General features: G+C 35.8%; 1 pseudogene; it reads left to right on the plus strand.

Annotated features, from left to right (window-relative positions):
* The first annotated feature begins 92,025 nt into the window (after positions 1-92,025).
* LOC129071640 (sorting nexin-19-like) lies at positions 92,026-94,764 on the plus strand (annotated as a pseudogene).
* The last annotated feature ends 49,415 nt before the right edge of the window (positions 94,765-144,179 follow it).

The raw sequence follows: 144,179 nt of genomic DNA on the forward strand, positions 1-144,179 counted from the left end.
ATATCATGTAGTACAGGTTTGGTGGAGGTGTTGTCTTTTAGCCTTCTATTGTCTGGGAAACTCCTTGTTTTGCCTTCCATTTTAATTAAGAGCCTTGTTGGGTAGAGCAGTCTTGGCTTCAGGCCCTCGCTTTTCACTACTTGGAATATTTCTTGCCAGTCTTGTCTGTCTTGTAGTGTTTCTGTTGAGAAGTCATCTGCTAGCCCTATCGGGACTCCCTTTTATTTTAGTACCTGTTTCTCCCTTGCTGCCTTTCAGATTCTCTCTTTTTCTTTGATATTGTCCACTTTAATGATGATGTGTCTTGGAGTGGACCTCACTGAGTTCCTCTTAAATGGGATCCTCTGTGCTTCCTAGACTTGTTAGACTTTTTCTCTTCTCCAACTACAGAAGTTTTCCATCATGACTTTTTCAAACATGTTCTCTATCCCTTGTTTCTCTTCTTCTGTTATTGCTAATAAATGTATGTTATTATGTTTCAGGTTATCCTTCATTTCTCTGAATGCCTCTTCACTTTATTTTTAGTCTTTTTTTAAATTTTCTTGCTGTTTTGGGGAGCTTTTTTTTACCTTGTCCTTGAACTCACTGCTTCGATCTTTGGCTTCATCTAGCCTGTTTTTAAGTCCTTCTACTGCATTCTTCAATTCAGAAATTGTATTCTTCATTTCCTCTTGCCTCTTATTGATAGTTTCTATGTCTTGTTTCATGCTAATATAGTTGGCAATAAGTTCTTCATAGTTTCCCTGTAGTCTTTGGTAATTCTCTCTGAGCTCACTGAACTCACTGAGCTTCCTTAGAACCTTCGTTTTGAACTCAGTATTCTGATAGTTTACTTGCCTCTATTTCATTTAGTTCTTTTTAGGGGATCCCTCCTTTCCTTTCAATTGGGGGTGTTTCTTTCTCTGTCCATTATTTGTGAGACTCTTCTTTTTTTCTTCTGCTTCTTAAATTGATCTGTATTGAATTCCTGACTTTGTGGGGTGAACTTCTATGGTAGCCAATTGTTTTTTAAATTTTTTTCTTTCTCTCTGGATCTGCCTCTAATGATGGCAGCTGTAAACCATCTCTGACCTTAAGCTGTCTAAGAGATTTTCAGGAATCTCCTCTCTGTGTCTGTTTTCTCCAGTTGTTAATCTAGTTACTCTGCCCTCAGTATCCTGATGTAGGCACCAGAGTGAGGAGCAGAGTCCCTCCTTTGGGTTGGGTTATTGTGTCTTTCATACTGCTGCCACTCAGAGGATTAGTCTTCCTGTCAAGATGCCTGTTGCTGAATGGACCAGGAGTCAGCATTGGGATCCCCGTGGCTACTCCCTCAGTTCTCACCCCAAGTTTGTCTCCAGACTTTCTCAAACATCTCTAGACCACTCTGTGTCCCATTTTGCCACAAATCTACTATCTGTGACTGCTGCTCTTTGCTCAGAACCGAGCCTGTGCAATCCTTGCCTGGGACTGAGCCTTATGTAGTCAAGACTATTGTGTCCTTTCATGCTGCTGTTGCTCAGGGGTATGGGCTGCCTTAGCAAGATGGTAGCGGTAGAATGGAGAGTGAGTCAGCACCAAGACCCCACTGGCCACTTTCTCCTTTCTTTCTCCAAAGCCTCCTTCCTCAGTCTCTTGTCATGCAGCTGCAGCTCACTCTGCCTCTGCCTTTACTGAAGCTCAGAGTAAGTGGATGCCACTACAAATTTGTGCCTTGGCCTTTTAAATGGCTCTTTGTGTCTCCAGCCACCTTCTCTGGCAGAGAGCACTCCTACATTTTTCACACCTGTATATGGTCTGTGTGCTTTTTTGGGGTTCTGATGCTGTAGACTGGAGATACTTGCCTATGGTTTAGACCCTGCTCTTCTCAGGGGGATCCAGCCAGCCTTTTCAATATCCCCATGGTGCTGCTTCCTGTCATCACCTTGCCCACCTTCTTGAGCCTCTGTTGCACTCACCAGTTAGATTGTGCTAAAGTGAATTCCTCTGTCTTTCTGAGGTATTAATGCTCTTCTCTTGCTATTGTTCAGTTGTTTTCTAGGTGATTTCTCCAAAATTTAGTTGTAATTCCAGTTTGGTCCTGGGAAGAGGTCAGTGTGACTTCCACTTAGTCCTCCACCATCTTGAAATCTCTGGCATCTTTATTTAAAAAGGCAAAGAATGGAGCTGTCAATGAAAAGCAACAATGACTTGGCATATAACATCTTCCTTGAAGTGAATAATTATAAGTTACTTTCAAAGACTATCCACTAACCAATAGGAAGAAGATACTCTGTCATATACTTTATCTTTTAACACAAAAAACTATATTCTTCTCAAAATGGACTTAGTGCATGCAGCATTTCTTATGGTCAACAATATCACACAGATCTACTTTTCTAATGCAACTGGAGTAAATAGATGTCTGGTGTAAAATATTTTATCTGACTGACATCTTAATGAAAAACTTTATTTCTAAGTAGGAGAAACATAAATGGTTGAAGAAATATGGCTACAATAAAATACATATTCTAAAGTAACAGTGGAAAAGTAGCACCAGCCAAGAGACTATCCAAAATAAAATAAATTATATGAATAAATTTTTTAAAATGACACATTTCATAATAAATTAGTTTATTTGGAAGCTGTAATGCCAAAATAATTTTTTGGCACGTCTACATTTTCATTTTGGAGTATAAATATTAAGAATAATGAGGTGAATCACAGAGGCAAGTAAAACTATGATATCCATACCCTGTGAAGGGTATAAAGGCATATAAATTTCATAGTAAAAATTCAAGGAGTGTGCACTCTGAGATGAAAAATTATAAGTTTAACCTCATTCTTTGAATGACTTTGAATTGATAGTATGAAATAAAAGAGAAACACTATAACAGAGACTAAATGCAAAAATCCCAGCCAACCTAGTGCCAAATTCATAATCCAGATAGCTGGATGATTGACTCCTACATTCACAGCACTCACTGAAGTACAACTTCAGTTGTTGCTGTGAGGGGTGTCCTGGACACATCCTGAAGAATAAGCTCAAATCTAGGTTCTCCCAAACCAAATTTCTCATTCAAAAGAGTCTTTGAGAGCACAAAATGGACTGACAAGATAAATGAATAAGCTCTGGGTATAAAGCAAAGCAATGGAGAAAAATAACAGAAACCCTTCTTAATGACTGAATTTCCCATCAATTTCTACTGATGCACAGTAGTCTATTCACATTCTTAAATATTTCTCATAGAAACATTGGTAAATCCAACTAAGCATAGCTATTGCAATACTGTTTATGATACTGACCATGATGGCAATGATGGCGATAAAAATAGTATGATACCACACAAAATTTTACATTGTAATATAACTTTTGACATTTAAGGCATAGTTTAAATTATATGTTCCTTCATTTTATAACATTAATATTTGGAAAAGAGTCTACAAATAAATTATTCTAGAAAAATAAACTTACTGTAGGCCAGAGGTAATCTGAGACTAATGAAGTGTCCAGTAGATTTTACTATATTTTATTCCTTTTCAAAATGTCTCCTATTAGCAGGGTGAAAGTGACTTAGATTTATCAACTGAAATAACTTATTACAAGTCTGGTATATGTAAGATACTGTGCTAAAGCATTAATATTTAGGAATTAATAAGAAATAGTTAATCTCATATCAAATGTAGAGATTACAATGAAGTGCACAAATGGATTAGAATGCAATGATAATTTTTGTGATAGATGAGGTGTAAATTATTGAGATAATGCAGGAGAGAGTTACATTCCCCTCTTAGAGTGAAGAGCCAAACACTTTCTGAGGACATGATTATGTTAAAATGCCGCTTAAAGTTTTAGAATCTTTATATGCAGTGGATGCTGATGAATTTTCTGTTTGATAATTTCTTGAAGCTTAGTGACTATTACAACTAAATTCAATAAGCAGGCAGTGAATCTCCACTTATTCTAGGTATTATAAATTCAAAACCAGTGCATGTAATCATAAGCATCATATGGAAGAAGATGCAGGCATATAAGAGCAAGGTTTCAATACAACAAGGCAAAAGACAAATACCATATGATCTTACTTATAAACAACAAAACAAACAAGCAAGGAAAATATAAACAGCAACATTGAAAGAAAAAAGAACCAACAGAGTCAAGAAGGAAGGAGACAGGGGGAGCAGGGAAAGGGAAGGGAAGGGTCAAGTAGAGGAACATGTATAAAGGCTCCATGGACAAAGCCAAAGTAGGGAAGGATTGAGGGAGGAAGGTTGGGGAAGGGGGCAGGGGAAAGTGATGGCAAGAAGGTGGAGACAAATTATTTTGAACAAAACATAAAAATTAAAAGAAAAAAAAGTAATATAGAGTTCAGAGGACCTCACCTGAGAAATAATGTAGAAGGAGGGTCAGAGAAAGTCCTAAGAGGATGATATTTGAGTTTGGTACTGATTATTTAATAGGATTTAGCCAGAAGAAATGGGGTGTTAGGTGAAGAGGGAAGAAGAGGGCAGGGATTGGTGGTAGTAAAGAAAACATCTTAGATAGAAGAAACAGCATGAGAAGAGAAAGATGGCCTGCCATGGGGAGACTATACATGGTCTTCCCATGGAAGCTCATGTATAGAGCTGTTCATATATAGCATTGCTCTTTGCCTGAAAAGCAGCTCTACATATAGATGGAGCAGGAGGAATTAAAGGTTTGGTAAGGCCATTGGCAGTTGAAGGATATTGTCACCTTAGCATTTCAAATAAATCACACTTGCTGTTATATGGAATTCGGTTTGAAAGGAAAAACACTTAAAGCTCTGGAGCAGTTAAAATATTATTTTATGGATTCAGGTGAGCTCTAACGAAGACCTGGGTTGGGCAATAGTAGAGGTCTGAGAGAACAGATTCGCTAAATATTTTCACTGAATCTAATAAGTATCTTCATGGTTCTCAGAAGGTAAAACTTTATGACCTAATGAACCTGGGGGTTTGAGATGAAAGAGGTTTAATGGAAAAAAAATAGAAGCATTTCTTTGTTTTTAAAAAAATAATTTCTAACAATAAAGCATGGTTTAAATATGCTTCATTCTTCTCCTCCTCTGTAGCTGAATAGATGATAGGTAGATATAGTTACAGATATGGACATGGTAGGTATAGATATGATAGGTATTGATATAGATACCTAAGTTTATCTATACCTATATCAATATTTATTTATCCTCAATCATCTATCAATCTATTTTTCATATCTATCTGTTTATATCTACTATCATCTATCTCTCTGTCAATCATCTACCTATTCATCTATCATCTAACTACAATTTAACTTTGATACAAAGATTTGCTTTATTGCCGCTTTAACAAAAATACAATTCTAACAGATATGTTATCAGTTTTAAGCACTAGAAAATAAGACAGTGTTTAGCATTCCTTGAAGATATGAAGTAGCTTAGTTTCAGATGCTTTTGTTGTTTTTGTCTTGGTAATCTAAGTATTTCTCCTTTTGCCTTTTTAAAAACTTTTTCCCCAGAAGTTCATGAGAAACAGGAACACCATTTATAAGTTAAAATAAGAATATTTTCTTTTTTTTTAATTACAGTTGTTGATGAGTTCCAGCCAAAATTGAAGCATAGGTAGATATGCTTTATTTCCTCACACAACCAAAAGAAGGATAACAATGAATTTAAGAACAAAAAACAACTAGAACTGCCAGAAAATCAAACTGTAATGGAAGTCTGACAACCAATGAATTAAAGAAAAAACATTCATCCAAAGTGGTATGAAGGGTGGAGATAGGAAACTGGAGCAGAGAGGATGAGAGACAAGGCTTCAGCTGGCACAGCAGGGTGGTAAAAGCAGTGGCTAGCAGATGGGGAAGTCCCACATTCACTTGTGGATAAGCTTGGAGGAACAATTGGGGCAACACAAACTGCACAACCCAGTGTTCCAGCACAGGGAAATAAAGCCTTAAAACCTCTGTTTGAAAAAACCTGTGGGAGTTGCAGTGGAGGGAGAAACTCACAGCCTCACAAGATAGTTTGCTGGAGAGGCCAATGGGATCCTAAAATGTACATAAGACCATCCACTTGGGAATCAGCACTTGAAAGCACACAATCCACTTGTGGGAATGGAGGGAAGTGATAGAAACTGGAGTGAAGGCCAAACAAGCTAGCAAGAGCCATCGTTCCTTCTCTGACCCTTCCACTACATACAGCACCACAAGCAGTAGGTTTCCCTGCCTTGGTGAACACCTAGGGCTCCCCCACTTACAACATAACAGATGCTCTGAGACAAAGAAATATGGCCCAAATGAAAGAACAGATCAAAATTCCACAAAAAGAAGTAAGTGATGAAGAGATAGCCAACCTATCAGATACAGAATTCAAAATACTGGTAATCAGGATGTTCACAGAAATGGTTGAGTATGGTCACAAAATAAAGGAAGAAATTAAGGTGACACAAAGTGAAATAAAGAAAAATGTATGCAAAACCAACAGTGGGAGGAAGGAATCCAGGGCTTGAATCAAAGGTTTTGTTGGAACAATAGGAAGAAATAAACATATAACCAGAACAGAATAAAGAAACAAGAATTATAAAAAAAAAAGAGAAAGAGGCATTGGAACCTCTGGGACAACTTTAAATATTCCAACATCTGCATCATAGTTGTGCCAGAAGGAGAAGAGGAAGAACAAGGAACTGAAAACTTATTTGAAAAATATAATAAAGGAAAACTTCCCTAATCTGGTGAAGGTACTAGATATGCAAGTCCAGGACCCTCAGAGAGTCCCAAAGGAGTTGGACACAAGAAGAAGCACACCAAGACACATCATAATCAAATTACCCAAGATTAAAGATAAGGAGAGAATCTTAAAAGCAGTAGGAGAAAAAGAGAGAGTTCCCTACAGAGGAGTTCCCTAGAAAGGAGTTCCCATAAGACTAGCAGCTGATTTCTGAAAAGAAATCTTACAGGCAAGAAAGCGCTGGAAAGAAGTTTTCAAAGTCATGAAAGGCAAGGACCTACATCCAAAATTCCTCTATCCAGCAAAGCTATCATTTAGCATGGAAAGGCAGATAAGGTTCTTCTCAGACAGGGTAACGGTAAAGTAGTTGATCATCACCATGGTCTTATTATATGAAATGGTAAAGGGACTTATCTATGAAAAAGAAGATCAAAAACTACAAGCAGTAAAATGACAACAAAATCACAACTATTAAGCACTAAGCCTAAAAAGAAAAAAACAAAACCTCAGCAAACCACTAGAAGAGGAACAGAATCACAGAATTGATCACATGGAGGGTTATCAGTAGGGAGGAGGAGGAGGAGAATGAGGGAATAAGAAGCATAAGTGGTAGGCACAAAATAGGAAGGAAGAGGTTAAGAATAGTATAGGGAATGGAGAATCCAAAGAACTAATATATACAACCCATGAACGTGAACTAAGGAGGAGGAATCCTGGAGAGAGCAGTGGCACAGGGCAAAGGGGAAAAAAGAGGAGAAAACAAGGGGAAAACTATAATAACATAATCAATAAAATATACTTAAAAATAAAATAAAATACAATTACAGCTTACATAGAATATTTTATTAGTTTCAGGTGTACCACCTCATGCTTGGATATTTGTGAACCTTCAAAGTGATAACCAAACAAACCTAGTATCCCTCAGACAACATACATAGTTATTATAATATTATTGACTATATCACCTATATTGTGCTTTACATCCTAGTGACTATTCTGCAACTAATAATTTGTATGTTTTAATCCCTTTTCCTTTCTTATCCATTCCTCACACCCTCCTCCCATATGGCAAAAATTAAAATGTTCTTTGTATCAATGAGTCCATTTCTTTTTTTTTTAAATTGTTCGAACTATAACAGATGTCCCATTTCCCCCCTTCATCCACTCCACTAAGCCCATCCTCATTTCCATAGTCAATCCACACACTGCTGTCTCTGTCAATGGATCCTTCATGTATGTTCCCTTCACTTTTCTATCGATTAGTCCCAGCCTCCCCCTTCTCCTCTTATAGCTGTTAGTCTATTCCATAATTCTATGGCTCTATTCCATGGTTCTATTTTGCCGGCTTGTTTGTTTTTGTTCATTAGTTTCCAGTTATAAATGAGATCATATGGTATTTTTATTTCACTGCCTGGCTTATTTAACTTAGCATAATAGTCTCCACTTCCATCTATGTTTTTGCAAAAGGCAGGAATTCTTTCTTTTTATCTTCTGTGTACTATTCCGTTGTATAAATGTACCACAGTTTTTTGATCCACTCATCTACTGATGGGAACTTGGCTACACTAAATAGGCTGCTATAAAAAGTATCTTTCTATTCTGCTAATTATTTTGTTCTTTAGATTCTACATAAAAGTGAAATCCTCTGGCATTTGTCTTTCTCTGTCTGACTTATTTCACTTAACACATTATCCTCTAGGTTCATCCATGTTGTTGCATGGCACAATTTCATTCGTTTTTTATGCTTGAATCATATTTCATTATATAGATGTAAAACTTTTTATCTATTCATGTACTGATGGACACTCAGTTTGCTTCAATACCTTGAGGATCGTCAATAAACAATACTACAATAAACATATGGACTTATATGTCTTTTGACTTAGTGTTTTGGGTTTCTTCAGATAAATACCAAGAAGTCAAGTAGCTATATGTTAGTCTCTTGTTATAGCCTTTGTTTTAAAGTCTATTTTGTCTAGTATGTATATTGCTAAACTAGCTTTTTTGTCTTGTTTTGTTTCCATTTCGTGGAGTACCTTTTTTATCCCTTTACTTTCCATCTGTATGTGTGTCTTTCATCCTGAAGTGAATCTCTTAAAGACATTGTATGTAAAGGTCTTGTTATACATTCACTCAGGATATGCATTTTGATTGGAACATTTAATCTGTTTGCATTTAAAGTAGTTGTTGATAGACGCACATTTATTACAATTTTATTATTTATATTTTTGAACTCTTTTTAAAAAGTTATGCTAATTCATATCCCCCAGAAAGCAGATGGTAAGACAGAGTTGAGTGCAAGAGATTTATTGGTAAAATTCAGTAGAAGAAAGCATATTTAGGAATTGGAAGCTTTCAAAAAACCATGTGTTTCCAATAGATGTTAAAAAAAGTAGAAGGTAAGAGAAAACATAGATATGTGGGAAGCACTTCATTGTGCTGTAGAAAAGCTCTATATAAAATTAATCAACTAGCCATGGCTGGTGTGGCTCAGTGGATTGAGTGCCAGCCTCTGAACCAAAGGGTCACTGGTTTGATTCCCAGTCAGGGCACATGTTACCCACTAGGAGTTATTCTAGAGGCAACCACACCTTGATATTTCCTTCTTTCTCTTTCTCTCTCCCTTCCCCTCTCTATAAAAATAAATAAATAAAATCTTTTAAAAAATAAGATTAATCGACTAAACTTTAAACACCGGAGGCTTTTTAGTAGTCTACAAGACCTAATTACTTCTAAATGAAATCATGTTATTAGCAAAATATCTAAAACAATCAAATATATTCTAGCAATGGTTAATGAATAGGTCAAAAAACATTCAGCAAATGTTATATACAGCTATTCATCATACCTGAGACAGTCCCTTATGGAACAATTTCTCATCATTTTTCCCGATTAATTGCTTAAGGGCTGCCTAAGAAGAATGTTGCCACAGATTTAATGCTGAGAGAGATTATCATTATTTAACAGTAGGTTCTTCCTTTAGTAAGAACTGAATGAAGGACCCCTTTGACTTCTGGTATTTGTCCTCATACTATATGGATTCATATGTCTTAACATCTTTTGGGGAGCAGATTCTCAAGCAGGACTTTATTTCTGAGTGTGACTTTAAAAGGAAATGTACATGATAAACTGTTTCAACACTGAGTTGAGCCTTGACTGTTCCTCATTCATTCCCTTCCCTACACTCCACTCTAAATTGCCCTCGACCTCACATATTGTCTCGGTTGGTCTTGAAGGCTTACCTAGTAGTATGACCCATACCCAACTGGGTACAGTTTGAGTCCCTGGGAACCATTTTTTGCTCAGCCAGTCAGTTTTCCAACACTAGTTCACTTCACATATGGACAACAGCTTTGCAAGGCACACCTATGTGGAATTCCAGAGTTCCACACATACTCCTTCCTCACCTTGCATAATAGCAGCCCTATGTACTCCAGCTAATCAGAGTCAGTTACCTTGTCATAAGGGTGACTCTTCTTCTTGCATATACAGAAGGAGTTTAAAGTGTCCTGTCAGCTGTCCTGTATAATTTTATGAAACTCTAGTTATGTTCTTTTGCATGAGTGTACTCCCTTTCAGGAACAGAGCCCCTAGGTCTGCAGAGCTCAGAGTTGTAAAGATGGGAATCCAAAGTCTTCCAGTGGGTCATTGGGAATGATGTTTAGTAGTGCTTCCAACCACTTGGTTCCTAGACACATAAATTCTTCCCAGTGGGTTACAGTACCACATAGAAGACAGATTCAATGACTTTATTGCATCTTGGAAGATGCTTTCTTATTCTGATAAAGTATTCTCTTTCTAATGTTCCCTCAGCTATGACTTCCTCAGACCATTCCAACACTCCATCAGGCTGCTTTTGAATGATGTGGTATGCAATACAACCACCCCCCCCCCCCCCCCCCCCCCTCCTTCTATTATTTTCTTTTTTTTCCTCCTTCCCCTCCTTTCCCCCCCCCCCTCCCTCCTTTTCTTTTTTTTTTTTTTTATTTTTTTTTTTTTTTTTTTTTTTTTTTTTTGTAAAAAACCCCCCCCCCCCCCCCCTTTTTATTTTTTTTTTTTTTTTTTTTTTTTTTTTTTTTTTTTTTTTTTTTTTTGTTAAACTTTTAATTATTGACTCAATTTGGTAGCTTCTTCACTGTAAAATGGGTCCCCTGGTCAGAAACTTCATCAGTCATGATAATGATGATGACTGAGGCACTGTACATAAGAAAGCCAAACCCATACCAGAATAAGTATGTATTTAAGGAAAAATAAATAAATCCTGGACTAAAGAGGCCCATTTAAGTAAACTTGCTACTAAATAGCTATTTGGGCTTACCAAGGAATGGACCTATTACAGGATCATACTGGACTCTGATGGCAGGATGGCCATTTAGAAGTAGCAGCAGCTATATGAGTCTTGGTGAGGGGTAGACCAATACTACAGAGACTCTGCACCATGGGAACAGTTGGTTTATATGCCCAATGTGCCATTTGTACCTAGCAGATGATGAAATCTGGTATGTTAAGTGGCCCAGTCATTTTGTTTTTTCTCTCCTTTTCTTGGGTACACTTTCCAAGTTTTATTAATTTTATTAATTTTTATTAAATTAATTTATGTTTTCAAGGAACAGATGTGATTTCTTTTGATTTCAATTCCATCAATTTCTGCTTATTTTTTATTTATTTTGTTCTGCTTTCTGTAGGTTTAATTTGTTCTTCATGTTTTAGTTTTCTAACATGAAAGATTAATTTTTATTTTACATATTTATTTTTAATACATGCATCAAATGCTATATCATCATCTAAGCACTGCTTTACAAACACAACAGTTTTGGGAAATTCCATTTTATTTTATTTTATTTTAGTTCATAATATTGTTTAAACTTTTCCTGAGACTCTTCTTTGACCAATGCATTATTTAGAGTATGTCTAATTTCCAAATACTTGGAGATTTTCCAGCTATATTTCCATTATTAATTCCTCTGTGGTCTGGGGACACAGTATCATTTCCTTTTTTTTTACATTTGTTAAGGCATGTTTTAGATTCCAGAATATGGCCTATCTTGATGAATGTTCCATGTAAATATGAAGAGAATATTCATTCTGCTGGTTTAAGGTGGAGTGTTCTATAGATGGTAATTTAGTTTAGATGATTGGTAGTGTTGTTCAGGTCATCAAAATCCCTTTACTGATTTTCTACCTGTTTAATCTGTCAGTTACTAAGAGAGATGTGTTGGAGTCTCCAACTATCATGGTGGACTTATTTATTTCTCCATTCACTACTATACATTTTTGCCTAATGTATTTTGATACTCTGATTTGAGGTGCATACACATTTATGGTTTTATAGCTTTTTGAAGAATTAGCTTATATATTTATTATTACATATTCCCTCTCTTTACTCTTTATAAACAATTTTTTGTTCTGTCACATACCTCATATAAAATTAATGTATCTACTCAAGTTTTCTTTTGGTTAGTATTAACATGGTGTCTTTGTTTTTCTTTTTACTTTATCTGAGTATTTATATTTATAATGATTAATTTCTCATAGATAGAAATCAGTTAATCTTGTTTATTTTTTACACACTGATAATGTCTTTTAATTAGTACCTTTAGACATTGTCATACCTTTGAAACCATGCTCTATTTGTTGCATTGTCTCCTATGAAATCGTTAATAATTATATTTAAGGATTAACATTCAGTATACCAATTTTTCTTGAAGAGAATGAGACCCATTTTTTTTTCTGTATCATTTGAAAATCTGTCTCCTCTACTCACTTAGGAACTTCATGGTGGTAAGGTGTTTCAATGATTTAACATCATGCCTGGCTGAGTGCCTATCAGCCACAAAGTTTTAAATAAGCATTTTTTAATGAAAGATGAATGTGCAAAATATCAGTGCTAAAGGGTAGTGTGAGGAAAAAAAATAACAGGGGATGATAGTCAACTTTAATAACAATACTAATAAACTTTCCAAATAAAACACTATACATTCCCCACTTTGATAAGTGATCTACATACATTATTACTTAGTTACCATAAAAATCTTCATTATAATATATAGTTCAGAACTATGAGTTTTGCAAATGTTAAGAAAACCGTTCAAGAACCAATAGTGACTTTTGTTGCCAGGACCCACTCTAAGATTATTAGGCCTCCAATGATAAAAATGTATTTCCAACAAAGACCTGTTCCTAGATGCTAAAATGTTGCTCATGATACTGTGATTACCAAATATCTAACAATAAGCCCATTATTAGTCCATTAGTTTAAATGTTTGGATTTTGTAAAGCAGCAACCACTAGCAAAAAAATGTACTTCATTTATTAACACAAGGATTTGTTCTCAAGATAACTCATCCCTAATTTATTTGTTTTCTTGAGTGTATCTTCCTACATTTTTTATTCGAAACATGCTTCACCTTCAAAGATTCACATAATGACCCAAAATATACTATTGTACATGAAATTCACACTTCAGATGTTGTTTGAAAAAATTTTAGAAATATTGTGCTAGGCAGAAAGTATTTGCTCAGATGGCAAAGTCAGTAATATATTCATTTCTATAGGGGAAGTACTGCAGGCAGAAAGAGGACATACAGCACCAATAAAAGGTGGCTCCAGTGAATAGTTTCAATCACATCAGCATAAATGTGGTCAGAAACAGAATAAAATTTGCATAAAAATAAGTAGAGGGAGAAATGTGCTAATGTATTTATCTGAGAACAGTACACTGCAGCAATGTGCTGACATCTTTCCATCAGCAGATTTTGACTTTCAGGGCAAAAACAACTGGAAGTGTAGCAGTGAGGAAGAGAAGAGAGAAACTTATGTTTGTCCATTCTAACCTTGGCAGCATGTCGATAATGAATGATGGAAAAGATTATTGTTATCAATGTAAAACTATTGAAGTTAAACAATAATCCACAGTTTTTTGTTGTTTGTTGTGGTCGTTGTTGTTTTTGGCTTATTATTGCATTACTTAGATCCTCAGTATTCTTATCTGTAATGCAGGGAAAATGATACTTTCAAAATGGCTGTGAGGATTGAAACTTCCTAGTATAAAAAGGGGAGCAAGAAGGAGTAAAAATAACCTTTTCAACAAATAGTTTTGGGAGATCTGGATGGCTACATGCAAAAAAGAAAAAGAAACGACCACCAAGTTACACAATACACAAAAATAAACTCAAGATAGATGAAAGACATAAATATAAGTCTCAACACTATAGAAGTCTTAGAAGAGAACCAAGGCAGGAAATTTTCATATATCCTATGTAGCAATATTTTCACCAGTATGTTCCCTAGAGCAAATGATATAAAGGAAAGAATTAACAAATGTGATTACATTAAATTTATTTTTAAAAAATTCTTCATGGCTAAAGAAAACATCAGCAAAATGAAGAAGGAGCCAACTGTATTGGAAAATATATTTGCCAATGATACCTCAGACAAGGGTTTGATCTCCAAGATATAAAAGAACTCACCGGACTCCACATCAGGAAGACAAACAGTCCAATAAAAAAAAATGGGCAAAGGACCTGAGCATACACTTCTCCAAGGAGGCCATACACAGGGCCCAAGGACATATGAAAGGATGCTCAGCATCATCAACCTTCAGAAGACATGCAAATTAAAACCACAAAGAGTTACCATATCACATCAGTCAGGGTGGCCATCATATGCAAATCAACAAACAAGTCATGGTGTGATTGTGGAGAAAAGGGAACACAAGTTCATTGTTGGTGGGAATGCAAACTGGTGCAGCCACTGTGGAAAACAGTTTAGAATTTCCTCAAAAAACTAAAAATGGAACTCCCTTTTGACCAGCAATTCCACTGCTGAGATTATACCCTAAGAATCCTGAAATGCCCATTGAAAAGGACCTGTGCCCCCCATGTTCATAGCAGCATTATTTACAATAGCCAAGAGCTAGATATAGCCTAGGTGCCCATCAGTAAATGAGGGGATAAAAAAATCTATGGTACATTTACAGAATGCAATACTATGCAGCAAAAAGAAAGAAGGAACTCCTACCCTTCACAACAGCATTGGTGAAACTGGAGTATGCTAAATGAAATAAACCAGGTGGTGAAAAATAAACACCACATAATGTCACCTATGAGTGGAATCTAATCAACAAAACAAACAAGTGAGAAAAATAGAACCAGAGACATTGAAAAAAGAACACACTGACAGTGACCTGATTTGCTGGGGGCAGGGGGAGGGCATAAAGGGAGAAAGGAGGGGAAGGGACAAGTCAAAGAACATTTATAAAGGACCATGGACAAAGACAACAGTGGGGAGGATTGAATGTAGGATGTTGGGAATACCTCTAAGAAGAAACAAAGCAAGTTAGGGAGAGAATCTTCCTAGTAATCTCACTTTGAGATAAATACAGCTCTAGCCAACAATTTGATTGCAGTTTCGATGTGAGAGAGAAACATTGATTGGTTTCTTCTCACATGCTCCATAACTGGGAACTGAACCCGCTACCTAGACATGTGACCCAAATTCAAGGTGTTGCTGAGCTGGAGGTCCTCCCAAGATGGAGAAGATCCCCATAGCTACCACTTGGGAGATGAGGGAAGTGGAGCAGGGCCTTTGAGAGCTACTTTGCATATCTGAAGAAATTGACTGGTATTTTAGTAATTTCATTGAATTCCCTTGGTGCTTGGAGCCAAGAAGGTGGGTGTAACTCTAACCTGTGATATGATGTAGCCAGAGGGGCTTCCTATGCTTACTCACATAGCTTGAAGGTGGCATCTACGTCACAGGACCACACTTGCCCCAGCTAACAATGGCAGCCAAGAAATGCAGAAGAAACCAAACTATTGGCAATGTGGGAGAATTTGGAAATGGGGTTGTGGAGGAAGATCCAAGTTGGGTTTTAAATCCAGGCATGGCAGCCATGGGTCTTATCCATATGGTTTGAGAGCAGAAAGGGGGCTCTATTGACCATGTAGCTTAGAAAGAAACAGAAAAACAGAATGTAGCAACCATGCAGGTCTCTTGACCATACAGCTGGGGAAGGAAAAGCCTCTTGACCATGTAACAGCAGTGCGGAGTCTTGGCCACTTTGTTTGAAAGAATGCAGAAGTATTCCCCGGCCCGCCATGAGTAAGTGCCATGCAGTTTTGGATTAAGAATGTGAGTCTAGCTGAGCTACAGACTTCTATTTTCTTTTCCTGAGACACATTAACCCTGATTGGCTTGGTTTGGCAAGGGGAGGCAGGACTATATGTATGTGTTTGTATTTGTCAGTGTTTTAAAGGGACTTTGGGTTTAAAGGTGACATTCTGGCATTATTCGGAACCTGTATAATTGAATAAATAGTTCCTTTTCTTTTTACCAAACTCTGATATTGAGAGCCGCAGTTCTTATCATAGGCAGTCAAAAAGAACCATTGAATAATAGACCTACACAGGAGGGTTTCTACCACATAACCAGGAATTGAACCAGTGACCTTTTACTTTGTGGGATGACACACAGACACCTGAGCCACACTGGATAGGGCTCAATGGTTAACATTTGAAATACTTATTGTCTCTTGTATATAAAAGAGAAATATTACAAGATTATTATAAAATATTATTTTACACTACTGTGTAATATACTAATCTTACTATTATTTCTAGTTGGTTCATTGATTGCCCTTGTAACTTAAAAATATATATTAATTCACTCAATGTGTAAAAGAATTGATAGTATTTATTATAAAATCTAAGAGAAGGCTGAAGAAATTCACAGATAATTAGAGTTTTACAAATAGGGGGAAAAAAAAAAGTGCCACAGCAGCTAAGTCCTTTCTTTTTAGACATGATAAAATAGTTGTGCTAAAAAAAGTTTTGTATCATTCACTTGATTATTCCCTTGATTTTATTAGTTATTCCAGTTAACTGTCCACAGTTAAGAATTATAATTTAGTTTTACATACTTAACTTTTATAAATGGTGTATGTAATTTTTGTGCCTTTTTAAAAATCATCACTTGAAGATATGTTTATTGATTTAAGAGAAAGAAGAAGTGGAAGTGAGAGAGAAAAGAGAGAGAGAGAGAGAGAGAGACATCATTGATTGGTTGCCTCCTGTTTACACCACAACTGGGGATTGAACCCACAGCCTATGTATGTGCCCTGACTTGAGATGGAACACACACAGCCTTTTAGAGTACAGGATAATGATCTCAGCCAACTGAGACACCCACCCAGGGCAGTGTCTTATTTTTATTAAATTGGTAAGATCCATCCCTGTTCTTGTAAGTAGCTTTAATTCATTCTTTTTTGTGTGTTTGTTTATATATTTTATGTGTACAATAAAAAAATGTTCATTCTTTTCCTAAAAGATATCCATACAAGTTGATTCAAAGTTTGGACACTATGTTCTTTTGAATATTTGCTGTATATATGTCTTCATTTGCAGGCTTACGAGCTTCCTTAAAATATTATCTAGGATATTGAGTAGTTGGATGGGAGAGCGAATGCATTATTTTATTAAATTATATAATGCAAAACTCTGATCTATAATGGTATAACCAATTTACACTCTCACATAAGTGAATACGGGTTTTCATTACCATAAATCTTTCAAAATATTTGGTTTCTCAGAATTTATTTTATTTTTTATTCATAAAGTATTTTTCACATTCTGTATTTAGTGGTATTCCCTTTTAATTTAAATGTTTGTTTCTCTAATTATTAATGTGGTGGAATGTTCTTTCATATGGTTACTGCCCACATTATGGCAGTCATAAAAAATTTCCATTAGTGAATATATATCGGTATCTCTTTATGTCTTTGTTCATATAGATTTTTCTCTACATATTTTTATATATTATATATACTTTTTTGTTTTTTGTTTTATTATTGTTTTAATTATAAATCATGTTAATTCTATTACAGTTATTGCAGTTTTTCTCCTTTTACCCCACTCCACCAATCCTATCCCCATCCCCTACCCCCATAGTCAATTCCCACCCCCATAGTCAATTCCCACTCTGTTGTCCATATTCATGGGTCATTCATACATGTTCCTTGTCTAGTCCCTTCTCCTTCTTTTCACCATAGTTCTCTTTCCTCCTCCCCTCTGGTCACTTTCAGTCTGCTCCATGGTTCCATGACTGTGCTTTATTTTGTTCATTAGTTTATATTGTTGAATAGAGTCCACTTATAGGTGAGATCATATGGTAATTGTCTTTCATCAACTGGCTCATTTCACTTAGCTTAATATTCTCCACTTCCATCCATGTTGTCACAAAAAGTAAGAGTTCCATCTCTCTCTCTCTCTTTCTTTCTTTCTTAAATGTATATTGATTGTATTTATTTTTTAAATGTCAAAGTTAATTATAAAATATTAAAAATATTTAAAACCATTATAAAGTCTCAGCAATTAAACCAACATGACACCAGTACAGAAATAATCAAGTAGATCAATGAAATATAATGAACATTCTGGAGACAAATGTATATATATATATATGATTAATATATGTATGATTAAGTTGATACTTCATATCAATGAGGAAAATAAGGCTTATTCCACAAATAAGGTGCATAGACCACTATTACTTGAAATAAAACAAATACAGAGCCCTATTTCAGACATTATACAAGAAATATTCAGGACAGTTAAAAATCAATATGTAGAATCGAAGGAGTTTTAGAGGAAAATAGAATATTTTTCATGACTTGAAGTAAACTATTCAACCCCAGAAGCTATAAATTAAATATTGACAATATGACTATATTAAACATTTAACTCTAAATTAATATACATATAAAAAAGTTAAAGGACAAGGAATAGAATAGAGAAGTATTTGCAACACATCTAAAACATGGTTAATAGGATTTTGTTTCTTGTTGTTTTTTTTGTTTTGTTTTGTTTTGTTTTGTTTTTAGGGAAAAAAAGTTCTACAAACCTCTAATCAATAAATGGGTAAAGAATACCAAAAAGTCATTTAAAGCTTTGTAAAAAATAATAGAAATAGGCAAGACATATAGTAAGGTTTAGTTTCAACAAATAGTAAAGGAACAATGAAAATAACTTCATTCTCACAATCAGATTAATGAGTATTAAAAATATTGGTAATATCAAGTATTGGCAACTCTGAGAGAAACTGGGTATTCATAGAAACATTTTCTTCATCTTAAAGCAGTCTTTTTAGCATATTTTGCAATGCCGGTTTGGTGGAGGTCTATTCTTTCAGCCTTCTTTTGTCTGAGAAGCTCCTTATTTAGCCTTCCATTTTAATTGAGAACCTTGCTGGGTAGAGCAGTTTTTGTTGCAGGCCTTTCCTTTTCATGGCTTAGAATATTTCTTGCCATTCCCTTCTGGCTTGCAGTATTTCTGTTGAGAAGTCAGATGCTGGCCGTATTGGGACTCCCTTATAGGTTACTACCTCTTTCTTCCTCGCTGCCTTTAGGACTCTCTGTTTGTCTTTGATACTTGCCATTTTAATGATGATATGTCTTGGAGTGGGCCTCATTTTGTTCCTCTTGAATGGGACCCTTTGTGCTTCCCGGACTTGTGTGACTTTTTCTCTCCTCCAGTTAGGGAAGTTTTCCATAATTACTTTATCAAACAGGTTCTCTATCCCTTCCTCATCCTCTTCTCCTTCTGGTATCCCTATTATATGGATATTATTACGTTTCAGGTTGTCCTGCATTTCCCTAAATGCTCTTCATTTTTTTTGAGTCTTCTTTCATGTTCTTTCTCTTTCTGGGAGCTTTTTTCTACCTTGCCCTCCAGCTCACTGAGTCGATCCTCGGCTTCATCTGGTTTGTTTTTGATCCCTTCTATTGTGTTCTTCAATTCAGAAATTGTATTCTTCATTTCCTCTTGTCTCTTATTGATAGTTTCTATGTCCTTTTTCATGCTGATATAGTTTGCAGTAAGTTCCTTCTAGTTTCCCTATAGTTTTTGGTAATTCTTTCTGAGCTCACTGAGCTCACTGAGCATCCTTAGAACTGTTGTTTGGAGCTCAATATCTGATATTTGACTTGCCTCTATTTCATTTTGCTCTCTTTCTGGGGATTCCTCTTTTCCCTCGAGCGGGGCGTATTTCTTTGCCTTCCCATTATTTGTGAGACTCTTCTCATTTGCTTCTGATTCTTAAGTTGATTTGTCTTGATTTCCTGACTTTGTGGTAGGAGACTGGTGTTTTTACTTTCTGGATCTGTCTCTGAAGATATCAGATGTTGACCCTGTCTGACCTTAGGCAGTCTCTTCAAGACTTCCAGGAACATGCTGTCTGTTGCTGTCTCCTTCAGCTGTTAATCTATTCACTCTGCATTCAGCAGGGTGCCTTAGACAGCTCAGGTGGGGGCCCAGGAGGGGGCAGGGTTTTGGGTCCTTTTATGCTGTTGCCATATGGGGGAGGAGTCCAAAGTGGGATCCAGCTGGCTACTCTCTCCATTCTCTCCCTAAAGCTTCCATCCCCAGTCTCTCCTCAAGTGTCGCCAGAGCTCTCTGCATCCCCTTAAGCCTGAGATCTACTGTCTGTGGCTGCCACTCTGCACTCAGCAAGCAGCTTAGACAGCACATGGCAGGGTGGAATACCACCTGGGGGTGGGGCTATTGGGTCTTTTGATTCTGGTGTCGCTCTGGGGTAGTGGTCTCTTCCTGACTACAATGACTGCTGCTGCATTGGGGATGAGTTAACATCGAGATCCCGCCAGCTTCTCTCTCAGTTCTCTCCCTAAAGCCTCCTTCCCCAGTCTCTTCATGCGTCTCTAGCCCACTCTGCCCCTGCCTTTGCCGGAGACCAGGATAATTGATAGTTATATTGCACTAAAGCTTATTCTTCTGTCTCCTAGTTTACAAGGTTCCTCTCTTGCTATTGTTCAGTTGTTCATTCCAGGTGATTTCTCCACAATTTAGTTGTAATTCCAGGTTGGTCCTGGGAGGAGGTCAGTGTGACTTCCACTCACTCCTCCACCATCTTGATTCTCCTCTGCAAATGTTTTAATGATCTGCCTAGTTGTTGAGTACTGCACCTTTGGAGTCCCCAGTTTCCTATTATATATTCTTTTTGATTGTACCAATCAAATTCTTACTTTTATTTGGTATAATTTACCAATGCTTTCTTTTAGGGTAGTAGTTAACCATGTTTAAATTATGCTTCTCCAGTCTAAACTCATGTAAGTTATTCTTCATTGTTTTCTAAAAGATTTATGATCACCATTTTCATAATTTAACCTATAATGCATATAAAATTGGTTTTTGATCATTAAAAGAAGGGATCAATATTTATTTTATTAAAACACATGAATACTTGATTTTCATTTATTTGGGGAATAAAACAAAAATTCTTCCATCCAATATTCTATTTGTCTATTCAAGACTCTTTAATCTGTTCCATTTATTAATTTAATTATTCTTATGCCACTATTGCTCTCTCTTAAACACTATGTCTTTCCTATGAATGTTAAAAACTTATAGAGCAGTCCCTTCATTTCATTCTATATTAAGAATATGTCTATTTGAGTCCTTGTATTTCCATTCTAAAATGTAGAATCTGCTCAACAGATATGCATACCCACACCAATTAAAAATTATTATTTTCTCATCAGAACCTAATGCAATCAATAAATTATATAGAAGAAATTGATTTATATTTGATAATAATATACTCAATATCCCAACAATTTATATCTCATTTATTTCAATGATATTTAAAATTTCATATTCACTATCTTTCATCTTAGTAGTACTGTTATTTTTAATGAGCTATGATGGATCACTAGGAAATTTTATGCTATTATAAGTCATACATACAATATATTATTATCACATTTATAAGGGCTGGTGTAAAGCCTTACAATTTAATTTTTATACTTTTATTTTTATTTTCAAACTGTTAAATTATGATTGATTTAAAAAATGAAACTGTTATTTAATTGGACTTACTCTGTACCCTAAGTAATTTTATGTGCAAATAACAAGGGTTTTTCTTCTTCTTTTCCAACATGTGTCCTTCATCTTTTCTTACATACACATACATACAAACACACACACACATATAGCTTTTTCCATTGGGAATTCCATATATTCATGTTTTGGGTTTTTCATTTAATATAATAATTAACCAATGCCAACTAATATACTTAATTTAAAATGATAAAGTGAGAAACATACAAGGGAGCCCCAATATGGTTAGCAACTGACTTCTCAACAGAAACACTACATGCCAGAAGGAAATGGCAAGAAATATTCCAAGTCATGAAAAGCAAATGCCTGCAGCCAAGACAACTCTAACCAGCAAAGCTCTCAACTGAAATGGAAGGCAAAGTGAGGAGTTTCCCAGACAAAAGAAGGTTACAAGAATACACCTCCACCAAACGAGCACTACAAGATATGCTAATGGAACAGCTTTAAGAAGATGAACTAAAAGAGTGAGAAAGAAACACAGATACAAAATGAAAAGAGTAAGACGAGTAGTACCTATCAATAATAACTTTAAATGTAAATGGATTAAATGCCCCAATCAAAAGACATAGGATAGCTGAATGGAAAAGAAAACATGAACCACACATATGATGCCTACAAGAGACCCACCTCAGAACAAAGGACCTACACAGACTGAAAGTAAAGGATGAAAAAAATACTTCAAGCAAATGGACAGGGAAATAAAGCAGTGGGAGCAATACTTATAAAAGACAAAATATTTTCCGAAAAAGGCCATAAAATGAGACCAAGAGGACACTTTACAATACAAAAAGAAGAATCCATCAAGAAGACATAAACATTGTAAACCTATATGACCCAACAGGAGCACCCAAATATATAAGGAAAACCTTGGAGGACTTCAAGAAAGATATATACAGAAACACACTGATAGTAAGGGATTTTAACACCCCACTGTGAAAAATAGATAGATCTTCCAAACAAAACATCAACAAGGACATTGTGGAACTGAAAGACACATTAGATCAAATGGACTTAACTAACATATATATACAACATTTCAACCCAATGAAGCAAAATACAGAATCTTATGAAATGCACACAGAACATTTTCAAAGATAGACAACATGATAGGACATGAAACAAGCCTCAACAAATTCAGGAAAATTGAAATAATAACAAGCATTTTCTTGGACCACTAGGGGTTGAAACTAGAAACCAACCTCAAGGAAAAAATTCTAAACTGTTCAAACTCATGGAAACTGAATAGTACACTATTAAATAGTGAATGGGTCAATGATGAGATCAAAGAAGTAATCAAAAAAGTTTCTAGAAACAAATGAACACTCAACAGTCCAAAACCTATGGGACACAGCAAAGGCAGTCCTGAGAGGGAAGTTCATAGCAATACAGACCTATTTAAAAAAGACAGAAACATTTCAAATAAACTATCTAACCCTCCAGCTTCAAGAACTGGAGAAACAAGGATAAACAAAGCCCAGAGTATGTAGCAGAACAGAAATAAATCAAGATCAGAACAGAATTGAATGATATATAGACAAAAAGAACCATTCAAAGGATCAACCAATCCAGGAGCTTGTTCTTGGAAAAGATAAACAAAATCAACAAGCCTTTAAGCAGATACATCTTGAAAAAAACAGAGAGGACCCAAATAAATAATATCAGAAATGAAATAGGAGAAATAACAACTGATACCACAGAAATACAAAGGATTATAAGAAATTACTATGAACGGTTATATGCCAAGAAATTTGAAAACCTTGATGAAATGGACAAATTCCTAGAACAGTATAATATTCCAGTACTGAATGAAGAAGCAGAAAGCTTGAACAGATTGATAACAGTTGGTGAAATTGAAGCAGTAATCAAAAAAAAACTTCCAGCATACAAAAGCCCTAGGGCAGATGGTTTCATGGGAGAATTTTACAAAACATTTAAGGAAGAGCTAACACCTTTCCTTCTCAGACTGTTCCAAAAAAGCCAAGAAGGGGGTAAACTCTTAAACTCTTTTTATGAGTCCAGCATCTTCCATGACCCAAAACCAGATAAAGATACAACAAAGAAGGTCAACATCACTAATGAACATAGATGCTGAAATCCTCAACAAAATATTGGCAAACCTCATCAAGCAATACATTAAAAAGATCATTCACCATGATCAAGTGGGAGTCATATCCCAGGGATGCATGAATGGTTCAATATTCACAAATCAAGAAACATGATACATTACCTAAACAAAAGGAAAGAGAAAAACCACATGATCATATCAATAGATGTGGGAAAAGCATTTGATAAGGAACAACACCCATTTATGATCAAAACACTCAGCAAAATGGGAATAAAGGGGGCATATCTCAACATAATAAAGGCCATAAATAGAGAAAAAAAGATGGCAGAGGTGTGAATGAGAGTCACACTGACCCCCTCCCAAGACCAAACTGGAATTGTCACTAAAGTATGGAGAAATCACCTGGAAAACAATGGAACGATAGAAGGCGAGGAGCCTTGGAGTTGCAAGCAGACAGTGGAATCAACTTTCACACATCCAAATGGGTGAGAAGTGTGGCAGAGGCTTGAGAGAGTAGGCTGGGTGCCTAAGGGCACCAGCACCAGAGGGACATTGAAAGAGCCAGTCGGATCCCCTGAGAAGAACAGGGTCTGAATCATAAGCAGGGACCCCTAGACTACAGCAGCTGAAATCAGGAAAACACGCACACACAAAATGCAACCCTGAAAAGCTTACCGGCACTTTCTGCCAGAGACAGGTGGCTGGAGATGCAAAGAGACATTTAAAGGGCCAACACAAAGACTTGCAGTGGCAGCTGCCTTCCTTGATCTCTGCATAGAGAGAGCAGCAGAGTGGGCTGGTGCCTGAGGAAAGATTGGTGAGGAAATCTTTGTGAAGAGAACTGAGATGGTGGCCAGCAGAGCCCAGTGATAACCGGACTCCCACTCTGCAGCTACCGTTTCTCTCAGGCATAAGTAAGTTAATAAACCTGCCTTTTGCGTGCTCCTCAAATAGCTTGTGTGTGTGTGAGCTCTTGGCTGAGTGTAGACTGGCTGAAAGAAATAGAGGATCCCTGGCCAAAGGGGACACACAGCTGAATAGAGACGCTTGAGGGGAGACTGGAGACGGAGGCATTGGGGAAAGAATGGGAGAAGGAACCAGGAAGTCCCGACTCCTTCCCCTTTCCATAGTCTCCATTGTGCACAGGGGGGGTCACACCCCCAAAGAGCCAAAAGCGGGAAAACACACAATAGATGGTTTAAAACCGCCCAGTGCAGGGGAACACTTGAGAGTGGCCAGCATGGGCAAGCACAGCTTGGAGAGGGTGTGCATGGAACGGTGGCGGAGGCACGTATGGATAGGGGCCTGCAAGGCGTGGCAAGGGCTAAGGTGCGCCACTGCCCGCGTGGGCCTGCGAGTGCAGAACGGCCCACGGAAATAGTGAATCCTTGGCCGAAAGGGTCACAGAGCTGCCCAGGGACCCTTGAGGAGAGACTGGAAGGAGAGGGTTTGTGGAGTCCCAGTTCTGACTCTTCCCCAGTCCATGATCTACATCTTCCTCAGGCAGACTACTCCCCTGAGTGACAGCAGCCTATAAGGGCATTATAGTCCTGCCATCAGGAGGCACTGCTCTGTCTTGTGGTGCCTAAGCCTGACAGATGAGGACACAGTAACCACAATGACAATCACAGGAGACAGACACAGACAGTAGATGCCTGGAAGGCTCAAACAGCTAAAGGTCAGATAGGGTCAACAATTGACACCTATCTGACAAAAGACCTACACAGACTGAAAGTAGGCAGACCCAGAAAGAAAAATAAAGAAAAAAACAAATAAATGAAAAGACCCATCTACTACCATAGAAGTTTAATCCATAAAGTCAGGAAATCTAGACAGATCAATTAAAGCAGAAGAAAAAAAAATAGACTCTCACAAAAACGCGAAGAAAAAGAAGTTCTCCCCAAATGGGGGGAAAGAAGGAATCCCCAAAGAAAAAGCTAAATGGGATAGAGAAAAAGGAACTATCAGATATTGAATTCGAAACAATAGCTCTAAGAAAGCTCAATGAGCTCAGCCAGCTCAAAGATAACTATGAGAAACTGCAGAGAAACTATCAGGATCTACAGCAAACTATAGCAACCTGGAAAGAGACATAGAAACTATCAAGAAGACACAAGAGGATATGAAGAATACCATTTCTGAATTGAAGAACACAGTAGAAAGAACCAAAAGCAGGCTAGAAGAAGCAGAGGATCTATTGGTGAGCTGGAGGATAAGGTAGAGAAAAGCTTCCAGAAAGAACAAGAAATGGAAAAAAGAATGAATAGGCATTTAGGGAAATGCAGGACAGTCTGAAATGCAATAATATCCATATAATAGGGATATCAGAAGGAGAAGAGGAGAGCAAGGGATAGAGAACCTCTTTGAAAACGTAATGATGGAAAACTTCCCCAATTTGAGGAGAGAAAAGGTCTCATGGATCCAGGAAGCACAGAGGGGCTCAATCAAGAGGAACCCAAAGAGGTCCACTCCAAGAACATTATCATTAAAATGGCAACTATCAAAGCCGAAAGGAGAATCCTAATGGCAGCAAGAGAGAAACAGGTAGTAACATACAAGGGAGCCCTGATACAGATAGCAGCCGAATTCTCAACAGAAGCACTACAAGCCAGAAGGGAATGGCAACAAATATTCCAAGTCATGAAAAGCAAGGGCCTACAGCAAAGGATGCTCTAGTCACCAAGGCTCTCAATTAAAATAGAAGGGGAAATAAGGAGTTTCCTAGACAAGAGAAGGTTAAAAGAATACATCTCTACCAAACCAGCACTCCAAGATATGCTAAAGGGACTGGTTTAAGAAGATGAAGGAAAAGAGTGAGAAAGAGAAAAACACAGGTACAAAGAGAAAAAATGAATAAGTTTCTGTCAATAATAACTCTCAATGTAAATGGACTAAATGCCCAAATCAAAAGACACAGCATAGCTGAAAGAATAAGAAAACATGACCCACACATATGCTGCCTACAAGAGACCCACCTCAGAACAAAAGACCTACACAGATTGAAAGTAAAGGGATGGAAAAAAATAATCCAAGAAAATGGGGAAGAGAAGAAAGCAGGGGTAGCAATATTTATATCAGACACAATAGATTTCAAAACAAAGGTCATAAAAACAAACCCAGAGGGACACTTTATAATACTTAAAGGAAGAATCTATCAAGAAGACATAAGCATTATAAACTTATATGCACCAAATATAGGAGCAACTAAATATATAAGGAAAATTTTGGACAACTTCAAAAAAGATATAGACAGCAGCATACTGATAGTAGGGGATTTTAGCACCCCACCATAAAAAATGGACAGATCTTCCAAATAAAACAACCACAAGGATATTGTGGAGCTGAATGATGCACTGAATCTAACGGACTTAACTTACATATATAGAACCTTAGATCCCAAATAAGCAAAATAGACATTCTTTTCAAATGCACATGGAAATTTTTCAAAGATAGACCACATGATAGGATACAAAGCAAGACTCAGCAAATTCAGGAAAATTGATGTAATACTAAGCATTTTCTCAGACCACTAGGGCTTGAAACTGGAAATCAACCTCAAAGAGAAACCTCAAAAACTTGCAAACTCATGGAGACTGAACAGTAGACTATTAAACAATGAATGAGTCAATCATGAGATAGGAGAAGAAACCGAAAAGTTTCTAGAAACCAAAGAAAATGAGCATACAACAATCCAAAATGTATGGGACAGAGCAAAAGAAGTCCTGAGAGGGAAGTTTTTTGTTTTTTGGGGTTTTTTTTTTGTTTTTTTTCCAGGGTACAAAATTATTTTCTTTAATTTATAAATCATGTTATTCTATTACAGTTGTCTTAATTGTTCCCCCTTTACCCCCCTCCGTCCATCCCATCCCTACCCCCCTCTCCCACGGTCGATTCCCAATCTGTTGTCCATGTCCATGGGTCATTCCTACATGTTCTTTGTTTAGTCTCTGCCCCTTCTTTCCACCATTGTCCTCCTTCCCCATCCCCTCTGGTCACTTTCAGTCTGCTCCATGTTTCTGTGCTTGTAGTTTATTTTGTTTGTTAGTTCATTTTGTTGAATGGAGTCCACTTATAGGTGAAATCACATGGTATTTGTCTTTCATCCACTGGCTTATTTCACTTAGCTTAATATTCTCCAGTTTCATCCACATTGTCGCAAAAGGTAGGAGTTCTGTATCTCTCTCTCTTTCTTTTTTTCTTTTTTTTAAATTAATTTATTTACTTTTTAAATACATTTGTTTCTGCCTTCCCCCCACCTCTTTCCCTTGCCCCCTCCCACCTTCCCTCCCTCAGCTCTTCCCCTTTGGTTTTGTCCATGAGTCCTTGCTATATGTTCCTTGACTTTCCCCTTCCCTTCCCTTTCCCTGCCCCCCCCCTTCCCTCTTGTCTCTGTTGATTTCTTTTCCTTTCAGTGTTGCTGGTCATATTTTCCTTGCTTCTTTGCATTGTTGGTTAGGTTCTGCTTATAGGTGAGATCATATGGTATTTACTGAGAGGGAAGTTCATAGCAATGCAGGCTTACCGAAGAAAGATAGAAACATTTCAAATAAAAGACCTAACACTACAAATTCAAGAACTGGAAAATCAACAACAAAGAAATCCCAGAGGAAATAGAAGGAAGGAAAAAATCAAGATGAGAGCAGAACTGAATGACATAGAGACAAAAAGAACAATTCAAAGGATCAACCAATCCAAGAGCTGGTTCTTGGAAAAGAAAAATAAAATCGACAAGCTTTTATGCAGACTCATCTAGAAAAAAAAATGGAGAGGAATCAAATAAATAACATCAGAAATGAAAGAGAAGAAATAACAACTGATATCACAGAAATACAAAGGATTGTAAGACGCTACTATGAATAATTATATGCCAAGAAATTTGAAAACATAGACGAAATGACAAATTTCTAGAAAAGTGTAATCTTTCAACACTGAAAGAAGAAGAAGCAGAAAGCTTTAAGACGCTGATAACAGGTGGCGAAATTGAAGCAGTAATCAAGAAGCTCCCAGCACACAAAAGCCCTGGACCAGATGATTTCACAGGGGAATTTTTCAAAACATTTAAGGAGCTAACCCTTGTCCTTCTCAGACTATTCCAAAAAATATAAGAGGAAGGAAGATTCCCAGACTCTTTTTATGAGGCCAGCATCACCTTAATCCCAAAACCAGATAAAGACCCTACAAAGAAAGAAAACTACAGGCCAATTTCGCTGATGAACAAAAATGCTAAAATCCTCAACAAAATATTGACAAACCGCATCCAGCAATACACTAAAAAGATTATCCTCTATGTTCGAGTGAGGTTCATGCCAGGGATGCAGGGATCATTCAATGCATGCAAATCGATAAATGTAATATATCACATACTCAAAAGGAAAGACAAAAACCACATGATTATCTCGATAGATGCAGAAAAAGCATTTGATAAGGTACAGCATCCATTCATGATCAAAACAGTCAGCAAAATGGGAATAAATGGGACATACCTCAACATAATAAAGGCCATATATGAAACACCTATAACCGGCATCATACTCAATGGGCAAAAACTAAAAGCTTCCCCACTAAGATTGTGAACATAACAAGAATGTCTGCTTTCATCACTTCTATTCAATATAATATTGGAAGTCCTAGCCACAGTTTTCAGACAAGAAAAAGAAATAATAGGCATCAAAATAGGAAAGGAAGAAGTAAAACAATCCTTGTTTTCAGATTATATGATACTGCACATAAAAAACCCTGTAGACTCCACCAAAAAACTACTCAACCTAATAAGTGAATTTGACAAAACAGCAAGATACAAAGTCAATATTCAGAAATCAAAGGCATTTTTGTACACCAGCAATGAAATAGAAGAAATCAGAAAACCAATACTACTTGCTATAGCAACAAGAAAAAGTAAGTACCTAGGAATAAATGTAAACAAGGAGGTAAAAGACCTGTGTGCATAAAACTATACAACATTGAAAAAAGAAATTAAGGAATACACAAATAAATGGAAGTATATACCGTGCTCATAGATTGGAAGAATTAATATCATCAAAATGTCCATACTACCCAAAGCAATTTATAGATTCAACACAATCCCTATTAAAATATCAATGATGTATTTCATGGAAATAGAACAGACACTTCAAAAATGTATATAAAACAGTAAACCACCCTGAATAGGTGCAGCAATTTTGAGAAAGAAAAACAGAGTAGGAAGGGTCACAATACCAGACATCAAACTATATTACAAAGCCACTATACTCAAAACAATCTAGTACTGGCACAACACAGACCCATAAATCAGTGGAACAGAAAAGAAAGCCTAGAAGTAAGCCCAGGTCTATATGGGCAACTAATATTTGACAAAAGGGGCAGAAGCATACAGTGGAGTAATAATAGCCTCTTCAACGAATAGTGTTGGGAGAGCTGGAAGGCTACATGCAAAAAATGGAAATTGGATCATCAGTTGACACCATAAATGAAAATAAACTCAAGATGGATAAAAGACTTAAATATAAGTCCCAACACCATACAAGTCCTAGAGGAGAACATTGGCAGGAAACTCTCAGATATCCCACAGCAATTATTTTTACTTCTATGTCTCCTAAAGCAAGGGACACAAAGGAAAGAAAAAAACAAGTGGGACCTCATCAAAATAAGAAGCTTCTGCACGGCTAAAGAAAACATCAGCAAAATGAAAGGGAGCCAACCATAAGGGAAACTATATTTGCTAATGATACATCAGATAGAGGTTTGATCTCCAAAACATATAAACAACTCACAGGACTCCACTCTAAGAAAATGAATGATCCAATCAAAAAATCGCCAAAGGACCTGGGCAGGTGCTTTTCCAAAGAAGAGATAGAGAGGGCCCAGAGATATTTGAAAGGATGCTCGGCATCACTAGCCATCAGAGAAATGCAGATCAAAACCACCATGAGATACCACATCACACTGGTCAGAATGGTCATCATAAACAGATCAAAAACAGGTGCTGGTGAGGCTGTGGAGAAAAGTGAACACTAGTACACAGTTGGTGGGCATGCAGACTGGTGCAGCCATTGTGGAAAGCACTGTGGAATTTCCTCAAAAAGCTGAAAATTGAACTGCCTTTTGATCCAGTGATTCCCTTCCTGGAACTGTACCCTAAGAATCCCAAAAGGGCAATTCCAAAGTACCTATGCACCCCATTGTTCATAGCAGCACAATTGACAATAGCCAAGTGTTGGATGCTACATAAATGCTCATCATTAGATGATTGGATCAAAAATTATGGTACATTTACACATTGGAATACTACACAGAAGAAAGAAAAAAAAGAACTACTGTATTTCACGACAGCATGGATGGAACTAGAGAGCATTATGCTAAGCAAAATAAGCCAGGGCGTGAAAGACAAATACCATATGATCTCACCTATAAGCGGAACTTAACCAACAAAACAAAGATGCAAGGAAAATAAGACCAGTGACACTAAAAAATAAATAAATAAAAGAAAAGAAATCAACAGAGACAAGAGGGAAGGAGGGAGGTGAAGCGGGGAAAAGGAAGGGAAGGGGCAAGTCAGGGAACATATAGCAAGGACTCATGGACAAAACCAAAGGGGAAGTGCTGAGGGAGGGAAGGAGGGAGGGGGCAAGGGAAAGTGGTGGGGTGGAGGCAGAGACAAATGTATTTGAAAAAATAAATTAAAATAAAATGTTTTAAAAAAAGTCAATATTCAAAAGAACCTATGCACCCCAATGTTCATAGCAGCATAATTTACAATAGTCAGGTGCTGGAAGCAACCTAAGTGTCCATCAGTAAATGAGTGATTAAAAAAAAACTATGGTGCATTTACACAATGGAATACTATGCAGCATAAAGAAAGAGAGAGTTACTACCCTTTGCAACAGCATGGATGGAATTGGAGAGCATTATGGTAAATGAAATAAGCCAGACAGTGAAAGACAAATACCATATGATCTCACCTATTAGTGGAACCTAATCAACAAAGTAAGCAGGAAAGGAACATATGAATAGCCACATTGAAAGAAAAAGGAGACTGACAGGGATGGGAAAGAGGAAGGGAGGAGGGTAGTGGGGAGGGGAAGGAAAAAGGTCAGCTTAAGGAACAGGTGTGAAGGATACATGGAAGAAGACAAGATTGGGAACGATTGAGTGGGCGAGGTGCAGTGTGTGGGGCAGGAAAAAGTGGTGACAAGTAAGTGGAGACAAATATATTTGAAAAATTAAAAAGAAAAGATTTTAAAAGTTAAATAAAAATTAAATAAATGCAAAAAATAAAAAAGGTAACATACACTTTGTAAACATAGTAAAATGTAAAGAGAAATGAATGAAATAAACATCAAAATAACAATTTAGAATAATTGAAGATCATATTTTTATTATAAAATTATTTTAAATTATTTTTCTTATATTTTATAATAATTTTCAAACATAAATATAGGTCAATGTTTTATATTTTTATATTTATTTTATCGCCATTTTTAGTTATTTTTATTTTCTTATTTCTCTAAATATTTTACTATGTTTATAATGTATGTCGTCATTTTTTATTAAATTAATGCCATAACATTTGTTAATACAATTATATCTCTCAACTATACAATTCTATGATACATCATCTGTATATTACAGTGTGTGCTCATTATTGATACCCCTTTGTCCTTTACTATCTACCCACCCGCTTTCCCTGTGGTAAACATAACGCTGTTGTCTACATCAATGAGCTTTTGTTTGTTTATTTACTTGTTACTTTCATTTTTATATCCCACAGCATATTATTGGCAGTAAAAGAGACATACAAATGGAATAAAATTGAAAGCCCAGAAATAAACCTACAGGACATGGGTAAATAATTTTTGACAAAGAAACCAAAAAGTTAATGGAGAAAAGAAATCCTCTTCAGTTCCATCCATGATGTTACCAAAGGTAGGAACTCCTTCTTTCTTTCTTTCTTTCTGCTGTGTAGTATTCCATTGTTTAAATGTACCATAATTTTTTTGATCCACTGATTTACTGGTGGACACCTAGGTTGTTTCCAGCGCTTGGCTATTGTACATTGTGGTGCTATGAGACAATAGTATCATCAAAGAACAACAATAACAGAAATAAAATAAAAAATAAAAAAATCCTCTTTAATAAATGGTGGTCAGAAAACAGAAAAGCCACAAGCAAAAGAATAAACTAGACTATTGTTTTTTCCCCATATATAGAAAATAACTAAAAAATGGGTCAAAGGCTTAAACATAAGACCTGAAACAATAAATTACATATAAGAAAATAGGTACTAAATTTATGGACCTTGATCTTACACAGAACTTTATCAATTTAACTCTGAAAGCAAGGGAAGTAAAAGCAAAAAAAAATAAATAAATAAGAGAATATATCAAACTAAAAAGTTTCTGCACAGCCAAAAAAAACAAAACAAAACAAAACAAAATGCCTACAAAACATTAAGGCAACCAATTATATGAGAACAGACATTGCAAAAGCATTCACAAAGAGTTAATATCCAGAATATATAATGAGCTCTTGCAATTCAACACCAAATAAATAATCCAATCAAAAATGGGCAGAAGACCTGAACAGACACATCTCCAGAATATTTACAAATGGCCAGTAGATACACAGTCAAACCTCAGCTCTTGAATGTCTCCCATCTCGAACAATTGGGTTCTCAACTAACTTGCTCACTGAAAAAATTTCTCAGTTGTCAAATAAAATTTCAGTGCTGGACCCAACGACTCTTTCATGCTGATACAATGGAACTTGAGACTCAAATTTAATTTGTTTAATTTGCAATTGAAGAGGTTGAAAAGAGGGAAGGGAGGAAATCCCTACTTCAATAACCAAATAAATGCTTCAGAAATGGGGAGAAAGGCAAATTTTTATACAGAAATAGCACCCTAAAAAGAAGTAGCAAACCATGCATTTAACTTGTTTAACGACAATGCAGTGTTTCACGTCAGGCAAGTGTTAAAATACAGGCAGAAAGAAACAACATTGGAGGGATTTTTACTGAGACAGGCCCAGTGAGCCTAAAACAAGTTCTAATGGAGCAAAGAGACAAAAGGAAGAAGCCAGTAAGAACGGTAACCTAATTCCCTTCCAAACAAGAACATCCCTCCATCCTGCCTCTCTATAATCATTCATCAATAGCTCTCAAAGTTAAAGATAAGTTCTATATATACATTTTTTAAAAATTTGTTCCATATGTATCATTTACTTTTGTTATATTTTCAAATACATTTCATATCCTTTGTTTTTAAAGTCTTTATTTATAGATTAAACAGTATATTAGACATGTACTATATATAAGAAAAGCTAAAACAGAGAATAATTTGGTAATCTGATCAATTTAATTCAAATCACATTATTTATAATGGGAAAAAATGATTTGGTTTTCAAACAAATTACTTCTTTAACAGTCTTCCAGAGTAAATTAAGTTAAAAAACTGAGGTTCTACTCTATGAAATGATGTTCAACTTTATTAAAACTTATTAGAAGTAGAATAAGATCATTTAACTTATTAGAAACATATAAATCAAAAGTACAATGAGACATTACCTCACACCTGTTAGGATGGCTATTATCAACATGGCAAACAATAATAAATGTTGGAAAGAAAAAGAAACTCTCAATCACTTCTGATGGAAATGCAAACTGGTACATCCCCAATAGAAAATAGCATTGAAGCTACTCAAAAATTTTAGAATAGAGTTACCATGTGACCCAGTAACCATCTTCTGGGTATCTACCCCAAAATTTTGAAATAATTTGTTCACAAAGATATATGTACCTTTATGTCTGAAAACCAAGATTCCACTGTACTTAAAATTTGCTTTTGCTACTCAAGATTTTTGTAGTTCCAAGTAAATGTAATCATTTTTTTTCTGTTCTATTTCTTTAAAAAACACTATTGAGATTTTGATGGGGATTTCATTGCCTGTACATTTATTTGGGTAATATAGCCATTTTAACAACATTGATTCTCCCAATCCATGAACATGAAATATCTTTTATTTTCTTTCAAATACATTTATTGGTTACATTGGTTTATAAAAGTATATAGGTTTCAAGTGTACAATTCTATAACGTGCCATCTGTATATTGCATTGTGGGCCCACCACCCAAACTCAAATGTTCTTTGGGCCCTGGCTGGTGTGGCTCAGTGGATTCAGCACCGGCCTGTGAACCAAAGGGTCGCTAGTTTGATTCCCAGTGCAAGGCACATGCTTGGGTCGTAGGCCAGGTCCCCAGCAGGGGGCACGCAAAATGCAACCCCATATTGATGTTTATCTCCCTCTCTTTCTCTTTCTTCTCACCTCTCTAAAAATGAATGGAGAAAATCAAATGTTCTTTGGTCATCATATTTTTGACCTCCTTTTCCCTTTACTACCTCCCAGTCCCCTTCCCTCTGGTAACCACCATATTGTTGTTTCTGTTAATGAGTTTTTGTTAGTTTGTTTCTCTTGGTTTGTAACCACTAAGGAAAGCAACAGGGATGCTCCTCCAATATTAGGAATAAAGTTACTAAATGACACAGCAATCCTTGTCTCGGTATCTACCCAAAAATTTTAAAATATTTATTCACAAAGAGGTATGTGCCTCTATGTTTATAGCACCATTGTTTACAATGACCAAGACATTGAAATAACTTAAGTGTCCTTCACCAGGTAATTGAATAAAGAAGATGTGGTACATATATACAATGGAATACTACTCAGCCATAAGAAATGATGAAATAGTGTCATGTGTGACAAAATGGATGGATGTTGAAAATGTCATGCCAAGCAAAATAAGTCAGACAAAAAAGTTAAGAACCATATGAGTTCACTCATATATGGGTTATAAAACTAAAATAAAATACAATATATTTTCATTTTTTGCTCCTTCTCAATTTTTCTTTTCAGTTTTTAAAGTCCTTACCTGAAGATATATTCATTGATTGCAGGGAGTGGGGAGTGGAAGAGAGAAATGAAGAAACAAATGATGTTAGAGAAACATAGATTGATTGTTTCCCATATGTGCCTAGACCAGGAGCCAAACCCAAGGCCTAGGCATGTGATCTGACTAGGAATTGAACTCATACCTTTGGTTTACACTGGTCCCAAACTTTTTGGCACCAAGGAGTAGTTTCATGGAAGACAATTTTTCCATGGACTTGGGGGCAGAGAAGGATGGTTTCAGGATAATTCAAGAGTCTTACATTCAAGCTCACCTCCTGTTTTGCATCCCGGTTCTTAACATACCATGGACCTATACCATTCTACAGCCTGAAGGTTGGGGACCCCTTGTTTACAGGACAATGTTCCAAGTAACTAAGCCACACTGGTCAAGGCTCTTTGAATAACATCATATAATTTTTAGTATATAGGTCTTTCAAATAATTTGTTAAGTTTGTTCTTTTGTCTTAGATAAGATTTTATAAAATTAACCTCAAAAACAAAGGAAGTTGAAGTAAAATAAATTAATGGGACTATATCAAACCAAAAGTCTGCACAGCAAAAGAAACTATCAACCAAACAAAAATGCAACCTACTAAAAAATATAAGATAGTTGTAGACAATACCTTATGCAAAAAAAGAGGCTAATATGCAAAAAATATAAAGTACCCATACAACTCAACAACGTAAAATCAAATAGCATATTTTTTTAAATGAGCGGATAAACTGAATAGACACTGATCCCAAGAAGAAAGAAATGACTTTCAGCTTTACTAGCTTTTAAGGAAGTGTAAATCAAAACCACGATGAGAAAACACATAACACTTGGTAAAATGGTTGTTATCAACAAGACAAGTAATGCCAAGTATTAGAGAGTTTGTGGAGTAATAGGAGCCCTCATACACTGCTTGTCAAAATATAAACTGGTGTATCATCTATGGAAAACATATGGAGGCTCCTCAAAGAAAAATAATAAGAGTTACCATATGAACTGGGCATCCCTCTTGGGGGTATTTATTTCTCCAAATTTGAAAACATTTATTCATAAATATGTAGGCCCCCCTATTAAACAGTTTATTGTAGCATTATTTATGGTTGCCAAAAACATAAAACAACCTAAGTGTCCTTCAATACATGATTGGGTAAAGAAGTTGTGGTACATATATACAATGGAATACTAGTTAGATCTAACAGAAGATGAAATATTGCCATTTAGGATAACATGACTCAATCTTGAGAATATCATGCTAACAAAATATGTCAAATGAAAAAAATAAAAACAATATGATTGCACTCATCTGTGATGTGAGTTATAAAACTGAAATCTACAAATGAACAAGCAAGACAAATGAACAGTCAAGAGACATGAACAGTGGTATGGTGGTTAAAAGAAGAAAAGGAGGTCAAGAGGAGGTAGAAAAGGGTAAAGGAAGTCAAATATATGGTAATAAAGAAGGTGACTTTGGGTGAACAAAACAAGGCCACATATAGATGATATATCGTTGAATTGTACATATACACAATGAAATACTATGCAGCAGAAAGAAAAAAAGAACTACTAAACTTCGCAACAGCATGGACGGAACTGGAGAGCATTATGCTAAAAGAAATAAGCCAGGGAGAGAAAGACAAATACCATATGATCTCACCTAGAAGTGGAACCTAACCAACAGTACAAAGATGCAAGGAAAATAAGACCAGCAACACTGAAAGGAAAAAAAAACCAACAGAGACAAGAGGGAAGGAGGGACGGGGGGGCGGGGGAAAGGAAGGGAAGGGGAAAGTCAAGGAACATATAGCAAGGACTCATGGACAAAATCAAAGGGGAAGAGCTGAAGGAGGGAAGGAAGGAAGGGGCAAGGAAAAGTGGTGGGGGGTAGGCAGAGACAAATGTATTTAAAAAAAAAGATAAATTCTAAGTTGAATCTATACTTATTTTGTGTGTTGTCATTAAAAAATAAACTAATAAATAAAATAGAAAGAGGTGCGTGGATACATAGAACAGACTGACAACTGTCAGAACAGTGGAAGGAGGGATGAAAGAAGGTTAAGGGATTGGCCAAGGAACACATATGCATGACACATAGACACAGACAACAGTGTGGTGATGGCCAGAGTGAAGGGGAGGCAGGGGATGGGTGGAAATGGGCAAAATTGAGGTGGGTATGGGATGGAGACATCTGTAACAGTGTTAACAATAAAAGTAAATTTAAAATAATTTTAAAAATTTTAAAAAAAATTAAATATTTAATACTACTTATTACTAAACACAAAATTACTAGAGATTACTAAATATTTAGTAATGATTAGTGATAATCTCACCAAAAGTGTACATCTTGAATCTAATCATGCCAAAACATCATGCTAAATTGTAATAAATTCTACAAAATGAAAAAAAAATCATCAGTAAATATAAAATTTAAAAAAGTAATAATTTAATACCAATCCTTAATTCGAATACCTTTGAAAGTAAGCTGTATCTTTTGATATAAAAGAGTATTTCCTCATATGTCATACTTTCATAAATATGTCCCTAATAGGGCATGAATATTTAATAATATTCATTATCATTATATTGAGATGCCAGATGATTTGGTGTATATATATATTGGATAATGACTACCAAAATCAGATTAGTTAACAACCATTACTGCATATAGTTATTTTAGTGTGTTTGTGTGTGAAGAGAATATTTAAGATCTACTCATTAAGCTAACAGAAATTCTGTACTTTTTAGCTCCCTTCATCCATTTTACCCATTCTCCCAGCCCCTACTCCCCACCTTTGGCAAACACTGATCCGTTAACCTGTTGCCTATATCTATTTGTACCTATTTTTTTAAGATTATGTATGACAATACAATATTTACCTTTCTCTGCTTGACACATTTCATGTATTTCACTTAGCACTATGGCATCAAGTTCCATCCATGTTGTTGCAAATGGCAAAATTTAATTTTTTTATGGCTTAATCATATATATCTGTTGATGAACATTCAGATTATTTCCATTTCATGGCTATTGTAAATAATGCTGAAATAAAGGACACCACCACAGTGTTTTCCATAATGACTATACCAACTTACATTTCTACCAACAATAAACAACAGTTCCTTTTTCTCACATCCCCATTAACATTATTTTTGTCTTTTTGATAACAACCTTCTCACAGGATTGAAGTGAGAACTTGTGGTTTTGTCTAGAATTTCTATGATGATTTGTAGTGTTGATCATCTTCTGGTGTACCTGTTGACCTTCTCCATGTCTTTGTTGAAATTTTATTTGAAAGTTCTTTACTTTCTCATATTAACTTCTTATCATATTATTTTACCTTTCTTGCAATAATAAAGCAAAATATGCCAAAAACGTTGTGTATTTTCTTCCGTCTTCAATATTAAAATGGCTACACAACAATTCACCCATTTTTGCTTTTTTTTTTAATGCAAGCTAATATGACAGCTATCACAATATAACCTAACAAAAGTGTTTTGAATGAAGTTAAAGACAACTAAACCATCTTACAGAAAAACCGATAAACACACATTTTTTGCCAAACCAATACATGATTCAAAAGTATTTGCTTCCATTCAGTGGGTTGCCTTTTCATTTTTTAATCTCCTCTGTTGTGCATAATCTTTTTAGTTTGATGTAGTTTCTTGCAAATACTGATGTAAAAAAAAGATTGCTGCCTATATTTTCCTCCAGGTGTTTTATGGTTTTAGGTTTTATGTCTTATATAATCTGTTTTGAGTTTGGTTTGTGTATAGTATTAAATAATGGCCCAGCTTTATACTTTTGCATGTGGTTATACAAATTTTTCAACAATATTTATTGAAAAGACTATTCTTTCTCATTGTAGATTTTTTGTCACTTTTGTTGTAAATTAACTAACCATATTGCTTGGGTTTACTTCTGAGCTCTCTCTTGTGATTCACTAATCAGACTTTATTTATGTGAATGCTATATTGCTTTGAAAGCTATAGCTTTGTAATATAGTTTGAAATCATAGAGTGATTTCTCCAGCTCTAATTTTCCAGATTGATTATGATATTTAAGCGTTTTTTTTTTTTGTGGTCCTATATAAATAGGAAGGGAATTGATAAATTTTTATCTTTTGTAACCAAACATGTTCAATTATTTCAAACAAATTTTATGTTTCAGACCAGTATTTTTCATGGGTTTCAAACACAAATCCACAACTGTGAAGAGTAATGCTCTTTATGACTCATGAGAACATTCAATGAAAAAGAAAAAACATTAGTGCATTTATAATTTTAGTTTTTCTTTCTTTAGCATTCATTCTGTATGCAGGATATGGTTTACACAGTTTCAAGGTAACCTTAAAAAAAGCAGTTAATGGTCCATTTACAGAAACTTGAAGAACTTATTCTTCAGAAGTCAATATACTTCATGAATATAATTCAAGATTATTTAAAATAAGTCCATATTGTCCCAGCTTTTTATAGACCCCAGAAACTAATTTTCCCAATCTAGTAGAGAGTGGAAAGTGTGGGTTTTAATGTCAGCCTTTTCAGTCATGGCAAACACATCTTGACATTTTCAAGATAACTCAGATTTGTGGAACCACAAATGGCATCTCATTTTGGGGGATTTTAAGTTATATAACTTTTTAAATAATAGGAAAAGGTTATTATGACTTTAAAAATGCATTTGTAAGAAGACTATCAAGGATATCTTATTAAGAAATGAGAGATACAAATAGAACAAAAGGAAATTTATGTACAATTGTGTAACCATTGGGATATTTTACATTACGAGAATGGTCAAGTTCTTAGCAAAGATAGTGAATAGAGAAATATTTGAAATTGTTACTATTTTCCTGTAGACAATACATCATTCTTGATTAATATTTAATATTAAGGATCTGCTATAGACCAAATTTTCAGGCTCAAAAGAGATTTTTATTATATACTAGTAGCTCATCTCATGAGAGGCCAAAAATTGTCTTCTAATTGGAAAAAAAAAGAGAAAAGAATAGAAAACAAACAACCTAATGTAAAAATGGACCAAATACATTAGTAAACACCACATCAAAGAAGATACACAAATTGAAAAAGCATAAGAAAAGATATTCTGCGCAATGTTATCAGGGAAATGCAAATTAAAACAACATTGAGATCCCAATAATCACCTGTTAGAATACTCCAAATCTGGAACACTGGCCAATAACAAATGCTAGCAATAATGTAGGACACCAGGAACTCTCATTCATTACTGGTGGGAATTCAAAATGGGGCAGCCCCTTTGAGAGATAGTTTGGTGGTTTCTCACAAAACTAAAAATATTCTTAGTGCATGACATAGCAATATCACTCCTAAAGGAGGTGAAAACTTATATCCACACACAAATCTGCACATGTATAATTCATAATTTCTCATAGGGGAGAAGCAACCAAAATGTCTTTTAGTAGGTGAAAAAATAAAAAAAAAACAAACTGTGGTACAACTAGACAGTGGAATAATATTCTTCACTAAAAACAAATGGGCTATCAGACTGTGCAAAGTTATGGAAGAACTTTAAATGCATATTACTAAATAAAAAGAGTCATTCTGAAAGACTACATATTTTATGATGCCAAATGTATGACATTCTGAAAAAAGCAAAATTATGAAGACAATAAAAATTTACCTGCTTGCACGGGGCAAGAAAGGGGGAAGAGGTGTATAGGCAGAGCACAAATGATTTGAGGGTAATAAATTACTCCATACGATAGACTATAAGATACACACACACACACACATACACATAAATACATACATATATACATATATATGCACATACAAACACATTATCATAAATCTATCTAAATCCATAGAATGTGCAACGTCAAATATGTACTTTAAACTATAAATTTGGGGTGCTAATATGTCACACCATATTATAAACATAATAAAGCTACTATTAACTTTAACTAATATATCACTAAGGTGGAAGATGTTAATAATGGAGGAGACTTTGCCTGTATGGAAGCAGGGAGGTGATAAGAAATCTCTGTACATTCTGCACATTTTTTGTGAACAAAATACTGTTAAAAGAAATAAAATCTGTTAAAGAAGAAATGTCATCAATGTAAAAGCAATGGAAAGGACAACTACAGAAATGAAATATTAGTAGAACTATAATGAAGTGACAAAGATTTATGAGAAAAAATAATTTCTAGTATATGAAATGAAATCTAAGCCTAGAGTAAAAATAATTAAAAGGAATAGAAGGCAAAATGATTAACCCTGGAGGTCTAATAAGTAAAAGCTCAGAACTTGGAGCAATTGTATACCTTGGTAGAAACAGGGGTGGCAATGGATGGGGCCAAGACAGGAAAAGTTGGTGTTAATTTGCAACTTATGAATTTTACCATTGATATCTGAGATTGGCCTAATATTCAGAGAGCAGGGAGAGATGGAAGAAAGAAGGAAATCACTCCAGATTGCTAGGTAGCAATTCTAATAAGTAAAGGGAATTTTCACAAGAGGCTTGTTTTAGACAGCCACAAGACAAATAGATCTCAACATCTGCCTGCCAGCTTCTCAAAGTATATATGCAGACCTTAAATGGGTTCAGTCACGTGTACAATTCAGATGGTCTCAACAACTTACTGTCTCTAAGGCTATGTCCTTGGAACAACCATTTTGAAAATTGTCAGCACAACATGCATTCCAAGGACAAGGAAGTGGGTGAAGAGCCTTTGAGTGCCTGGTTCCACTTTGTGGATCAGCTGAAGGTTAAGTACTTTTGAGTACCTTTTCTAACACTGCACCCCTAAAGTATAACTCTTAAAAAATCTTATACAACACCCTTTTTCTCAATGTTCCCTGAGAAGACAGCAAGGGGTCTCACTAGCATGAAAATGGCTTGTTCTCAGCTATGTATCTGCATTGGAGCAGATGCCATAGCAACAACTGGGGCACATAAAATAAAAAAATACAGATTAGATAGTATTTCCAAAATAAGTACCATATTTTGCTGTGTATAATGCACATTTTTTTACCCAAATTTTTGATGGAAAAAAATAAGGATGCACATTATACATGGGTGTAATGATTATATACCATGAGCATAATGCACAATGTACAATGCACACAAAATGTGGATGTGCATTATACATGACAAAATGAGGTAATTTTTTTTTTCCTAACAAATGCACCATGATCTGAACAACTGACTTATTATGTCCCTAGGCTGGGTATTGAGTCACTCAGTTCATTTACTTGGTGACTCATGTAATGTAATAAAGATGATTCATTAACACTCTCATCAGGTATAAATACTCACCTTTCTTTTTGGATAACGGAATTGGTGCCTTCTCTTGAAGCAGTAATAATGTCTAAGGCTAGACAGCCTTATTGGAGGGCAGCGTTTGTCATTAGAGAAATTTCACTGTTCAGTAAAGACAGACATTGTTGGTTGTCATTTATGTTTTCTGGGGAAATTTTAATACAGGTTCTATGTATGTTATAAAGACCTCCAGATCAATGGATGGGACATAGATGATGATCGAATGATTGTACCAAGGAAAACAGAATGTTCCCACCTGGTCTTCAGGAGAGGGAAGTTGGTTGCTTTAGGGACCTTGACCTCGATATTCATAGCATACAGCTTGGGGAGGCAGCGTATTAATTATGAGTTGATGGACTTAGGTGGTGTAGGTTAGACCAGAACTCCCATTTTTCCCTCCTCTAATGGTGCCTGTTTCATTTTAGACATGGTACATTTCAACAGGTCAAACTTTTCAGCAAGACAATAACATCCCAGTGGAGAATGAGAGTGCCCCTTCACCAGTGGTGCAAAGTAACTCATCCATCCTCATGGAACATCTCATTGCAAATTCTAGTAAATGATTTATTTCCCAGGTGTAATGGGGCTTGGTGTTCTCAGCAGCATAGGGTGTTGATACACATTGAGAATTGTGGCAATTTCTGTTCTGTTCTTTATGACTCCCATATCTTTACATCATTGGGTATCACAGAAAAGTTTACATGTCCAGCATAGGAGACAACGGATCCTGAATGTTGATCGTTAAAATGTGTTAAAGCTTAGGACAGTACTTCAGTCCACTTGACCAAAGTGGTATTTACCAGTTATTAATATGTTGCTTTAATATTCCATTTTTACCTTTTTACAAACCCTATTACTCATGCGTGATAGGGGAACCAGAACCTCCACTCATTGTGTCATGTTCTTTCCTTCAGTATTACAAGTTATGACTTGAAATATGACCCTTGATTACTGTCTATTTGATGAATGTAATTATACACAATACTCAGCTTCTCTAATCCCTAATGGTGACAGAATGTTTTTTGTGGTGACAGGAGAAGCTTGAATTATATTAGTAGAAATGTCCACACAAACCAAGGCATATTTAGAATTTTCAGTTAAAGGAAGTGAACTGGTACGTTTGATTTGCTAACCCCTCACTGGTTGGAAGATTTTATAGATGACCCTGATCTCCTGTGGCAGTTACTTGGGGTATCATTTAGAACATACAGAAAGTGCTGTTACTATGTTTCAAAAGCCATCAGCATTCTTGACAACATGTCATTTGACTTGAATGCTATGGTGGCTACTTTCCTAGGCACTCAATCTGCTCTATCTACTAGAGAGTGAGTTACTAGATCTCACGTGAGTTAGGGCATCCACTTCCTGGCTGCCAAGTGAATGTCAGTGTCTTGTAATCCAAGGCATAGAAATCAATAAGGACTTTCTCCAGCTCTTGCAGGCAAACCCAAATATCTCTTCACATATCCTGACCCCTCAATGGCTTATTCATGTTTATGTTTCCCTTGGCTCTCCATTGTCCAAGCCATAGGTTTAATACCTTTAGGATAGCCCAACTGTTCATTCAAAGGTTTAAGAGCCAGTATTCATGAGTGATCACCAGCAAACTTTTCTAAGGTCAGCACACTGGCTGTTGTGATCTTCTTCAAAGTCCAGGAATCTGTATACCAGGCACTAGCAGAAATTTCCCTGACTTTCTCTCTACAAGCCACAGAAGCCACCACAGAAATAAGAGCAGGACATTGGGAAGACCTACATGCTATACAAGGCCCCATAACACAGCATTTGTAGTGACAATGGGCTGGTGGACAAGAATGCTTCTCTGCTGCATATAGTTATATCACTTAGTCAATGTGGAAGTTTGAGCCAGGGCAAAGGTAGACCACATTCTCAACCCAGTCCTTGATAGCGATGGAAGTTGCTACCATATATTCTCTTTCATAAGAGGCTCTACTTGGAGGAATACTGCATACATTACTAATAACTGTTGTTTTATTAAGGGTATATCAGTTTCTTACTTTTTCCAGAACAGACACCAAAATTTTTGGAGTACCTTGTCCCTCTGTTGTTTTTGCCACAGTGTATAACCCATATTTTCCAGGGTCACAGACACATCTAACTTAAATGGTAGCCCTATATGGAAAAGTCACAGAAATTCGATCTGCCTCACTAGCATTATTTTCTTCTCTAAGGAAGCATGCTGCTTTAATCTCCAGTATCAAATATGCCCTTTATTTATGAGGTGGTTTAAGGGACAAAATAAACATCCTTCAAAACCCCCAAGTCTCTACAAAGTCTTGCCCCTCATGTGCATTATTAGGAGTTGAATACGCTTCTACCCTATCAATCAAATCTTCTGGAACAAAGCACATCTTACACACAAAATAAATGATTCTCAAAAATACTATTGTGGTAACTGGGCCTTTAATATTCTGTGGGTTTTCTGCTTGTTCACTCTCTAACAGAAGTTCCAGCAAAGTCTACACTGAGCCTTGCCACAGAAGCAGGTCTTGTGATGTTAACACTATGTCATCAATATAACTGGCCCATTTTACTTGTGTAGAAAAGGAGAACAGGGATAGGTCTCAGGTTCCCATTTCATGACACATTGTGGGGCAGGTAGCCTTGGGGAAGCATTTGAAAACCCATTGTTGCCCTTCCCGTGTAAGAAACAAATTTGATTTAAGTTACCAAAAACCTGTACTTGTCAAAGTTGTTATATGAATTCTTTTGAAGATAAAGCACTTGTGCAGGAACACTTTTGTAAAAACAGCAGAGAAAAAGAAAGTCTGTAAATGACAAAAGACTTAAAAATGATGATGATAAAAATCTAAAGAGAGTTCAATATAATATAATTGACAAGAGAAGTCAGTTATTTCTATAAGCTACATAGCTCTTAATATAATAGCTAAGATTATGACTGATAATATTATCCCAGAACATATATTTTTGGAACCTCATATAAATATACCTTTAAAAAGTGTAGCATCTTTTTAAACATTTCTTAAAAAGATTTTGAAATATATTTTATTGATTATGCTATTACAGTTGTCCCATTTTTTCTCTTATTTATCTTTTTCCACCCTGCTCCCCACTCCCACCAGCATTCCCTACCCGTAAATCATGTCCATGTGTCGTACATTTAAGTTCTGTGACTTTTCCAATTCCTATGCTACTTTTAACCTCCCCCTATTTTGTACCTACTATTTATGCTTATTATTCTCTGTACTTTTCCCTCTATTCTCCCTGCCCCAGCTGATAACCCTCCATGTGATATTTCTGTGATTTCTGTTCCTGTTCTAGTTGCTTGCTTAGTTTGTTTGTTTTTTTATTTATTTTAGGTTCAGTTGTTGATAGTTGTGAGTTTGTTGTCTTTTTACTGTTCATAGTTTTGATCTTTTTCTTAGACAAGTACCTTTAATATTTCATATAACAAATGCTTGGTGATGATCAACTACTTTAGCTTTACCTTGTTTGAGAATCACTTTATCTGCCCCTTCATTCCAAATGATAGCTTTGCTGGATAGAGAAATCTAGGATGTAGGTCCTTGCCATTCATGACGTTGATCACTTCTTTCCAGCCCCTTCCTGCCTATAAGGTTTCTTTTGAGAAATCAGCTGATATGGGAACTCCTTTGTAGGTAACTATCTCCTTTTCTCCTGCTGCTTTTAAGATTCTCTCCTTATCTTTAATCTTGGGTAATTTGATTATAATGTATCTTGGTATGTTTCTTCTTGTGTCCAACTTCTTTGGGAATCTTTGAGTGTCCTGGACTTGCAAGTCTAGTTCCTTCACCAGATTGAGGAGGTTTTCCTTCATTATTTTTTCAAATAAGTTTTCAATTTCTTGCTCTTTATCCTCTCCTTCTGGCACCCCTGTGATTCAGATGTTGGGACATTTAAAGTCTTCTCAGAGGTTCCTAAGCTTCTCCTCATATTTTTCAATTCTTTTTTCTTTGTTTTGTCCCATTTGGATGTTTATTTCTTCTTTCTGTTCCAAATCATTGATTTGAGTCCTGGTTTGCTTCCCTTCACTGTTGGTTCCCAATATATATATTTTAACTTCACTTTGCATAGTCTTCATTTCTTCCTCTGTTTTGCATTCATATTTAATTATTTATGTGAGCATCCTGATTGTGTTTTGAACTGTGCATCTGATAGGTTATCTATCTCTTTATCACTTAATTTTTTTCCAGTGCTTTGATCTGTTCTTTAATTTAAGCCCTATTTCTTGGTCTTACAATATGTTGTAAGGAGTGGAGTCATAGGTATTTACCTGGGCTGGTCAACCTACGTACTTGCATTGTGGTGCTGTATGTGGAGGAGGGGTCAGAGAGGGAACAATGCCACTTTCTTGGTTCTTGCCCTGTTTTCAATCACTACCCTTGCTACCCACAACTAGTTCAGATCCTTCTGGTGCTGATTCCTGAATTAGTGGTTTTGTGTATGTTCTAGGACCCCATGAGTCTTTCCAACTACCTCTGCTGTAAGTCTGGGAATTTCTTCAGCTGCCACAATCCCCACAGATTTTTACAGCCAGAGATTTTGAAGCTTTATATTCCAGTGCCAGAAGCATGGGTTGTGCGGTCTGTCTTGTCCACTAGTTGTTCTTCCTGGCTTATCTGCAAGCGAAAATATGACAGTCTGGTGTGCCAGATGCTGCTTGGCCTTCCTGGTCCACCAGTTTGCCAAACATCCTCTCCACCCTGGTTGTTTGTCTCCACCCGTCCTACCAGTCTGGATTAATGTTGTTTTTTTCTTGTTGTTGTTTGTTCGTTTTCTTTAACTCCTTGGTTGTTGGACTTCTATACAGTTCAATTTACTTGCAGTTCTGGTTGTTTTTTGTTTTTAAATTTGTTGTTGTCCTTCTTTTGGTTGTGCAGGGAAGCAAAACATACCTAACTACCAAACTTCTTCTATCTTCCTTATCTACCTCCATCTTCCAAAATTCTATTGTTTTTTTTTTTTTGATGTTTTAGAGGAATAGAGGAAAGGGGAGAAAGAGAGAGAGAGAAACATCAATTTTGTTGTTCCCCATATGTATGCATTCATTCATTGGTTGCTTCTTGTATGTGCCCTGATGGAGGATCAAACCCACAACCTTGACATATCAGAATGACACCAACAAATTGAGCTACCAGGCCAGGGCATACATCAATTCTTACTTGAAAATGTTTCTCATGTAATTTAACATATAAAATAAACCTAATGAGTTTAATGTTTATCTTTTTTAAAGACAAAAAAATCACATATTTTGAGATGTCTGTGGGCCCTCTGGAAAATCCTATAGCTAATTCAAGGTCAACAAGACTTCATTTAAAGTTTGTATTTGGTAAAATTTGTCATAGTATCAAGAGGTTTTAAAACACATAATTAAATTGGGTCCTAGATTGTAAAACAATATTTAATAGTCTGTTTAATCAAACTGACAAAGACTTCAAAAGCAAATACAACAAAGTTACATAGTTGTAAAAAAAAATTAACTCTTTTAACAAAGAAGACTCAGTTTTCTTAAGTAATCAAACATGATAAAGACAACATAAAGCACCAAAAATTATTATTTTTTAATTTATTAACTTTTAGAGAGAGAAAGGAAGAGAGAGACAGAGAGGGAGACACACACACACACACACACACACACACACACACACACACACATTGACCTGCTGTTCCACTTATCTCTATGCATTTACTGTTTGATTCTAGTATGTGCTCTGACTGGAGATTGAACCCACAGCCTTGGTTTTTGGGACAATGCTCCAACCAACTGAGCTACTCAGCCAGGGCAAAAAAAATTATTTTGGTAAAACAAAATAGAAAGATATCCAAGATGGTGGCAGTGTAGGTGGAAAGTACACTCACCTCTTCCCAAGAAAAAACTGAAATTACAACTAAAGTATATTGCAATCAACCTGAATAATGAGCTGAACACTAGCTGAATAGAACCTTATAACCAAGGATTTATAGAAGAAGCCACTTTGAGACTGATAGGAAGGGCAGAGACAAAAAAAGGACTGGTTCAGCTTTCACAGGTGGCAGCTGAGATATTGGACAGGTATCACAGCAGCAAAGTTTACCCCTGTGTAGTATGGGGTCTCAACCTCACTCTCGTTTCATAACCCAGAGCAACAGAGTTGGGAAGACGCATCTGCATGTTACCTGACTGTGAAAAGCAGCAAAAACTTTGTCCTCCAAGGAGATACAGGAGTCTTCTGCAGACATGGGCATATTTTAGAAGGACCAACACATAGGGTTTCATTCTCAGCCACTCACCCTGCTCTCCAGAGCAGGAAGAGCTAATAGGACTTAAGTCATGTGAAGAGAAACTAGTTTGCTGCTCTATGGAGAGGAGCAGAGGGTTCAGCATCCAGGATTTGTGTGCCGACTCCCTTTTCCACACTGCAGATGCCAGTATTCTTGGGTGGAGCCTTCCTCTTCATATAGGATCAGCCTGGGAGAATGCAATAGCTCTACTCTCTGGGCTCCCTGCTGCCCTACTCTGCAGAAATTATGACCTGCTGAGGAGTCAGCCTCCTGGGCCAGAGTGTACAAGGTCCATGCAGACTCATAAGATGTCAGTTACTGAGTTGTGTGACTTAAGGACCAGGGAAATTCTCCCATTTCCATGATCCTGACTGGCAATGCATCTCATGCAGGAGAGATCTGCTAGTTCCAAACTCTCGGCTACTGGGGGCCCTACCCTCCAACTCCCTGAAGCCATGCCCTGCTGAGTTTGGCTACCACTAGACTATGAGATAGACTGATTGTGTGGCTCTAGAATGGGGAGGCATATTTTCCCTTGCTCACTTGACTGTGCAGAGCCTTCCCTTCATACAGCCAAATCTTTGTCGGTTTGGGCCTGGTAAACTCTATAGGCTTCATTGTGACAACTCCCTGAGACCCTAATTCACCACAAATTTCTATGGGAACCCTTCAGCAACCACCTATACATGGTAAACATTGCGACGTTTCCAAAGTAGCCTTAGACACAACACGTACCAAGTTTGAACCTGTATCAGCTTGGTGAACACCACTTGCACCCACCTCATGACTCACTGAAAAATCACCTCATGCAACTTGAATGTCACCAGAGTCTCTTAGGGTAACTGCACCTAACAGGTAGCAGATAGGTGGAAGCAGGTGGAGGTAGATCTAGGTGTGCCTTAGACATTGTGCTGCCCCAGTCCCTAGGCTTGGTGCTAGTGAAAGCTGGCTTTGGTATGGAGGTTTTTCCTTCCCATGTACACCAAGACCCAGCAAAAGCAGTTACAAACTGTGTGTGCTGTTGTAGCTCAAAACAGGTTGCCCAGGGAAAGCCACAATTAGTGTATTGACTTATACCATAGTACATCTCAAGAGGACCCAGAACAGATACGCACAGTGGCCAGCTTCAGACATCAGAACAGGATACAATTAGCTTCACAAGTGGCATATACAAAGGGAGATCCTGGAAGACACCACATCCTGCTGAAGCAAAATTTGCATAATGTGGTCAGAACGTACACAGCAGCTTCGATAGTGTAGTTGGGGTTGCTCCCAATAGTCAGCCTGAGGAACATCCATGCATACAAATGTGCCAATAGTTATCATGACTCAGACACAAGAGGAGGACTCATACAACACATGCAAGGGACATTTCTGGAGCACCCAGTTCAAGTAATCAAGGGGACTGCCAGTGGGTCTCAGAAGACACATACTACATAAAGCCACCATATCAAGACTAAGAGATTTAGCAGATCTATCTAATGCATGCAGAGAAACAAACATAAAGAGGTTGTCAAAATGGGAAGAAAAGAAAGATTCCACAAAGAAAAAAAGTAAGAAGAACACAGGAAATTCCAGAGAAGGAGCTCAATGAAACAGAGGCAAGCATTTTACCAGATACAGAGTTTCAAAAAATGGTTATAAGGATGCTCAAAGAATTTAGTTGAAACTTCAACAGCATGAAAAGAGACATAGAAACCATAAAAAACCCAGTTAGAAATAAATACAATATCTAAAGAGATAGAAGAGGGGCGCGCAGGAACCAGACTGCCTGCGATTGAAACTCAGGCTGCACAGGTGGTGGATCTTTGGCTGAAGGGGTCACAGAACTGCCCAGAAACCCCAGAGGAGAGAATAGAATTAGAGGCGTTGGGAAATAATGGGAGGAGGAACCAGGTAGTCCCGACTCCTTCTCCTTGCTATAGTCTCCATTGGGCTGGAAGAGGTCACACTCCCAAAGAGCCAAAAGCCAAAAAGAACACATAGACACCCCAAAAACACACAGTGCAGGCACTCACACTTGCTCCGAGTGACTGGCGAGGGTTAGCGAGAGTGTGTGTGACCCACGAGGGCTGGTGAACACTTGTACCAGCCGGCAAGGCCTCCCACAGATTGGCACCAATGTGGCCTGAGGGAATGCACAGAGCAGCAAGGGCAGGCATAAATTGACCCGCCCGCCCGCGATTGCGGAGCAGCCCACAAAATTAGTAGAGCTGACCAGAGTCCCTGGAGGAGAGACCGGAGAAAGAATTAACCAGAGAGTCCTGGAACTGACTTCCTCCCATTTCCATAGTCCCCATTTGGCGAGGGCAAGCAACGCACCCAAAGAGCCAAAAGGGGGTGGAACACAAAATAGAAGACCCTAAACTGATCAGTGCTGAGGAGCTTGCCCGCCAGGGGGGCCAGATGAGTACTCAAGGTCGCGAATAAGCCATCTGGTCTGGACAAGTACATGCGAGCCCAGGAGGCGGGGGAACCTGCCGGGCAGGGAGCACGCTCAAGGAGCCTGCATGAGAGTACAGAGATATCCGAAAAAATAACCCAACCCTGAAGAAGGGGTCACAGAGCTGCCCCTAGCACGAGTCAGACAAAGACAGTAGACTCCTGGAAGGCTCAAACAAACAACCCAAGGTCATATAGGGTTAACAACTGACATCATCAGAGGCAGGCCCAAAAAGAAAAGTAAAGGACAAAAATACTTAACAGACTCTCACAAAAATGGGAAGAAAAAGAAGTTCCCCCCCCAAATGAGTGGAAAAGGGGACTCCCCACAAAAAGAGCTAAATGAAACAGAGGCAAGGGAACTATCAGATACTGAATTCAAAACAATGGTTCTAAGGAAGCTCAATGAGCTCAGCCAGCTCAAAGAGAACTAGGAGAAACTGCAGAGAAACTATCACGATATTCCAACAAATTATATCAACATGGAAAAGGACATAGAAACTATCAAGAAGACACAAGAGGATAGAAAGAATACCATTTCTGAATTGAAGAACACAGTAGAAGGAATCCAAAGCAGGATGGCTGAAGCCAAGGATAAAATCAGTGAGATGGTGGATAAGGTAGAAAGAAGCTCCCAGAAAGAACAAAAAATGGAAAAAGGACTCAAAAAGACTGAAGAGGCATTTAGGGAAATGCAGGACAACCTGAAACGCAATAATATTCGTATACTAGGGATGCCAGAAGGAGAAGAAGAGGAGCAAGGGATAGAGAAACTCCTCAAAAAAGTAATGATGGGAAATTTCCCTAATTTGAGGAGAGAAAGGTTCTCATGGATCCAGGAGGCACAGAGGACCCCAATCAAGAGGGACTCAAAGAGGTCTACTCCAAGACATATCATCATTAAAATGGCAAATGTCAAAGACAAAGAGAGAATCCTCAAGGCAGCAAGGGAGTAGGAGAAAGTAACATACAAGGGGGCTCTGATATGCCTAGGAGCTGACTTCTCAACAAAAACACTACAAGACAAAAGGGAATGGTAACAAATATTCCAAGTCATGAACAGCAAAGGCCTACAGCCCAGGCTGCTATGCCCAGCTAGGCTCTCCACTAAAATGGAAGGGGAAATACGGAGTTTCCCAAACAAGAGAAGGCTAAAAGAATACATCTCTACAAAACCAGCACTCCAAGATATGCTAAGGGGACTGGTTTAAGAAGATGAAGGAAAAGAATGAGACAGAAAAGAACACAGGTACAAAGAGAAAAGATGAGTAAGTTTCTATCAGTAATATCTTTCAAAGTGAATGGACAAAATGCCCCAATCAAAAGACACAGGGTAGCTGAATGGATAAGAAAACATGACCTACACATATGCTGCCTAAAAGAGACCCTCAGAGCAAGAGACCGATTCAAAGTAAACAGATTCAAAGTAAAGGGATGGAAAAAAATATTCCAAGCAAATGGACATGAGAAAAAGGCTGGGGTTGCCATACTTGTATCAGACAAAGTAGATTTAAAACAAAGGCCATAAAGAGAGACCCAGACGGGCACTTTATAATACTTAAAGAAAGAATCTATCAAGAAGACATCAACATTGTAAACTTACATGCTCCCAATATAGGAGCCCCCAAGTTTATAAGGAAATTGTTGGATGACTTCAAAAAAGATATAGAGAGCAATACACTGATAGTAGGGGATTTCAACACACCACTTTCAAAAATGGACAGATCTTCTAAACAAAACATTAATAAACATATTGGGGTGCTGAATGACACACTGAATCAAAGAGACTTAACTGACATATATAGAACCTTACATCCCAAAGAAGAAAAATACACATTCTTTTCAAGTGCTCATGGCAGTTTTTCAAAGATAGACCACATGATAAGACACAAAGCAAATCTCAGGAAATTCAGGAACATTGAAATAATACCAAACTTTTTCTCGAACCGCAAGAGCTTGAAACTGGAAATCAACCTCAAAGAGAAACTTCAAAACATTGCAAACTCATAAAGACTGAACAGTACACTATAAAACAATGAATGGGTCAATAATGAGAACAGAGAAGATATCAAAAAATTTCTGGAAACAAATGAAAATGAACAGACAACAGTCCAAAACCTATGGGACACAGCAAAGGCGGTCCTGAGAGGGAAGTTCATAGCAATACAGGCTTACCTAAAAAAGATAGAAACATTTCAAATAAAAGACTTAACACTACAACTTCAAGAACTGGAGAAACAACAACAAATAAGTCCCAGAGCAAGTAGAAGGAAGGAAAGAGTCAAGATTAGAGCAGAACTGAATGACATAGAGACAAAAAGAACAATTCAGAGGATCAACCAATCCAGAAGCTGGTTCTTTGAAAAGATAAATAAAATTGACAAGCCATTAAGCAGACGCATCAAGAAAAAAAGGAGAGAACCCAAATTAATAATATCAGAAATGAAAGAGGAGAAATAACAACTGATACCACAGAAATACAAATGATCATCAGAAACAATTATGAACAATTATATGCCAAGAAATTTGAAAACCTCGATGAAATGGACAAATTTTTAGAAAAGTATAATCTTCCAACACTAAAGGAGGAAGAAACAGAAAGCTTTAACAGACCGATAACAGCTGGGGAAATGGAAGCAGTAATCAAGAAATTCCCCGCACACAAGAGCCCAGGGCCGCATGGTTTCATAGGAGAATTTTACAAAATGTTTAAGGAAGAGCTAACCCCAGTCCTTCTCAGACTATTCCAAAAAATCCAAGAGGAGGTAAGACTCTCAGACTCTTTCTATGAGGTCAGCATCACCCTGATCCCAAAACCAGATAAAGACCCTACAAAGAAAGAAAACTATAGGACAATTTCACTGATGAACATAGATGCTAAAATCCTCACCAAAATATTGGCAAATGGCATCCAGCAATACATTAAAAAGATTATCCACCACGATCAAGTGGGATTCATCCCAGGCATGCAGGGATAGTTCAATATACACAAATCAGTAAACGTGATACATCACGTAAATAAAAGAAAAGACAAAAACCACATGATCATCTCGATAGATGCAGAAAAAACATTCGATAAGGTATACCACCTATTTATGATCAAAACACTCAGCAAAATGGGAATAAATGGGGCATTCCTCAATGTAATAAAGGCCATATATGAAAAACCTACAGCCAATATAATACTCAACGGGCAAAAACTGAAACCTTTCCCTCTATGATCGGGAACAAGACAAGGATGTCTGCTCTCAACTCTTCTTTTCAACACCATATTGAACGTCCTAGCCACGGCGGTCAGACAAGAGAAAGAGATAAAAGGCATCCAAATAGGAAAGGAGGAAATATAGCTATCATTGTTTCCAGATGACACGTTAGTGTACATAGAGAACCCTGTAGAGTCTACCAAAAAACTCTTCAACCTAATACATGAATTTGGCAAAACAGCAGGATACAAAGTCAACATTCAGAAATCAAAGGCGTATTTGTATAACAGCAATGCAATAGAAGAAGAAGAAATCAGAAAAAAAATACCATTTGATATAGCAAGAAGAAAAATAACGTACCTAGGCATAAATTTAACCAAAGACGTAAAAGACCTGTAGGCAGAAAACTATACAACATTGAAGAAAGTAATTAAGGAAGACAGAAATAAATGGAAGCATATACCGTGCTCATGGATTGGAAAAATTAATATCATCAAAATGTCCATACTACCCAAAGCAATTTATAGATTCAACACATTCCTTATGAAGATACCAATGACATATTTCACAGAAATAGAACAGACATTTCAAACATTTATATGGAACCATAAATGACCCTGAATAGCCTCAGCAATTTTGAGAAAGAAAAACAAAGTAGGAGGGATCACAATACTGGACAACAAACTCTACTAAAAAGCCACTATACTCAAAACAATCTGGTACTGGCACAAGAACAGACCCATAGACCAGTGGAACAGAATACAAAGCCCAGAAATAAGCCCATGTCTATATGGGCATCTTATATTTCACAAAGGGGGCAGAAGCATAAAATTGAGCAATAATAGCCTCTTCACAAATGGTGTTGGGAGAGTTGCATGGCTACATGAAAAAAATTGAAATTGGATCATCAGCTGACACCATACACAAAAATAAATTCAGGATGGATAAAAGACTTAAATATAAGTCGCAACACCATAAAAGTCCTAGAGGAGAACATTGGCAGGAAACTCTCAGATATCTCATGCAGCCATTTTTTCAGTGATATGTCTCCTAAAGCAAGAGACATAAAGGAAAGAATAAACAAGTGGGACCTCATCAAAATAAGAAGCTTCTGCATGGCTAAAGAAAACATCAGCAAAATGAAAAGGGAGCAAACCATATGGGAAAATACATTCATTAATGATACATAAGATAGAGGTTTGATGTCCAAGATGTATAAAGAACTCACTCAACTCCACTCTAAGGAGACCAATGATCCAATCAAAAAATGGGCAAAGGACCTGGGCCGACACTTTTCCAAGGAGGAGATACAGAGAGCCCAGAGGCATTTGAAAGGATTCTCAGCATCACTAGACATCAGAGAAATTAAGTCAAAACCACCATGAGGTACCACCTCACACCGGTCAGAATGGCCATCATAAACAGATCAACAAACAACAGGTGCTGGCAAGGCTGTGGAGAAAAGGGAACCCTAGTCCACTGTTGGTGGGAATGCAGACTGGTGCAGCCACTGTGGAAAGCAGTGTGGAATTTCCTGAAAAGGCTGAAAATGGAACTCCCTTTTGATCCAGTGATTCCCCTGCTGGGACTATACCCTAAGAAACCAAAACGCCAATACAAAAGAACCTATGCACCCCAATGTTCATAGCAGCACAATTTACAATAGCCAAATTTTGGAAGCAACCTAAATGCCCATCAGTAGATGATTGGGTCAAAAAGTGATGGTACATATACACAATGGAATACTATGCAGCAGAAAGAGAAAAAGAACTACTAAAGTTCGCGACATCATGGATGGAACTGGAGAGCATTACCCTAAGCGAAATAAGCCAGGGGGTCAAAGACAAATACCATATGGTCTCACCTATAAGCGGAACCTAACCAACAATTCAAAGATGCAAGGAAAATAAGACCAGCAACACTGAAAGGAAAAGAAATCAACAGAGACAAGAGAGAAGGAGGGAGTGGGGCGGGGAAAAGGAAGGGAAGGGGAAATTCAAGGAACATATAGCAAAGACTCATGGACAAAACCAAAGGTGAAGAGCTGAGGTAGAGAAGGAGGGAGGGGGCAAGGTAAAGTGGTGGGGGGTAGGCAGAGACAAATGTATTTGAAAAAATAAATTAAAATAAAAAAACAACCTGAAAACATTATAAAACTATGAATTAACACTTTTGGATTCTAACACAAATATGGGAATTATATCTTATTATAATTTATTTAAAAAAACAAGACAGATATGTAAAAAATATAATAATTCCCATGATTAAAAATAAAGAGAGAACGACAGGAAGCTACTACCATATCACTTGACATGTGCTGTTAATGTAATTTAAATCCTGAATATATATATACATACACACATATGATTTGACAAATTAAATTATTAACATCTGTTTTAATACTTTAAAAAAAGAAATACATACATCTATAATTAAGAATAGTCTAGAAAGAAAAAAAATTAAGTTAGATGAAGCAGAAGACCAAATCAGTGATTGCAAAGACAAGATCACAGGAAAAACCCAATCAGAACAGCAAAAAGAAATATGTACTATATATATATATATATATATATATATGTGTGTGTGTGTGTGTGTGTGTGTGTGTGTATAATTTTGAAAAGCAGGGATATTTTAAGGAAAATTTGGGACAAAATCAAATATAACAATATCCACATTCTTGGGGTAGAAGAAGGGAAAGAGCAAAGGATCAAGAACTTGTATGAAGAAATAATGGCTGGAAATTTCCCTAACTTGTTGAAGGTAAAAGACGCACAAGATCAGGGAGCACAGAGAGTCCCAAACAAGATGAACCCCAAAAGGGCCCGTACTCAGACACATCATAGTTAAAATGTCAAAGGTTACAGAAAAAGAGAGAATCTTAAAAGCATCAAGAGAATGACAGTTAATTACCTACATGGGAGCTCTCTTAAGATTTTCAGATGATTTCCTAACAGAAACATTCAAGGCCAGAAGGGATTGGCATGAAATGCTCAAAGTGATGAAAAACAAGGACCTACAACCAAGACTAATTTACACAGCAAGGCCATCATTTAAAATTGAAGGCAAAATAAAGAGCTTACCATATAAATAAAAGCTCGAGAAATTTATTACCACCAAAACAGTACTACAGGAAATATTGAATTTAGTTAAGATAAGAAGTAAGAAAAAAACTGAGTAACATAGTTACAAATAATAAAATGGTTATAAATATGTATCTGTCTACAGTCACTTTACTTATAAATGGCTTAAATACTCTATTCAAAAGACATAGGTTAGCTGAATGGATTAAAAAGGAAGACCTGATGTATATGAAGTTTACAAGATAAACATAGACTAAAAGTAATGTGATGGGAAAGATATTTTATATAAATGGAAAAAAATAAACTGGAGTATCAATCGTTATATGAGATAAAATAGACTTTAAAACAAAGGCTATAATAGAGACAACGGAGGACACTACTAATAATAAAAGTAGAAATCCAGCAAGAAGATATAACTTAGAAAACGTTTGTGCACCCAGCATAAGATCACCTAAATATGTAAAGAAAATACAGTGAATGTAAAGGGAAAGATGGCAGTAATACAGTCATAGTAGGGGGTTTTTAACACCCCACTGACATCAATGGATCAAATTTCTGGACAGAACATCAAGGAACACTGTTGTTAAATGACACACTATGTCAGATAGATTTAAATGATATCTTCAGAGAAGTTTGTCCCAAAGCAGAAGAATATATATACTTTGCAAGTGAACATGGAACACTTTTTAGGATAGACTTCATGTTAGCATGCAAAGCAAGTCCCAATACATTTAAAGAGTGAAATTATATCAAGCATCTTCTCTGACTGCAATAATACAAAACTAGCAATCACAAGAAATAAACTGAAGAAATACATAGAAACTAAATAATATGTTATTAAACAATGAATGGGTAAACAGTGAGATCTAGGAAAAAAATCAAAGATGTACTGAGACAAATAAAAATAGGAATAGAGCAACCCACAATCTATGGGACACTGGAAAAGCAGTACTAAGAGGGAAATGCAGAGCAATACACCCTTACTTCAACAAAAAAATAAAAATGTTAAAAAATAAAAGAAAAAATAACAAGAACAAGAAAAAGAAAAAAAGAACAAAAAAAAAAAAAAACACACACACACAAAGCCCCAAATAAGTAGAAAAAAGGTTATAATAAAGATCATTGACAAAAGAAATAGAATCTAAAAAATAAACAAAATGAGTGAAACCAAGAGTTAGTATTTTGAAAACATAAATATGATTGATATAGCCTTAAACAGATGAGAGGGAAGACCCAAATAAATAAAATCATAAATGAAAGAGAAGTAACAACTGCCAACACAGAAATAAAATGGACAATAAGAAAAAATTATAAACTATGTCAAAAATTGAATAATTTAGAAGAAATGGAAAAATTTCTATAAGCATACAGTCTTCTATGAATCAGAAAGAATCATAAAATCTAAATATGCTAGTTACAACAAATGAAATTGAAGCAGCAATCAAAAACTCACATCAAACAAACTTTCTGGACCTGATTGCTTCACAGGTTAGTTATACCAAATATACCAAATATTTAAAGAAATATCGAAACATATCCTTATCAAACTACTCTAAAAATGCAAGAGAAAGACTCTCAAGTGAATTTTATGAGGCCACCATTATCCTAATTCTGAAACTAGGTAAACACACAAGAAACAAAGAAAGTTATAGGTCAATATCCCTGATGAAGATATATGCTAAAATCTTCAACAAAACACTCACAAACCAGATCCAACAATACATTAAAAAGAACATACATCATGATCAAGTGAGATTTATTTGGGAATGCAAGGTGGAACAATTTAGGCAAGTCAATAAATAAAATGTACCACATAAAATAAAGGATAAAAATCACATGACCATATCAATAGATGCAGATTAAAAAGATTTGATAAAATCCAGCACACATTTATGATAAAAACTCTCAGCAAAGTGAGAATAGAAGAAACATACCTCAACAAAACAAGTGCCACATATGACAAATACACAGCTAACATTATACTCAGGGGGCAAACACTGAAATTGTTTACCTTAAGATTAAAATCAAGACAAGGATGTTCTCTCTCATCGCTCATACTCAACATAATACTGGAAGTCCTCCCATAACAGTCATACAAGAATAAGAAATAAAAAGCATCCCAGTTGGAAAGAAATAAGTAAAACCCTCATGATCTGCAGATGATATGATACTCCATGTCATAGAGAATCCTATATATTCCACCAAAACTCTACTAGAACTGATAAATAAATTCCGTAAGTAGCAGGATAAATAAAATAAATATCAAGATGTCAGTTCATTTTCATTGTTTTTATTTTTTAAATTTATGTTGTTCAGTTACAGTTGCTCGGCCTTTTTCCCCATTGCTAACCTCTACCCCACCTCCCCCACTCCCTCAGTCAATCCCCCACAATTGTCTATGCTCTTGAGTCCTCTATTTGTGTTCTTTTGCTGCCAGTTGTATTTTTATACACCAATAGTAAACTATCAGAATGGAAAATTAAATCACTATCTGATTTACATTTGCATCGTGACAAATAATAAAATGCCTAGGAATAAATTTAACCAAATAGGTAAAGGACCTGTACTTAGAAAATGTCAAGACACTAAAAAAAAAATTTTAAAAAGATACAAATAAATGGAAGCATATACTGTGTTAATGGATAGGAAGAAATAACAACATAAAAATGTCCATACTCCCCAAAGCAGTCTATTAATTTAAGATAATCTCTATCAAGATACTAATGGTATATTTTAATAACTAGAACAAATATTCAAACAAATTGTGTAGAGACACAAAAGACACAATAGCCACAGCAATCTTAAGAAAAGATAAAGTTGGAAGAATCATGATGCCTGATATCAAACTATGCTACAAGGCCATAGTAATCAAAACATCATGATATTTGCATTAAAAAAGACATGTGGACCAATGGAACAGAACAGAAGACCCAGAACTAAGCCCATACTTTTATGGTAAAAGGATTAACCAAAACACATTTATGGACATTCCATGGGCACAAACAACAGTATGAATATTGTCTTGGGATAGGGAGAAAGTGGGGGTGGGTTGAGGTGGGAAAATGGAGAAAAAGTAGGAACAACTGTGACATCATAAGCAATAAAAATAAAACTAAAGAAGTATGCAATGCTTGACCAACATTGCTTCTTCAGATTGTTAGGTAAAACAACAATTTGCTGATGCTAGTTTTTGTAACCTTGAGAAGATCATTTACCCTCTTAAAACCTCAGGTTTATCATTTATTCACAACAGGAATATTTATAAATTTCCACGGTAGTCACAAAAATAAGTGTTATCTATCACTAACCCAGAGCCTGATACACAGAAGGCATTTAATTAAGGAAGATCTCCTCTTAGCCAAGTAACAGTGATGTCAAAGGCATTACTGGCAACATTAAGAAGGTCACTTTGAAATGCATCAATGTTTCTAAGAAAATTGTATGGTCTAATGAAAAGTTTCCTTTTAGGAAGCCAGATTTTCTCTCCCTAGCCATTTTGACTCTGTTCTTTGTTGGTGTTTGTTATAATGTTCTGCTTGCGAAAAATATAGTCATCCCATTAGACATATGCTTATGTGTTTTTTGCTTATTAAAAATTTAAAAACTGAGCAGTTGTCCCTCTTGGAAACATAAGAATCTGCATGTGTCTCACTTGTGCCTCCTCTCCAGTCATATTCTCTGTCAGATCCTACCACCACATAACTGTAATGAATTAAGGAACTCTTCTTATAAGATAATCAATACTCATTTTTAAATTTATTACAAAGACCAAAAGAATGAAAAATGCTTTGAGTGGTCACTGTCCTTAGAATGGAAAACTGGTTTAAATATCTCTTTTAAAATGATCATCTACAAAAACTTCCTTTCTGTTTTTTTCAAGTTACACTTAGGTTGCAACTAAAAGTTTTGACCAAAATTAATGATCACAAATGATTATCATAAAATTAATTTCTAGTGTATAAGTGTTCAGAATTCATAAAAATAGCCACACAGAGTGTTGGTGTTTGATAAATATAAAAATAAACACACAAACTTAACATTTTTTAAATTTGAGAAACATTTCAAAATGGCTCTGTAGTAGCTACAACCAAGCAAGCTGTCCAGTTCAGTGTGGACACACAGAGCATGGTTTGGCTCTTATTTGTTTGTTTGTTTACTTAATTATGCTCAAATCTAGCTGTATCTCTAGCTATGGAAGAGAAGCAAGAAGCATAGCAGTTATAAGCACAGGTTTTATTGTCAAGCAGATGTAATGTAAAAGGGAGGATGCTATGGTTTGCATTTCTGCTGTGCAGCTATGTTATGGAGTTGGACATTCTGGTGACAGTCTACACAATATGCAATTAATCAAGTTTTATTCATATTAAATTTGCTCTTATTTTGTTTTCAAATCTGTGATTTTCATTAATATCATAAACATTACATAACAATAGGCAAATATGCTTAAGTAAACTCTGCAGAATAACTCCTTTAAAGCTCTACTACTATTGCTCAAAGAACTATCTTCTCAGAATAACGACTTCCTGAATGATTACAGATGGGGATACCTCAGGAGCACTGTGTCTCATCTGCTTTGCTATCATGAATAAACTCTTAGTGGATTTTAAGAACAAAAGGAAAAATAAATCCTCAATTAAAAAATGTATGAGGAACTTGGGTGTAAAAGAATACAATTACTCAAGTTGGAAAAAAATCAAGATGTTGAGATTAACAGTTATGTCTGAACAAATTATATAGTGTAAGGGACATTTTTAATCACCACTTTCTTCAGAATATCAACATCAACTTTTGATTGCAAAACCCCCTTATTAGTAAGTGCTACATAGAAAGTTATCTCAACACTATTTAGTGGAGTCTGAAGTATGCCTGGCAGGTGGCTGACAAAACCAGAGATACTATATTCTCAAGAACTATGGTATCTGCAAGAAAATGAAACTCTGATCTCGTCAGTGAAGCACCTTCTGGAAACTTACTCTCGAATGACCAGAAAATTATATTGGATGTTTTCATTATTACAAATGTGTTCAGAAGTGATGATGTGGGTGATATGTCCTCTGGGGATCTCCTGGACTAAGCTGGGAAGGTGAGCATGTTGAAGAAGAGCCACTCTGTCAGTCTCTAGAGTGCATACATGTGGATCTAGAGGGACCTCCCTTCTTCATTCTGTCATCTTGTGTGATGATCATATGATGAGACTTCAAAAGGTCACCTTGAGGGATAGGGGGTATTTATCATAAGCCCTATGGGAATAAAAGAATGAAAGTTCCTTAGGGACATTGGGGCCAGAACTAAAAGTTATAATTAATCAGAAGGGGGATTTGTAGACATATTTCATCCGGTAAATTGTACTTAGGGAGGATTAAACTTGGCAAGTCATGACACTGCAATCTGTGCAAGGCACAGAGTTGCTGCTGTGTGATATCAGGTTATCTTACGTGTAATAAGAGAAGGCATTTAATGAGCCTCACTAATTGCTAGCCAAAAAAAGGAAAAAAAATTGTTTATATTGATTACATCTATTGATCACATGAGAAATGCATGATATTAGTTCCAAATCCTTCCCAAGGGGTGTGTTATTTGATGCAATGATGAAATCTTGCAGCACTGAATATTCACAGTGGAGGCTCCACTTAGACAAGGAAAGACATAAAGTTTGCTAACTAGGAAACTCCATGTGTACTACACAAGTCTCCAGAGAGGGTCATAATGACCTCAAATTCAGAAAGGCTAAAGCAGATGTCACAGCCCCAGGTGCAGAAGCTGAGAATATGAATTCTAGAGAAATGAAAGTGGAGAAGATGGGACCCAATGGAAGGGAAACAGGCTGGTCCTGAGATTTACCCCTAGGAGCCGCTTGGTTGCTGAGAACATCCTTTCAGGGATGAAAGAGTGCAGATTGTGGGCACTTCAATTTGGCTTAATGTTAAATTTCAAGGATAAAATAAGCTAATTTCCTTTTTGCCTAAGTGTAATAACTAAAACAAATAAGAATTATTTGCTAGGTGTTTGCTAATATTTTAAAAAGTATATTGGATTATTTTTAAATGTTCCAATTACAGAAATAATACAAAATCTAGCTTCAAGGAATAGAAATGCCTTAAGAAGAGAATAAAGATATATTGAAATATTCTCAAGACAATTGCAAAGAAAGTATGAGATTAATTTAATTACCTCTAGCCAAAAATTATTTGAAAACTCTCATGTTTTCATTTTTCTATAATAAACATATATTACTTGCATGCTTTTAAAATCATCATAATCATTATCATGTAATTAACCAGAGATCTAATTTTTAGACTCAACATGTTTTTTAAAAAAAAAATTTTATTGTTCCAATACATTTGTATCCCTATACCCACCACCACTCTCTCCTGCCCCACCCACCCCGACCATCCCCTTCAATCCTTCCCGATCTTGTCTTCGTCCATGTGTCCTTCACACTTGTTCTTGATCTGACCATTCCCATTCTCCTCACCATAACTCCCCTGTCCCTCTACCTCCTGTTTCTGTCTGTTTCTTCTTTCTCTCAATGTCACTAGTCATATTTTCCTTGCCTTCTTGCTTTGCTGGCTAGATTTCGCTAATAGGTGAGATCATATGCTATTTGTCTTTTACCGCCTGGCTTATTTCACTTAGCATAATTCTCTCCAGTTCCATCCATGTCATTACGAAGGATAGTAGCTCTTCCTTTCTTTCTGCTGCATATTATTCCATTGGGTAAATGTACCATAGTTTTTTGATCCACTCATTTATTGATAGGCACTTAGGTTGCTTCTAACATGTGGCAGTTGTAAATTGTGCTGCTATGATTATAAGGATGCATAGGTTCTTTTGAATTGGTGTTTTGGGATTCTTAGGATACAATCCCAGCAGTAGAATCACTGGGTCAAAAGGCAGTTCCATTTTTAGATTTTTGGGGGAAATTCCACACTATTTTCCACAAGGGCTGCACCAGTCTGCACCAGTCTGCCTTCCCACTAACAGTGTACTAGGGATCCCTTTTCTCCACAACTTCTCCAGTACCAATTGTTTGTTGATTTATTTATGAGGGCCTTTCTGACCTGTGTGACATGGTATTTCATTGTGGTTTTCATTTGCATCTCTCTGATGGCAAATGGTGATGAGCATCCTTTCATATGTCTCTGGGCCTGTGTATCTCTTCCTTGGAGAAGTGTCTGCCCAGGTCCTTTGACCATTTTTTTAATTGGACAGTTTGTCTTCCTTGAGTGGAGTCATGTGAGTTCTTTATATATTTTGGAGATCAAATCCCTGTCTGAGGTATCATTGGCAAATATATTTTCCCATGAAGTTGGCTCCCATTTCATTTTGCTGATATTTTCTTTAGCCATGAACAAGCTTCTTATTTTGATGAAGTCCCAATTGTTTATTCTTTCCTTTTTATCCTTTGGTCTAGGGGACATATCAGTGAAAATATTACTGGGTGGGGTATCTGAAACTTTCCTGCTTATGTTCTCCTCTAGGAGTTTTATGGTGTTGCAACTTACATTTAAGTCTTTTATCCATCTTGAGTTTATTTTTGTGTATGGTGTCAGTTGGTGGTCAAATTTAAATGTTTAGCATGTAGCTGTCCAGCTCTCCCAACAGCATTTGTTGAAGAGGCTATTTTTACTCCATTTTATGTTTCTGAAAACTTTGTCAAATATTCATTGAGCATAGAGACATGGGTTTTTTTCTGGGCTTTCTATTCTGTTCCACTGGTCTATGGGTCTGTTCTTATGCCAGTATCAGACTGATTTGATTACAGTGGCCTTGTAATACAGTTTGATGCCAGATATTGTGATCCCTCATACTTTTTTTTTTCTTTTCAAAATTATTGTGGCTTTTCGGGGTCATTTATGGTTGCATATAAATTTTTGAAATGTTAGTTCACAGAAAGAACAATATGTATTTTAATAGGGATTGTGTTGAATCTATAAATGTATTTGGGTAGTATGGACATTTTGACGATGTTAAGTCTTCCAGTCCTTGAGCACGGCATATGCTTCCATTTATTTGTGTCTTCCTTAATTTCTATTTTCAGTGTTGCATAGTATTCTGTGTACTGGTCTTTTACCTCCTTGGTTATGTTTATTCCTAGGTACTTTATTTTTCTTGTTTCTAGAGCAAATGGTATTTATTTTCTGATTTGTGCTTCTGATATTTCATTGCTGGTGTACAAAAATGCCTTTGATTTCTGAATATTGACCTTGTATCCTGTTGTTTTGCCAAATTCCCTTATTAGATCGAGTATTTTTTTTGGTGGAGGCTTGAGCTTTTCTATGTGCTCTATCATGTCATCTGCAAACAATGATAGTTTTCCTTCCTCCTTTCCAATTTGGATGCCTTTCATTTCTTTTACTTGTCTAATCGCTGTGGCTAGGATATCAAATACTACGTTGAATAGAAGTGTAAAAGCCGACATCTTTGTCTTGTTTCTGATCTTAGGGGGAAAGCTTTTAGTTTTTGTCCATGAGTATGAGATTGGCTATAGGGTTTTCACATATGGCCTTTATTATGCTGAGGTATGCCCCCTTATTTATGATTTTGCTAAGTGATTTTTAGCATAAATGAGTGCTGTACCTTATCAAATGATTTTTCTGCATCTATTGATATGATCATGTGGTTTTGTCTTTTCTTTTGTATGTGTGATGTATCACATTTATTGATTTCCTAATATTGAACCATTCTTGCATCCATGGGATGTATCTCATTTAACATGGTTTATGGTCTTTTTTAATGTATTGCTGAATGCAGTTTGCCAATATTTTGTTGGGGATTTTATCATCTATGATCACAAGCGATATTGGCCTGTAGTTTTCTTTCCTTGCTGTGTCTTTAAGTGGTTTTGGGATTAGGATGATGTTGGCCTAATGAAAAGATTTCCAGAGTCTTCCTTCTTCTTGGATTTTTTGGAATAGTCTGAGAAGGAAAGGGGTTAATTCTTCCTTAAATGTTTTGTAAAATTTTTCTGTGAAAAATTTTTCTGTGAAAAATTTTTCTGTGAAAAAGCCTGGTCCAAGACTTTTCTGTGCCAGGAGTTTCTTGATAAATGTTTCAATTGCACCAGCTGTTACCAATCTGTTCATGCTCTCTGCTTCTTCTTCATTCAGTGTTCAAAGGTTATACTTTTCTAGAAATTTTTCTGCTTAATTGAGGTTTTCAAATTTCTTCACATATAATTTTTCACAGTAATTTCTTATAATCCTTTGTATTTCTGTGTTATCAGTTGTTATTTCTGTGCTTTCATTTCTGATATTATTTATTTGGGTCTTCTCCCTTTTTTTCTTGATGAGTTTGCTTAAAAGCTTGTTGATTTTCTTTATCTTTTCCAAGAACCAGCTTCTGGATTGGTTGATCCTTTAAGTAGTTCTTTTTTTCTCTATATCATTCAGTTCTGCTCTGATCTTGATTATGTTCTTCCTTCTACTTGCTCTGGGCATTTTTTGTTATTCCTTCTACAGTTCTTGAAGTTGGAGGGTTTGGTCATTTATTTGAAATATTTCTATCTTTTTAAAGTAGGCCTGTAGTGCTATGAGCTTTCCTCTCAGGATTGTCTTTGCTGTGCCGCATAGGCTTTAGCATATTGTGTGTTCATTTTCATTTATTCCTTTTTGGTTTCTTCTTTGATCTCATTATTGACTCATTAATTGTTTAATAGCATGCTATTCAGTCTCCATGAGTTTGAATGTTATTGTGCTCTTTCCTTGAGGTTGATTTCTAGTTTTAAACCCTTGTGGTCTGAGAAAATGCTTGTTATGATTTTAATTGTCATGAATTTGTTGAGGTTTGTTTTGAGTCCTATCATGTTGTCTATCTTTGAAAATATTCTGTTACATTTTAAAAGAATGTGTATTCTGCTACTTTGGGAAAAATGTTCTATATATGTCAGTTATGTCCTTTTGATCTAATTCATCATTCAATTCCACAATTTCCTTGTTGGTGTTTTGTTTGGAAGGTTTATCCAGTTTTTATAGTGGGGTGTTAAAATCCCCTACTATCAGTTTGTTACTGTCCATATTTTTCTTGAAACTCTCCAATACTTTCCTTATATACTAGGGTGCTTCTATGTTGGGTGTATATATTTTTTAAATGTTTATGTCTTCTTGATGGATTCTTCCTTTGAGTATTATAAAATGTCTGTCTGGATCTCTTTTTGTGGCCTTGTTTTTGAAATCTATTTTGTCTGATATAAGTATTGCTACCACTGCTTTTTTTCCTCTGTCCTTTTGCTTGGAATATTTTTTTTTTCCATCCCTCTACTTTCAGTCTGTGTACATCCTTTGTTCTGAGGTGGGTCTCTTGTAGGCAGAGTATGTGTGGGTCATGTTTTCTTATCCATTCAGCTATCCTATGTCTTTTTATTGGGGTATTTAATCCATTTAAAATTAAAGTTATTATTGATAAGTATTTATTCATTTGTTCCCTTTTGTACCTATGTTCTTCTCTTTCTCACTCTTTTTCTTCATCTTCTTAACCCAGTCCCTTTATTATATCTTTCAATTCTTGTTTGGTGGAGATAAATTTCTTAGACTTCTTTTGTCTGGGAAACTCCTTACTTCACCTTCCATTTTAATCGAGAGCTTTGCTGAGTAGAGTAGCCTTGGATGCAGGTGTTTCCTTTTCATGACTGGAATATTTCTTGCCATTCCTTTCTGGTTTGCAGTGTTTCTGCTGAGAAGTCAGCTGCTAGCCGTATCAGGGCTCCCCTATATATTACTACCCATTTCTCCATTGCTGCCTTTAGGATTCTCTGTTTGTCTTTGATATTTGCCATTTTAAAAATGTATCTTGGAATGGACCTCATTGGGTTCTTCTTGAATGGGACCCTCTGTGCTTCCTGGACTTGTGTAACTTTTGCTCTCCTCCAATTAGGGAAGTTTTCCATCTTTACTTTTTCAAACAGTTTCTCTATCCCTTGTCCCTGTTCTCCTTCTAGTATCCATATTATATGGATATTATTACATGTCAGATTGTCCTATATTTCTCTGAATGCCTCTTCATTTTTATTGAGTCCTTTTTCATTTTCTTGCTGTTTTTTGGAGATTTTTTCTACCTTGTCCTCCAGCTCACTGGTTCATTCCTTGCCTTAATATAACCTGCTATCGTTTCCTTCTACCGTGTTCTTCAATTCAGAAATTGTATTCTTTATTTCCTCTTCTCTGTTATTGAAAATTTATGTCTTTTTTCATGCTGATATAGTTGGCAATAAGTTCCTCATAGTTTCTCTGTAGTTTTTGGAATTCTCTTTGAGCTCACTGTGCTCACTGAGCTTCCTTAGAAACCTTGTTTTGAATTCAACATTTGATAGTTGACTTGCCTCTATTTCATTTAATTCTCTTTGTAGGGATTCCTCTGTTCCTTTTGATTGGGGATGTTTCTTTTTCTTCCCATTACTTATGATAATCTTCTTTTTGCTTCTGCTTTTTAAATTGATCTGTCTTGACTTCCTGACTTTGTGGTGTGAACTTCTACAGTAGGAGACCACTTTGTTTTTTGTTTGTTCCTTTTTTTCTGGATTTGCCTCTGACAATGTCAGCTGTTGAGCCTGTCTGACTTTAGGCAGTCTTTTGGAGACTTCCAGGATTCTGTCTGTGTCTAATTCCTCCAGTTGTTAATCTAGTCACTCTGCCCTCAGCAGTCAGGGCCTGGTAGAGTCCCTACTGTAGGCTGGGCTATTGATCCTTTCACACCCTGACCCTCAGGGGAGTGGTTTGCCTGAGCAGGATGCCTGCTGCCATATGGGGGAAGAGTCAGCACTGGGGTCCCTCCAGCTACTCTCTCATTTCTCACCCTAACACCTCTGTCTCCAGACTTTCCTCAAGCATGTCTAGACCACTCTCTGTTCCTCTTAGCCAGGGATCTACTATCTGTGACTGCCTCTCTATACTCAGCACCCAGGCCTGTGCAATACTGGGCCAGGTGAGAGCCTCCTGTGCATGGGGCTAATGTGTCCTTTCACAGTTGTGCAGCTCAGGGGAGTGGTCCACCCAAGCAAGTTTTCAGCTGTGGAATGGGGTGGTGAGTCAGCACCGGGACTCGGCTGACCACTTTCTCAGTTCTCTCCCCAAAGCCTCCTTCCCCAGTCTCTTCTAGTGCCTGCCACTACAAGAAACCAACAGATTCCGGAGGTAAAGGGGGAGTGGGGAAAGTAACGGGGATGGTCAAGTCAAAGAACATGTGTAAAGAATCGTGGACAAAGACAAAGTGGGGAAGGACTGAGGGAGGGAGGTGGGGAAGGGTGGCAGGGGAAAGTGGTGGCTGGAAGGTGGATACAAATGTATTTGAACAATAAAAAAATAAGAAATATAGATATAGATATAGATGGAAAGGTCAATAGTAATACATTCAGAGTAAGAGAAATTTACACCCCATTGCTATCTGAGGGGAGACTCCACAAAAGAACAGGATGATCTTCTGGAAGATGGCACCCTTGTACTGCAGGCTCCCCATGTTACGTGAGTAATCTAAGAACCCATCTCTACGACTGTACCAGCTCATGTGAGAGGCTGTATTCAGTTTCAGTGAATTTTTTTTGAATATTCTTTCAAAGTATTTGCCCATTTTTTAATGTGTGATTTATGAGTGTACCTGACCAAACCATGCTGAGTGTTCAGCAGTTTTTGACCAAAAATGGCAAGACCCCCATGCCCTACTCTCCCTATTCAATTGATGTTACCCCAAAGACTTTTTTCTGTTTCCTTAGTGAAAAAAGTCCTCAAAGGGCAATCTTTTGCCAACATGGGAGAAGTGAAACAAAAAATGGCAGAAGGACTAAAAAGCATCATAATTGAAAAGTTCAAAACTGTATGATCAGTGAAACAAATGTTTACATAGGTGTATTGAGTCAAATATAGAGTACTTTGAAGGAGATTGAAGTTTAAACATAATAATACATATAAAATGTATTATAAAAATGTTTTATTTTGGGAGGGTCCCCACTTGTAAATGGATAGATCTTCCAGACAAAAAAATCAACAAGGCAACAGAAACCTTAAAGGGATCACTGGACTGCATGTTTTTAATTGATATTTACAAAACATTTACTCTCAAAGCAGCAGAATATACATTCTTTTCTTTTCAACTGAACCTGGAACATTCTCTAGAATAGACCAACCATGTGTTAAAGCACAAAACAAGACCAATAAATTCAAGAAGGTTAAAATCATATCAAGCATCTTTTCTGAACACAATAGTATGAAACTAGAAATCAATTACAATAAAAAGAAACTTAAAAACAAACACAGGAACACTAAATAACAAGTTAGTAAACAATGAATGGCTAAACAATGACATCAAGGAAAAAATAAAAAGTTTTTTTGAGACAAAAGAAAATGAACACACCATAATCCAAATTCTTTGGGATGCAGCAAAAGAAATCCTAAAGGAGAAATTCAGAGCATTACAGGTTTAACTTATAAAGCAAGAAAAATCTCAAATAAATAATCTAAACCTGCATTTAGTGTTAAATTATTAAAAATTAATCTCCAGAATAAGTAGAAGGAAAAAATCATAAATATAATTGTGGAAATAAATGATATAGAGACCAAAAATATAGTGAGCTACGAGTATTCTTTAGCATTTAGAGATAGCCAAAGATTGAAGTTGTTTCAGTGCTGTTGCCAGAGAATTAAAATATATTCTCAAAATATTTTTCAAAATCCTTTGCTGGTCTATGAAATGCTTTAAAATAAACCTCTTTGTCTCCTATTCTTATCAGAGCTATTTGAATCCTCGGATATTATGGGAGTGAGTGGTGAGTAAAGCTATAATTTCCCTATAATTTGTTGGTGGTAATTGGAAAGGGGGTTGGGGTCAGAGAAGCAGTTCTTTTAAAAGACACTGCAGATTAAATAAATTCTAACATTTACCACTTTGGACTTGAAAAATTATACCTTGCTTTGTATATACTGTAATAAGCTTGAAAATACAGTAATACAGTATATTAATATTATTTTAAAATACATTTTTGTTGTACTTTAATTACACAAGTATTAACTAATAAAGTTATAAATTTCCAACAATCAAAAAAAAAAAAAAAGAAGATCAGTGAAAACAAGAGCTGGTTCTTTGAAAAGATAAACAAGATTGACAAACCTTTAACATATTCATTAATATAAAAAGAGAGAGGAGCTAAATAAATAAAATCAGAAATGAAAGAGGAGAAATAACAACAGGCACCAAAGAATTATAAGAAAATATTATGAACAACTAATAGCCAACACACTGGACATCCTGAGCAAAATAGAAAATCTTCTAGCAACATAAAATTTCCAAAAATGAATCAGGAAGAAATAGAAAATCAGAAAGACCAATTGCAACTAATGAAATCTAAAGAATAATAAAAATACTCCCAGCAATCAAAAAGCCCTGGGTTGGATGGCTTCACATACAATTTTACCAAAAATTTATAGAAAAATTAAAACTTATTCTTCTAAAACTCTTCCAAAAATTTCAAGAGGAGGGAAGATTCCTAAAATTATTTTATAAGACCAGTATTATCTTAATTTCAAAGCCAGAAAAAGAAACTACAAAATAAGAAAATTATAAGTTAATATCCTTGATGAACATAGATGATAACATGTTCAACAAAATCTTAGCAAGTGGGATACAGCAATGCACTGATAGAATAATACACCAAGATCAAGTGGGTTTTATTCTAGGGATACAAGTTTGGTACAATATCAGTAAATCAGCACACATGATGCACCATATAAAGAAAATGAAGGAAGAAAGACACACAATTCTATCAACACATGCAGAAAAAGCATTTGATAAAATACTTCACATGTTTATGATAAAAACTTTTATCAAATTGGAAATAGATGCAACATAACTCACATTACATAATGTAATAAAGGTCATATATGACAAACCCACAGCCTACATCATACTCAATGAGCAAAGATATTAAGCTCTTAAGATTGGGAGTAAGACAGGTATGTACACTTTCACCATTCTTATTCAACATAGCACGAGAAGTCCTACCCACAGCAATTGGACATGAGGAAGAGATAGAAGAGTCCACATTGGAAAGGAAGAAGTAAAGCTGTCATTATTTGCAGTTGACATGATACTGTATATAAAATTCCTTAAAGATCCCACCAAAAAACTACTGAACCTAACAAATAAATTCAGTAAAGTATCATGATAAAAAATAAACATCCAGAAGTCAGTTGTATTTTTAAATATCAATAATGAAATATCACAAAGAGATACTTAAAAATTCCATTTACAATCACATCAAAAAATAAGGTACTCACGAATATTTTTAACAACATTTTTTATTTATTTTGAGAGGGAGAGAGTAAGGGAGGAAGAGAGGAAAATTTAACCAAGGAGGTAAAAGACCCAAACACAGATAATTGTAGGATAGTAAAGAAAGAAATTGAAGAAGATACAAATAAGTAAAAGAATATACCATGCTCATGAATAGGAAGAATTGACATTAAAATGTCCATACTACCTAAAGTAATCTGTAGATTCAATACAATTCATATCAAGATACAAATGACATATTTAAAAGAACTAGAACAAATATTCCAAAAATTTTTGTGGAACTTCAGAGACCCCAAATAGTTTCAGCAATCCTGAAAAAAAGAACAAAGTGAAAGGATTCACACTGCCTGATATCAAACAATACTATAAGACTATAGAAATAAAAATAGCATGGTATTTTCATAAAAAACATTTATTTAAATATATATAAATAAATGTGTGTGTATACATGGATTAAAGACTTAAATGTAAGTCACAGACCATAAAACCTCTTCAATGAAATAGGTAGTAAAATCTCAGACATTTCTTGTAAAGTGTTCTTTTTTTTTTCCCTGATATATGTTCTCAAGTAAGGAAAGTAAAATAGAACAAATGTCACTACATCAAACTGAAAAGCTTTGCACAGAAAAGGAAATCATCAACAAAATGAAAACAGAGCTCACTGATTAGGAGAACATATTTGCCAATGACACATTTGAGAAGGGGTTAATATCCAAAAATTATAAAACGTCAAATAACTCAAGACCTAAGAAATAAAATCCAATTAAAAATGGGCAAAAGACCTGAAGAGACACTTCTCCAAGGAGAATACAGAGATGGTCAATAGACAAATAAAAAGATGTTTATCATCATTAATCATCAGAGAAATGCAAATTAAAATTATAATGACATATCACCTCTTACCTGTCAGAATGGCTGTCATCAATAAATCAACAAACAAGGATTGGTGAGGATGTAGAGAAAAGGGAAAGTTTGTGCACTGTTGGTGGGAATGCAAATTTGCAGAGCCAGCATGGAGAGCAGTATGGAGTTATATACAATAATTAAAAATTGAACTGCATTATGACCCAGAGATTCAACTTCTGGAAAAATATCCAAAGCAACCTGAAACATTAATTCAACAGACTACACTCACCCCTGTGTTAAATACAGCATTATTTACAGTAGCCAAGATATGGAAGCAGACCAAGTGCCCTTCAGTAGATGAGTGGCTAAAAAGCTGTGGTAGATTTACACAATGCAATACTATTAGGTCATAAAAAAGAAGAAAATCATACCATTTGCAACAACATAAATGGACCTTCAGAAAATTATGCTAAGTAAATTAAGCCAGTCAGAGAAGACAGGTACCCTGTGATTTCACTCATATATGGAATCTAATGAACAAAATAAACTAACAAACAAAATATCAACAGACTTATAGATAACAGACTTAAAGTGTCAGAAGGGAGGGTGGTGGCGGGACAGGGTGGAAAAGGTGAAAGGATTAAGAAAAAAAATACAGATACCACAGTATGGTGATTTCCAGAAGAAAAGGAGGATGGGAGAGGGAGTGGTGGAAGAGGGCAAGGAGATATAAATGGTCATGGAAAAAGACTTGACTTTGGGTAGTGGGCACATGATACAATATGCAGATGATGTATTATAAAGCTGTTCACTTGAAACATGTAAAACGGTAAAATATATAGGAAACAATGTAAGAACCAAACTTATTTACTTTGGTCTTAGGGTTTTATGTCATTATATTTATTTTGTGTTTTTAAAATATTTATCTTTGCTAATTCAGATAAAATATATATAGAAACAAAATATATAAATATTTATATGCTTTTTTTCCCCCTAAGAACACTTCTACACTAATAATCTAATTGGTATTTTACCTTGTTTTGTCTTAAGTAAAAAGTTACAATTGAGACATGGTCCCAATCAAAAACATTCAACTCTGTTCCTTTCACAATCAGAATCAGAAATGTTTCAGATAATGCCAAGTACATATATGCTCGACTGTTATTTGGGGGTCTCTATAGAGGTTTTTTTGGTCTCTTGTTCTTACATTCTTCTTTGAGAGGACTTTTACAAATTGAGTGTTAAAATATCTCTATTGTTTTCATAAAGTTCTTGGATGCAAAAAAAAATTGTAATGTAAATTACTTCCTAAGATGAAATAAAAGGAAGAGGTTGAAAGGACCTAAGCAGAACCTTCTGAATTCTATTTATTTTTATTAATGTTTTATGTTATTACAGTTGTCACAATTTTCCCACTTTGCCTCCTCCACTCAGTCTGCCCCCCACTTCCATAGAAAATCCCTATACCGCACCATGTCCATATGTCCTTCATATATATTCTTTGTCTAATCCTTTCACCTTTCAATCAGTCCCCACCTCCTCTCTTACTGCTATCAGTCTATTCCATTATTCTATGCCACTGATTCTGTTTTGCTCATTAGTTTATTTTGTTCTTTAGATTCCTCTTGTAAGTGAGATCACATGACATTTGTCTTTCACCAACTGCCTTATTTCACTTAGCATAATAGTGTCCAGTTCCACTCATGCCACTGCAAAAGGTAGGAGTTTCTTCTTTTTTCCTGCTGTGTATTATTCCATGTGTAAATATACCAGGGTTATTTAATCTACTCATCTATGATGGGCACATAGGCTTTTTACAATTCTTAGCTATTGCAAATAGTGCTGCTATGAACATAGGGGTGTATAAACTATTTTGATTTGGTGTTTTGTGATTCTTAGGGTATCTGAGCAGTGAAATCACTGGGTCAAAAGGCAGTCCCATTTGAATTTTTTGAGGAAATCCCATACTGTGTTCCACAGTGGCTGCACCAGTCTGAAATCCTACCAACAGTGTACTAGGGTTCTCTTTTATCCATGTCCTCTTCAGCACTGGTTATTTGTTGATTTATTAATAAAAACTCCCAGCATACAATTCCTGGACCAGATGGCTTCACAGGCAAATTATACCAAACATTCAAAGAATAAATAACATCTATCCTTCTCAAACTATTCCAAAAAGTTCAAGAAGAGAGAGGACTCCCAAACTCTTTTCACAAGGCCAGTATTATCCTCATTCAAAAACCAGATAAAGATACAACAAAGAAAGAAAATTACAGGCCAATATCTCTGATCAACATAAATGATAAAATTCTCAACAATATATTAGTAAACCAGATCCAGCAATACATTGAAAAGATCGTATACCACAATCAAGTGGGATTTATTCCAGAAATGCAAGGATGGTACACTATTTGCAAATCAACAAATGTGAAACATCACACAAACAAAATGAAAGACAAAAGTCACAAGATCTTGTCAATAGATGCAGAAAATCATTTAATAAAACCTGGTACCCACTTATGATAAAAAACACTTAACAAAGTATGAATAGAGAGAGCATACCTCAACATAATAAAGGGCATATATGAAAAATCTACTGCCGACATCATACTCAATGGAGAAAATTCTAAAACTATTTTCCCTAAGATCAGGAGCAAGACAAGCATATCCATTTTCACCACTCTTGTTCAACATAGTACTAGAAGTTCTATCCCTTGCAATCAGGCAAGATGAAGAAACAGACTGCATACAAATTAAATTCTACTTAGAGGACCCATAATTACATAAGATGTTTCTGGACTTCCCCTGTTTCCAGTAGCAACTAGTATTAGCCTCAGAATTTATTAGCCTTTTGACCAGGTAATTCCACTGCTGGGATTATACCCCCCAAATCCTGAAACACCAATTCAAAAAACCTATGCACCCCAATGTTCATAGTAGCATAATTTACAATAGCCAAGTATTGGAAGCAACTTAAGTGCCTATCACTAAATGAGTAGATCAAAAAACTATGGTACTTTTACACAATGGAATACTATGCAGCAGAAAGAAAAAAGGAACTCTTGCCCTTCACAGCAGCATGGATGGAACTGGAGAGCATTATGCTAAGTGAAATAAGCCAGGTAGAAAAATACCACATGATCTCACCTATAATTGAAAGCTAATCAACAAAACAAACAAACAAGCAAAATAGAACTCAGTCAGATACAGTGACATAAAGAACAAACTGACAGTGACCAGATGGGAGGGGAAGGGTGATAATGGGAGAAAGAGGGGTAAGGGCCATCAAGGAACTTGTGTAAAGCCAAAGAGGGGTAGGATTGAAGGTGGAGGTGTGTGGGGAGAAAATGGAGACAGCTGTAAATGAACAAAAATAAAAAAATAAAAAATAAAAACGTGATGGTGCATGTACATAATAGAATACTACTTGACTATAAAAAAGAAGGAACTCTTACCTTTTCAAGAGCATGGGTGGACCTGGAGAGTATTATGCTAAGAAAAATAAGACAGAGAAAGATAAATACCATATGATTTCACTTATATGTGGAACCTAACGAACAAAATAAACAAACAAAATAGAAACAGATTCATAGATACACATAACAAACTGAAAGTTATCAGAAGGGAGGAGTTTTGTGAGGACTGGGTGAAAAAGGTGAAGTGATTAGGAAGTACAAACTGGTAGTTACAGAATAACCACAGAGATGTAAATTACAGCATATGGAATATAGTCAACGATATTGTGATGAATATGTTTGGGGCTAGGTGGGTACTTGAAACAGTGACAAGACCACCTTGTAAAGTACATGATTTTTTAATCACTTTGCTGTACATCAGAAACTGACACAGAAAAACGTTGAACGTAAACTATAATTGAAAAATAAAAAATTGAAAACTGGTAAATAAAAGGAAATAACAAAGCAAAACAGAAACAAAAACAGGGGTAATGACAATCTATACAGAGGGTTTTTGTGAAAAACACGTAAATGAAATAATGGATATGAAAGAATATCTTATAGGATTTATTGAATATTTAAGTTGTTAGATTTAAAGGTAAATAAACTAAAGATTAGTGGTAGGTACTGGAGTCCTAAGCTTTGCTTACTATATTATGTACTTCCTGGCTGCTGTTATATAATCAATGGAGCAATAAATATTGAGAAATCAAGATGGGCCACTTTACATAGATACAAAGAAATCTACCAAGATACATCATAAGCAAACCACAGAACAAGATAAAGAAGGGTTCTTAAAAGTAGCCATGTTGAAAAGGAGCAGTAATTAGAGAAGCCTGATTTTTACAGCAAGAACAGAAGACAAAATATAGCTTCAATATGCTAATAGAAAACTTCCACACTAGGATTCTATACTCACAAGATATTTCTCAAGTACTAGGACAAAATGAAGATATTTTCAGAGAAACAAAATTTGAGAGTTTTCCAACAAATCTTCAACAGGTGCAAATTAAAGGATAAATTTCAGGAAGAAAGGAAAGTTTCTAGAAATGCAAAAAAGAATGATGAGCAAAATAATGTTAGATATGTGGGTATATATAAACCAATGTCAACTCCTTAAAATAATAATATTGCTAAGTGTATATCTGTGGAGGCAAACATACTGAACAATATACTGAACAAAAAATAGCATTAAGCTATAATTGTGTGCTTAGAGTTAAAACATTTTATTCTTTTGTTATTATTTGGGAGGTTAAAGATATTGATTAACTTTAGTCTTTGTAAAAATATGCATACTAAAATGCACCTTAAAATTTTAGGGGTTATCATTAAAAGAAGCTATGGAGAGAGAAAAAGAAGTATATGGATAGTAATTTAGTCCAAAAATAAAAAAATTCAGACTGGATTAAAAATAAATAAAGTCATTCTGTTAAATGAGACATAGGATGTAAAAACAAACAAAGTTAAAAGATAGCTAGGGTGGTTACTGGATAATAATTAAAAATCTACTTACTGGCAAGTTATAATAATTCTAAGCTTGCATGTTCTTTATAATACAGCATCACGATATTTAAAGCAAAATGACATATATAACAGGAGAAAGGGAGAAATCCATAGTTATCCTTGAAAATTTTTAAACACATCTCTTTCAGTAAGTTTTGGCTTAAGCAGACAAAAATCAATGAAATATAGATATTTGAAATGTACAATTAACATGCATTGTATTAAGAATATACACATATAATTGGGGAATATGTATCATTTTGTTTTAGGACACATAGAATTTAATAAAATTGCCCATGTGCTAGATTACAAATCTGCCTTTTGCAAGTTTCAAAGAATTAGTATCATACAGAACATGGCCTCTGATAATAATCTTATTGTGAGATATAAAAAGTGCCCATTAGTAGATGAGTGGATAAGAAAACTGTGGCATGTTTACACAATGGAATACATTGCAGCGGAAATAAGGAACTCCTAACTTTTGTGACAGCATGGATGGAACTGGAAAATATTATGCTAAATGAAATAAACTAGTCAGTTAAAGACAAGTACCATATGTTCTCACCTATAAGAGGAATCTAATAGAGAAAATAAACTAAAAAATAAACAAAATAGAAAAAATAGAACCACAGGCATGGAAACATGGAACAGACTGAGAATGACCAGGGGGAAGGAAAGGATTATAGCGGAAAGAAGGAGAAGGGACTAAAGAGCATGTATGAATAATTCATTGACATGGACAACAGTGTGGGAATTGACTATGGAAGTAGGGGGTGGAGAAGGGCAAAAGGGAAAAAGTTGGGACAACTGTAATAGAATAATAATTTAAAAATCTTAAAAAATAAAAATAGAAAGTGAAAACTTAAAAAGATGGCCACTTTATTTTCTCATTCTATGAACATTTACAAAGTCCTTGATATATTCTTTATTCTTAAATTACAGTGATGAAAAACACATTTTTTCATGCCTTAAAGGAGCCCTAAGTCTAGTGTGTGGGAGATGGTGGGTCTCTTTCTGGAGAAAAGAAAATGAGATGTTTGGTTAAGAAATACTACAAATAAAAAGAGGGATGATGATGGAAGGGGCATTACTGAGGACAGTAACAGTTCAGTGGTGTACACAGCATGGGGCTTAATTGTGGAAGTAGTCTGTATACTTTGAATTAAAGTCCCACTCAAAGTACAGAGTCTCAGGCCCTAGGAAATATATTTTGCAGGGTAATCTGGGGGTTATTACTGTTGATATCAGAAGTATGTTTTGCACTCTGAAACCAAAAAATTATTGCTTATGTAATGAAAATTTAGTGGTAAGTTTAAGCACTTACACCATTAAAATTCTTATATTTCTTTTCACATATATCATGATAATAACCTGTTGAAGAGTTTATCAGCTTGGGAAAGAAGGCACCCATATTTCCTCACACATAATCATAAACTTAAGACATAAGCCTGTTGCCACACATTTTTAGCACTGCAGACCTGTTCAGTGCATGAACTCTGCCACTACCTTGGCTGGATCTGAAAACAAACCCCACATACAACAGTATATGGCAACTGACTATCTAAGGAACTTTCAGTGATTCTCTCTTAATCACTTCACAGGGAACTCTCTTCCTCAGGAATATGAAAAAAAAAAAGCACTTAAGGAAGTTCAGTACGCTTAAAAAACATTATACATATCCTGTGCTTTTGCTTTGTCAACTCATGGTCATCACACATCATGTGCCGTTTTGTTTTGTTTTTTTTTTTTTTTGTCTCCTGTTATAGTAGAGATAATTTTAGTGCAAAATGCATTGCTTTTGAAAATGATACTGAGGAGCAAAGAGAGTATTTCAATATGTTGGAGCAGATGTAAATGTCTTGATTTCTTCTTCATGAGGAGTTATTGAACCATTTTGAAGGGCTATGACAAGCTAAGAGCAAACAAATTTCTTTACATCAAGCCCGTTGAAGTGTTTTTCTTTTATTTAATTGCACAAACACTTTGATTATGAACAATATCAAATCCAACTGATTTTGCTTTAACTGAGAACTTGAGATAGACAACAAATTTAAGCTCCTGAAAATACCCTGACAATGAGGCAATGTGAAAGTGAACTTAGATTTTTAATTTCAGAAAACAGAACAAAGAAAGTACATCCCAACTTGTCTAGAGTCTGCTTTCGTTCAATTACAGTTGTCCCCATTTTCCTTCCGTTGCTCTGCCCCACTCTACCCACCCCCCGCCACTTCAACATGCAATCCTCCCCCACAGAGTTGTCTTTGTCTAGGGGTCCTTTATACATATTCCTTGAGGTCACTTCCCATTCCTTCCCCCCATTATCCCTTCTCCCCTCTGCTCTGGTTATTGTCAGTTTGTTCTTTATTTCCAGGTCTCAGTTCTATTTTGCTCACTTGTTTGTTTTGTTGATGAGGTTCCACTTATAGGTGAGATCATATGGTATTTGTCTTTCACCACCTGGCTTATTCCATTTAGCATAATGTTATCCAGTTCCATCCATGCTGTTACAAAGGGTAGGAGCTTCTTCTTTATACGCTGTGTAGTATTCCATTGCATAAGTGTACCACAGTTATGTAGAAATCTTTGAGTCAAAATCACATCCTGTGAATCTGAAGCACTAATTTAAAAGACTATATGCACCTCATGTTCATTCCAGTTTATTTATAATAGCCAAGATTTGGAAGGAAACTTAGTGTCTACCAGTAGATTAGTGGATAAAAAAGCTGTAATATATTTACAAAATCGAATAATTTTCGGTCATAAAAAAAAGAAGGAAACCTTACCTTTTGTGATTGCATGGATGGGCCTGGAACATATTGGGCTAAGTGAAATAAGTCACTTAGAGGAAGGCAAATACCATATGATTTTACTTACATGTGGAATCTAATGAACAAAATAAACTAACAAACAAAATAGAAACACAGTCATAGATACAGACAACTGTCAGAAGGGAGGAGGTCTGGGGGCTAGGTGAAAAAGGTGAAGGGGTTAAATAAAAAATATATCTTCATTGACACAGACAGCAAAGTATTATTATTACAAGAGGAAAAGGGAGTGGAAGAGATAGATGAGGATAAAGGAATGATAATGGTGTTGGAAGGAGACTGGACTTTGGGTGGTGAACACGCAGTACAGACATACAGTACAGATAATAATATTCAGATGTTGTATTATAGAATTCAAGCCTGAAACCTATATAATTTTATTAACTAATGCCACTCCAATGAATTTGTTAAATTAAAATTAAATAAATAAAACAGAAAATTACATTTCTGTGTCCCAATTTATTCTTCTTAAAATAGTATAAGATAAAGAATTTAGATAATACATAGAAGTAACTGAGAATAATGACTGGCACAGAAAGATTGCTCCATAATGTTAGTTTTTATCATTACTATTATTAACATTATTATCGTTCTTTGTTTCTATATTGTTGAAGTTAATAATAAACAAAACCTAGGTAACAACTAGAAATAAGAAAGAAACAATAAGTACAATATATCACATTCTTAAGTCTTGTATCATTGGTCTTTGTGAGAGAATTTAGTAAAATGAATAGATACTTAGCATGGGAGAATTGAACTTTTAATATCAAATTTATAAATAAATTTTGTTTTATATATAAATACATCTAAAAGCAATTTGGAAAACTAGCTTGTAAGAAAAATTTTGTGACTTGTATAAGTCAGTGGTTATAATTACATAAAACTAACTCAATAAACAAATGATAATTGGGTAAAAGAAAAAAATAACTAAACATAAATAAACATAAACAAATACAAAATACTGTTAAAAATAAAGGAAATTTGAACTCAAATATGGAATGGAGTAGATATAAGAAAAAACTTATGGTTTTTATTTAAATTCAGAACTATATTTTCTATTTTTAAATAAAAACTGTTAAGTCTCAGTTCTAATATAACAAACACATAAATATATTGGGAATATACTTAAAAAGAGTATAGAAAAAAATATATATTTTAAAGTCTTTCTGCTTCTATAAGCAATTCAGATATGTTTTCTTCTCACACAACTATAATCAGTTAAACAACTGAAGCTCTTTCTCTTATGTCACATTACATTGTTCATGGCAGAGTGCTTTCTTCATATAAACTTACAGGGGTTTATTATCTACATGTAGGTGAGAAAGCCATCATTTTGTTCAGTCGATACATTTTTGTAAGATATTTAAAGGTGTTTTTTTTCCATAACACCAATATACACATTATAAAAACAACCTTGTTTGATTACTAAATGTTTTGCAGAAGGAAATACCATTGTGAAGAGAAATGAAATTCACAGGTTAAAAATTTCAACAGTTAAAAGTGAATCATCGTGTTTTTAAGAGATACACAAATTGAGTGGTTTCACTTTGACTTCAATATTTTTTTTAATTTTTATATCATGTTTATTATATTACAGTTACCTCAATTTTTCCCCCTTTGCCCCCTCCACCCATCCCAACTGCATTCCCTACTCCCACAGTCAATTTTCACAGTGGTGTCCATGTCCATTGGTCATTCATACATGTTCTTTGTCTAGTCCCTTCCCCTTCTTTCAACCATTGTCCTCTTTCCACAATGCCTCGGTCACTTTCAGTCTGTTCCATGTTTCCATGCTTGTGGTTTATTTTGTTTGTTAGTTTATATTGTTGAATAGATTCCACTTATAGGTGAGATCATATGGTATTTGTCTTTCACCAACTGACTTATTTCACTTAGCATAATATTGTCCAGTTCCATCCATGTTGTCACAAAAGGTAGGAGTTCCATCTTTATTTCTTCCTTTCTTCTTCTTCTTTCTTTCTAAATGCAGATTGATTTTATTTATGTTTTTAAATGTCAATGTCAATTATGAAATATTAAAAAATTTAAAAACATTCTAAAGTCTTAGCAATAAAAACATGACACAACACAGAAATAATCAAGTAGATCAATGAATATAATGAGCATTCTAGAAAAAAAGTATATATCTGTCTAACAATGCAATATGTGAATAAACTGATACTTAAAATCAAAGAAAAAATAAGGCTTATTCAACAAATAAGGGTCATAGACAACTATTACATAAAATAAATCAAACAGAAAGCCCTATTTCACATAATATACAAGAAATACTCAAGTTAAAAATTAATATGTAGAACCTAAGGAGTTTTAGGAAAAAATAAAAAATATATATTTTCCATACTCTGAAATAACATATTCAAACCCAGAAGCTAGAAAGTAAACTACTGACAATATGACTAACTTAAATATTTAAGATTATATAGTAATATATATATATAAAAAGTTAAAAATCCATTCAAGAAGAACCCATAGAGACCCACACCAAAACACATCAACATTAAAATGGCAAATATCAAAGACAAAGAAAGAATCCTAAAGACAGCAAGGGAGAAACAGGTAGTAACATGCAAGGGAGCCCCGATACGGCTAGTAGCTGCTTCTCAATAGAAACACTACAAACAAGAAGGGAATGGTAAGAAATATTCCAGGTAATGAAAAGCAAAGGCCTACAGCCCAGGCTGTTCTACCCAGCAAGGCTCTCATTAAAATAGAAGGGGAAATAAGGAGTTTCCCAGAAAAAGGATGCTAAAAGAATACGTCTCCACCAAACTAGCACTACAAGATATGCTAAAGGGACTGGTTTAAGAAGATGAAGGAAAAGAGTGAGAAAGAGAAAAACACAGGTATAAAGAGAAAAAAATGAATAAATTTCTATCAGTAATAACTCTCAATGTAAATAGACTAAAAGCCCCAATCAAAAAGCACAAGATAGCTGAATGAATAAGAAAACATGACCCACACATATGCTGCCTACAAGAGACCCACCTCAGAACAAAAGACCTACACAGATTGAAAGTAAAAAGATGGAAAAAAATATTCCAAGAAAATGGGCAAGAGAAGAAAGCAGGGGTAACAATACATATATCAGACAAAAATGGATTTCAGAACAAAGGCCAAAAAAAGAGACCTAGAAGAACACTTTATAATGCGTAAAGGAAGAAACTATCAAGAAGACATAAACATTGTAAATTTATATGCACACAACTGGGAGAACCCAAATATATAAGGAAAATCTTGGACAACTTCAAAAAATGCATGGACAGCAACACACTGACAGTAGGGGATTTTAATACGTCACTGTCAAAAATGGACAGATCTTCCAAACAAAACATCAAAAAGGATATTGCGGTGCTGAATGACACACTAAATCAAATGGACCTAACTGACCTATTTAGAATCTTACATCCCAAAGAAGCAAAATACACATTCCTTTCAAATGCGCATGGAAATTTTTCAAAGATAGACCACATGATAGGACACAAAGCAAGACTCAGCAAATTCAGGAAAATTGAAATAATACCAAACTATTTCTCAGACCACAAGGGCTTGAAACTGAAAATTAACCACAAAGAGAAACATCAAAAACTTGCAAACTCATGGAGACTCAACAGTAGACTATTAAACAATGAATGGGTCAAGAATGAGATAAGAGAAGAAATCAAAAAATTTCTGGAAACAAGTGAAAATGAACAGACAACAGTCCAAAACCTATGTCAAACAGCAAAGGCGGTCCTAAAAGGGAAGTTCATAGTAATACAGGCTTACCTGAAAAAGATAGAAACATTTCAAATAAAAGACCTAACACTGCAACTTCAAGAACTGGAGAAACAACAACAAATAAATCCCAGAGCAAGTAGAAGGAAGGAAATAGTCAAGATTAGAGCAGAACTGAATGACATAGAGATGAAAAAAATAATTCAAAGGATCAACCAATCCAGAAGCTGGTTCTTTGAAAAGATAAATACAATTGACAAGCCTTTAAGCAGACTCATCAAGACAAAAAGGGAGAGGACCCAAATTAATAATATCAGAAACAAAGGAGGAGAAATAACTGATACCACAGAAATACAAAGGATTGTCAGAAACTACTATGAACAATTATATGCCAACAAATTTGAAAACTTGGATGAAACGGACAAATTCCTAGAACAGTATAATCTTCCAACACTGAAGGAGGAAGAAGCAGAAAGCTTGAACAGACCTATAAAAGCTGGGGAAATTGAAACAGTAATCAAGAAACTCCCCGCACACAAAAACCCAGGGCTGGACAGTTTCACAGGAGAATTTTACAAAACATTGAAGGAAGAGCTAACCCCAGTCCTTCTCAGACTATTCCAAAAAATCCAAGAGGAAGGAAGACTCCCAGACTTTTTTTATGAGGCCAGCATCACCCTATTCCCAAAACTAAAAAAGACCCTACAAGAAAAAAAAACTACAGGCTAATTTCGCTGATGAACATAGATGCTAAACCTCAACAAAATATTGGCACACCAAATCCGGCAATACATTAAAAAGATTACCTAACATGATAGACTGGGATTCATCTCAGGGATGCAGGGATGGTTCAATATATGCAAATCAATAATATAATACATCATATAAACAAATGGAAAGACATAAACCACATGATAGTCCCAGCAGGGGAATCACTGGATCAAAAGGCAGTTCCATTTTCAGCCTTTTCAGGAAATTCCACACTGCTTTCCACAGTGACTGCACCGGCTGCATTCCCACCAACAGTGTATTAGTGTTCGTTTTCTCCACATACTTGCCAGCAATCATTGTTTGTTGATCTGTTTATGACGGCCATTCTGACCGGTGTGAGGTGGTACCTCATGGTGGTTTTGATCTGCATTTCTCTGATGGCTAGTGATGCTGAGCACCCGTTCAAATGCCTCTGGGCCCTCAGTATCTCCTCCTTGGAAAAGCGTCTGCCCAGGTCCTTTGCCCATTTTTTGATTGGATTGTTTATCTTCTTGGAGTGGAGTCGAGTGAGTTCTTTATACATCTTGGGGATCAAACCTCTATCTGATGTATCATTAGCAAATATATTTTCCCATAGGGTTGGCTCCCTTTTCATTTTGCTGATGTTTTCTTTTGCTATGCTAAGCTTCTTGTTTTGATAAGGTCCCACTCGTTTATTCTTTCCTTTATCTCGTTGCTTTAGAAGACATATCAGTAAAAAAATGGCTGCGTGGGATATCTGAGAGTTTCCTGCCAATGTTCTCCTCTAGGACTTGTATGGTGTTGGGAATTATATTTAATTCTTTTATCCATCTTGAGTTTATTTTTGTGTATGGTGTCATCTGATGATCGAAATTCAACTTTTTGCATGTAGCTGTCCAGCTCTCCCAACAGCATTTGTTGAAGAGGCTATTACTACTCCACTTTATGCTTCTGCCTCCTTTGTCAAATGTTAGTTGCCCCTATAAACCTGGGCTTATTTCCGGGCTTTCTATTCTGTTCCACTGGTCTATAGGTCTGTTCTTGTGTCAGTACCAGATTGTTTTGAGTATAGTGGCTGCACTAGTCTGCATTTGAGTATTTTTTCATTTTCTTGGTCATTTTGAGAGCTTTTTTCTACCTTGTCCTCTCGCTCGCAGATTCATTCCTAGGCTTCATCGAGCTTGCTTTCGATTCCTTCTACTCCGTTCTTTGATTCAGAAATTGTATTGTTCATTTCCTCATACCTCTTATTGATAGTTTCTATGACCTTTTTCATGCTGACTGGTTTGCAGTAAGTCCCTCATATTTTCCCTGTGTTTTTTGTAATTCTCTCCAAGCTCACTGAGCTCGTTGTGTTTCCTTAGAACCATTGTTTGAAACTCAATATCTGATAGTTTATTTGCCTGTATTTCATTCAGTTCTCTTTGTGGGGAATCCTCCTTTCCCTTCAATTCTAGGTATTTCTTTGTCTTCCCATTATTTGTGAGACTCTTCTTTTTTTGCTTCTGCTTCTTAAGTTGATCTGTCTTGATTTCAGGACTTTGTGGTATGAATTTCTATGGTAGGACATCACTGGTTTTACTTTCTGGATCTGCCTCTGATGTCAGATGTTATCCCTGTCTAAACTTAGGCAGTCTTTTCAAGAATTCCAGAAATCTACTGTCTGTGGCTGTTTCTTTCAGCTGTAAATGTAGTCACTCTGCACTCAGGAGGCTTGTTTAGAAAGCTCAGGGTGGGGCAGAGTTCCTCCTGGGGACAGGGTTATTGGTTCCTCTCACACTGCTACCACTCAGGGAAGTGGTCTCTGTCTGAGCAAGATGGCTGCTGCTGTATGAGGGATGAGTCAGCACTGAGATCCCGCCAGCTAGTCTCTCAGTTCTCTCCCCAAAGCCTCCTTCCCCTGTCTCTCCTCAGATGTTTCTAGTACACTCTGCCCTTGCCTTTGCTAGAGATCATGGTAAGCGAGTCAAAGAAAAATCTATGTGTTGGCCCTTTAAATGGCTCTTTGAGTCTCTAGTTTCCTGTCTCTGGCAGAGAGCAACTCTGTTGCTTTTCGCAGCTCACTGTTTTCTGTGTACTTTGGGGGCTCTTACTGGTGTTATAGGCTGGAGATTTCCACTTTTGGTTTAGACCCCAGTCTACTCAGGGGGATCCAACTGGCTGTTTCAATATCCTTCGGTGATGCTCCCCGTTGGCACCCCGCCTGTCTTCTTGAGTCTCTACCTTACTCCTTATCAGTTAGATTGTGCTAAACTGATTCTTCTCTCTATATGAAGTTAAAAGGCTCCTCTCTCGCTATTGTTCAGTTGTTTGTTCTAGGTGATTTCCCCACAATCTACTTGTAATTCCAGATTGGTCCTGGGGAGAGGACAGTGTGACTTCCACTCGCTCCTCCACCTTTCTGATTCTCCTGACTTCAATTTACTTATATATTTATTTAATTAATGCTATTCAGTTACATCTGTTCCACATTTTTCTCCATCGCCCCACCTATCCCATCCTCCTCAATTACCACAAACAATCTCACCCACTGTACATGCCCATGAGTCTTCTGTTCATGTTCTTTTGCTTGCCCCTTCCCCTTCTTTCCTCTGTTATCTCCTTCCTCCCTTCCTTCTGGTCACTGTCAGTACTGTTGTGAGTATAATAATCCCTTATTTCTTTCTACTTCATAGTGTGACAATGTGTAAATTTACCAGTTTTCTGGTCCACTCATTTACTGGTGGGCACTTAGGCTGTTTCCAGAACTTGGCTGTTGGAAATAGCACTGGTATAAACAATGGGATACATAGGTTCTTTTGAATTAGTGTTTCAGGATTCTTAGTGTATAGTCCCAACAGTGGAATAACTAGGTCAAAAGGCAGTTCTATTTTTTAGCTTTTTGAGGAAATTCCATACTGTTTCCCACAGTGGTTACACCAGTGCATTCCCACCAACGGTGCGCTAGAATCTCCTTTTCTCCGTAACCTCACTAGCACTTGCTGTTTGTTGATCTATTAATAATGGCCATTCTGACCAGTTTGAAGTTTTATCTCATTGTGGTTTTAATTTGTATCTCTTTTATGGCTACTGATGCTGAGCATTTTTTTTCATGTGTTTCTGGACCTTTTTATGTCTTCCTTGGAGAAGTGTCTGTTCACGTTCTTTGCCAATTTTTAAATTGAATTTATTGTCATCATAGTGTGGAGTCATATGAGTTCTTTATACATTTTGGAGGTCAAACTCTTGTATGCAGTATCATTGGAAAATATGTTTTCCCATATATTTAGTTCCCTTTCCATTTTGCTGATTTTTTCTTTAGTCATGCAGAAGCTTTATAGTTTGATGTAGTCACATTTGTTTGTTCTTTTCTTTATACCATTTACCCTAGGGGATGTATCAGTGAAAATATTACTGTGTGGTATATCTGAGGTTTTCTTGCCTATGCTTTCCTCTGGGATTTTTATAGTGTCCAGCTTATATTTAAGTCTTTTAACCATCTTGAGTTTATTTTGGTGCATGGTGTAAGCTGGTAGTCTAGTTTCATTTTTTTGCATGCACTTGTCCAGATCTCCCAACATCATTTCTTGAAAAGTATATTTTTACTCCATTTTATGTTCCTTCTCCCTTTTGTCAGTTGACTGTATTGACCTAATCAATTAATTTGGCAAAATAGAGGGATACAGTCAACATTCAGGAATCAAAAGCATTTTTTAAAAGATTTAATTTATTTATTTTTAGATAAAGGGCAAGGGAAGAAGAAAGAAAGGGAATCAGTAATGTGTAGTTGTCGCTCACGCACCCCCTTCTGGGGACCTGGCCTGCAACCCAGGCATGTGCTCTGACTGGGAATCGAGCCAGCAGCCCATTGGTTCACAGGCCAGCACTCAATCTACTGAGCCACACCAGCCAGGGCTGGAGGACATTTTTGTATACCAACATTGAAATATCAGAATCACAAATCAGGGGAAAAAATCCCATTTGCTATAGCGACAAGAAAAATAAAATACTTAGGAATAAACTTAACCAAGGAGGTAGTACCCCATACTCAGAAAACTACACAACAGTGAAGAAGAAAAAAATAAGGAAGACACAAATAAATGGAAGAATTTATATCATTAAAATGTCCATACCACCCAAAATATTCTGTAGATTCAAGACAGTGCCTATCAAAATATCATTGACTTTAATTTTTATAGGGAGACCAGGTTCACCTCAAAGCCTCTCAGGAGTAATCATAGACATTTGATAGGATATAATATAACCACTTAATCTCTAGTCTCCTATCAACCAGGCATTCAACAGACCACAGCAAGTCACATTTCAGCCTGGCAGAGCTATTACACTTTTACCATTAAATGCAGGGATAAATCAAGTTAATTTATAAAAGACATGCATAGATATGTTTGAAATTTTATTTTGGAATATATATTTATATAATTGGTAATATATAAAATATTTTGGAGAGATATATATATATATATATGGAACTATTTGTCTCCTGAACATTTTAAGTGAGGTCTCTGTAATTTTTCCATCTCTGAAAGCCAGTTCCAGATCCCTCTCTGTAGAATTGACAAGCACTACTGTAGAATGAATATATTTCTTTGTTTCTTTTTTTAAGATTTCAAAAGATTTATTAGAAAGATAGCTACTGTTAACTAGACAGATCTGAGCAGTTACCCAGGCAATGGTCAAAATTGTGCTATAATGGGCCAATTAGACCCAAAGTTCTCTGCTCAAAGTCAGAACTCTCTCTCTCAAGGCAGAGGGCTGGCCCCATGGTGGGCAACGCCAATGTTCTGAGCAACAGATGGTGTTTAACATTTGACCAACTTTCAAATGGCTTTCTATAAACAACAAGGTTGTCTCTGTTCATCAATTTCTTCCTTTTTTAAATTTAATCTTTATTATGTTTTTCCATTACCATTTAGTACCCTTATTCCCCCCCAAACAATCACCACATTATTGTCTATGTCCATGAATTCTTTTTTCTTTTTGTTCAATCCCTCCACCCCCTTGATCAAATATACTTTGAATATATTTTGATAAAATATATTGCATATATTTTATTAATATATTCATAAAAATGAATATATTTATAATCCTTTGATCTCACTTATTTACAATAAGTACCTGTACTTTATTTCTAGCTTTACAAAATTAACTCATTATTCTAAGGTTATATGTGAATATTTTCCTTTTTCTTGTTGATAATGGGCAAGGAAAAATATCCAGGATCAAATTACATCCAGAAACATTTATAGTATGTATCTCTTAGAAACAACAAAGTACTAAACTCTTTAGAATAAAGAACAGAAAAGACAGACACATGTTCTAGAGAATACAGTTTATATGAAGTGTGTGAATATTTTGCAGAAAATATCTACTGTTACTTAAAACAAAATGAGTCATTGGGTTGCAATTACTTTGCACCTAGGCCTTAACTCTTCTAACCTTCCTCTAATGACAGAAAACATCAGCCTACTCAAGCTTATGTGAGAAAGACATGACCAACAGGGAGGATGTGAAGATGAAGAGAATGAAACTTCAAGATGTTTAGATAATCTTGTTCAAGGAAAGTAAAGGTAGTTATATAAACATGACCTTCATTATTAGTTGAGACGTACTTTTTTCCCTTTATTTATTTATTTTTTTAAATACATTTGTCTCTGCCTCCCCCCAACCACTTTTAAAAAACTACTAATATTTCATTGCTCAAAACAAAGTAAGTGTGTACCTTCCTATTAATACCAAAATGGCTCATTAAATGACATCATTTGTCACGTTATCATGGTGAGTGAGGTATAAATGGTTAAAATAATCACACAAACTAGTTAACCATTAGAGAGCAGAAAAAAAGACTACATCAGTTGCTAGGACTTACATGTATTCATGAGGTAACTAATAATTCTTGATAAGGAACTAGAATACCTCTACACTAACAAGAATGTTACTGAGACAACAGGAAAAGAAGAATACTTTTATAACATTTATCATTTAAAAATTTAATTTATCATATCTTGGACTTCATTTTTCTCTGGCCTTGTTGAGTTATTTTGGATCCAGTTTATGGATTTGGGTCTCAATTTCTTTATTTATAAAATTTAGGCATTGGTACAGATTGACATTCCTTCAATCAGTAAAATACTGTTTTTTATTCCTGCAATGAACAGAGGACTTCATATGATTTTGTGTCTTCAATAAAAAAGTTATCGTCATTAAAGAATAAGGTAGGAGGTAAATTGATGAAGACAAAATCATGGGCCTCTAATTGTGCAAGGCTGTGTGCTAGGTACTTTACACAGGGCATAAAAATTGATCTTACACATACTGTATTAAGTTGTCATTACTATCTATATTTACAGAAGAAATTACTAATAATATGGTTGGCTCAGAAATTTAACAACTATGTTACAAAGCAGAAGAAAATAAATAAAATAATAGATGTAGGCAGAAATTTTGAAAAGACAAAGCAATGAGCAATTAATGAATGTAGGAGAGTTTACATAGCAAACACCAGAAATCTTCAAAGTCCCTTTTTTGAGATTGGAAATAAAATAACTCAGAATGAATCATAGTAATAAGAATCCTACATTCTTATTCTTATGCTTATTCTTATTCTAAATACCTTTGCTCACTCAGCACCAAACTTGGAGTGCTTCTTTGTAACTAAAAATAACACTCAAAACAGTAATGGCTCATTCTGTCTAGTAAAACTTCTTTGAATTAAATTTACTGAGAATCAAGAATTGGATGTTAGTCTCAAGTTCCAGCATGTCTCTTTTGACCCTGAAGTTGCTTTTTTTCTTTTTTCCCTAAATTAATGAATGCCACACTTTTCATTTGATCTAATCATACTCATGCTATACTTGACTTTATTTCACGTAGGAGACATCAGTTTGCTGGTGCTAATTGTTTTACTGCTTTGGAAATAATATCCATTCATTTATGTGTTCATGTTTATTAAAGTCTGTACACATTTCTGACATATACAGATTTAACTAGTATTCTTAAAAATTAATATGATCAGCAAAATATTAAATATATTCCTTGAGGCTAAAAACATATATCACTGCCCAATATTTTCACTGAGCACATTATTATAAAATATAGTCAATTCCATAGTCTAATGGAGAATTTAAAATGTCATTTAATGTGAAATAAAGTTTGAACAGTAATTAGAAGTTTAAAATGATTTGAGGAAAAAATTAGCACCTTTTGGTTGTTTAAACTAGAGATAGTGTTTGAGGAAGCATTTATCTTGACATATAAATTAACATGACTATTTATGTCTGAGGTATCCAGAATGTCTGTCTTTGAGTTGGTTTGTGAGGATAGAAATTAAATGTGCCCTCAACAAAGCCTAAAAGGAAGACCACCTCTCAAAATTAAACACTAAAATTATTGTTCGATTCACAAATTTGAAGTTTGAAAGTATGTGGTAATACATAAATTGGAGAGATAAACAGTGGCTATATCAAGAAGAAAATTCAAGCTCAGGCAATAGAACTGAACCTTATTATAAAATTTATTAAGCACTGAAAAGTCACAAAGTCATTTATATGTCAAAGAAACAGTGGAAAGTACATGGATAAATGAATGGTTTTCATTTATTTAGGTATTGATTATTTAGCTACTCTTAATTGGAGATTTTTCCTCATTATGAATTACACTGGTAAAAACCACTGCCAAAATCATGCAATAAAAGCAATGCATGAAGAAAGATCCTGTTTGGCTTGACCAAGAATATTCACAAGACTGGGGCCTTGACTATTAATATAAAGATATAAACATATTGGGTTCACAGCCACTGTGTCACTAATTTTGGTTGCAACTATGCAGTAAAATAGCAGTGGTGACATACTGTCTAGAATATTGATGAACAGTTACTAAAAATGCTTCCAGCAATAGCCCCAGAAAAAGATCCTCGACAAACCTCCAAAGGATGTGTGGATATTATTTGTCATATAGAGCCAAGACTGCACAAAAGTTAAGCAATGGTGCTCCAAAAACAGAATCAGAGTTAGCTGGCAAGCCCTAGATCTGCTCCTTTCGTTGCTAAAGGAACAGTGGGGATAGATATGTAGAGAAAACATGCAAAATGTTCTTTATCTTACCTTTGGTTCTGTAATTCAGAGGTGCAGGTCGAATGGTGAGCATGAGATTTGCAATCTAACATGTTCACAGTGCTCAGTACCATACCTCTGTCTTCTTCAGGAGTCCATCTGGTCTGGTGAAGTTACCATAATTAGCCATAGCCTATAAGGACCCAGGAGCAGAAAGTAACTGCTGAGAAACAAGCTTGCAGAGCTCAATGGGAGTCCTGACAAACATTGTAGTAGAATTACTTGGAGTGAACAAATGCCAGCTGAGTTGGAGTCTAGTCTTGGGGTCAAACAGCAACTCCTAATCAATAGGTATCAGATTTACTACATATTGCTATTACGTTGGAATGTTACCTTGGAATCATTAGATTATATTGTCATTAGCATAACCACCTCTGCCTCAGATACCCTAGGCAACTCTTAAAAGATGAGTGTATCCCCTTTACCATAGGTTATTCATCCATTCTTCAAAGTTTGGAAAAGGAGAGTTTCTTTAGTACCAAGAGATCAGTCAGAAAACCTGTGCCCTTAGAACTGCGCTGTAGCTTAGAAGGCATGGATCTCAGTGACACAGTTCTCACCCAGTTCTACTCTATTTGTAGCAGATGATGACATGATATATGCACAATTGCATGGATATCCATTTCCATACCTTTAAAATAAAGTATATATGATCCTGCCTGCTTGCTGTGTTGCAGAACAGTTTTGGATTAAGTCCATTTCCTATCTTTCTTCAGTTTCCTCCATTTATTTAATCTAATTTGAATCTAATACTCATATATTAATTTTTTGTTTGTTTAAGCTAGCTAGATTTATGCCAGTAAGAATTCTGTTTGGTTTAAGAGTTTTGAGCTTAGGATTGACCAAAATTTTTAAAAAATTTTTTACTCAGGACTGAACTAGGATAAACTGTGACTGAGTGAGGTCTATAACAATGTTAGTGTAGGTAGTTAGCAAGTTATTAATAAAGCAAGGAGGCAAAGGGGATTAGAAATTAAGCCTAATAGATTAGGGAGCTGAATGGGATATTGAGGTTCATTCACTAAGAAGCCACAGCATTCACAGGCTCACTAGAACACTGCTGCATCATCTGCTGAGGGGCACATAATCCTTGAAGTTAGCATGAAGAATCAATTACCAGTCATTAGGCAGTATATCTGAGGGAAAGGGATTAAAATAACAGGGGGGTTCCTTCTTTAGGCACATGCACAATAGAAACCAGATGATACAGCAGAACTGGGACATGTGCAATAGAAGCCAAGATGGTTTAGAGGGAGGTCCCTCTACTTTGAGGCATTTGGGTAGTAGCCAAAATTCAGAAATAAAAGGACAGAGTGTAATTTGGGAAAAGAATGAGATAAGGGTGGAGAACCCTAAAAGGTCCAAGAAAGGGATCTGTTTTGGTGAGGACCCAACCACAATCTTGAGAAAATCCAGGAAGTTGGTTGGGTAGTATAAAAGCAAGCTTGCTTGTTCCCCTAAACCAAGAAAATATATGGAGTATTATGAATAATTTGGAGCAGTTGCTACTAGAGATGGTCTGCCCTCTACATCCCCAAGGGCATATTATTTACACTTACCCCAATAAATCTTGTCACTGTGCTTAAATTTCTCCTGTGTGTTTGCCCCATGAAAATTCCTTCTTGAAAAACCACAAGAAACAATTCATACTGGCAACAACACAAGCACATATGCCATGACATTTGGGAAGAGAAAAGTATGAATTTTTGTGTGAGTATGTAAGTACTTTCCCCAAATAAACTCTATGGATTTTAAATTGGCAGATGTTCTTTATCATCTATCATTAACCATATCTTGCCAAAGGTGAGGCACATTGTACAATATGTTGTACGTTTAGATGTTCACTAAAAGACTTTACATTATTACTGATTCACTAAATAAGTGATAAAGGCACATGCTTCTGGTATAAAATTTGTGAAGCTATGTCTGAAATGTATGACATCATAGTTATGGTGCCTCTATAAGTTTAAGGACTCAGATTTAAGTTTCTATTTACTTATTTTATTTTCAATTGAATTTATTGGGGTAATATTTATTAATAAAATTATAGAGGTTTCAAGTGTACATTTCTATATACATGATCTGTATATTGCATTGTGTGTGCACCACCCAAAGTCAAATCATCCTCTAACACCATATAGTTGGCCTCCTTTACACTTAACTGCCTCTCATCCACGTTCTTTCTGGTAACCACCACCGTGTTGTCTGTGCTTATGAGTTTCAGTCTTATATCTCAGAGATGATTGGAATCAAAGGGTTCTTAGCTTTTTCTGACTGACTTATTTTACTTAGTATAATATTTCAAGATCCATCCCTGTTATAACAAATGGAAGGTTGTTTAAAAGAGATTGGGGTGTGTGTGTAAATATGCACTAATATCATGTTGTGCATATAAGAAAGAATGAAGAAAAATTAGCTTTCAAGGATATAAAAACCAGTAACAAGTAGGTGACTCTGTTTTTTAAAAACAAGGTAAGGCCAAGAAGTCTGGAATTTTTTCTAACAAGAAAGCCCTTACAGCTCTCTGAGACTGGCTTAGTTGGTTGGGACATCATCCAATAAACTGAAAAGCTGTGGATTTGATTTCTGACCAGAGAACATGCCTGACTTGCAGTAGTCCCCTGTTGGGGCACATATGAGACCCTGGTAAGAGTGGGTGTGAGAGGCGACTAATTGATTTTTCTCTCTGGCATTGATGTTTTTCTCCATCTCTTTCATCCTCCCTTCCCCTCTCTCTAAAATTAATAAAGATGCCCTGAGGTAAGGTTAAAAGAAATCCTTGCATAATACTTTTTAGGACTATGGTGGGAAATCTTACCCACTATAAGATGTGTATACTAAAGGAATTGCATTTTTCATGCTTTTTGTACAAATGCTGACTATATGGGATGATGTTACAGAGTCTATTTTGTTATTTTTTTCTATAACACAAGAAATAAAGAACAAAAAATGAGATTATATTCTATGGGCACATTCAGGGTGATGCACTACATCTCATAACACACTATAAGTCTTCTTTAATAAGTCATATCCAAGTATACAAACTGATATATTAAACAGGAAATTATTATGGAGAAAATGTGTTTATCTGTATATTTATTGTCCATTCATCCATCCATCTTAATCTATCTTTTATCTATAATTTTTGATAAAATAATATATTCATTTGACATTTGAATGAAACAGAATTTTTTTATAATAAAAAGAGTAGTTCTATGCCCACACTTCCATGTTCCCAATTTCTTTGTTTAATGTCAACTACATTAAAATGTATGTTATTGTCATATTTTTTTCTTTCTACTCTAATTTCAATAGCAATTTGGTAGAGTTATATGAAAAACTATGAAATGTTGACCCTTATTCTCTCACTTTTAAGTGAATCATGCAAACTATCAGTATATTAACTAATCTTAGAAATTAAAAATTTGTCATCATTTGAAAACTAATAATACACCAACATGTTCTGAGTCCAAATTTTAAAAAAATAAAAACTTACAAAACTAACTCTGTGCTGCTTAGATTTTCTTCATGTTGTTGTAGGCCACATTATTAGAATAAGTTATATATGTATACACACCCGTACACCCTGAATGATCCCAGTGAATATATGCACTGTCTATGGACCATACATTATGCACTGTCTCACTTCTATGTCTCCATTTATAATTTTATTCCCATTTGGAAATACTTGTTATTGAGTGCACCAAAAGCTAGAAAGACAGTTGGATTTTTAAAAAGCCCTCCCTTCCTACACCTATAAGAACAGTGGGATTGAGCAGAAAAGTTTATCTTTCAGATGGAAGACCGCCATTTTCCAAAGTCGCACCACACTTGAATAAAACCTCTTTCTTTTTGCACCAACACTTACCTCACAAGTTTGGCTTTTGTTGCACCAGGCAGTCAAATCTGCACTTTTTAAGTTAGTTTTTGGTGACTCTGGTGGGACAATGTGGACCTTGGCAGGGCCCACAGGTCCCAGACTGGGGTCTTAGCTGCTTGTAGCAGGCCAACACTGTGATAATGAGACTGTGATAATTTCCCAGAAGCTCAGAGAATCTCACTGCATTTTTTTTTCAAGGCATCAGCTGCCTGAAATGCTTGGCTGGTGAAAGGAAATAGGTTTTGGTGGAGCATGTGCATACGAGATTGGGTAAGCTGAGCTGGCAGGGACATCAAGCGCCCTCTGTCTCAGCTATTTGGGCTTTGTGCCAAATGGATTTAGTTAGGACCATTTGCATTACCATTTGGCAGGCTGTCTCTGCAGCTCGGGCTATATGTTACTTTGACTTTATGCCACTCAAGCTTCGTGTCACTGGGTTCAGTTAGGACCATCTGTGATAATATTGGTTGGTAGGCTATTTCTATTACTTGGGCTTCATCCCATTTGGGTCCAGTTAGAACGATTTTGCAGTACCTGTTAGAAGGAAATAAGACTTTAATAATCTCTTGTGAGCACTCATTTAGAATAGTGGAATTAAGAATCCATATTTTGTTAATATGTTCCCACTTTGTCTGAGGTCTTCTTATGTAATGGTATGGGTTTGTACTTTTGTGCTATCAGAGGTTGTTCTGATTACTGAACAAAGCCAACTGGGCCAAATTTTAGCAGATGGGTCTAGCATATACAACTATGATCCAGTGACTAAGAAGGAATTAGTTTTCTATTATAATATTTTATCTTACATATACTTTAGACAATGGAGCAAATTATCTCTAAATGATTTCCTAAATTGCTACACCATCATATAATTGGAATTCTTTTGCTAACAATTGTAAAAATGAGGCAAAATCCCTAATGTTTTTCCACAATAAGGATTTGACAAAGAAAAGGAATACACTAATGACACGAAGAAGGGAATTAACTTAAAACCCCCTCCCAGAGAGTAAGACACAGGAAGAGAAAGGAAATGAGGAGAGCCTCTTTAATGCACTGAACCCAGGGGATGCAGGATTAGCAGCAGGTTGCTTTTTCCCACCCAAAATACCACTGTTAGATACCTCCTACATGGCCCAGAGGAGCAACAGTCCCACCCTGTATGAAAAAAATTATGTCCTCCTTGAAGACCCAGGAGGGCACTCAATTCAGCCAGAGGACATTCGTATCCAAAGAAAGACAGTTCTCTATGAGTCAATACCCTGTAGGTGGGTGGCATAAACCAAGAAGGCCACCTGCTGGCTACCATTGGTCCTATATTCCATTTTTAACTTTAGATTTACTGAATTGGAAGAATTCCAACTTTTCAAATAGAGAGAATGTTCAGACAATGGTAGATGTTATCACCTCTATTTTTGCCACTCACTCTCCAAACTGGGCAGACAGGCAGGCTCTCTTTAACATTCTGCTAACAGCAGACGAAAGACAGCTAATGATAGAAAAGACTAATGAAGAGGTTCATTGTCTCCATCAAGAGAATCCCAATGGGACCCCAACCCAGCTGGGGCAATTCCCTTGGCAGAATCTAACATGGACCCAAGTAGCAGGGACTTAGCCTTCTTAGACTATTACAAAAGGTGTATATTGGAAGGGTTTAAGAAAGAAGTGCCTAAACCAAAGATCTTGAATATGATATGGCAATTCAATAGAAACAAAAGATCCTTCTGAATTTTTATAAAATAATCTATCAGGCTTATCACAACCACACTGATGCTAAAAGGCATCAGAGAATGTACTGATGGTAAACATGGGTATTCTTGGGCAAAGTATCCCCAATATCAGAAAGAAGCTCTAATGTTCAGACTGGGTAATGGAGATGAATCCCTCCCAGCTGATGGACATAGCCTTTAAAATTTACTATTCCATAAAAACAAGAAAATTAAAGTTTGCCAATTTCCTTGAAGCAGTTCAGGGAAACCAGAAGGAAAGACACGGCATGGGGAAAAAAGCAAGGGAGATCCACCAGGCACCATTCAATGAACTTATTGAAAAGAAAAAGGCTACTGAAGAAAGGACTCCTTGAAACTCAAAAAGAAAAAATTATAAATAAATAAAAACCCTTGTTGAAAAAAATGTTAGGAAAGAATGACAAATTTGATGACAAATAAAGAGGCCCAGGGGCTCTCCTAGACATCTGACCTACTACTATATCACCATAGGAGCCCTGGGTACAACTGACAGTGGAGAACAAGCTAATTGACTTCTTCATAGATACAAGAGCTACATATTCAGTGTTAAATACAAAACCAACCAAGAAAACTTCAGCTACAGTTACTGGAGTGACTGAACAATAGCAAAAATAAATTTTCCTTCAACCCCTTGACTACCACCTTGGGGATCAAATACTTATGCATACTTTTCTCTGCATGTCAGACTGCCCCATTTCATTGCTGGGTCCAGATTTACTTTGTGTATTGCATACACAGATACCTTTTTTTTCCTGAGAAGTAGCAGTTATTTGTAGAAGTCCCACTGTAATATACTCTGCAGCTTCAGTTGCTCTTGATATGTCCAAAAAGACCCAGAAATGATGTTTTTCCACCTGAGATCTCTAGCAAATCAATCAAGCCTTTTGGGTAAATAGAACCCCAGATAAGGTGGTTAACATCCAACCCATAAAAACTAATCTAAAAAAAAGTGTGGATTTCACAGAAGATACAATACTTCTTTAAGGAAAAAAACAAAACAAAAACAAAACAAAAACAGCAACAACAAAAAACATTAGAGGGAATTCAACCAGAATTGCAGAAATTATTAAAATCAGGATTAATTTGGCCACGCTAGTCCCCCTATCACACCCTCATTTTGACAGTTAAAAAGCCTCACTTTGATGAATATCAATTGTTACAGAATCTTAGGGCCATAAATAATGTTGTCTAGGACATTCCTGCTACATCTCCCAACCCTTATACTTTGGTGACCACAGTACCTAGGGATAGCAAATTCCATCTTAGATTCTAAGGATGCTGTTTTTCTGCACCCCAAATGATGGACAGGCTCAAATATAATTTGCTTTTAAGTAGTAAAACCCGAAGACTAAAGCCATGATCTAATAATGTGTGTTGCCACAATGCTTTAAGAATACCCTGATCATATTTAGGAAAACATTAGCAAAAAATTTAAGGGATTTTTAAGTAAAATTGGGAATTCTACTACAATGTGTGGATGACTCACTAATAGGTAGCAATATTTACAAAGACACTGCTCAACACCATCACTGCCCTGTATCATTTGGCAACAAGAAGATATCATTTCACAAGGCCAGAATTTGCAAACAGGAGGTGGCTTACTTGGGATTCCAACTGAAACAGGATAATAGGAGTTTTATGGTTGATTGAAAACAACTCATTACTTCAATACGAATCCAAGATAACTGGGAAATCTTGTGGATTATTTGGGATTACAGGATTTCGCTAAAATTGGATTCTGAATTTTAGCCATAGAACATAACCATTGTATAATTCTTCACAAGAACTAGATTCTAAATTCTGAACGTCTATAATGGACAAAAAATGTCAGGACGCATTTTACACCTTGAAGGAAAGAGTAGCTTTGGCTCTTGCACCAGGTTTGCCTCATTTATAGAAACCATTTAAATTACACATTCATGAAAGGCAAGGAGTTAGACTTGGGGTATTATCCCAGATGCTGGGAAATATGCCTCAACCCACAGCCTACCTAAAAACAGTAACAAAAACAACAAAAAATTAGATCACACAACAAAAGATTTGCCACTGTGCACCCAGGAAAGAGCAGCTACCTGTAACCTCTTACAGGAAGCAGAGAAATTCACTCTGAAACAATCTACTATGGTATTTTTTACCACACCAAAGATTAATCTTATTAGATATAAAGGAGGGTATTGGTTGATGGCAGGGCACATGGGAAAATTTCAGGCCATTTTATTAGACAAGCAAAGTGTTACCTTACAAACCACCACTACCTTAAACTCAGCCACCCTTCTTAGAGGGAATCTCAGACCTCCAAGCTGATTGATTAGAAAACATTGACCAAGTTTATTCCAGCAGACTGGATCTATTAGACCAGCAGTGTGACAGGGAATTATATCGAGATTAAGCAGTTTCATGGAAAATGGTTGGTGATGAGCTGAGTATGTAGTAGTCACTATAGACAAAGTAATAGAAGCCCAAGCCATTACTGTAGGAACCTCAGCACAAAAACCTGAACTGATAGCCCTCATCAGAGCCTTAGAATTATCCCAGGTAGGGAATGTTAACATGTACATTGACTCTAAATATGACTTCAGGATAGTCCATACCCATAGGGCAACGTGGAAAGAAAGATAACTCTTAACCTGGGGAAATAAGGACATCAAAGCAGCAAAAGAGATTTTTCCAATTGCTAGAGTCAGTGGGTTTACTGAACCAGAATGCCACAGTGTGCTGCCCAAAAAACCAGAGCAATTCTCAAGTAAGCCTGGAAACCAAACTTCCAATAAAGCAACAAGAACAGCTGCATGAGGGATGCCACTATTTGGGGCTTTGATTCCCCACCTGGACTTGTCAGAATTTAAACCTCATTACATAGAATGAGATGAGGCACAGGACCATGAAAGGTGATGATCTAACACTGACCCTAATTCTATATGGAAGATCAACACTCATGGTATGATCATATTCCCTGAAACTCTAGTGCATCTCATCCTTAAACACCTATATGAAAGGACCTATTATAGAATAGATGCTTCAGTGTACCTAATTACAACCTTTGAAGGGCCCTCATTTACAAAGAACCATTCAGGAGGGTATTCACACCTGTCAGATACCCACCAAAAACAATCCTCAGACAGAACATGCCCCAATAGGAAAGGGAGTAATATAAAGGGATATGCCCACTTGAAGTCTGTCAAGTTGACTTTACACAGATGACTAAAACTACAGGAAACATTAAATTTTTATTAGTTCATGTAGACACCCTTTCTGGATGGGTAGAAGCATATCCCACTATAACTGATAAAAAAAAAACAACTGAGGGAGTAAAACTTCTACTCAAAGGAATAATCTTTAGGTATGGACTTCTTACATTATTCATTGTGACAGTGGACCATCATTCACTTCAAAAACCTTCCAGAAAATATGTCAGACATTAAAGATTCAATGGAAACTACACACACTTGGACGACCCAGTCTATGGGGAAGACTGAAAAAATGAACCACACAATAAAGAAGAACCTGGTGAAAATATGCCAGGAAACACTTTTGAAATGGGACCAGACTCTCTCTATTGCCTTGTTCTGGATCAGCATCCCAAAGTGGGCTTTAATAAAGCCCTTTTGGGATAGTTTTTGGGAGACTCTTCCAAGTTTCTGTTGTAAAAACACCTCCTTTAGATCCAGAATATAAATAAAAAATCAAACAATATATACAACTTCTAGGGAAAACACACTCTTGCACAAGTTTACTCATTGCAGGTATACCTACATATCTGATGGGCCCTTCCATCTGTTCCAGATGGCAAACTGCATCTTACTAACAACCTGGAAGACCCAAGGTCCCAAACAGCAGTTAGCCAAGAAGTGAACAGGTTCCTATGACATTCTGCTGAAAATATACTCTTCCCTAAAGCTCAGAGGAATCAAACCTTTGATCTGCCCCACACTGATAAAATGGGTACCACCCCAGGAGAACTCAGATCTTGTTGCTTCTGTTGATAATATAAAGGAAAACTGGAACCGCACTCCTTAAAAGACACTTAAAGTTCCCCTTTCAGTAAGGGACAACATTTCCCAAAGCTAATTGACAATGTTACTTTTGTTTTTTTACTGTATTTCCTAGAAAGTTCCTTCCTCAGCAAATTTATCTTGCTGTTGGGTGTGATATTCAAAGCTTGCTCAAGATTAGATCAGAGGGATCCTTGTTTCTCCAATTTCTGATTTCACTACAATTCCCCCTGCACTACTAGACATACCTCTCATTAAACACTTGACTGCTCGTCTGCACAGTAGGTCTTACTTTGGAAGTCCATGTACAATATCATCTCTTGAAATATGAAGTAGTCTACTGGCTTTGCTTATTCACCACGGCCATCCTCTAGACACTACATGTGCCACCCTCTGAAGACAGCAATCCCTCTCCCTTGTGTAAAGGCTTACCTCCATTTCTGACCCCCCTCTTTCTTTAGCAGATAGTAAGAATCTCTAGACCCAGGAATAGATAAGATTATGCCCTTTTACACAAGGAAGAAACTACAAAAGATGAGCCCTTCATAAATTTACCCTTGCAAGAGTACAAAGGTCTAGAGTTTGAAGGGAGGAGTTACTATAGAGAGTCAGTTGGATCACCAGGGAGTCTCCCTCATTGACCAATATGATAGCAGAGGGAGGTTTTTACACTGATCATCTGCCAGAAGCTAGAATTAAGAATGATTAGGGCACACCAAAAGCTAGAAATATGAAGACCCCAAGCACACTGAAAACTAGAAAGATGAATGGATAAGGACTCTGAACATACAAAAACTAACAAGATAATTGGATAAAAAGCAAAGTCTTTCCCTCCCATTCCTTATAAGAACAGCAGGCTTGATCAAGGAAGAAGACTGTCTTTGAGATAGGAGTTCTTCATTCTCCCAGATCACACAGGGCACCTGAATAAAACCTCTTTCTTTTTGTGCCTGACTCACAACTTTGGTTTTTGTTGTAGCAGGCAGCTGAACCTTTTTTCTTTTCTTTATTATTATTTTTTTTTTGCTACATAATTACCTTTATTTCACTAAGTAATCTGCCCATTCAAGTTTCAGATCAGGTCTATCTTTTCCATAGAAGTTTCTTTGCCTTATACAGATGTACCACACACTTTCCTTTATCTATATTCTTTTATTTTAAAATAAATTAAAGGGATATCTTTTTTATTGTCAATGCTATTACAGATGTCCCCCATTTTTCCGCTTTGTCCCTCCTCCACTCAGGAACCACACCCCCAGCCTTCTCCCTATGTTCATAGCAGTGTTATTATATTAGCCAAGACTGGAAACATCCCAGTGCCCATCAGTATATGTAGTACATTTACACAAATAAATACTGTATGGCTGTAAAAAAGAAGGAATTTTTACCCTTTGCAGTGGCATAGATGGACCTGGATATCATTATACCAAGCAAAATAAGTCAGAGAATGACAAACACCATATGATCTCCCTCTCTATAATTTAATAATAGTATTAATTAAATTATATATTTATTATTATAATTACTTTTAGACACTCAGTAGTTGAGATGTATACAGTATCCCTTTTATCATTTACTCTTTGTTATGTATTAACTCCCATGTACAGATGATAAAACTGAGACATAGAGAGAATTTAAAACTTTCCCTGGGTCACATGTCTTTGTGATTCCAGGGCCGAGATTAGAGTTTAGCATAACCTGAACACAATGTATACAATGAATACCCTCAGTAATCTTTTGCTGATGCTAATTTACCTCAAGATTTCTTTTTATTTTTGTTACATATTTACTGAAAAAATCATATTCTGGTATCTGATAAGTTGTTTTGTGTTTCTCAACTTCATATATGTTTTCCAACCACTCCTTGGGGGCAGTGTATTCTACCAAATGATTAATGCAAAGTAGGGATCTTAAAAATATCTGTTGAATAAATAATTATGCACACATTCAAGTCATTTCCTTATTGGTTGATACGCAAGATTAGGTTTAGTTGATTGCAGATTAAAATGACAGAAGAAAATAAAAAAAAATAGGTTGTTGTCAGAGAAATGGTGGTGTGAGAGGTCCCTTTGTTCTCTTCTCTTGAAGTTTCAACAATTGAACAGGTATAATTCAAAAAGCGTCCTCTGCCCAATACACAAACTAATCTGAGAGATCATTTAAAAAGTCAAATAAAGCTATTTTTGTATTGTTATACAATTCCTAAATTTACCTGGCAATATGTAGAAGATAACAAATAATGCCAATGAGAGTTTAATCTATCACTTTTAATCTTCCAGAGCCTGTTCTGAGGACTTTAAGCTTTTCCTTTCTTTGTAAATTACAGTTTCTGAGAACTGCTTTATTTATCATAGCTTGTAAGATTTTACATATTACCTTTTTAAGAAGGAAAAAAAATGTGTCAACAAAAGATTTTTAAGTAATATTCCTCCACTTTAAGAAGATTTTGTGTCAGTTTGGGGCCTATGAATGAAAGAAAGAAAGATTTTTTGCAACCTAATCACACAGAAGCTAAAGTCTCTTTCAGTGGAGAAAGCTTTGTAATTAGTGGAGTATATACAATTATAAACTCAGCTGTTAAATCAAAACACATCCCAATCACCCTAGCATGTCACTTTTAATGGGCAAAGCATTCCCCAAGAAAGCAAGTTCTCTGTTAATAGTATTGAACCAAATAATCAAAATTCAAAGACAGGTCTATAAAATGTGAAAATCTATCAGCAAATTTGACAGTGGGCTACAACATGTAGATTAATGGGCAGCATGTCAAGTATTTTAATGTGTGCCTCAATTGTTGAAACACATGTGATGATTAGTAAAATATTTGGCCTGAACAGTGAAAGATATAAAATAAATTAAAGTCATGACACCTTCTGAATTAATAAAACATTTGGTCAGGCTGTGCTGATAAATCACAAGCACTGTTTTAACAAATGCCCCATAACTGGATACATTCCCCCCTAGGCATGCTGAGAACTCACACTGACCTCTTCCTATGGCATTTTACTAAATAAGGAACTTAGAAATTCTCTGAAAAATTTCAGAATATAAACACTCACTTCTTTAAACCTTGAATGTAAACCAACTGGCATTTTTCATATTTCTTTTGAGTTTCAAAATGAGATTTCTTTTTCTAAGCTTGTTTCAAAACTATCTTCATCTCAAAAGCAATTTCTTTCTATTTTTTTTCCCCAGCATGTTGCAAAGAATATTGAAGCTTTTGGTATTTTACGTTGAAGATGAAAAATACACAGCAGAACAGAAACAATGGATTAAATAAATCCACTTTCACTTTTGTTATTGGTATATGTGAGCTGGATCAAGTGAATTGTTAAAGGTTCATCAAGGCAGATTAATTGGGGTGCGTAGGACAAGGAAATCCAAAATATCAAGGAAACTCACCTCTTCTTGAGTGGCAGGCTTGGAAATGATAATTCCCAATGCGATGAAAATTACATTACAGTCTAATGCTCAATGCTAACATTACACAGTAGGAATACTCACAGTTTGAGAGGGTGAAAAAAAATCTTAATTATTAAATACTGCCTTTTAGAGGTAGGCATTTTCAATGAAAAAGTACAATACTTTTACTGAAGAATTAAATTATATTCATGGTTTGATTTTCAAGTTCCATTTCAAAGGTCCATTCAATCTAGTACCAGAAATTGAAACCTATGTGTGAAATTTTTTCACTGGAAGTATGAAAGTAAACTCATGGCCATTGCTTTTTATGACTCCAGAATGTGAAACCTAAAAGTTACTTACAGTAAAAATACAACATGAAAAATGCTTTGAAAAGAGTAAGAGATGGATGTTATGTGAGTAAGTAATGTGTAATTTGGCTGAATTGGGTAGTTGAGCATCAGGAAATCAGTACAAGAGGGACACCTTGGACAATGAAAATATTTCTGGATAAGGATGAGGAATGAATAAAGTATTTTACAAAAAGTGGAGGGTATTTAGCTTGAACAGAAGACACTTGGGACAACAAGTGGCAAATGTTTTATAGCATGTGTCTTTTTAATTTTTTGAAACTGGATTAAATGTTCCCCAATAATAAAAATACAAGAAACATATCAGGAGATATATTTATCTTTTATTTCTCTAACAGCTTTCAAAAAACTGAACTATTTCTGAAGGCCCCTCTATCAATATAGTTGTTCGTGTGTTTAGTGACTTCCTGGGAAAGATTTTGAAGGGATTCAAGCTTGGTGGTCTCTATTTTTGTGAAATTAGTAGGATGTTTCTAAAGGGAGAATTAGTCACTGGAAGTCATTTTAGGGCAGTTAGAAACCATGCTGTATTCATGATGACTCACAATTCCCTTTTACCATAGAATTTTCAGTATCCTTTACAAGAAATATGAAAACACCTTGTCATATATGTAAATACCTTCCTTTGTCTAAGATAATGCAATGTATGTTTAAATTCCTGACCCTACTTCTTCTTCTCTTTAATTAATTTGTTTAGATTATGCATGTTGGTTATTTCAGTTGGCCAATAGTTTGAGCAAAACACATTTTGAAGATAATACAGTTAACAGCTGCCATAGCCATATCAAATACATGTGTTTTTGTTGTTGATTTTTTAATGATTGAAACAGAAATAAATAACCACTGAAGAAAATGTTGATATATGAAAAAATATATATATATATACATGAAAAATTTTTCTTAGCTCTGATTAACATCTACTTTTTCCCCAGAATATGCATTTTATTTTGGAAACACCTAGTTTCTTTTGTTTACATATATCTTTCTTGTTTTATATAATATAATGATAATCCTTATACCTAAGCACTATTAATACAGGTATTTTAAAATCTGTACAAAGTTTATCATACATTTGTACCATAATTCATTTAATCAATCTCCATTGTTAAAGATTTGACCTTTTGACCACAATGCACTCAAACTAGTATTTTAAATAGTACTTTTTAAAACTCAATTAATTAAAAATATTTTTTTATATTTCATTTCACTTAAAATATTGAAGATTTAAATACTGTTTTTTATTTTAAAAAGAAAAAAAAAACACTGAGATGAATAGTAAAAATTCTACTATCTTTTCTGGAAGTAAAAATTCTCGGGAATTGACTGACCATACATGACGACTTATAGCTGCTGATCTGGTGTAGTTGTCAATGTAATCGTTATATTTGCAATTCATAGAAATGTACCAATATGAATGGCATATCATATAATAGCCCTAGTTAACAGTTTAAAATGCAAATGAGTATATTTGTACATATTGGTATTTATATATTTTTACTTAGGGAAATTTTAAAATATAATTTATTATATATATTTTAAGAAGATTATTTACTGATATTTTAAAATTTTTTATAATAGAATATATGGCTAAGACTCATTCCTTTAATTCCTGTGGTGCTCTTGAATATGCAGGAACATAATTTCCTAATACAGGTGAATAATAATTTCATAATTATTATGACAAATGATAATTTTAAAAAGTAACATAATGAGTCTTTTATAAACATAAAATAAAAACCTGTAAAAGCCTAGGATACAAATGTCAATTAAATAAAAATTCTTTGACTTCCTTAAAAAAAAAAACAACTTTCTTTAGCTCACTAATTAATGAGGCCACTAAGATATTAGAACTAGTTCAAGGAAGAACCCACCATCCATACACACACACACAAACACACTTGCACACATATATCAAATATGAGAAAATAAACATATAGATACATGCAAAATATGACATTATACAATATTTATAGCTCCCGTGAATATAAGTAATTTGAATTTCTATGTAAATAAAACTTTTTTACATTACTCAGTTCTCTACAACTCAGTGTTTTTCAGTCAATGAGTGGCAGAAATAATATGGAAGGAGAGCTAGACTGTCCTGGATTATCTTTCATGACAATTTCAAAGTCTTTCACAGTTTTCTTCTGCTAGTGGAATTTTAGATTGTGCTAAGTATATTTGCATAGTAGGGAATGCTGCAAAGAATATGTTTAGTATGTAATATTTTCTCATGGTTACATCTGTTTGTAAGATAAAACTAGAACTACTTGGTCAATTTGTAAGATTTCTTTCTCCCCTTCTACTCCATCCCACCCTCCCTTCTCTCCTCTCTTTCTTCTTCCTTCTTTCCTTCCTTCCTTCTTTTCTTCCTTCCTTCCTATTTTCTTATTTATTTACTCAGCACTACTGTCAAATTACCTTCAGCAGTGCTTGCTGTTAAGTGTACAGTACCATGAACCATCTATAGATGTACAATTTCTTTCACATTTAAAAATACTGGATTTATTATTATTTTTCTTTGTTGAGTCATTGTTTTGATACATATTGCCTCGGTTACTAATGAGTTTGGGCATCTTTTTGTATATTTATTGGAGACTAATTTATCTATTTATTTTTTTTAATTATTGATTTTAGAGGGAGGAAGAGAGAGAGAGACAGAGAGATACTTCTTTTGCTGTTTCACTCATTTATACATTCATTGGTTGTTTTTTGTGTTGCTATGATCGGGGATCTAAATCCCAACCCCACAACCTTGGTGTATTGGAGACACGTTCTAACCAACTAAGCTATTCTGCCAGGGCCAATTAAATCATTTATTTAAACTTTTTTCTTCATTTTTTTTACATTCTTGTTTAATTTTATACATATGGGGCTGTTTATATATCTTATTTTTTATTTTTAAATGACAGTTTATCTTCAAAATTATTTTGCATTAGTTTCAGGTGTACAACATAGTGGTTAGACACTCATGTACTTTACAGAGTGGTCCCACAATTTTTCAAGTACCCACCAGGTACTGTACATATTTATTACAGTACTACTGACTGTATTCCATAAAGCTGTACTTAAATGTCTGTGACTCTTGTAACTACCGATCTGTATTTATTGATACCTTCATCTTCCTCACCCAGCTCCCCAGTCGCACTCTTTTCTGTCAAACTTCAGTCTGTTCTCTGAAAATCTCTTTCCATTTTGTTGTTTAGATTCAAAATATAAGTGAGATTATATGGCATTTGTTTTTCTTTTTCTAACTTACCATACTTAGCATAATACCCTTTAGATTCATTCACGCAGTCACAAGAAAAAGATTTTATTTTTTATGGCCAGAGAGTAGTCCATTGTATATGTACCACAGCTTTTATATCCACTAATCTATTGTTGGGCTCTTTGGTTGTTTCCATATCTTGTCTATTATAAATAATTCTACAATAAACATGAGGGTGATATATATTTTCTAACTAGTTTTTCAAATTTTTTCACATATATATCAGAGCTGGAATCATTGTGTTTTAAGAAAATTCAATTTTTTAATTTTCTGAAGAACCTCCACACTCTTTTCCATAGTGTTCACACCAATATGCATTCTTACAAACACTGCACTAGGTTACATTTTCTCCGCAGCCTTGTCAAAGATATTTTTATGAATAAATTTTATACATACACACACACATATAAATGTTCTCTGCAAGTCTATTTATATTTTGTTGTTTGATTATATATATGTGTGTGTGTATGTATATATACGTGTATATGTTTATGTATATATATGTGTATATCAAAGTGCATATGGAACTAGAAATCTATCCACAGTACAAATGGGATAGATGGGAATATCCTCTGACTAACCATACTCAATGTCATAACAACCGTGATTCATAGACGTAAGGATAGGTCAGTCCCATTAACTTCCACTTAAAAGTTTTGTGAGGTAGATCAATTACTCTCTGGTCATAAGAATGGAAACCAGAGCAATATGAGTCCTGTTCTGAAAGCATTTTGTTTCATTTCTAGCCAAACAAGCATTATCTTTTTCTTTTATTTTCTCCTCTCTCTATCAATACAGTGATCTTAGAAGTATATGGAATACAAGAATGGACCATTGTCAGTACATTTGCCAGCTTTTCAAAATGTGACCTTATCTTTATGAACTTTTATTTAATGACCTTATCTTTATGAACTTTTATTTCATGAAGTTTTGCAATGACACTTGGTTATCATAGTTGTGTATATAAAGCCAATTAATAAAGCTAATCAATATTTAATCATTTTTTTAAAAATTTGATAATTTGAATTTGTTTTCATGAAGATACTACTTTATGATGTACAACAAATAATCTAATGAATAAAGACCATTTGTAAATGCTTTACATAAACCTTGCAAAGTATCAGTAAAATGATTAAGAAATAAAATAATGAATCAACAGTATATGAATTTATGATTAAGAATTAAGCCTTTTGCCATGTTTTGTGTCATCCTTTCTAATCCACCTTTTCACTTGCTGAATATATTTTTCCACTCTTCTCCCCTGCCCTCCTTTTGACAGCTATTTTATATTTTAACTTCCAGATTCTTGCACAGCTGTTTCTTATTTCATCTGTTTTCTCTTCTGTACATGTGATATTTAAAGAAGTGTTTCCCACTATTCGTATTAAAGACTTCCTGTCTTTCTCCACTATCACTAACTCTTGAAGGGGAGGCCTTATTGCCTATATCTGTAATTACAAACGCATAACTGCTGAATACTAGAATTTTTTTGGCTGAAATTTTCTTATTTTTATTTTTTGAACGCTTCTCTGTTTTCTATTATTATTATTTTTATTGTTTATTCTACTATAGTTGTCCCAATTTTTTCCCTTTTGCCCCCTCAACCCTGCCCATCCCTCTCTCCTACAGTCAATCTTCTCTCCATTGTTGCTGTCAATGGGCCATTCATACAAGTTCTTTGATTAACTCCTTCCCCTTCCATCCATCATTTCCCCCCAGCTTCCTCCTCCCCTCCTACAGCTATTAGTTTGTTCCATGTTTCCATGTTTTTGATTCTACTTTTCTCAATAGTATATTTTGTTCATTAGATACCAGTTATAAATGAGGTCATATGGTATTTGTCTTTTGCTGACTGGTTTATTTCATTTTTCATAATCGTCTTCAGTTCCATCCATGCTGTTGCAAAAGGTAGGAATTCCTTTTTTCTTTCTGCTGTGTAGTATTTCATTGTGTAAATGTGTCACAGTTTTTAATCCACAAATCTACTTATGAGCATCCCACATAACAATATTTTTCTGATATATCTCCCAGGGAAAGGAAAATAAAGGAAAAAATAATCAAATGGGAACACATCAAATTAAGGGGAAAAAGAAAACAAACAAAACTTCTACATGGCTAAAGAAGCCATCATCAAAATGGAAAAGGAACTGACTCTATAGAAAAGCATATTGTCAATGATCCATTGGAGAAGGGTTTAATATCCAAAATATATAAAGAATTCATACAACTCAACACCAGGAAAAAAACATTAAAAATGGACAAAAGAACTGAATAGACACTTCTCCAAGAAAGTCATACAGATGACCCATAGATATATGAAAAGATGATCAACATTACTATCTGTCAGAGGGATGCAAATTGCAATTTACAACCACAGTGAGATATCACCTCACACCTGTCGGAATGGCTATCATTAATAAATCAACAAGAGGTGCTGGCAAGAGTGTGGAGAAAAGGGAACCCTAGTACACTCTTGGTCAGCATGCAGACTACTGCAGCCAATATGGAAAACAGTACAGAATTTCTTCAAAAAACTGAAAATGGAACTACCTTTTGACCCAGTGATTCCACTTCTGGGGATATACCTAAAGAATCCTAAAGAATAGTAATTACTATTACTATTTAATTTTTGTGAATACTCTAAGTTCAGATATTTTTAAATGTTCCATTGTTTTGGAAGAAAGTGAATGATTTAAATAATATTACTCTAAAATATGCTTATTTATTATTAATCAACAGTACAGGTAAGGTAAAATAAAATTTCTTAAGGAGTTATTATGTCAGAGAATTGGTTGACCTTTATTTCTTCTCCCTTTAATATTACAATTTGGCTGTGTATGGCTCAGCTAGTTAGCTCAGTTTGTTAGAATATCATCCTGATATGCACAGGTTGCATGTTCAAACTCCACTCAGGGCACATACAAGAATCAACCTATGAATGCATAAACTAGTAGAAAAAATAATCTCTCTCTCCCCGTCACTTTCTCTTCCTCTCTCCATCCCCTTTCCCTCCTCTCTCTCTACCTTCTTCCTCTCAAATCAATAAAAACAAGTTAATTGATTAATTAATAATATCAAAAGCTTATGTTATGTCACACAAATCTCCCAGACTTAAACTCTTTAACTTATATATAGCTTAACTTTAATTCAACTGTTTCATCATACAAGGTAAATATATGGCTTTTGTTGCTTAGTGTTCAAAGGATATAATGAGGAATAAACCACAAAGTAAAAGTAACTTATTAATAATTCACTATTTTCTTTTTAAATATTGTACCTTACTTTTATCTCCTAATTTATCACCAAATCTCCAGAACAATATATAGCTTCACTGTTAATGGAATACTGAAGATTAGTGCAGGGATCCAAAAGTTAGATTGCAATGTTTTTTTAAGTCTATTAGACTATCATCCAAGAAATTCCTTAACATAAGGTAAAAGACTTTGGTACTCTGCTTTAGCAAGAGATAACATAACTCAATTCTTGAGTGCCACTCTTTGGGGCAGATATAGTCCATGATCAAACTGAAAGAAAATGTGACAGAATGTATATGACTTAGAAATTGAAAAAAAAGTTGTAAGACAAGTTTCTATAATTGCTCCTGACACATCCCTATTCTCTCTCTGGTCATCTTGGATTCTCTTGCTCTTAGCTACAATAGTATACACTCTCATTCAACTAAAGCCTTGTTTTACACAATCATAGCTACTTTCATTCAGAGTTTCACCTGATATTTTGAATACCAATTCTATATGAAAACATAATAGTAGCTTTTTTATATATATTATTATGAAGAAGACAACATAATACCAATCTCATATAAATTAATGGAGGTTGATTAATTTTTCTGTTGTCAAATAGCCAGTACTTGGTAAAAATCATTTTTTTTTCCATTAAACATGTGCTTTTGCCACACAAAAATAGTCCCTCTGTGTTTTGCTCTTATAAAGATAAAAGATAGTGATTGGATTAGCTATTGTATTTTCATTTAAAATGAGGGATATCTCAGGAAAAGAGTGGTGTGTCTGTGAAAGTGTCCTTCACAAAACTTACTAGATATTTTATGGGTAAATACAGGATAATTTTATATCAATAAAATCTTCAGTCTGTATCCATCCAACTACTTTACACATTCAGGCAATCATACATCTATGAGCAAATAGCTGGGTCAATAATATCACCTACAAAACTTGGATTTTTCTCTTCTGGATTTCTACACCTATCTGGCTCTGTTCCTAGGCTTTTAAAGCCCACACCAGGTTTTCCTTTTCCACTACCATCATTTCTTAATTTTATCTAAGCACTATCTACCACACCCTGCCCTCAACACACACTAGTGACCCAGACCTCCACCATTCTCTCCATGGACCCTGAGTTATCAGTGTGCCTCATGGAAGCTTATTCCCAGGGAGAAGAGTTGGGCATAGTAGGGAGCCATTTTTCATCTTTATAAGAACAAGCATGAAGCTCTTAGGAACATTCTTCACACATTTCTGCTCAGACAAGTGAATTAGAAAAACTTTAAAAATGTAACATGTACAAACCATAAAAACAATTAATGAGATTGAAGGTAGGATTTGGAGACACAGAACAATCACTGAATATGTATTAGTAAGCCTCCTCTACTCACTACATGTCCTTTTTTATTCTTCTCCAAAAGGACCTGGTATCCAAAAGAATGTACTCCGGGGATCCTTGCCATATATCATCTCCTAATATATAATCCCAGAAATAGAACTCCCTTTGAAAAAATAAACTGTGACTCTGAATAGTCACTTCCCAGGTAAGAAAAAGAAGCTCTCCAAAATTCACATATCTGGTATTTAGATGAGCTCTCAAAACTCATGGACAATCTTTACAAAAAAAGGGAGGTAGATTTAGTGTGACTCTGTTTCTGTTCTGTTGCTTAATGAATTTGGAAGTTAAGAAAAATTTCTGGGAATTTGAAGCTAGAGAAAAGGTCAACAACTGTCATACAAATAGTTTATTTCATCCATCTCCCGTTTGATTTCTGTTGCTTGATCTATTACACCCACATTTTGAAAGGTCAGAGAGTTTTACTACACTTGATTTTCAGTAGCTTTTAAAAGGTACCATATTCAGTATAAGTACAAACAGTGAATCTAGTAAAATTTTAGAGTGGATTATTACAAAGTCAGACTTCACAGGTTTGATTTACTTGCTAAAGAATAAAGAAATAATAGTTGTAGAACGGGAACAAAAACAATTTCACAATAACAATTGCGTGATTTTTTAAATATATTTTATTGATTATGTTATTACAGTTGTTCCATTTGTTCTCCCTTAGCCCTCTTCTACCCCCACATCCTACTCCCTTAGGTAATCTCTAAAATTTTCTTCATGCTCATGGGTCATGCATATAAGTTCTTTGACTTCCTCATTTCCTATACTATACTTTACATCCCCATGAATGTTCTTTACCAATTTGTGCTTCTTAATCCCTTCACTTTTTCACCTATCCCCCCAATCCACCATCACATCTTGCTGACATTGAACCATTCTCCATATATATGATTATGTTCCTGTTCTGCCTGTTTGCTTTTTTTTTAATCTTAAAATATTGATAGATATGTATTTATTGCCGTTTTATTGTTCATATTTTTTTTAGATTTTATTTATTTATTTTTAGAGAGAGGGGAAGGGAAAGAGAAAGAGAGGGAAAGAAATATCAATGTGTGACTGCATCTCGCACACTCCCTACTGGGGACCTGGTCTGCAACCCAGGCATGTCCCCTTGCTGGGAATTGAACCGGCAACCCTTTGATTCATAGGCCAGCATTCAATCAACTGAGGTACAGGAGTCAGGGTTATTGTTCATCATTTTGATCTTTTTCTTTTTCTTAAATAAGTCCCTTTAAAATTTCAGATAATAATGGTTTGATGATGATAAACTCCTTTAGTTTTTTCTTGTCTGGGAAACTCTTTATCTGCCCTTCATTTCTAAGTGATAACTTTGATGGGTAGAGTAATCTTGATTGTTAGGTCTTTGCTTTTCACTGCTTTGAGTATTTCTTACTTAGCTCGCTAAGTTTATTTTGAGAAACCAGCTGATTGCCTTATGGGTACTCCCTTATGGATAAGTAACTACCTGATTTTCTCTTGTTCCTTTCAAGATTCTCTTTACCTTTAACCTTTGACATATTGATTATGATATTATTTGGTATGTGCCTCTTTGCATCCATTTTGTTTGTTATTCTCTGTGCTTCCTGGACTTTTATGTATATTTTATTCACCAAATTAAGGAAGTTTTCTTTCATTATTTTTTCAAATTTATTTTCAATTTCTTGCTCTTTCTCTTCTCCTTTTGACACTCCTACAATGTGAATGTTGGTACACTTGAAGTTGTCCTAGAGGCTGCTTACACTCTCTCCATTGGGTTGGTAAGGAGGAGTTCTCTTTTCTTTTTGCTGTTCTCGTTGGTTGTTTTTGCTTCCTTATGTTCCAAATCATGGATTTGATTCTTGGCTTCATCCACTCTGCATTTGTCTCCCTCTAAATTGTCTTTATTTCAATTAGTGCATCCTTCATTTCTAAGTAGGTCTTTTTTTATTCTTTTGAGTTACTCACTAGGTCCTTTGAGCATTCTTATAACCACTTTTTTGAATCCTGCATCTGAAAGATTGCTTATCTCCATTTTGTTTAGTTCTTTTCTGGAGTTTTGTTCTCTTCTTTCATTTGGGCCATACTTCATTGTCTCCTCATTTTAGATGCCCCCTTGTTTGTTTTTATGCATTGGTAGAGCTGATATGACTCCATGTCTTGATAGCATGGCCTAATATAGAAGGTTTCCTTTGGAGTCCAGTGGCACAACCTGTCCTATTACCCAAGCTGGGTACTTGAGGTACACCCTCCATGGAGGCTGAGTATACTCTCCTCTTGTAATTGAGCCTTAATTGCTATTGGCAGGTCAATGGGAGGGATTTTCCAAAGCCAATCACCTGCAAGTACTGATGTGCTTGTGTTTCCCAGTCACCTGCTGTGACCACTAACTACTAACCTCCATCATCCATGGAGGATCAGCCAGGCAGCACCCCCCTCCACAAGCAGGGCTTACTTAAGCAGGGCTCTGGTACCCCTTTGTGTTCTTCTGGGGCCACTTGGCATAACCTATAAAGTGATCATCAGCTGGCTGATTCTTGTGCTGGGCTTGGAGGTGCCCTATCAAGGCCAGACTATGAACCAAGGCCAGCTTATGCTAATACCACAGAAGAGACCCAGGAAAAGGGAGTTACTCTTGGAAATGGCCCAAATTATCACCTTAAGTACCATTTTCAGCTAAAGACAAAAGAAGATTTTGGAGGTGGAGGAACCAGTTATAGAAGGTTACCAGCCAAGTTCAGGTATAAATGGCATGATTTTAAGTGCCTAGTAATTATCATATTTTTGAGACTTAATAGAAGCCAGCATATAATCTTGATAATTTATGTGACCCTCTCCTTTTGTAGTGTATTCCCACTATCCACACCGGTATTCTTTAATTTGTAAACTTTTTGCTTTAGTTTTTCTTTTTCTTTTTCCTAGAGAAAATCAAAAATATGTTGTTTGCCTTAATTTCAGTAAATAAAAATATTTAACCATTTAAGGGAAAAAATCCTTTGTAAATCATATATTTTGTGAAAAAGTCTTGAATAGTAAACAATAATACCACAATCAATGCTATATCTTCTTATTTTATTCAGAAGGCTGAAAGTTCTGAATGTTTCATACTTATTCAGTATAATAAGCATTGACATACACATTTCTGTAGAATAAAAGTGCACATAAAGGAACTATTGAACAGTGGGTGAATGGAAACAACTTCTTTATTATCAAGAACAATTATATTGTGGGGTACTCAAGTTCCTTGATAAAGCAGATGTAATCAGTATGTCTTTTTTTATTTTGAAATCTATTTTATATGAATTTATCATTTATTCCTTATTTCATATACTTATTTAATCCCAAAGCTGTCACTCATTATAGTATATTGACTCACTATTCCACTATCTAGAAATTACAGTATAACAGTTAAAATCTATTTTATTTCTATTATGTGTCAGATACTCTGCTAAGGACTATCCAGAAAGTATCCATCAATGCACTATGAAAAATACAGACATTAAATGAAAGAGATACAAGATACAAGAAACATTGTGCATAGGACAGTGATGTCTCAGTCCTCTTCAAAGTTGGCATCCTGGGATCTCACACAGTTTTCCCAGCATCTTTTCCACTGTTCAAAACACTCTGCAAAATTCTTTGTTGGAACCACCATCAGCTTCTCCACTGTATTTTCCTGAATCTCACAGATGGCCTTAAATCTTTTCCCTTTCAAAAGTTATTCTACAACAAAGACAAACTAACAAAAGTTAGTCAACAGAGAGAAGAGGGAAGGAGGGAGGGGGGCAGGGAAAGGGAAGGGAAGGGGAAAGTCAAGGAACCTATAGCAAGGACTCATGGACAAAACCAAAGGGGAAGAGCTGAGGGAGGGAAGGAGGGAGAGGGCAAGGGAAAATTGTGGGGGGAAGGCAGAGACAAATGTATTGAAAAAAAGAAAGAAAGAAAGAAAGAAATGTTTGAAAAGAAAAAAAATTTATTCTAGTTTTGGGAAAAGGCAGAAGTTGAAGACCACCAAATCTGGGATGTGGGGCAGCTGAGTCACCTGGGTGATTTGATATATTACAAAAAAACCTCTGCGCGAGACATGATTCATGAGCAGGCATGTTGTCATGATGAAGCTGCCAATCACCAGTTGCCCATAGTTGCAACCTTCTGAATCATCTGAATACATTCCATGGAGAAATGATCTAGCTCAATGCAAAACTGGATGTAGAGGTGCTGCTTTACTCACTCAAGGCATTTTGAATATGACAGCCACACAGCACACATGCTCACTTGATGGCATCTACTGCTCTCACTGACTAGTACAGTCATCATTGTGCATATATGCATATTCTAGTCTACTCTCCTTGGCTGCCAGGTTATATAAATATTTTGCAAACTGTTCTCGTTAGATTTACAATGACCAGAATTTTTCCAGACAAACCTTATACATGTGAATCATCTTAGTTAATACAAAAATTGTATTAGAAAGCATTGTGATTTTGTTAGATGACCATTTGTGAAGTAGCTCTCTGAGGTCAAATTCTGAACCACAGTGCAACAGAAAACACGAAGGGAATGAAATAGACAAGTTTATCACTCACAGGTGATGGAAGAAGTACACAGCACAACTTGAGGGGACACAAGAGACCTGGCCATGAGTTTATATGGACAGAATGCTTTAAGATTACCAGACTAAGACCAGATACATCAATTCAAACCAAAAATAGGAAAGGCCCTGGAAAGTGGGGGAAACTATTTCACAGGATGTGTTAGAAAGTTATATCAGAAACTTACATTTAATTGTGATCCTGTAAGCTGTTATCTAAGGAATGTACTTGTAGGAGTGACTATGTCAATTTGAAGCCTGAGTGGGTGGCTTGGCCAAACAAAGCAGCTGCCTTTGCAGCAATACCAAGGAGTAATTTAGCTAAACTCTCCACAGGCAGATTCTACTATTGTCTCTGCTTAAAAGAGGAAAAGTGAGAACCACAGAAATGTAATAACTTTTGAGAGATCACACGGCTTATGGGAAGTTGAGTAGGAAGAGTAAGATACAAATTTAATTTATTTGCTTCCAGATCCTAAAAGAAACTTCAATACAATCAACGCAATTAAAAATAAAATATCTTTTTCACTGTCTACAAATCTGATACAGAGGAGGTTATTTCTGGATTATAAATAAAGAGAGTTATTTAGAGGTTCTATTGATGATTTGTCACCATCTATGAGACATATTGAGAAAAGTGTGGAAGTTGAATTTGAAAGAATAAGGCTGCATTTAAGGAGGTCAGTTTGTTTAGGGGGAAGGTGGTTGTCCAAGATGTGTGGAGAAAAAAATGATAGTCTTAACTATTTTAGGTGTAATAAAATGGAATACGGGATGACTTCATGAAATCTTCAGAGAAAAATGCTTGAGAGAATTTTACTAAATATACTTTAGATTAACATAAGGAAAAACTCAAGAAAGAAGCAATCACTGTAAGTAATATATTTATTTCATATTAATTTTCCCATATTGGAACTAAATATTTGTAATATATTGTTTAAAAATTCTAAGACAAAATTAAATATATGGTATTGAAATTTAGGTTAAATTTGGCAATTATCAAAAATTGAGTGCTCATGAGAAAAATTTTAATATTTTTTGTGTTTGTTGTAAGCACTAAATAATACAGTGTTGATAAAGCATGCAACAGATAATTCAATAAGAATAAATTTCCAAACCAGTTCCTTTTCCTTCTATAATCATGGCTAAAATTATTCCATATAAGTAAGAATTTTGAGGCCATGCCCCCAAAGAGGCAGAAGTGGGTCCGTGAGCTGGAAGGTGCGCAACTACAACGTGGTTTGAAGAAATAGTGGATCCCTGGCCGAAGGGGTCACAGAGCTGCCCAGACGCCCTCCTGGAGAGACTGGAGACAGCATTAACTGGAGAGACTTGGAGCTGACTCCTTCCCCTTTCCTTAGTCTCCATTTTGCATGGGCAGGCCACTCCCCCAAAGAGCCAAAAGTGGAAAAGCACACAATAGAAGACCCTAAACTGACCAGTGCCGGGGCGCACTCCCAGGCAACTGGTGAGGGCCCCCACGCAGGGGCCGGAGAGAGCACATATGCAGGCTGGCGATAGTGCCCATGCAGGCAGGGGTGTGTGCAAGTGAGCTGGCATGCGAATGCAGAGCAGTCCACAGAAATAGTGGATCCTTGGCCGAAAGTGTCATGGAGCTACCCAGAGACCCTTGAAGAGAGATTGGAGGCAGAGGTGTTGGGGAGACCCAGTGATAACTCTTGCCCAGTCCACAATCTCCATCTTGCTTAGGCGGACTACTCCCCTCAGTGACAGCAGCCTATAAGGACATCATAGTCCTGCCATCGGGAGGCAATGCTCTGCCCTGTGGTGCCTAAGCCTGACAGATGGGGATGGAGTGACCAGATTGACAATCACAGGAGATAGACAGGGACACTAGATTCTTGAAAGGCTCAAACAAATGGCCCAAGGACAGATAAGGTCAACAACTGACACCATCAGAGGCAGACCCATAAAGAGAAGAAAAGAAAAAAACAAATAAATGAAAAGACCCATCTACTACCATAGAAGTTTAATCCACAAAGTCAAAAAATCTAGACGGATCAAGTGAAGCAGAAGCAAAAAAAAAAAAAAAAAAAAAGACTCTCACAAAAATGGGAAGAAAAAGAAGTTTCCCCCAAATGAAGGGAAAAGAGGAATCTTCCAAGAGAGAGCTAAATGAAAGAGAGGCAAGTGAACTATCAGATATTGAATTCAAAACAATGGCTCTAAAGAAGCTCAATGAGCTCAGCCAGCTCAAAGATAACTATGGGAAACTGCAGAGGAACTATCAGGAACGTATGGCACACTATATCAACCTGAAAAAGAACATCGAAATTATCAAGAAGACTCAAGAGGATATGAAGGATACTATTTCTGAATTGAAGAATACAGTAGAAGGAATCAAAAGCAGGATAGATGAAGCCAATGATTGAATTGCCGAGTTGGAGGATAAGGTCCAAAAAAGCTCCCAGAAAGAACAAGAAATAGAAAACAGAATAAAAAAGAATTAAGAGCCATTTAGGGAAATGGAGGACAATCCTGAAATGCAGTAATATGTGCATAATAAGGATATCAGAAGGAGAAGAGGAGATCAAGGGATAGAGAAACTCTTTGAAAAAGTAATGATGGAAAAACCTCCCTAATTTGAGGAAAGAAAAAGATTCATGGGTCCAGGAAGCACAGAGGATCCCATTCAAGAGGAATCCAATGAGGCCCACCCAAAGACACATCATCATTAAAATGTCAAATATCAAACACAAAGAAAGAATCCTAATGGAAGCAAGGGAGAAACAGGTAGTAATATACAAGGGAGCCCCGATATTGACAGCAGCTGACTTCTCAACAGAAACACTAAAAATCAAAGGGAATGTCAAGAAATACTCCAAGTAATGAAAAGGAAAGGTCTACAACCAACGTTGCTCTACCCAGTCAGGTTCTCAATTAAAATAGAAGGGGAAATAAGGAGTTTCCCAGACAAAAGAGAGCTAAAAGAATATGTCTCCACCAAACCAGCACTTCAAGATATGCTAAAGGGACTGGTTTAAGAAGATGAAGAAAAAGAATGAGAAAGAGAAAACCACAGGTACAAGAGAAAAAATGAAGGTTTCTATAAGTAATAAATCTAAAGGTAAATGGACTAAATGCCCCAATCAAAAGACACAGGATACCTGAATGGATAAGAAAACATGACCCACACATATGCTGCCTACAAGAGACCCACCTCAGAACAAAGGACCTACACCATTTGAAAGTAAAAGGATGGAAAAAATATTCCAAGCAAATGGGCAAGAGAAGAAAGTAGAGGTAGCAATACTTATATCAGACAAAATAGATTTCAAAAACAAAGGCCATATAAAGAGACCCAGAGGGACACTTTATACTACAGAAAGGAAGAATCTATCAAGAAGACATAAACATTGTAAACTTATATGCTTCCAATATAGAAGCCCCCAAAATACAAGGAAAATCTTGGACAACTTCCAAAAAGATATCAACAGCAACACACTAATGGTAGGATATTTTAAAATCTCACTGTCAAAAAGGACAGATCTTCCAAACAAAACATCAACAAGGATATTGTGGAGCTGAATGACACACTGAATCAAATGGATTTAACTGACCTATTTAGAACCTGACATCCCAAAGTAGCAAAAAACACTTTCTTTTCAAACACTCATGGATGTTTTTTAGAGATAGACCACATGAGAGGACAGAAAGCAAACCTCAGCAAATTCAGGAAAATTGAAATAATACCAAGTTTTTTCTCAGACCACTAGGGCTTGAAACTGAAAATCAACTTCAAAGAGAAACTTCAAAAACTTGCAAACTCATGTAGACTGAGCAGTAGACTATTAAACAATGAATGTGTCATTAATGAGATAAGAGAAGGAATCAAAAAGTTTCTGAAACAAATGAAAATGAACAGACAACAGTCCAAAACCTATGGGACACAGCAAAGGCAGTCCTGAGAGGGAAGTTCATAGCAATACAGGGTTACCTAAAAAAGACAGAAACATTTCAAATAAAAGACCCAACACTACAACTTCAAGAACTGGAGAAACATCAACAAATATATCAATCCCACAGCAAGTAGAAGAAAAGAAATAATAAAGATCAAAGCAGACCTGAATGACATAGAGATGAAAAGAACAATTCAAAGGATCAACCAATCCAGAAGCTGGTTCTTTGAAAAGATAAATAAAATCAACAAACCTTTAAGCAGACTCATTCAGAAAAAAAGGGAGAGGACCCAAATTAATTATATCAGAAATGAAAGAGGAGAAATAACAACTGATACCACAGAAATACAAAGGATTGTCAGAAACTACTATGAACAATTATATGCCAACAAATTTGAAAACCTGTATGAAATGGACAAATTTCTAGAAAAGTATAATCTTCCAACACCAAGGAGGGAAAAACAGAAAGCTTGAACAGACCAGTAACAGCTGGGGAAATTGAAGTAGTAATCAGGAAACTCGCGGCACACAAAAACCCTGGGCTGGATGGTTTCACAGGAGAATTTTACTAAACATTTAAGGAAGAGATAACCCCAGTCCTTCTCAGACAATTCCAAAAAATCCAAGAGGAGGGAAGACTCCCAGACACTTTTTATGAGGCCAGCATCACCCTATTCCCAAAACCAAATGAAGACCCTACAAATAAAGGAAACTACAGGCCAATTTTGCTGATGAACATAGATGGTAAAATCCTCAACAAAATATTGGCAAACCACTCCAGCAATACATTAAAAAGATTATCCACCATGATTGAATGGGATTCATCCCAGGGATGCAGGGATGGTTAAATATACCCAAATCAATAAACGTAATAAATAACATAAACAAAAGGAAAGACAAAAACCACATGATCATCTTGATAGATGCAGAAAAAGCATTCAATAAGGTACAGCACCCATTTATGATCAAAACGCTCTGCAAAATAGGAATAAATGGGGCATTCCTCAATGTAATAAAGGCCATATATGAAAAACCTACAGCCAACATCATACTCAATGGGCAAAAACTAAAAGCTTTCCCACAAAAATTGGGAACACGACAAGGATGTCCACTTTCACCACTTCTATTCAACGTAGTATTGGAAGTACTGGCCACAGCAGTCAGACAAGAAAAAGAAATAAAAGGTATCCAAATAGGAAAGGAGGAAGTAAAACTATCCTTGTTTGCAGATGACATGATAATGTACACAGAAAACCTTGAAGACTACACCAAAAAACTTCTTGACCTAATAAGTGAATTTGACAAAACAGCAGGATACAAAGTCAATATTCAGAAATCAAAGGCATTTTTGTATTCCAGCAATTAAATAGAAGAAGCAGAAATCAGAAAAAAAATACCATTCGATATACCAACAAGAAAAATAAAGTACCTAGGAATAAATTTATCCAAGGAGGTAAAAGACCTGCATGCAGAAAACTATACAAAATTGAAGAGAGAAATTAAGGAAGTCACAAATAAATGGAAGCATATATCATGCTCATGGATTGGAAGAATTAATATCATCACAAGGTCCATACTACCCAAAACAACTTACAGATTCAACACTATTCTTATTAAAATGCCAATGACATATTTCACAGAAATAGATCACACATTTCAAAAATGTATATGGAACCATAAACGACCCCAAATATCCGCAGCAATTTTGAGAAAGAAAAACATAGTAGGACGGATCATAATACTGGACATCAAACTATATTACAAAGCCAGTATACTCAAAACAATCTAGTACTGGCATAAGAACAGACCCGTAGACCAGTGGAACAACATAGAACGCCAGAAATAAGCCCAGGTGTATATGGGCATCTAATATTTGACAAAGTGGGCAGAAGCATAAAGTGGAGTAATAACAGCCTCTTCAACAAATGCTTTTGGGAGAGCTGGACTGCTACATGCAAAAAATGGAAATTGGATCATCAGTTGACACCATACACAAAAATAAACTCAAGATGGATAAAAGACTTAAATATAAGTCACAACACCATAAAAGTCCTAGAAGAGAACATTGGCAGGAAACTCTCAGATATCCCACGCAGCCATTTTTTCACCGATATATCTCCTAAAGCAAGGGACATAAAGGAAAGAATAAACAAGTGGGACCTCATCAAAATAAGAAGCTTCTGCAAGTCTAAAAAAAACAGCAGCAAAATGAAAAGAGAGCCAACCATATGGGAAACTATATTTGCTAATGACACATCGGATAGAGGTTTGATCTCCAAGATATATAAAGAACTCACATGACTCCACTCCAAGAAGACAAATGATCCAATCAAAAAATGAGCAAAGGACCTGGGCAGACGCTTTCCCAAGGAAGAGATACAGAGAGCCCAGAAACATTTGAAAGGATACTCAGCATCACTAGCCATCAGAGAAATGCAGATCAAAACCACAATGAGATACCACCTCACACCGGTCAGAATGGCCATCGTAAACAGATCAACAAACAATGATTGCTGGCGAGTATGTGGAGAAAAGGAACACTACTAATACACTGTTGGTGGGAAGGCAGTTGATGTAGTCATTGTGGAAACCAGTGTGGAATTTCCTCAAAAAGCTGAAAATGGAACTGCCTTTTGATCCAGTGATTCCCCTGCTGGGACTATACCCTAAGATTCCCAAAAGACCAATTCAAAAGAACCTATGCACCCCAATGTTCAAAGCAGCACAACTGACAATAACCACATGTTGGAACCAACCTAAATGCCCATCAGTATATGATTGGATCAAAAAATTGTGGTACATTTACACAATGGAATACTACGCAACAGAAAGAAAAAAAGAACTACTAAACTTCACAACAGCATGGATGGAACTAGAGAGCATTATGCTAAGCGAAACAAGCCAGAGGGCTGAAGGCAAACACCATATGATCTCACCTATAAGCAGAACCTAACCAAGAAAACAAAGATGTAAGGAACATAAGACCAGCAACACTGAAATAAAAGAAACCAACAAAGACAAGAGGGAAGCAGGGAGGTTGGGCAAGCAAAAAGGAAAGAAAGGGACAAGTCAAGGAACATTTAGAAAGGACTCATGACAAAGCCAAAGTGGCAAAGGATTGAGGGTGGGAGAGGGGGGAGTGGACCAGAGGAAGTGGTGGAGGGAAGGTGGAGACAAATGTATTTGGAAAAGTAAATTAATAAAAAAAAGTGAGAATTATAATATATTGGATTCTTCATCTTCATTTTCACCCAAGAATATATTTGACTACTAGACATTGTTCCATACTCTACAAATATAAAAAATGAATGAGGTTCATTCTGCTTCCTTAGAACATATAACTATAGAAAAGTTGGGTTTTCCGGTCAAGATGGCAGCATAGGTAGACATAGCTCACCTATCTGCACTATGAAATCAAAATTACAACTAAAATATAGAACAGCCATCAATCAAGAATATCAGAAAATTAGCTTAATGGAAGTCTGACAACTACAGAATTAAAGAAACTGCATTTTTCCATACTGGTTGGAGGGGGCAGACGTGGAACTGGCTGGTCCCATACCTGTTATAAGTGTGCATGGGGGTAAAAATTCAGGAGGGATATCTCAGGAGCAAGGAGTCCCAGTCCCACACCATGCCCCTCAGCCTAGGATTTTAGTGCTAAGAAGATAAATTCCCACTGCTTCCGGCTGCAAAAATCAGTGGGGATTGCGTTGCTTCTGGCTGCAAAATCCCCTGCAGCCCCGAGGAGTTCCTCTTAAAGACCCACACATGAATTCACCTGCTCAAACTTATTCTCTCTGAGCTCCTGCACCAGGGTAGTAGCTTGAAAAACCTAAGTAGTATACAGGGAGAAAATAAAGTATCTGGCATCAAGGCAAGTAGAGGTCATTGTCACTTTACTAAACCCTTCCCCTACAGAGCTGGTAAACTGGTGTCATACCTGAAATTCCAACAACTTGGCTAATACTGTTTGACCTGCCTCGGAGAGGCCCAGAGGCTCTACCCCAACCAACTCATGGGCCCACCCAAGCTGCTTTTCCATAAAAATGGTTGATTTGGCTCTGAAATCCTATCAAACAAGCAACAGCTGGCTTCAGTGATCCCTAGTGGCACCCAGATTAGACTCACAGTTTGGCTTTACCTGGAAATCTCCAAGTTCAGCACAAGTAGTAGCAATCTTAGATTGCTTTACAGTCTAGGCAGGGTGCCCTGGGGAAAATACAGGTGAGGCTGACTTTGGCCTGCATCATCTGGGAAACCCCAGGGCCAGCATACCCAGTGGGCAGCTATAGGTCACATTGGAGCACCACCACCCTACACAGCTGATCCTCCACAGACAGTGGAGGTTGGTGGTCAGTGGTCACAGCCAGTCCTTGCAGCTGACTGGTCTGGGTAAATCCCTCCCATTTATCTGCCAACAGCAACGAAGGCTTCATTATAAGAAGAGGGTATACTCAGCCTGTATGAAGGGCACACCTTGCATATCCAGCTTGGGTGATAGGGAAGTCTGTGCCATTGGACCCTAAAGGACACCTACTACATTACGTCTCATTAACAAGACACAGAGTCAAAGCAGTTCTACCTAATACATAGAAATAAACACAAGGAGGCTGCCAAAAGAAGTAGACAAAGAAACATGGCCCAAATGAAAAAACAGATCAAAACTCCAGAAAAAGAGCTAAATGAAATGGAGATAAGCTATCAGATGCAGAGTTCAAAACACTGTTTATAAGGATACCCAAGGAGCACATAGTGAGGACCTCAGCAGCACAAAAAAGACCCCATCAGAAATAAAGAATACATTAGTTGAAGTAAGGAATGATTTACAGGTAAACAACAGTAGAGTGGATGAAGTCAGGAATCAAATCAATGATATGGAACATAAGGGAGCAAAAAACAACCAATCAGAACAAGAAAAAGAAAAAAGAATACTTCAAGAGGTGCAACATTTGCATCATAGGGGTGCCAGAAGAAGGAGGGAAAGAGCAAAAAATTGGAAATTTATTTGAAAAAAGTAATGAAAGAAAACTTCCCTAATTTGGTGAAGGAAGTAGACATTCTAGTCCAGGAGGCAGAGAGACTCCCAATTATGATGGATGCAAAGAGGCCCACTACAAGACACATCATAATTGAAAGGCTGAAGGTTAAGATAAAGAGAGACTCTTAAAAGTAGCAAAATAAAATAAGTTATTTACCAGATGATTGCCAGGCGGGGGGTGGAGAATAGGTGAAGAGGTGAGGGGATTAGGAAGTACAAATAGGTAGTTACAGAATAGCCATGGGGATATAAATGACAGTATAGGAAATGGAGTAACCAAAAAACTTATACGCATGACCAATGGACATGAACAATGGTAGCGGGATTGCCTGAGGGAGTAGGGGATGCTGGGTGGAGGGGGACAAAGTGGAAAAAAACAGGACAAGTATAATATCATAATAAATAAAATATAATGAAAAAAAGAAAAAAAGTGGGTGAGGTAGTTCAGAAAACTACCATTGCTCAAGAGCTATACGTCAGGAATTGTGTAGGGTGGTTCATTTTATATAGGGCTGTATCTTCCTCGTTTGAAAGGAAAAAGCCTATTATTTCCATTTTAAAATTGTTTTCTGTATGTATTGTTGCTCTTTTTTCCCTCTTGTTGTTAACTGCTGTCTCCCTGTATGATTTGTTGATTTTTTTTAAAGGCAAGTTAATATATTAACTTCATTTGGGCAACGATTTTCCTCCATCCAACATTTTTTTAATTTTTTAATTATACTTTACATTCAATATTATTCTGTAATAGATTCAGATGTACAACATGGTGGTTAGAAAGTCATTAGCTTTACGGTGGTTCCCTTGATATTTTAAGTACCCACCTGGCCCCACATAGTTGTTATGATAGTAATAACTTTATTCTTTATGCTAAATTTACATCTGCATGACTACTCTGTAATTACCATTTTGTATTTCTTTTTTTAAAGATTTTTATTTATTTTTAGAGAGAGAGGAAAGGAAGGAGAAAGAGAGGGAGAGAAACATCAATGTGTGGTTGTCTCTTGTGCATCCCCTACTGAGGATCTGACTTGCAACCCAGGCATGTGCCCTCACTGGGAATCAGTAACCATTGGTTCATAGGCCGGCACTCAATCTGCTGAGCCACATCAGCCAGGGCCACTTTGTATTTTTTAATACCTGCCCTTTTTATTTCACATTTTTTATTGTTGTTGAGTTTTAGTTGTCCTGCCTCTTTCCCTATTGTTCACCCCCACCCCCAACTCTCATAGTCAATTCCCCCCATTGCCTGTGTCCATGAGTCCTCTATTCATGTCCCTTTGCTTGCCCCTTCACATTAAAAAAAATTATAATTTACATTTAATATTATTTTGAATTAGTTTCAATTGTACATCATAGTGGATAGGCTGTCATATACTTCACAAAGTGTTTCTCTCAATATTTCTACTATACTCCTGGAAAAATAAATATTTATTATAACATTATTGACTATATTTCCTGTTGTACTTTATATTCTTTTGACTGTTTTGAAACTACCAATCTATGCTTCTCAATGCCTTCACTTTTTGTATACAGTCCCCTAAACCCACCTCTCTGGCAAACAGCAGTTTGTTTTCTGAATCTATGAGTGCATCTGTTTCTGTTTTGTTTGTTCATTTATATTGCTCTTAAATTCCACATATAAGTGGAAATTATATGGTATTTTTCTTTCACTGACTTATTTTACTTAGCATAAAAAATAAAAAAAGCTCTAGGTACATCCATGCTATTACAATTGGTAAGGTTTTGTTCTTATTTCTGGCTGAGTAATTTTCCATTGTAAATATTTACCACAGTTTTTAAAATCTACTTATCTATGATAGGCACTTTGGGTTGCTTCCATATCTTGGTTATTGAAAATGACAGTGAAATGAACATAGGGGTGTGAATATTCTCCTGAGCTAGTGTTTTAGGGATAAATCCCTAGAAGTAGAATCACTGGGTCATAAGGCAGTTCCATTCTTAATTTTTGAGAAACCTCCAGACTGTTCTCTATAGTTTGAATCCTACAAAAAGTGAACAAACATTTCCATATCCTTGCCAATATTTGTTTGTTGGTTTATTGATGTTAACTATTCTGACAGGTGTGAAGTGATATCTCATTGTTATTTTAGTTGGTATTTCTCTGATTAGTGACATTGAGTGTCTTTTTATATGTCTATTGGACATCTGTATGTCCTCTGTAGAGAGCTGTGTATTCAGGTCCTCTGCTATTTTTTAATTAGATCTTTTGAGTTTTTTGGTGTTGAGTTTTATGAATTTATTTAAATAAATTTTTAATATTAACCTTTTATCAGATGTATCATTGATGAATATGATCTTCCCTCCAGTGATATATCTTATCATTGTATTGCTTTCCATTGCTGTACAAAAATATTTACTTTGATATAGTCCTGTTTCCTTATTTCTGCTTGCAAAAGGAGATATATCAGAACAAATAAAGATAAAATACATATCTAAGATTTTACTGCCTATGTTTACTTCTTGGATATTTATGGTTTTGAGGTTTACATTTAAGTTTTTATTCCATTCTGGAATTATTCTTGTTTATGGTTTAAGAAGGTAGTTAAGTTTTTTTTTTGTTTGTTTGGTTTTGGGTTTTTTTGTTTGTTTTGGTTTTAGTTTTTTTGCATGTCACTGTCCAATTTTCCCAGCCCCATTTATTGAATATACTATCTTTACATCGTTGTACATTCTTTCCTCTTTTGTAATGCATTAATTAACCATATAGGTGTCGTTTTCTTTCCGGGCTTTCTATTCTGTCCCACTTACCTATATGTTTGTTTTTATGCAAATACCATGCTGTTTTAATTGCTATAACCTTCTATGTAGTTTGATAATAGCTAGTGTGATACCTCCAACTTTGTCCTTCTTCGTCAACATTGCTGTGGCTACGCAGGATCTTTTGGCGTTCCATATAAAATTTTAGGTTATTTTTATAGATGTGGGAAAAATGCCAATGTTATTTTGATAGGAATTGAATTGAATTTATAGATTGATGTTTAAATTTATTCCTAGGTATTTTATTTTTTTTGATGCAGTTTTAATGAGATTGTTTTCTGTTTCCTTTCTGATAGTTCTTAATTGGTGTATAACAACAACAATTTTCTATTGCTGTTCCACAACACATTAGGCTGCTGCAAAAACTTTTAAACCTTACAATTCCTGACTATTTAATCAAGAACACTGACCTCTTTTCTCTTACATTGTAAAAAAAATATTACAACAGCCAGCACAACAGTAGTCATCCAGTGTGATTGAATCAAAATTATACCTATTTTTTTTCAAATTAGCAAGAAATATATTTTGGGTGTGCAGCAGAATTTTAGTAATTAGTTTTCATGTGTCAATATGAACAAGATTGAAAATCACTGTTGTATAAACATGTAATTAATTTCTGGATTTCTTTGTATCTCGCCAGTTTACCAAATTTATTTATTAGTTCTATGAGTCTTTTGATGGAATCCTAAGTATTATATAATACCATATATGTCCTCTTCAACTAATGAGAGTTTTATAATTTCCTTTCCAATTTGGATGCCTGTTATTTGTCCTTCTTCTTGTTTAACTCCTGAAACTAGAACTTCCAGCACCATGTAAAATAAGAATGGTGAAATTGAACATCCTTGTCTTGTTCCCACTCTTGAGGTAAACATTTTTATATTTGCACATTGAGTATGATGTTGGCCATGGATTTGTCATATATGGCCTTGATTATGTTGAGATATGCTTCCTCCATTTTCACTTTGCTGAACTTTTTATCATAAATGGGTGTTGGGTTTTATCAAATGCATTTCTGCATCTATTGATATGATCATATGATTTTCTGTCCTTTTTTTAATTTATGTGATATGTCATGTTAGTTGATTTGTGAATTTTCTACCAACCTTGAATCACAGGAATACATCCCACTGATCATTGTGTAGGATCTTCTTAATGTATTGCTGGATTTAGCTAGCTAATATATTGTTGAAGATTTTTGCATCTATGTTCATTAGGGATGCTGACCTATAATTTTCTTTCTTTGTAGTGTCTTCATCTGGTTTTGGAATTAGGATAACACTGGCCTTTTAGAAGAAGCATGGAAATATTTCATTATCTTGAATTGTTTGGAACAGTTTGAGAAGGATAGATGTTAGTTCTTTATTAATATTTGGTAAAATTTACCTATGGAACTATCTGGTACAGTACTTTTGTTTGTTGGAAATTTTTTTCTTAGTGCTTCAATTTAATTAGCTGTAATGTGTGTAATCATATTTTCTGATTCTTTTTGATTTAGTGTTAGAAGATGGACTGTTTCTTGGAATTTATTCATTTCCCCAATTGTCTAATTTTTGACAGAGTTGCTCAATATATGATTTCTTATTGTTTGCACTTCTGTATTGTCAGTTGTTACCTCTCTTTCATTTATCATTTTATTTATTTTAGTCTCTTTTAGTTTTTCTTGATCAATTTGTTGAAGAGTTTATCAACGTCATTTTAATCTTCATTGTATTTCTTCCATTATCATTTAGTCACCTTATAAACCCCTCCCCCTAGCAATCACCACACCATTGTCCAAATCCATGAGTCTTTTTTTCTTTTTTGTTCAACCTTTCCACATTATAACCCTGCACTAGCTGTTATCATCTCTCCATCTATGAGTCTGTCTCTGTTTGGCATATTCAGTTTATTCATTAGATGCCACATATGAGTGAAATCATATGGTGTTGGTCTCTGACTGGCTTATTTCACTTAACATAATGTTTTTCAAGTTCATCCACACTGTTGCAAAGGGTAAAATTTTCTCCTTTTTTGTGGACAAGTAGAATTCCACTGTGTAAAAATACCCCATAGTTGTATTATCCACTCATCGATTGGTGGACCCTTGAGCTGCTTTCATATCTTGGCCATTGCAAATAATGCTGCAATAAACATAGAGGTGCTTATATTATTTCAAACTAGTGTTTTGGGATCCTGTGGATATATTCCCAGAACTGGGATCACTGAGTTAAAAGGCAGATTCATTTTTCATATTTTAAGATATCACCATACTGCTTTCCACAGTGGCTGCACCAGTATGCATTCCCACCAACAGTGCAATACAATTCTCTTTCTCCATATCCTGAACAGTGCTGATTGTTTGTTGATTTTTTTATGATAGCCATTCTGACAGGTGTGAGATGGTATCTCATTGTGGTTTTAATTTGCATTTCTGTGATGATTAGTGATGTTGAGCATCTTTTAATATTCTATTGGCCATCTGTGTCTTCCTTGGAGAAGTGTCTATTTAGTTCCTTTGCCCATTTTTTAAGTTGGGTTTGTTGTTGTTGTTGTTGTTGTTGTTGTTGTTGAGTTTTGTAAATACTTCATAAACTTTGAATAGTGAGCCCTTACCAGATGTATTGGCAAATATGTTCTCCCATTGTATGGGTTGTTTTTTAATTTTTTTGGTGATTCCTTTGCTATGCAAAAACTTTTTTAGTTTGATGTAATCCTTTTTCGTTTGTTTGTTTGTATGTATTTTTGTCTCTCTTGCCTGGGAAGATTATCCAATAAAAAGTTTCTACAGGCAATGTCTGAGATTTTGCTGCCTATGTTTTCTTCAATGATTTTTATGGATTTGGGTTGAACATTTAAATATTTTATCCTAGGTTTAGTCTAGGCTGTGGTGTAAGAAGATAGTCTAAGTTCATTAGTCTGCATGTATCTGTCCAATTTTCCCAACATTTATTGAATAAACTATCTTAAGCCCATTGTATATGCTTGCTTCCACTGTCAAATATTAATTGACTATAAAGGTGTAGGTTTCTTTCTGGGCTTTCTATTCTCTTCCATTGAACCATGTGTCTGTTTTTATGACAGTACCAGATTTTTTTTTTATTACTATGGCTTTGCAGTATAGTTTCATATTAGGTAGCATGATTCCTCCAAGTGTTTTTCTTCTTCCTCAGGATGAATGTGTCTACATGGCACGTTTTGTGGTTCCATATAAATTTTTGAAATATTTGTTCTAGTTCTGTGAAATATGTCATTGGAATCTTCATAGGAATTACTTTGAATCTATACATTGCTTTGGGTAGTAAGGACATTTTAATGGTGTTAATTCTTCGTATTCATAAAAAGGTTATGTGCTTCCATTTATTAGTTTCTTCAATTTCTTTCTTCGGTGTCATAATTTTCTGGGTACAAGTCTTTTACATCCTTGGTTAGGTTTATTCCTGGTATTTTATTCATTTTGAAGCAATTGTGAATGAGATTGTTTTCTTAATTTCCCTTCTGGTTAGGTTGTTATTGGCATATAAAAATGTAACTGATTTCTGGATATTAATTTTTTTATCCTGTGCTTTGCTGAATTTATTTATCAGATCTAGTAATTTTTTTGGTAGAATTTTTGGGTTTTCTACATATAGTGTCATGTCCTCTGCAAATAAAGACAATTCTACTTCTTCCTTTCCAGTTTGAAAACCTTCCTTTCTTCTTCTTACCTGATTGCTGTGTTTAGGTCTTCCAGTACTGTGTTGAATAAAGGAGGTGAAAGTGGACATCTCTGTGTTGTTTCTCATCTCAAAAGGGATGCTTGTAGTTTTTGCCCATTGAGTATGATGTTGGTGATGGGTTTATCATAGATGATCTTCATTATTTTCAGATATGTTCCCTGTATTCCCACTTTGCTGAGAGTTTTTTATCATACATGGATGGTGGATTTTATCAAAATCTTTTCCTGCTTCTATTTACATGATCATGTGGTTTTTATCCTTCATTTTGTTTATGTGGTGAATCACATTCATTGATTTGAGAATTTTGTACCAACCTTGCATCCCCCCCACTTGATCATGGTGTATCATCTTTTTGATGCATTGCTGTATTTAGTTTGCTAAAATTTTGTTGAAAATATTAGCATCTAATTCATCAGGGATATCTGCCTATATTTTTTTTTTCTTTGCAGTGTCTTTATCTGTTTTTAGAAATAGGATAATGCTGTCCTAATAAAATCAGTTTGGGACCCTTCTCTCCTTTTGAATTTTATGAAATAGTTTAAGAAGGAGATGTGTTCGTTCTTCTCAAAATGTTTGGTAAAATTCACCTGTAAAGCCATCTGATCCAGGGCTTTTGCTTGCTAGGAGTTTTTTGATTACTGCTTCAATTTCATGAGGTTTAATCTGTCTATTCAGATTCTCTATTATTTTTATCTGATTTATTTTTGGAAGATTGTATGTCTCTAAGAATTTTCCTTTTTGTCAGGGATATCCAATTTGTAGATATATAACTGTTCATAGTATTTTCTTACAATCCTTTGTGTTCCTTTGGTGTTAGTTATTTCTCTTCTTCATTTTTTATTTTATTTATTTGTCTCCATTCTCTTTTTTTCTTGATGAGTCTGATTACAGGTTTGTCAATCTTGTTTATTTTTTCAGAGTACCAGCTCTTGGATACATTGATATTTTATATAATTTTTTAGTGTTTATTTCATTTATTTCTGCTCTAACTTTTTTATTTCCTTCCTTCTACTCACTTTGGTCTTTGTTTGCTGTTCTTTTTCAAGTTCTTTAATGTGTGACATTAGATCAATTATATGAGTTTTTTCTTTTTTTTTCCCTTTAAGATAGGCCTGTAATGTTATGAATTACCCTCTTAAATATGCTTTCCCAGTGTCCTACAGAGTTGTGTCCCCATTTTTCTTTCTTTCAAGGTACCTTTTGATTTTTTCCTTGATCTAATTGTTAAATCATTCATAGTTTAAAAACATTATTGAGTTTCCATGTCTTTGGCTGTTTTTCAGTGTTTGTCATATGATTGATTTCTAGTTTTATAGCATTGTGGCCAGAGAAGATTCTTGTTATGACTTCAGTCTTCTTAAATTTATTGAGACTTGTTTTGTCTCCTAGCATATGGTCTATCCTAGAAAACATCCCATGTGCACTTGAAAAGTATGTATGTTCTGCTGCTTTGAGGTTAAAAGCTCTGAAGGTATCAATTAAATCCATTAAATCTAGTGTGTTGTTTAAGACTACTGCATTCTTGTTGATTTTAGGCCTTAAAGATCTATCCATTGATGTCAATGAGGTGTTAAAATCCCCAACTATGTCTGTAGTTTTGCTGATCTCTCCCTTTATGTCCATCAAGATTTTCTTTACATATTCAGGTGTTCCTATGCTGGGTGTGTAAAATGTTTCTTAGGGTTATATCTTCTTGTTGGATTGTCCCCTGTATCATTATGTAGTGTCCTTTGTCTCTTGGTATTAAAATTTACTTTGTCATATGTAAGTACTGGTACCCCAGCCTTTTTTTTTCTTTTCTTTTTGCATGAATTATGTTTTTCCAACCTCTGTTTTTAGTCTGTGTATCTTTTAATGTGAAATGGGTCTGTTGGAAGCAATATATATGTTGGTCTTATTTTCTTATCCATTCAGCTATTCTCTGTCTTTTGTTTGAGTCATTTAAGCCATTTACACATAAGGTGACTACTGATAGATACATATGTAGTGTCACTTTATTGTTAGGCTATTTTTCTCTATTTTTTTTTTCCTTTATCTTCTTCTTAAAGCAAATCCTTTAATGTTTGTTACAGTACTGGTTTGGTGTTAACAAACTCCTTTAATTTTTTTCTTGTCTGGGAAGCTCCTTATTTCTCCTTCAATTTTAAATGTTACCCTTGCTAGGTAAAGTAGACTTGGCTTTAGGTCCTTGCTCTTCAGCACCTTGAATATTTCATGCCACTCCCTTCTGGACTCTAATGTTTTTGTGTAAATAATCCAATGTTAGCCTAATTAGTGCTCCCTTGTAGGTAATTATCTACTCTTCTCTTGTGCCTTTTAGGTTTCTCCCCTTGTCTTTAAGCTTTGTCATTTTAATTATGATGTGTTTTGGTGTCTCTGTGAATCCAACTCTCAGTTACCTGGGGTTTTGTGACTTTTTTCTTCACCAGATTAAGGAAGTTTTTGGTCATTATTTCTTCAATTAGGTTCTCAATCCATTGCTGGCCCTTTTCTCCTTCTGGTATTCCCATGACACAAATGTTTTTCCACTTCATGTTATGTTCTTCAAGTATAGTTCATGTTATACTTCATGTTATTCTTAAGCTCTGTTCATTTTTTTATTTTTTATTATTATTATTTTATTTATTTATTTATTTATTTATTTATTTTTGCTGCTCTGCCTGGGTGTCTTTTGCTGCTTTGTCTTCCAAATCACTGATTCAACCCTCTGCTTTATCTATGCTACTCTTTATTCTTTTCAGTGTATTATTTATTTCACATATTGCATTCTTTATTTCTGACTGGTCCTTTTTTATGTTTTCTATGTTGTTTTTCCTGCCACTGAGTATCCTTATAATCATTACCCTAAACTCCCTATCTAGTAAATTGCTTACCTCCATTTCATGTAGTTCTTCTGGAGAATGCACTTGTTCTTTATTTTGAGAACCATTTATTTGTCTTCCCATTTTCTGTCTTTGTTATTAAACTTTCAGCCTTTAAACTGATCAATTGTTAATATAATCAAGTGGTAATCAGCAGCCAGACTTAGTCAGCTCAGTGTGGGACAGAGTGATTCCTGTGGGCAGGGTATTGTTTCCCCTCAGGCTGATTCCATTCAGAGAGGAGTGCTCTGCTTGAGAGAGTTGGCTCCTGCAATATGGGGAATGAGTCAGCACAGGGATCCGGGTGGATATTCCTTGAATTCTCTCCCTTGAGCCACCAATCCCAGACTTTCCCCATATCTCTTGTCCACTCTGCCCTCCCTTTGTCAGAGCCCAGGATAAGTGGTTGCAAATTAAATTTTGTTCATTGGCCCTTTAAACGGCTCTCTGTGCCTCCAGCTGTCTTGCCCTGGCAGACAGAGCCCCTGCTGCTTTTCGCAGCTGAATGTTTTCTGGGTTCCTTTCTGACCCTTGTGCTGTAGGCTAGGGAGACCAATTTGTGGTTTAGAACCTGCACTTCTGAGGGGGAACCACCCAGCCACTGAAATATCCTTCTAGCACTTCAGTTGCCTACCATGAAAGCACAGCCAGCCCTCACATGCTTCCTATACACTGCTTACCAGTCTTGTTGTGGTGCATTGATTTCTTCTGTCTGTCCATAGTTATAAGGTTTCTCTCCAGCTAGTGTTCAATTGGTTATTCAGGATGGTTTCTCTACAATTCAGTTCTAATTCTGGATTGGTCCTGGGATGGAGTTAGTGTAGCTTTTATTCCTCTGCCATCTTGGATCACCTTGGGTTTATCAATCTTATTCATCTTTTCAAAAATCCAGCTCTTTGTTTTATTCATTTTATGTATTATTTTTCAGATTTTATTTCATTTATTTCCACTGTAAGTTTTATTATTTTCTTTCTTCTATTCACTTTGGGCTTGTTTGTATTTCTTTTTCTTCTTCCATTAGGTAAAAAGTTAGTTTTTATTGTTTTATTTGATATTTTTCTTGTTTTGTGAAGTATGACTTTATTGCTATAAATTTTCCTCTTAGGATTGCTTTTGTGTAAAGATTGTGGATTTCTTTGTTTCTATTTACATTTGTCTCCATGTATCTTTTGATTTCTTCCTTGATCTCATTGTCGACCAATTCATTGTTTAGTAAAATGTTTTTTAACCTCTACATCTTTGTATGTGTGTTATCAGTTTTCATATTGTGATTGCTTTCTAATTGCATACAGTTGTAGTCAGAGAAAATGCTTGCTATAATTTTTATTTTATTAATTTTTTAGACCTTTTTTTGTGACCTGACGTGGTCTATCCTAGAAAATGTATGATGTGTACTTCAAAAGAATATATATTCTGATGCTTTGAAGTGAAATGTCTTGAAACTATCAGTCAAATCCATCTGTTTTAGTGTTAAGGCTACTGTTGTGTGTGTGTGTGTGTGTGTGTGTGTGCACGCGAGCGCGCATGTATATATATAGATATATATATCTCCAATGATGCCGATGAGGCTTTAGAACTCTCTACTATGCCTGTCGATCTTCTCTTTTTTGTCCATATATGTTTAGGTGATCCGATGGTGGGTGCATAAATATTTATAAGTGTTATATTATCTTGGTGAATCGGCCCTTTTATAGTTATATATTGTCCTTCTTTAACTCTTATTATAGCTTAGGTTTTAATGTTTATTTTTTATCTAAGTGTTCGCCATTCCATCTTAATTTTGTGCAAGTTTATCTGACCTGCAATGTTTCTGTTGAGAAATTGTTGACTGTCTTATGGAAGTTATCTTGTAGGTAATTGTCTTTTCTTTTTTCTTTTCTTTTCTTTCTTTCTTTTTTTTTTTTTTTTTTTTTTTTGGTGCTTTAAACATTTTCTCTCCTTTTTTTAACTTTTTATTTTTATTTATATTATGTCTTGGTCTGGGACTTTTTGGGTTCATCTTGCTTGGGACCTCTGAGTTTTCTGGGTGTGTGTGTGTGTGTGTGTGTGTGTGTGTGTGTGTGTGAGATTTTCTTCACAAAGTTAGGAAAGTTTTCAGTCATTGTATCTTCAAATGTGTTCTCAATCCTTTGTTCTCCCTCTTTTCCTTCTTGTACCCATATGGTACATTGTTGTTATGCTTTATATTGTTCCTGAAGTCTCTTAGATTATCCTTATTTTTATTTTTATTTGTTGCTCTGATTGAATTTTTTTTTTCTAGCGTGTATTCCAAATGATTGATTTGATTCATTCTCCTTTTCATCTAGCCTACTGTTGATGCCTTCTAGTGTATTCTTTATTTCAGACATTGTTTTTTTCAACCACATTTGGTGAGTGCAGTTATTTTATTTTATTTTTTTTTATTGAATTTATTGGGGTTATACTGGTTCCTGAATTATACAAGTTTTAGGTGCACAACTCTACAACACATTATCTGTACACTGCATTGTGCATTCACCGCCCCAAATCACGACTCTGTCCATCACTATTTATACTTCCCATACTTTTCTCCATATCCTCCCTTCCCCTGGCAGTTACCACACTATTGTCCATGTCCATAAGATTTTTTCTCTCTTTTTTATTTTTTGTTCAATCTTTCCACTTTCCCCACCCAGTTCCTCTCCTGAAACCTGTTAGCTTTCATTTCAGATGTTGTATTCTTCATTTCTGACTACTTTTTTTTATGGTTTCTATGTTGTCTTTAGGCTTACTAACTCTCTAAGTTTTGAGTTTATTTATTTTCCCCTAAGTTTCTTCAGAACCTTATTATCATTGTTTTGAACTCTGTATCTTGTAGTTTAGTTGCCTTGATTTCATTGTTTGTTTGTTTGTTTTTCCCCTGGGGATCTCAACTCTTCTTTCACTTGGAATATATGTCTTTGCTTCCTCATTTTGACTGACTATCTGTATTTGTTTCTGTCTATTAGGAAGACCTGCTATGTCTCCCAGTCTTGGTATGGTGGCCTTATGTAGTCAGTGTCCTGTGGAACTCAGTAGCACAGCCTCCCTTGTCACCTAAGCAAGGTGCTGCAGGAATGTCACTTGTCTGGGTTCCTGTGAGTGTTTGTTATGTAGTTGACTCTTGATTGCTGTTGACCCCTCTATGGGGTCACAGCTCAGGTTGACTGAGAATTGACCATAACCACAATGTTCAAGCTGCTATGTGGATGCTGATTGCACAAAACAGAATTTGCCCTATCAGTGTCTGGTGCCTGATGAGATCTCTTTATGGATATGCCCCTATGGAGATAAGTGGATGTTGTTCTGATGTGGTTGGAGCAGGTGTGTTGGTTTTGGGTTTTCTTGTGAGATACTCTGGTACAGTTCAATGTCAGACACTGCCTGTGACTGGCCTTGGGATACCTGTTTGCAGCTACAATATATCCACAGTTTATGGCTGTCTCTACTGGACTTAGGTGTGCATGGGATATATCAAGGTGCACACCAAGGAGGTTTCCACCAACACACTGCTGTGAAGCAGATCAGAAAAATGTCTAAGTCACTCTGAAATCTGCTTCCACCTGCCTCTACCTGCTGGCTGCCTGTTAGGCTTAGTCACTGAAAGAGTCTCTGGTAGTGTGTGTAATAAGTTGCTTAAAGGAGGCTCTCAGTGAGTTATCAGGCAAAGGCGAGTGGTGTTCGCCATTGAAACAGATTCAAACGTGGTGCCAGTGCTGGGTTTGAGGTCACTCAGAAAAGGTCCCAAAGTACACCAAGACCAGCTGCCACTGATCCAGTGACCACAGACATTTGTAGTGGGGGCATGGTCACACAGAGAGTTGTCAGGGTGAGGCAAGCAGTGTTCCTTGGGCTTAAATAGACTAAAATATGGTTATGTGAAGAAAGGGTTGTGCACAGGAACCATGGCACTGGTCAGCTATGAAAGGAAAAAATGGCCTCTGCTCTAGAGCCACACATCTCATTCTGGCCTCAATTCTAGGTGAACCTCCCCGGCAGCCCTAACTTGGCATAACAGCACCCCTGAAAGTCTGGTGGGTAGGTTATTTTATACCCCATGAGATAAAAAGCACTAGTCAAGCTCTTGGGAAAGGGAGATGAAATGGCTCTCACATCAATGCAACACCCCTGAGTCTGCCTATACATCTACACAAAGAACCCAGGTAACTGACTCTTCTGCAAAGTGTGAGGTTGACAGCACAGACAACAAGAAGTCAGGAAGATGGGGCTAAGGTATTTTGCAAGGCTGATGCTATATGGAGGGGAATGTTTAACCCAAGAAAGATTGCATCTGTCGATAGTGTTGGAGAGAGATTCAGCACAGGGAAGTTTTCCCTTCAGCTTTCTCTCCAGAACCACACAACCCAGTATCTCCAAACAACTCTAATCTGCTTTGAGCTGCCCTCCATCTGTCAGAGCCCTGAATGAGTGACTGAGGAAAAAATTGTGTGCATTGTTTTTGTAAGAGGGCGCCTGGGTTTCTAGAAGATTACCATCTTTTTCCAGCAGAAAGAATCTTTGCTGATTTTTACGGCCAGATGTTATGTGGGCTGTTTTTCCCCAGAGGCTCCAGATGTTCTGGTCTGGGGAAGTTTCTGTGAGGTCAAGACCCCATGTTTCTCAAGGTGAACACTTGCAGTTGAGATATTTTTCCGGATTCTTAGCCACCACATGTGGGAGCAAGACCAGTCCTTTTTGTATTTCTATCCTTCCTGCCAGACTTTATGTGGCTTCTATAAATCTTTGGTTATAAGTGTTCTGTTCAGGTGGTCTTTAGTTGGTTATTCAGGTTGATTGTTATATACTTTTGCTGTAATTCCACTTTTGTCCTAGGAGGGAGTGTATGAAACTTCTACTTGCTCACTGCCATCTTGGATTCTCCATGTTCTGTTGATTTTTATTGGGATGTGTTTTGATTTATTTTTCATTTAAATTTTGAGAATTTTCTACACATATTTTGTGTGGTTACTAAGAGAATGACAGGAAACATATTATAGTTTAATATTCTATTTTAAGTTGATAATACCCTAACATCAGTAAGGTATATGACAATCTATACTCTTACTTCTTCCCCTCACAAACACTTTATGTTATTGATGTTAAAAATTATATCTAGTCATATTGAATATCTATTAACATATTTTATCATTTTTATACTTTTAACTTCTGTACCAGAATTAAAAGTTATTTATGTACCATCATTACAGTATTAGAGTATTCTGTATTGCTCTATATATTTATCTTTAATAAACTGAGATGCATAAACCTGTTTACTCACTCAGCCAGGAAGCTGCAGCTTCATATTCCAGGGGATTACAGCATTGTATTCTGCCAAGAGAATTAACAGCCTTCCCTTCCCCTCTCTGGTACCATATTGCCAGGTGGGAACAGGAGGAGGAAGGCACATGTACAATAGAAGTCAAAATGGCATGGGGGAAGTCTTGACCATAGAGGCCTGTCAGTCTAACAAGGATGTAAACATATCTAAGCCCACAAAAGTTTAGAAAGTTGATTTGTTCTTTTAGAAAAGTACCTGGTCATCTTAATCCCAAACTAATATAATCACAGGGAAACAAAGAAGCCTCCTCACTGTACCTCTTTCTCATCTGGCGATGCACTTGCCTCCTTCAGTTGTGTGTTCTCTTGCCTGGGAGCAT

This window comes from Pteronotus mesoamericanus, unplaced genomic scaffold (assembly GCF_021234165.1).
Source record: "Pteronotus mesoamericanus isolate MK-2021 breed Mesoamerican mustached bat unplaced genomic scaffold, CSHL_Meso_final contig_27, whole genome shotgun sequence".
Taxonomy (NCBI): Eukaryota; Metazoa; Chordata; class Mammalia; order Chiroptera; family Mormoopidae; genus Pteronotus; species Pteronotus mesoamericanus.